Raw genomic sequence first — 119,359 nt, 5'->3', positions numbered from 1 at the left:
TGTAAAGTAAATTTCAGATAGACTTGTCTTCTATCTCAGATGGAAGAGGCTATTTACTTCAGAATTTGGGAAGTCAGAGACATTAAATTCTGGCATCCACTGAAAGACACAAGAAAACAATTATATTGTCTTACCTTTACCAGTTTATTAAATGGTTCAAGAACTTGTCTGTTTAAACTTTTATGCTGCTGAGAGCAGGGTGGATAAAAATTGATGATTTATAAAAATCAGATTTTTTTAATACAAATATATTTTTCTTTTAAAAATCTATTTTAAAGTAATTTTTTGAAATTGATAACCTGTGTTACAGCCTAAATTTAATCTATTATATTAATTTAAATAAATAAAAAAATTAAGCAGTAATTGTGTAACCCTTCTGCCAGGTGGCGCCAGCAGTAACCAGGACCAAGTTCAATACCTAGGGGCTCCTTTCCATTGATACAACACAGAATCAGCTTGATCCCCCACCCAGTAACCTGGGAAAATTACACAGCACTCTTGGGCACCTCTGAGAGGCAATACTTCCCCACTCACAAGCACAGAATCTGAGAGTAGAAAAGAAACTTCTAATGAAAGGAGAGAAGTTACCTGACATTAATTAGGGAAAACTCTACAAGCAGGATTCATAATCCTAAAACTGTGATAGGACACCCACCCCAGAGTGCGTGGGGCAGTGTCTTTTGCCTCATGTTCCTGAGTTCTACAACCAAAAGTTCCTATTCTGTGCCCCTCTGCTCCCTCACCATACCCCACTCACAGTGGTTGTCCTTGGTCAGTGAGGCGTATCTGGGTGAGTTCACCTCCCACCAGGGGAAGAAAGCACCTTGCTTGCTCTGAGCACTTGTTCTGGCTGGCCGCTCTACCAGCCACTCGTTCCACTCCGCTGGTTCCCTGCCAGCCGCTCGCTCTGCCCTCTGCCTCCCCATTTCACTCACCCGTCACCTTTTGCCACCTGCCTCTCTGCTGTGACCTCTGCAAGTCAGTTTCTTGAGGTTTCACCCAGCTCTTAGTGATCTTCAGCTCTTACGCTGGACAGAAACATGGTCCCACCACAAGTGATTGTCAGATCTTTCGAGCACCTAAAATAACAAAAGGCTCCTAATGGAGCTTATTTAGCTCTGTCTTTGAAAAGTGGGGAGGAACAGGTTACACCAGACTGGGGACACTCCTTCTGGCTCGCTATCCCCACTCCTCTTATTTTCACAGGGATCTGGTATTCAAGCCCCTGGCTTAATCACCCTTTCAACTGAGGACAACCCCCTTGTTTGGGACAGGTTAAGCACAGTTCTGCCCCCCTTTATTCATATAATACAGACAATAACACTGATAATATTTTACCACCCCTGCATTCAGTACTAAAGTGATTTGTAACCCAACACCAGCCAAACTTGATCACTTGGAGCTACACAGCTCCTGTCTGCTGGACACTTATGCAAAGTAGGTGTATTAAATACAGTTTGCTCCTGAAGTCTCTCCTCCTCCCAGATAGCTGTCAGGGGAAAACTCGTTTAGACCCAGATTACATCTGCTTGCTGCCAAAGTTTTAAAGCAAGCCAAACTAATGAACAGGCTAAGCACATGAAATCTGTTGGTTTTTTTTTTTTTTAAAGTGCTAAACCAGCTTTTGAGAGCAATGTCTTCATTTCACTTATTCAGGTAGTTCAGTTCATTTAAAGTTAAGAAACTGATTGGGAGTTGAAAAAGCAGGAAAGCTTGTTTTCCTCTTCCAGTCTATGAATAAAAATTAGGTGTGAGGGGGTGAGATTGACAAATTCTAAAGTCTTGAAGGACATGATGACCAGAAATGATCAGCTAGATACAGGTAATACTACTTTTGTTTAATAAATAAGGTAGCTTTAAATGCAAACCATTCTCTTGTATCCAACACATTTAAGATAGTTTAATAAAAGTTTTAAATGCTATTTTTATAATTTTAATTGAACTTCCAATTTCTATCCAAACCGAGCTTGACATAAATCACAAGTAAAAAATTAATCATCTAATAAATAAGAAATGCATCATTTACCATTTTTGTAACATAATACAAAATTGTAAAAATTAAGACTGAATAAATGTATGTACATGGTATGTCCTCCTGATTAGCAGAAAGTACCAAGTTTAGTGTAAAGTCTATAGTTAGTTTCAATTCAACACATTTTGATGGTTACCAACCAAAAAGAATCAACCTTTCTTTAGGAAAATTATTCAAATACACATGCAAAAAAAGATTAAAATTGATTATTTACGTAAGAACAGCCATATTGGGTCAGACCAATGGTCCATGTAGCCCAGTATCCTGTGTTTCGACAGTGGCCAATGCCAGGTGCTTCAGAGGGAATGAAGAGAACAGGTCCTCATCAAGTGATCAATCCCCTGTCGCCCCTTCTCAGCCTCTGGCAAACAAAGGCTAGGGACACTTCAGAGCATGATCTGGGTAATAGCCATTGATGGACTTACCCTGCATGAACTTATCTAGTTCTTTTTTGAACCCTGTTTTAGTCTTGGTCTTCACTACATCCTCTGGCAAAGAGTTCCACAGGTTGTCTTTGCATTGTGTGAAGAAATACTTCCTTTTTTTTGTTTTAAACCTGCTGCCTATTAATTTCATTTGGTGACCCCTAGTGCTTGTGTTATGAGAAGGAGTAAATAACACTTCCTTATTTACTTTCTTCACACCAGTCATGATTTTATAGACCTCTATCATATCCCCTCTTAGTCATCTTTTCTAAACTGAAAAGTTGCAGTCTTCTTATTTATATGTCCTCATAAATCAAGGTTTCCTGCTTGCTGATTTTAAATCAGGATTTAAATCACTTTGATTTAAATCAATCCATTCTGTCTGAGAGTAAAGAATACAGATGAAAATTAACTACTGTAACTTGAATATGGTTCTGATGGCTTCGTTAGCTTCCATTTGTGGAGGTCTCTGACTCTAAGGATACAAACATTCAACATGGCCAACTGCTCTCATTCTGGAAGCATGACTACCGAAGGGTTCCAATGGCACCATAGCAGTTCCCCACATTGCCTTACCAACAGAGCTGGTATCTGGCTCCTTGGACACAGGCTCAACAACAGCAGGATCAACTGGGTTAGTCATAAAAAGAAAAGGAGTACTTGTGGCACCTTAGAGACTAACCAATTTATTTGAGCATAAACTTTCGTGAGCTACAGCTCACTTCATCGGATGCATACTGTGGAAAGTGTAGAAGATCTTTTTATACACACAAAACATGAAAAAATACCTCCCCCCCGCCCCACTCTCCTGCTGGTAATAGCTTATCTAAAGTGACCACTCTCCTTACAATGTGTATGATAATCAAGGTGGGCCATTTCCAGCACAAATCCAGGGTTTAACAAGAATGTCTGGGGGGGCGGGTTAGGAAAAGACAAGGGGAAATAGGTTACCTTGCATAATGACTTAGCTACTCCCAGTCTCTATTCAAGCCTAAGTTAATTGTATCCAATTTGCAAATGAATTCCAATTCAACAGTCTCTCGCTGGAGTCTGGATTTGAAGTTTTTTTGTTGTAATATCGCAACTTTCAAAGCCCGTTGCCAACTGCCCACATATCTATTCAGGGGACACCATCACAGGGCCTAATAACATCAGCCACACTATCAGAGGCTCGTTCACCTGCACATCCACCAATGTGATATATGCCATCATGTGCCAGCAATGCCCCTCTGCCATGTACATTGGTCAAACTGGACAGTCTCTACGTAAAAGAATAAATGGACACAAATCAGATGTCAAGAATTATAACATTAATAAACCAGTCGGAGAACACTTCAATCTCTCTGGTCACGCGATTACAGACATGAAAGTTGCAATATTACAACAAAAAAACTTCAAATCCAGACTCCAGCGAGAGACTGTTGAATTGGAATTCATTTGCAAATTGGATACAATTAACTTAGGCTTGAATAGAGACTGGGAGTAGCTAAGTCATTATGCAAGGTAACCTATTTCCCCTTGTCTTTTCCTAACCCGCCCCCCCAGACATTCTTTTTAAACTCTGGATTTGTGCTGGAAATGGCCCACCTTGATTATCATACACATTGTAAGGAGAGTGGTCACTTTAGATAAGCTATTACCAACAGGAGAGTGGGGGTGTGTGTGGGTGGGTGGGGCGGGGGAGAACCTGAATTTGTGCTGGAAGTGGCCCAACTTGATTATCAGACACATTGTAAGGAGAGTGATCACTTTAGATAAGCTATTACCAGCAGGAGAGTGGGGGGGGGGAGGTATTTTTTCATGCTTTGTGTGTATAAAAAGATCATCTACACTTTCCACAGTATGCATCCAATGAAGTGAGCTGTAGCTCATGAAAGCTTATGCTCAAATAAATTGGTTAGTCTCTAAGGTGCCACAAGTACTCCTTTTCTTTCTGTGGATACAGACTAACACGGCTGTTACTCTGAAACCTGGGTTAGTCATTAGTATCAGAGGGGTAGCCATGTTAGTCTGTATCCACAAAAACAACAAGGAGTCTGGTGGCACCTTAAAGACTAACAGATTTATTTGCGCATAAGCTTTCGTGGGTAAAAAATGATTTAAGCTTATGGCCTCAATCCACGAAAGCTTATGCGTAAATAAATCTGTTAGTCTTTAAGGTGCCACCAGACTCCTCGTTGTTTTTGTGGGTTGGTCATAGTGGAGCTCATGGCCTCAGTATTCGCTTTCAGAGTGGTCCCGTTCAACTCGGGAGGACATTTTGCCCCCACAACCTTTGTCTTTTGGAAATGGGCTAATCGGTCCATCCTGTAGCCCCAACTCTGATGGTACCAGCAGATCCGGAGAGACTCCCTTTGTTGTCTTCAGATGCTGCCGTGTCATTGACACCTTCCTCTCCACCAGATGACTACTGACAGTTTCAAGAGCTGCTACGGATGATAGCCAGGGCTCTTGAGAGCCACTAGAAAAGGTGATGACAGTCAGCATCAGTCACTAGATATCCTGCACGCATCGGTACCCACAAGGGTGACTCCCTCAATCAATGAGGCCATTCAATCATTGCACACTCTGTGACATACCCCAGCCATGTGCATGCCAACCTCAAAGGGAGTCGAGAAAGATACTATGTCCCCCCATAAGAGATCTGAATTTCTGTTTTCTATATTCTCACATCCTCCACCTAACTCCTTGGTGATACAGGCTGTGTCAGCGCAATCCAAACACCACCACCCACCCTTTACCTCGGCAGGCAGGTAGGATAAGAGACTGCACCTCATGATTTGAAAGGTCTTCTCCTTGGCTGGACTACAGTTCCAGATCTCTAACTACTTGGTACTAATGGCCAAGTATGACTTTATAAATTATGGCTGGATGGAAGAATTTGCAGATAAGCTATCTCTGCAGGATTATACTAGATTCCAAATGATTTTACAAGAGGGCAAATTGGTTGCCAGGTCTATACTTGAGGCTGCAGTTGATTCCGCAGACATGTCCTCGCGTGTATTGGTGACTGGAATTGTCATGAGGAAGGAATCCTGGTTACATGCCTCAGGTTTCCCTAGAGATGTGTAGAACACAACTGAGGACCTTCTCTTTGACGAAACCCATCTCTTTGACAAGAAAACTGATGGTTCCTTACACTTTCTAAAAGACTGTACAGCTACCTTAGGCATATATATATACCGGCACCAAAGAGAAAATTTGATCACCCACTACCAGTTCAATGCTATAGAGCTCCTCACTTCTACCGCCAATGGGCCTATGAACCTCCTCAGAAGCACCCTAAGGTTCACAGAGCCCATCCGCCTGTTCTGGCAATGTTGACCTCTGCAGAACACACTCAGTCATTGCAAAAATGATGCCTAGAGAGCTGTCAGCCACTCTGTATACCAATGCTTCTACCCTCCACATCTTTTGGGGGTCATCTCAAACTTTGTACCAGCTTGGAGCGCTATAACAATGGACAAGTGGGTCTTAGATGTCGTTTGATGTGGCTACACTAGAGGTTTATGGTGACACCTCCACATCTCCCATTCCAACCCTCCTCAGCGATTCCTCTCATGACAGTATTCTTAACCTAGAGGTAGACTCCTTTCTACAGAGAGGAGCAGTGAAGTCAGTCCCTGAAGCCTTTCGGGGGCATAGGGTTCTATTCCAACTCTTTCCTGGTACCCAAAAAGAAAGGGGGTGCAGACCAATCTTGGATCTCTGACACCTCAACTGTTCAATTAGGAAGCTGAAATTCTGAATGGTCATGCTTGCGGCCATCATTCTCTCACTAGAAAAAGGCATGTAGTTTACGGCTCTCAACATGCAAGATGCCTACTTCCATACTGACATACATCCGACCCACAGAAGGTTCCTGAGATTCAAAGTGGGGCATTGACACTTCCAATACAGAGTTCTCCCATTCAGACTTACCACTGTCCCACAAGTTTTTACAAAGGTTTTCTCTGTGGTAGGGACCCATCTGTGACATCAGGGAATGCTTGTCTTCCCATACCTAGAGACTGGCAGCATGTCCCAGATAGGAAGCTCATGCATCAACCTCCCAGCTTCTTCTACTCCTCTCCTTCATAGGAGTGAGCATCAATGTGAAAAATCAACTTTACTCGGTCCCTGGAATATATATGAGCTTGCATTTATTTGACCTCTGAACAAGCTTGTCTACCAAAGAACTGATTACTGGACCAAATAGCCCTGATAACCTCCAACCCTTCGGTCTCAGCCAGGACCTGACTCTCCATCCTAGGTCACATGGCAGTGAACATATATATCATGCCTTTTGCCTGCATATTCCTTTGCTGTCTACAGCTATGGCTGCAAAGAGTCTATTCTCCTATGTACCAGTCAATGAACATCATACTCAATGTTCACTGGAGGTCATCTCTTCTCTCTGTTGGTAGATCAAGTCTGGTCTGGGATGCCCTTCCTCTTATCCTCGCTGACCATGACAGTCATAATGGATGCGTCACTCTCAGGCTGGGGCTCTCACATTGGAGATGACATGACACAAGGCACCTGGACCACGCCAGAGGCCAGGATGCACATAAACATTCTTGAACTTTGGGAAGTACACAAAGCATGTCACGTGTTCTTACCAACTATCCTCTATCACCACATCCTCGTCATGTCAGATACCACCACCACCACACCACCACCACAGTATACTACATAAACAAACAAGGGGGCACAAGGCCCCCAGTGCTGTATATGGAGGTGATTCACCTTTGAGTATGGTGCATCAAACAATATATCCTTTTGTCAGCAGCCTACCTTTCAGGCACCCAGAATGTGATTGCAGATTCTTTCAGCAGGAACTTTGCAACTGACCACAAATGGAAGTTGCACAACACTACAATCATGGAGATCTTTGGTCACTGGGGTACGCCAATCAGAAATCTCTTTGCATCTCACACCAACACCAAGTGCACCCAGTATTGCTCCAGGGGAGGACTCGGTGCCCACTCATTGGGCAACACTCTGGTTGCTGACTTAGTCAGACTGGACAAACAATATCCCCCCCCCCCAACTCCTACCCTGTGCCCTCCACGAACTCCAGCAGGACAAAATGACAGTTATTCTGGTTCTGTTTTTCCCAATTCTGATTCCCTCCTCTTCTCCACATGTTGAAACAACCTCAACTCCTGCTTTAGCCATTTCCGGTGTTGCTGATGCAACACAACGGCAGACTCAGTCATCCAGATCCATGGATGCTACACCGGACAGGATGGTTTTTGAATGGACACCTCCATTAGCATGAGAATGCTCATTGGTGGTGCAAGACATCCTCTCCAGTAGCTGAAAGGACTGCACGAGGTGATCGTATCAGGCCAAATGAACATGGTTTGCCTCCTGGGCATCCCCATGCTCTTCGACTATTTCCTCCATCTGAAAACTCTGGGACATTCTCTCAGCTCTGTCAGCACTTTCCATCCTCCAGTGGAAGGGCATTTGATTTTTAACCACCCCTTGACAACTTGGTTCTGGAAGGGCCTTTTACATAAATATCCATCCATTCAGCCCAGTGCTCCCCAATGGGATCTCAACCTAGTCCTTACCTGTTTAATGAACTCTCCCTTTGAACCCTGGCCTCCTGCCCTCTCTCACCTCTCCATGAAGGTCCCTTTCTTATTGCCGTTACCTCAGCGAGGAAGGTTGGTGAGCTGGGAGCCATGGTGACAACCCTCCCCACCCTTCCACCACGTTTCATGTGGACAAGGTCTTTATGACTGAATCCCAAGTTTCTGTTAAAGGTGGTTTCCCAATTCCATCTGAACCAACCCGTACATCTGCCAACCTTCTTTCCAAAACCACATGCCTTGAATGAGGAATGGCGGCTTCATTCCCTTGATGTGCGTAGGGCCCTTTTATCTACAAAGGACAAAGCCATTCTATAAGTTTCCCAAGCTATTTATCACCATAGCAGAGATAATTAAAGGACATGCCCTTTCCACCCAGAGACTCTCTAAGTGGGTCTTAGGCTGCATTACACGCTGCTATCAATTGTCAGGGTGTTCCCCACCAGATGGGATATGAGCGGATTCCACAAGAGTGCAAGCATCAACTATAGCCATGCTCCGCAACATGCCACTTGTGGACATATGCAAGATGGCCACATGGAGTTTGGCACAGACCTTTCCCTCCCAGTATGCTCTAGTATGTGATTCCCCGACAGATGCTTCGTTCAGCGCAGTGGTCCCCTGTTCTGTGATTCCATCATCTTCCTCGCATCCGTCTCGTATCTAGGTACTGCTTGTCAATCACCCTGTGTGGAATTACAATAGAGACCATCACTTGAAAAAGAAGGGGAGGTTACTTACCTGTAACTGGCGATTCTTCAAGATGTGTGGTCCCAGTGTGTATTCCTATCCCACCCTCCTCCTCCTCTGCTGCGGATCTGATAAGTCTGTGGTGTAGAAGGAACTGAAGATGCTAGTGGTTTGCCCTGCCCTTTATTGCCTCGAGAAACCATGAGGAAATACAAGGGTGCATGCATGGACCACCAAACAATACTATTTTCAAAAGCTCTGGCTCTGGGGTCATGGCGCATGCGCATAACTCTCAGTGGAATATAGAGAAGGATCACACATCTAGAAGAACCTCCAGTTACAGATAAGTAATCTCCCCTTCCTGCAGATGGGCTTACATTCAGGTTGACTCCTGTAAAAGGTAAATGCTTTACCTTTTAAACATTCAGACAATATCTTGTAATTTCAGCATATGAGAGAGGCAAACAAAGGAAAACAAATCAAGTATCATTTCCCATTAGGAAGTAAACTATTGTTTCATAGGATGAGGACCTTCATTTCCCTAAATTCTTAAAAGGATTATAAAACTCATACTACAGATCAGTAAAACTTAACTGCAAAATAAATAGGATTGTTATACAAAATTGCAGCATGTACCAAAATAGATGTAATTTGCTTGAAATTTAAGTGTAAATTTCTGACTGAGGAGATATGAGCCATTAGCAATTATCTTTGAAAAGTCATGGAAGAAGGGAGAGGTTATAGAGCACTGGAAAAGGGCAACTATAGTGCCAATCTATAAAAAGGGAAATGAGACAACTTGGAGAATTACAGACCAGTCAGCTTAAATTCAGTACCTGGAAAGATAATGAAGCAATCAGTTTGCAAACACCTAAATATAATAAGGTGATAAGTAACAGAAAACATGGATTTGTCAAGAACAAACCATGTCAAATCAGCCTAATAGGTTTGTTTGACAGGGTAACAAACCTTGTGGATACAGGGGCAGTGATACATGTAGTATATCTTGACTTTTGATACTGTCTCGCATGACTTTCCCATACACCAACTGGGGAAATACAATCTGGATCGCGCTACTATAAGGTGGGTGCATAACTGGTTAGAAAACCATTTCCAGAGAGTAGTTATTAGTGGTTCACAGTCAAGCTGGAAGGGCATATCTAGTGGGTTCCTACAGGGATCAGTTCTGGGTCTGGTTCTGTTCAGTATCTTCATTAGTGATTTAGATAGTGGCATAAAGAGTACACTTATAAATATGTTTGCAGACAATACCAAGATGGGAGAGGTTGCAAGTGCTTTGGAAGATGGGATTAAAATTCAAAATGATCTGGACAAACTGGAGAAATGATATGAAGACTGAGGTGGAGGCCTTGAACTCATCACCTGTGTAGGACTGTGGAAGCTAGGTATGGAGGAAAAAAGGAATGTTAAGGACAAGTGACGGAGTGGATGTGCTGGCATAAGGAACGAAGGAAGGTATGGTGAGGAGTAAGGAAACAGGAGCAAGACGGAATGTAAAATTGGAGACTGCTCTTTTTTTTTTATTGTTACAATGTCATATTAATTATATTCCATTTTTCTATACGTCAGAGAGAGCTATAATACAGGCTCAAACGCATATCCAAACAGGCTCTCTGTTACATGTCAAGTGAAATCATTTAAGAGTAGTTTACCACCTTCTTCGAAAAAAGAAAAGGAGTACTCGTGGCACCTTAGAGACGGTGCCACGAGGACCCCTTTTCTTTTTGCAAATACAGACTAACACGGCTGTTACTCTGACACCTTCTTCGAGTGTTTGCATGTGTATTCCACTGTAGGTGTGTGTGCACCTCGTGCACCGTTGTAAGAGTTTTTTTCCTTCAGCAGTGTGAGCGTCTTAGGGTTTCCTCACCCCACTGTACACAGGTATAAAGGGCCACGCTGCCCATGCCTCCCTCAGTTCTTTCCTACTGCCAGTGATGTTTATTGGACCCATGGTCTTTGCATTTGCAAGTTTTCCTTCCCTTCTTGTGTCTATACAGTACCTGTCATGTTAGTTTTGCCTAGAGTAGTGTTTTTTGTATATGTTTAGTGACTAGAGTAAGTTTAGTTCATTTCTTAATTAAGCTCGGTCTCCAGTGCCTCTTTGGGTACTGGGTCTGGTAGCAGACTAGTGCTGCTTTCTTCTGGCTTCCAGGCCTGTCACTCCTTTGACAAACCTATGCCAGTGAGTGACCCTTGCCCCAGCTGCCTTAAGTGTCTGGGGGAGGCACATATAGGTGACAAATGTTACATTGGTAGAGGGTTGAAACCTTTGTCCCAAAAAGCCTAGGGCTGCCAGGCTCAAATACTTACTCATGGAGCCTGTGCGCTGCTCTCTATTGGAACATTCCTGCTCAGAACAGGTACCAAGCACGTCCAACTCTGGCAGGAGTGCTCCGCCTAGTCTAGCTGAGCCTTTAGGCACTGGTAGTGAAGAAGAGATTTGGTAAGTCTTCAGAGGATTCCAGGCCGGGACCATTGAAGCCTTCTTGATGTAACTCGATGCCTTGACTGGATGCTGAAGGGCATTTGAAGAAGAGGCACCCCTGGGTACAGTCTGTTGACTCTGGAGCCCAGGAAGGGTCTATTACACCAGTCAGTATTGGTAGCTGCTACTGTTAGTGTCTCAGTGGCTTCCATCAAGGGGGAAGCCTGCTATGGTCTCCCTGGAAAGGAGAGAAGATCAGTCCTAATACCATACATTTAACATGAGGAAAAGGTACCCCAGCCAAGGTACAAAATGGAAGGATATACCTAAACAGCAGCAAGCATCGTATTAAAACAAATTTGTTTTCCTTCTTTTTCCATGCTACTGCCCCTATATTACTTTTTCATCTAGTCCACTACTGTATTATAGTTGTTGCAGGGCAGTTGTGTAATCCACTTTAGGAGGGGAGTGCACGCAAAAGTGTCTGTGGTATTAGTGGATCCCAGGAGGAAAAAGTCTGAGAACCACAGCCACTGCCCCATGCTTGTCAGGATAAAGGGTATTAAAGCAAAGTGGAAGAAAATGCTTTGAGAATGAGGAATTTTGATCCACAATCTGATCATTGTATGGAAACAGAGAAGTATGACTGTGGCAAATTAATTACATTTCCTCCATTACCACTTAGTTTTGAATAATATAGAAAAAGTGACCATTCAAGTGGAAAGAGACTATATAAAGATTAAATACATCCAACTTTAAGTAAGCTCATAATTAAGCAGTAACAGTTTGTGCATGCCTCAGGGATTTTTACATAGGTTTAGAGCTGAAAGTTAAAATTACTCACAAAGTGTACTAATCCCTTAGAAATGGATGCCTGAGCAAGTTTTAATCATATTTTAAACAGAACTTATACAGAAAGAAAACTGAGAAAAACATTCAAAGCCATTTGTTAGCTAAGTGTTATTATCAGAGTGACTGAAAGACAATTAGACAAGTATATGTGCTTCACATGAGAGAGGCCATATATAGCCTGTGTAGGAGATACAGCATGGCCCAATAGTTAGACTGAGAGCTGGGAGCTCTAGTTTACTCTGCTACTAACTGGCTCAGTTTACCCATCTTTAAAATAGGCCATAGGAAAGTATGATACTATCATACCTCCCTATGGCTATGCCTACATTGGCACATATGTTTGGTTACTTGATCGTATGCATCCTTGCTCATGTTCCCTTCCCCCTGCAGTTTGTCCACATATGCTGTGCTAGAAATGGGTATAACACTATATTTATATGTATACCTGCGTCCATACTGCCACTATTATTATGTGACATCAGCACTACCATTTTAGGGATGGTATCCCAAGGTTTAGTGCATCAAATTTAATTGCTTTGTGGTGTTGGTACTATTCCCCCCCCGCCCCCCTTCCCTTCGACCATCACACATTTGTTTATGAGAGTTCCTGCTCACATGTCCCTCCTGCCAAACTGGGTGGAAGACATAGCAATTGGATAATGATCTGGTTTTGCTCCTGCTTCTTGTTGTGAGACAATGTTTATGCAGCAGCGTAGGTGATCAGCAACATGCTGATTGGAATTTCTGACACATCCAAGGTGGCTGACTTCGAGGGTGAATGACCATTCATCTGGCTCCCAAGATGAGCTGGTGAATACTGGTACTGCCCAGGGTGGACCGTTGCTTCTGGTGCAGGAGAACGAGCACGGTGTAGTGGGATCACGTCATTTTGGAACCCTGTTGTCACACAGTGGGAATTTTTTTGTAAATATTTTGTATGAGTATTGTGTACCTCAGTTTCGCCTATATCCTGCATTTTCCACCCGAAGGAGTGGAAAAAGGCTGTTTACTCTCAGGCAGGCTACTACACAGATGTAGCTGATGTCCGGCTGTCTCAAGTTTGGGGCCCATGTCATTGGAGAGTCCATGAAGACAGTGGCAAAGCCAACCTCCAGGACATTTGCTACCTCACAATTAAAGACCATGGATGGTCCACCCCTCTGCAGAAAGCCTGCTGTGTTTGACCTGCTGGGAACAAAGAACTGAGGTGGGGACTGGCCTGGGAATTTGAACAAAGAGGACAGAGAGGGAGCCAAGGATGGACACCACTTGGCTGAGACTTTTGGTAATCAGAATGGACCGTGCTGTGACTTTTTTCTCTATGCTAACCAAGGACTTTCTAGGTTGTGTTCCAGACATCTAATAAACCCTACTGCTTTTACAATGCTGGCTGAGAGTCACTGCAGATGCCGAAGGTGTGGGGCATTGCTGCCTTTGAATGTAGAAGTATCTCTCAGGTGTCCATCTGAGGTGGACTCACTGACGGGAGCTCCCTGTGTGAAGCAGGGGTGACGAAGGCGTGGAGGTTCAATCCAAGGAGGTGATGAAGCCAATAGGCTTACCCTAGTGAAAGAGTGAGATCCTAAGGGGGTCTGTCACACTGAAGGGGTCCTCCCAGGGACTGTTCCAGAGCTGTTCCAGAGCACCGTCCCTGACGCCTGGAATGACCAGCAGTGGCTTCAGAACTTCTGAATGAGAAACCAGACCTTCATGGAGCTGTATGAGGAGCTCGCACCACGACTCTAGTGCAAGAGATCTCGATTCAGAGAAGCCATACCGGTTCAGAAGTGGGTAGCTATTGCTGCATGGAAGCTGGCAACATCATACAACTGCCAGTCCATTGCAAACCACTTCAGGGTTGGAAATTCCATTATCAGGGTCAGGATTGTGCAGGTTTGCAAGACAATTAACACTGATCTACCCATGGGTGGTTGCCATAAGCAGAGTTCCAGATCTAATAGCTCAATTACAGAGGATCAGGTTTCCAAACTCTGCCATTGATAGCGCCCACATCCCAATACTGTGCCCGCCAAAAGGGGCGAGTGAGTATGTGAACCTAAATGATTACCATTCACTCGCTCGGCAAGGGTTAATGGACCACAGAGGCAGATTCATCAGTTCCTACGCGGGAAACACTGGAGAGTTTAATGATGCCAGGGTGCTGAGGAGATCTGGATTGTACTTCAAGAAGTATCACAGGGGTAGCTGTGTTAGTCTGGATCTGTAAAAGCGGCAAAGAGTCCTGTGGTACCTTATAGACTAACAGACATATTGGAGCATAAATCCTACCTGTCACATGGGGCCACAACCCCTAACTCACCCAGAAATATTGTCAATCTAACCAGCTACACACTCAGCCCGGAAGAAGTCTGTCCAATCTTGGGGACTCTCTTTCTGCCCGCTACCCCCACAAACATGATACAGTTCTGCTGTGATCTGCAGCCTACTTTCACCATCTCCAACTCAAAAATACTTTCAAGGTATCACTGAACAGAACACTGATACCCTCCGACCAACAGCACAAGAAGAACAACTCCACATGGACTTCTCCTGAGGGTTGAAATGACAGTCTGGACCTATACGTAGGATGCTTTCGCTGACGTGCACAGGCAGAAATTGTGGAAAAAACAACATCGCTTGCCTCATAACTTAAGTCGTGCAGAATGCAATGCCATCCACAGCCTCAGAAACAACCCTGACATTATAATCAGAGGCTGATAAAGGAGGTGCTGTTGTCATCATGAACAGGTCTGACTACCAAAAGGAGGCTGCCAGACAACTCTCCAATGCCAAATTCTTCAGGCCACTTTCCTCAGATCCCACTGAGGAATACACTAAAAAACCGCACCATCTACTCAGGACACTCCCTACACTAACACAGGAACAAATCAACATTCCCTTAGAATGACCCCGGTTGGGGATCTATCTACTACCCAAGATCCACAAACCCGGAAATCCTGGACGCCCCATCATCTCTGGCATTGGCACTCTCACTGAAGGACCATCTGGATATGTGGACTCTCTACTGAGACCCAACGTCATCAGCACTCCCAGCTATCTCTGTGACCTCACTGATTTCCTGAGAAAACTACAATGCATTGATGATCTTCCAGAAAACACAACCCTAGCCATCATTGATGAAGAGGCTCTCTAGACAAACATCCCACACACAGATGGAATACAAGCTGTCAGGAACAGTATCCCTGATGATGCCACAGAAAACTGGTTGCTGAGCTCTGTGACTTTATCCTCACGCACAATTATTTCAAAATTGGTAACAAAATATACCTCCAGACCAGTGGCACCGCTATGGGCACCCGCATAGCCCCACAATATGCCAACATTTTTATGGCTGACATGGAACAATGCTTCCTCAGCTCTCGTCCACTCACGCCCCTTCTCTACCTACGCTACATTGATGACATCTTCATCAGCTAGAGCAGTGGGAAGGAAACCCTGGAAGAATTCCACCACGATTTCAATAGCTTCCACCCCACCATCAACCTCAGCCTGGACCAATCTACACGGAAGGTTCACTTCCTAGACACCACGGTGCAAATAAGTGACGGTCACGTTAACACCACCCTATACCAAAAACCCACAGACCGCTATGCCTACCTTCATGCCTTCAGCTTCCATCCCGGACATACCACATGATCCATTGTCTAAAGCCAAAAGAAAAGGAGTACTTGTGGCACCTTAGAGACTAACCAATTTATTTGAGCATAAGCTACAGCCAGGTGCTGAGGTACAACCGCATTTGCTCCAACCCCTCAGACAGAGACCAACACCTACAAGATCTTCACCAAGCATTCTCAAAACTACGATACCCACATGAGGAAATAAGGAAACAGATCAACAGAGCCAGACGTGTGCCCAGAAGCCTCCTGCTGCAAGACAAGCCCAAGAAAGAAACCAACAGAACTTCCCTGGCCATCACGTACAGTCCTCATCTAAAACCTCTCCAACGCATCATCAGTGATCTACAACCCATCCTGGACAACGATCCCTCAGTTTCACAGGCCTTGGGAGGCAGGCCAGTCCTCGCCCACAGACAATCCGCCAACCTGAAGCATATTCTCACCAGCAACTACACACCGCACCATAGTAACTCTAACTCAGGAACCAATCCATTCAACAAACCTCGATGCCAACTCTGTCCACGTATCTACACCAGCGACACCATCACAGGACCTAACCAGATCAGCCACACCATCACCGGTTCATTCACCTGCATGTCCACCAATGTAATCTACGCCATCATGTGCTAGCAATGCCCCTCTATGTACATTGGCCAAACTGGACAGTCCCTACGTAAAAGGATAAATGGACACAAATCAGATATTAGGAATGGCAATATACAAAAACCTGTAGGAGAACACTTCAACCTCCCTGGACACACAGTAGCAGATTTAAAGGTAGCCATCCTGCAGCAAAAAACCTTCAGGACCAGACTTCAAAGAGAAACTGCTGAGCTTCAGTTCATTTGCAAATTTGACATCATCAGCTCAGGATTAAACAGAGACTGTGAATGGCTAACCAACTGCAAAAGCAGTTTCTCCTTCCTCCCTCCTTCTCTTCACCTCAACTGCTAGAAGCCGGCCTCATCCTCCCTCGTTATCCCTAGCCTGATTCTTGCTTGCATATTTATAGCTGCCTCTGGAAATTTCCACTATACGCATCTAATGAAGTGGGTATTCACCCATGAAAGTTTATGCTCCAATACATCTGTTAGTCTATAAGGTGCCACAGGACTCTTTGCCGTTTTTACTTTAAGAAGGAACTTTGTCTCAGAAATGATTTGGTTCTCTACGGCATATCTGTGCCAACTGTTATTTTGGAATCCTACATACCTGTTCCTAACTTGGCTTGTGAAACCCCAACATGACTGAATCTGGGAAAAGAGAATTTAGTTACAAATGCAATAGCTGCAGAATGATTGTGGAATATGAGTTTTGTAGGCTGAAATCTCAGTGGTGCTGTCCACATGTCTGGATGCCAGCGTGGCCAGTGACATTCATATAACTGTTGCCTGCTGCACTCCCCATAATGTTTGTGAAGGTAAAAGGAATTGCTTGCCTCCTGTGTGGGCACAGGACAAGTCGGGTTTACAAACTCTGTACAGGCAGCTAGATCTCACCTACATGCATGCTGGTCCTGGGTCCCAGAAGGCAAGGGAAATCAGAGATGCCATATATGCACATATCTTGGCACAGCAGGGAGGCAGAGGATGACATCTACCTGTGCTGAGGCAAAGTGTCACCCACTACGCAGCTGCTGGAAAAGCACCTGATGGAACATTGCACGTACTTGTGGGGCTACATGGTCTTGTTCACTTGTAGCTGGAGATCATTAGCCCTTCGTTCCTGTGACAGTTCACAAATCACAGACCATTATAACAGGGAATCTCCACTGTGTTATCATCTTAGTGTTGGGTTAGTGCTGTGCAGGGTGGTGGGTGAGTTGTACTGCAGTCATTGTGCAGAGCTTTCATCTTAGCTTTTCACACTTGTTTCCAAACCTCTGGTATCGGGAGCACTCAATCTCTCCCAAGGACCTTATCAACATTTGCTTTATGGAGATCTGTTTTTTAAACCATTCTTTACAGCCGTGCTACCTGCACTTAGCAGATGTTATGGAGCACTCATCCCAGAATTGAAACTGCTTAGAGTTTGGGGGGAGGGGGGAAGAGGGGCTATTTATCACAGGGTAATGGCAGAGGCCTGTATTGTTACTTGGACTGTGCTTTGTTTCCTGCATGTGAATCAAGCCATAAAGACATTTCTCTACCTATTTTTAGTGCTGTGAGTTCTGTTGATTTAAAGCTAGCAGTGCTCTCTGTAAGCACATAACACTAACCACACTTTCACCATTCCTCCCTTGTATCCTTGGTACTGTGGCTATTTCCTAACCTCGGGGAGGAGCGGGTGGGAGTTGTCAGTGTGGGATGGGCAAAATCATGCTTGCACTGTGATGGTACCAGACAGTTGCACTATTCCAGTTCGTGTGTTGTGATTCCTGTGACCCAATCCTGAACCTGAAAACATCTTACATTCATCACAGTGAAGGAGGCTCCACAAACAGGTTAAGGAAAGTATAACATCTATTAAAAGTACTGTACAGAATGTGTAATTGAAATATTTTTAAAAGGCAATGTAAACCAGCAAAACATAACGGGGACTGACTCCTTGAGCAACAGCCAAATTTTGATGTCTCTGTACCTATCTCTTTGCTCTCGCCCGACAAGGGGGGAATGATTGGGGACAAACAGAGACATCTCCTGTCTGGGGATTGGGTTTGGGCACTTGGTGGGGTTCAGGGAGTCCTCTTGGCTCATTGTTCTCCTCCTGGTTTAGGGTGCCAGTGGAGGGTGTGGTCCTGGAAATCCTGCAGGCTCCTCCAGGTTGCTCAGGGGGTGGACTGGGAGGAGGAGGAGGAGGTGGTGGTGGTAATTTAAGGAAGATGCAGTGGCTATGGTAGCAGGTGGACCCCCAACGCATTAGGGCCCCAGTTCTATCAGTCTTTCCATTATAGCATGCTCCTGTTTCCTATGGTGTAACACCTGCCCTATAAACTGATGCATCAGTGTCTCTTTCTGCTGAAAAGCCTGAACCTCCCATGCCCTATGGCACCTAGACTGGTCCTGGTTTCTCCTGTCCATGCCAATTAACAGGTCCTTCAAGATACTCCTCCCTCTACGGTGCTGCTCCTGCCCACCTGGTGGAATGGTTTTCCTCGTGGGAGCCAGACATCCTGCCAATCCAAAGACAAGGGCAGCATTATTTTTTGTCCTTTGGAAGAAGCCAAGAAATTCCCCCACATAAGTTTGCTGTGAAAGGCCACAATGTTGATACTTTTCAGCATTCCAGAGCTGCAACTGTTAGACTACTCTGGATTTTCAGACTTTTGCAGCCCATGAGGAAAGAGCAGTGGCTACAAAGGGTAAGATACATATACTAATGTTTTATGAATTTCCATAGTGTGTCAAGGGGTGGGGTGGGGTGTGGGTGACAGTTCCTTCCAGGGGCTAAATTACCAGTTTGCAATTTCTTATTTTTTTTTTAGGCTGGGCAACCTTTGGAGAACATAGCATGTTTTCAAGGTACCCAGGCTGAAAAGAGAAGTGGCATTCCACTTCTGTGGAGGAAACCTATGCCAGAGAGATGTTTCTACTAAGGGGCAATGTTAGAGGGCTTTCCTTTCACACTCTCCCCTGCTTCTTGTCACGCAGACAGAAAGCAGAAAACCAGAAGTCTGAAGTGTAGACAATGCAATGTTTATTGAGGTTAGTTTCCAGCAAACGTGTTCCATAACTCTTGACTCCGCAGAGCCTTGTTTCCCAGTGTCTCGTCCCCCCCCCCCCCCCAAGGAGTCATGCTCCCGGTCCCACCCCTTACAACTTAGGGTCATGTTCCATTTTGGGTCTGGGGTCTTCATCCCACCTCTTTTGTACCCAGTGGGAGGGGTAAGGAGTGAGTTTGTGCTCCAGGTCAGGGACAGGCATTTCTTTGGTCTTTTAGTGTTTTATACCTCCCCTACAAGTCCCTTTGCCCCTCCCAACTGGTTGCTTGCTTTTGCTTTGATAGGTGTTGAGGCAATCTTAAAGTGTGCTCTGAGTAACACTTTAACTGCTCTTATCTATTCCCATTGTATTAACAAATCCATCTGACTAGGCAGAAGCAACATCACAGTGTCTTTGTCTACACATATCAGTAGAAGAGTATCAAAATTCTATCCCAGGCAAACAAACAGACCTATATACTACAAAGCACCCCTCTACCTATTACTGAATGGAGGGGTTTGGTCATCTATAACAATGGACCAAAATGATTTGCACTTCCATTGAAGCTCAGGATGCAGCTGGAGTTTCTGCTACAACAAAAGTTTGTTGTATATACTTCCGGAACTGGGAGTCAAGTCAACTGGAACTTGACTATATTCTCAGCTAGCATACGGAGCTTTGATGGAAAGGGAAATATGAACCATGAACAATGCGCACACACACCCTCCTCCACCCTGGCATCACCACAAAACCTTGCCCTGTGCCTGCCTAACAATGATGAATTAAACAGAGAAAGAAAAAGACACAGTACAACTTTATTTTTGTACCCTGATGTTTCAGGTCAGCACCAAATCACTCTTGCCTCTCCTCTGCAAAGGGACATCCTCTTGGGTTTATGCAGCTGCCAGGCAGGGTCCTGCCCTGAGCCCCATTTCCTGTAGCATGTCTCAGGGTGGGGCAATGACATACTCAGGAATGGTAAAAATTCTGTTGTCTTCCAAGTGAGAAAGGATCGCTGTGACTAACTTTTCCTCAGACAACCAAAAAGTTTTCCCTTCGCTTTCCTGCGTCTAACCTGTATCTGCCACCTCAACTTCACCTCCATTCTCTGTGGTTTCTGATGTAAGGGGACAGTATATTTGGGGTTGGCTGAGAGAACTGAAACTGTATAATCTTCCAAGGGACAAAAGAGAGCTGTTGCTAACTTTAGATAAACAACCATAAGTTTTCTATAATGAACCATCTCCAACTGGGAATCTTTCTAAACCCACTCCCTCTTCCTCTGATCCACACAGCACCAGAACCATCAGTGCCTGCATGTTGGGTGAGAAATGAACAAAGATTGTTTGTTGCTCGGCTTTATTGCTTCTGCAAAATGCATAATGGCTAACTGGCAATCAATAAAATGATTGATTTATAGCTGTGTTTTGCTCAGGGAACCTGTAAAGATGGAAGTGCAGTAGGGAGCTGGGATTAAAATCAGGACTATAGCACCAGAGTAAGAGGGGATATTGGCAGGGAGGGTGGGGCAGTCCATTCTAACTCACCAGCCTTGGGTCTTGCTGTGGTTCAGGTTTGGCGGGGGCAGGGTGTGTGTGGATTTTGTCAACCAGCTTCTTTGGGTAGAGGGGGCAGAGTCACGGGCTCCATGTCCTGCAAGTCTTCCACAACTTCCTTCATGGTCCCTGTTGCCACCTCACCCTGGCCTCCATTGGCATCCCAGCAATGAGGCTGGCAGTGTTGGGGGTGTGTGTGTGTGAGCAACTTTAGGCACTGCCCTGGCAGCCCTGGATGGCACCTGGTCCAGCTCATCATAGAAGGGGTATGAACAAGGAGCCTTCCCGGAGTGACTTTTGGAGTCTTTACTGCCCTGTATAAGAGCCTCATGTGCTTGATATGTTCCCATCATTGGGCCAGAGTCCACTGTATGCCCACCTGCAGCATGAAATCTCCAGGTACAAGTGTATGTTCCTGTTGCTCCGGGGAAAGTTGTAGAGGATGCTGTACCCCAGCCACACACTGATGGGGCCTGGGTGTGGTCAGTGGGCCAGGTGGCTGCTCTCAGAACAGGCTCCATGTTCATGTGTACTGGTTAAAAAAAAAAAGTGCAGTGGAGAACTGCTCTGGTGTGGTCAGCACAGCTTGCTACTACTGGTGAAAATGGGGCAACAGACAGGGATCTTTATAGATAGGGTAAAGGACAGACAGAAAAGATTTCAGTGCCCTGTGGGTATTGGAGGACTATGGAAATGCAGAATCAGGTACATGCCCATTGCCTCTATCCACCCAGCCCCCTGGCACATGTATAGGGCCATGCCACAATCCAAGATGGGTCCTTACGTACACCCCCTCAAGCATGCTAACTTACCCTGTACTTACATTCAGCTACATGTTTCCAGGGTTTAGCGGTGGAAAGTAGGGGGCTTCTGGCATGATCACATGCATGGACATGTGTACAGGCACTAGTGATGTAATCTATAAGTGTGAGATTTACTCAACTTTTGTAACGCATTGGGCACCTCAGCTGAAAGCGCTGTGCAAAGTAAGCAGGCAGCTAGTGTGAGGTCAGATAATCTGTGCAGTACTGTAGCATGTCAAGTATGGTGAAACATTTAATAAATAAATATTTACTATGCAATGCGCCAGAGGCCAGAGCACACGTTTGTTATAATTTGTGCTAATGCTCTAATCGAATGACAGGGTCTCTACTTTTGCCTTTGAAATGTGAATTGAGCCCCCCCCCCCCCCAAAAAAACAAAACACAATCCCAAGCCAGCTAAAGTTAGGGTGACCACCTCTAGAAAAAAAATCTCCCTTACCTTAGACTAAGCCAAAAGTATTTGAACAAAGGAGCTTCAAGGATCAAGGGCTACAAATTCACCAATATTAGAAGGGGCAGAGAATAAAGTACTGCAGAACGAGTAAAGTGAATGAATCAGCTTGAATACCTGGACCATATAATAGCTCTTAGGGTTTTGCTGTATCTCCCAACGCTGTAGTCTCTACCTTAATGCAGATTGGTTTAGCGCATCCCTCTACGACCGTCCCCTCCTCTTGTCCCTTCTTTTGTTACACGAAGGGCTGCTTTAGTTAAATCATGCCAGCTATGGTGTGAAAGCTTTCTGAAAAAGGAGACCCTTGTCTTATGTCCTAAAAGTGGTCAGAGGATCTGACTTTCTTGGGGACCTGATTCATAGTCAAATCCCTTAATGAGATGGTTTTGTGAAAAATCCTGTAGCCTATGAAGTCAATGGCAAAACTCCCATTGACTTTAATGGGCCCAACATTTAAGCCCTTAAGCTCTGCTTCTTATATGCTTTACCCTGGTCTTACTAAACTGCACTGTCTCAGAGAACACAATTGGCTTGACAGCATGTGCATGGAGAGAGGGTTACTAGAACTGGCAACAGAAGCACACTAGTGCAGTGGCGTAATTGGAGCCCGGAGGTTGTGTGTGGATGGTGGTCTGTCCTGTAGAGGAGGTGGCAGCTGCATTCTGCACGAACAGTAAACCCTGCTTCCTTACCGTCCTCCCAAGCATCCCAAGTTAAATGTTAGACTCAAAACAAACACCAACACAACCCCAAAACCAACTGCATCGAGGAGGGACTCTTATGAGCTCAACATCTGATTTTTATTTATTTCAGCTTTAGGGCAAAAAGGTTTGTTACCTTTCTCATGGGCATCGATAAGGACATGGCAGCAGTATGAAATCCAGGGAAGAACAGTTCCCTTACCGTAAAGAGCTAACTTTTCTTTTCAAGCACTTAAATATTCTCTTTCCTGCACAATCCACCCGTGCTAAAGGTCTGGCTCTGTTAATATAAATTAAAAATGATAGGAGAACAGTAGATATCTACATTTTTCTTGTTCGGTTAACAAATGCTAACCTGTATTGGTGATGGACACAGAAGCCAGTGCTATAAATTCAAACAGACTCATTTCTAAATGCAAAAGAAATTGCTAGAGAATAATAGGTAAAACATGATTTATTACATTGTGTACAAAACTAGATTCAAAACAAGCAGTGTGATATATAATATGTTTTGTCTTTACATTACACAGTTGGTAAATTATCTCTCCAAAAAACTTTGTGAATAACTTTGTTATTTCTTCCTGTCTCTGGACAGCGCCCCTCCCCTCCTCTGTAATTTACAAGGTATAAGAAGGTAGCTTCCTGCAGAATTCACATCTCTATGGGGTTAGTCAGCAGGAGGTGCTCCAGATCAACAAGCGACCTTTTAGTGCAAAGAATTTCCAGCTCAGAGCCTCAGTTACTAGAACAATATAATACCACCACTGTACCAGAGGCCTAGCAACGTGCTGTATTAATTTTCTGCTCAGTAATGTGTCCTTTCTTGAGGATGTCTAAAAGTCCTTCTGCAATAGTTTAACATCAAATGTAAAATAAAAATTAAATAAAAATAAAAGACAGCGGCTACCATTGGGAAAATCCATCATTCTTCAGCAGCCACTGAACAGCCTCCCATATTATTTAGGATGTCTTTAAACAGGTTTGATGTAGTTAATAAAATACCTTTTAAGAAAATAAATATTTTGCATAATGTATGTACAGAGGTTGGTTTCCTTCATAACAGGTTCAACAACAGATAATCACAACTCTATATTTTATTCACACACAAACTCACAATGATTAATGCCAACTTGGTAACTGACTTGATATTTATGAAGGAGTCCAAAAAGGTATCAGATGAATATTTATAAATGTGCAAAGTGTATGTAAGTACTTGGAAAATGGTGGCATAAAAAGAGTGAAGGATTAAGACAAATTGCTTTTGGTCACTCCAAGAATAGCCCTTCCAACAACTCTCTCCCCCAAGTCTCAACAGGCTTAATGAAATGTTAAATCAGTACAAAATGGACTTAAAGGCAGGACTAAAAATGTACTCTTTCTTGGATTCAAAAGAGCCTTTTGTAGACATGCCTACAGAATGTGTCTTCATTGGAGATATTTATTCCTCTTCAGTTCATTTCTGCACACAACAGCATTTGGAATACACCTCTCCAATTTCCCCCCTCCCTCCTAGACATCCCTTTTTACTATGAAGTACATTTAAAAAGATACTGCACACAAAGCATAATACATACTGCATGATTCTTCACAAAGATGACCAAAAATAAGAACGAAAACAAGGCCATTGCACCTCTTAAAATTTGAAGAGATCAATGAAGTGCTGTGGAGAAACTGGCATGAAACAGGTGTCTGGATCATTGGCTGTGCAGGGATGCCCTGTATCCTAGCAAAATTAAGAGGAGGGAAAAAAGTTATTTTCTCCTTTAAAAAAATACTCACAAAAACAAAAAGCTGCTGAGAATTGATTTTAAAAGAAAAGAACTGCAAGAATTCACACCTCAGTTTTACATTTTAAAAAGACAAATTAAGTAGCTGGACAACTGACTAGACCAGTTTTTTAAGTCACTGGCCTTCTGGAACTCTGGTTCAAAGCCTACAAGGCCCTTCCCAAGAAAAAATTGCCAAGAACATATAGTTACTTAGATTGGAAGCTCCTTGGGACAATGACTATCTCTTTTGTTATGTGTACATCGTGCCTATACAGCAACACAATGGGGCTCCAAGCCCTGATTGGGGTTTCTAGGCACTGCTGTGATACAAACAAGAAATCATAGAACAAGCTTCTCCACATTCCCTCTCCCTTTGTCCCAAGGGCTTTTGGACCTGTATAAAACAGACAGAGACAGCCTGTACTCCAGCAAACTTGAAAGCAGAAAAGATGCACTGGGTTGTGAGGAGGAAATAGTTACCTTAGATCCTTACTCTTTAATGTTGCCTGGCTTTAGGCCTTAAGGAAAATGTGGACCTTTACGATGGATATGAAAGGGGGGTGGGAAGGGGGCGGGATTGCACACTGGAATAGGGATGACCCACCATGAAAGTAGGGGGTTACAGCATGGAAAGTAGGGGTTTGCAAGGCTGGTGGCACTGGAAGAGAGAATGGGAAATACAATAAGTGATTAGATCTACAGGTAGACAGTTGTGTGGGACTCCGAAAGCAAGGTTGAGAGGTTTAATCTTGACGTGAGGGCCAAGGCAAAGCCAGTGAAGTGATTCAGAAAGGGAAATGATATGGTCTGATCAACCAGCAAGGAGTATAATTTTGGCGGTGACACTTTGAATGGCTTGGAAGGGAAAGAGAGAAGTGCTAAGGCAGTGGTGGTGGGAGTTGCACTAATGGCCAGAGCTGGCGTGGGTATGGATTAGTATTTTAGGTGATATGCCTTAACTCACTTTTGGGCAGATCATTATAGAGAGGAGAGAGTACACAAATAAATGGGAGAAGAACTTTAATTAGAGCTTCGGGATTGGATACCATACATTACAATATTGGCTTTACACACACACATGCAAACAGTAACATAAACCCACAGGCAGTATGGTTAACATTCTTAAGGCAAAATGACTGGGGAAAGGAAATGGAGAGAAAACTGTAGGGACAGCTAAATAAAAGTAGCAGCATTTACATTTTATCAATCCGAATGCCCAATTGTTTATCTGACATGGCTGGTGGACCAATACGTTTTGGAGCAATATTATTCTTGGAGAACTGTACAGTAGCACTTCTTCTGTTTCTTTTTAATTCTTCCTCCCTAAATAATTATCCCCTCCACTCCCCATCTTTTCTCACTTTAGTGCTAGCTGTGTGCTCAACAAGACAATCCCTACAACAAACATGGTTACACGTGAAGGAACAGAAATACAGGAGACATCTGTTTCTTGTTTTACTTTTTTCCTAGCTGTTTCCCCCTCCCACTTTCCCCTTCTAGTATTAACTATTGGGGGGGAGGGGTGGGGTTGTAACATTTTATTTTTAAAGAAGTAAGAGCAGGAGCAATGTGGAACTTTGCAAGTGGAAAATGCTGCAGAATTAGATTCTCCTGCAATGGACTCCAGTTCTAAAGATTTTCAGTGCTACTTACTGTCCTCTTCTGCAAGGGAGGAAGTGGTCAAGTCATTGAAGGCTACTTCAAATTGTTCCTCAGATCTGTTGGGAAGCTAGGGCAGGAAACTCAGGGCTCTTCCCCTCTAAAAATACCATGGATTTGAAGGAACCAGTTACAACATAGTTCTTGTGGTGGAGCGAGCTGTATTTGTAGTGGGGAAAAGGCCCTTTCGTCTGCCTGCCAAGAGGCTTAAAAGGCCGTGGGGATTGCCACATATATCCATTTAGGAGAAACTCTCAAGGAGTAAAAAGAAAAGGAGTACTTGTGGCACCTTAGAGACTAACAAATTTATCTGAGCATAAGATGAAGTGAGCTGTAGCCCACGAAAGCTTCTGCTCAAATAAATTGGTTAGTCTCTAAGGTGTCACAAGTCCTCCTTTTCTTTTTGCGAATACAGACTAACACAGCTGCTACTCTGAAACCTCTCAAGGAGTACGCAATGCTTGTCATTTATCATTTCAATAGCATTACTTTTGAGTTTTAAAGACTTAACACTCTTAATGCTTAAGTGGTAAACTGTGGACAAAAAGCCTTGTGTGGCAGCATAAACTGGAACAGGAGACAGAGGTGAAAGCAGCTATTTTTATTGCGGATCCCCACGCTGCTTCTAACTCACAGCCAACAAGCTGTGCTCTTTTAGTTTTTCCATTTCAACATTTCCTTTATCTTCTGAAAAATTACTTTCAGAAGAAGGATGATAGGAAACTGAAAACAAAAACTGTCAAAATGTATCAGTTGTAATTAAACTGGGCCACGTCCTAATTTCCATGCTTTGAGCTGTAAGGAGACCAACATGCACGCTTCTGGGTAGTTTTTAAGAACTCCTTCCCTGCCATGGTTATTTTACTATTTTCTTATATTTCACTGTACCAACATAAAATGCCAACAGCATTCAGAAGGAATGTGAGACAGAGTGTGTTTTAAAGTTATGTGCATTTTGGTTAATATCTCTTGCAAATACTCAAACATATACTAAGCATGCATAAAATGCCAATCATACCTTCAGTATTTTATCATGCATACTTATTTTCGGTGATTAGATTCAACAAGTCTAAAATATCCTAGCAAAGGCTTGCTAAATTTGACACTTTAAAATGCAAGCTTTCATAACAGTGGAAAAATCATAGAAATTGGATCACTCCTCCTCACACCCCCCCCCACTGTACTGTATTTAATTATTTGGGAAGATACAAGGTTGATGTCCCATTTCCCATATGTCCCCCCCCCACACACACACACACAAAAGAAGGGCAGCAGCAGAGCAAGCTTCCTGCACTGCTGTGGTCCTTGTTCTAGGCAGAATATTTGTAGCAGGGGTGAGGAGAGTGTAATTCGCACCCAATTCTCAGTTTCTCCACAGATACAGCCAGTTGTGACACTGGAGGAATGGCTGACAGATCTCCAGTTTGTTTTGCATATGGCATTTTCAGTCACTGACTTTTGATCTATACTGGACTGGTCAGGGTTTAAATTGTGACTTCAAGTTGAAAGGCTCCGTCAATGCTATCCCACTGAGCCATCTGGTTTTGCTTTAAAACTAATGTTATTGAGAGCCTAGCCTCAGCATGAGGCTCTTGTATTGCTGAAAAACATTTAGGATTTGAATTAATTTTATGATTAAATGCTCACATGCCTTTTGTAACCTGTAACAACCATTATCAGAAGGAAATGCTATAGCTGCAGTAAGCACAAAGTCCTGAACAAGTCTGGATAGTGAGGTGAGTAAATATCTTAAAAGACAATGTTCATAAAGCTCATAAACACCTGCTTTTTAGTGTACTTGCTACGTATAACCATAAATCCAGTGTGTTGAGCAGAAAGGCTCAAAGAAGATAAAAACACAGTAAAGAAATCATACAGCCTCTACCATTAACGTTACACACCACTGCTGTCAATGGAAGTATTCCACTGACATTTCAATGAGGAAAAAATGGAACTGTATTTCACAGAAAGCAAGAACTTAAAAATGGGAGCTCTGAATTCAAGTCCTTAAAATCTAGGGATGGAAGCACACATATGTAGGCACAATAGTGCAAGCTAAGGATGAAGCATCCATTTTAAATGGCAGTCTAGATGCCATGGAACTTTTGAAAGGGAGAGTCTCATTCTCTAAAAATAAATACCTTAGTCTAGGTTTAAAGAAAAAAAGTGTTAAATGAGATTTTAAAATGAAGATTATTTATGTCCCTTCTTTTGCTTACTGTCTAAGGACAGAGTCTGAGAGCAGGGTGCTCTTTTAATGACATGGGAAGCAGGGAGAAAAGCTGATAAAAAAGTGAACATCTCACAATAAGGTCCCTAACTGAATTGCCTTCAGAGACAGGGAGGATAGGAGATGCTGCAGTCAGCCCAGAAAGATGCCAAGGGCTTGGAACGGATGAAAGCTGAACCTCACTTATTCTCTTGAGAAGGGCTCTTCTACAAACTGCAATGGCAGAGGAGTCTTTCTCCCTGGAAATCAGATACTGTAACTAGCCAGCTAGCACCCACCTTCTCCCCATTGCCACCAGAACTCATTTCCCAGCTTCTGGGACCTCTGCCTACCAGAGCTAGATTCCTGGAGAAGAGTTAGTTTTGTTGCCCTCCACAGTCTTTCTAAATGTAATTCTAAGCCACAGCCTGTCAGGTGTTGTCTGTTTTGTTCGTCACAACAGCATGAAAAACACCTTCCCAAACTCCTCCTTTCAGTCAGGAAGAGAAGTCTGAAGAACAATCAACTAAAATCCATTTTTGTTTTTTAAACCCAGATAGCAATATTACTATGGAAGAGCGTTATGGATTTGAAGAGCTATATGCATGTTTTTATCAGAGGTAAGGCATTGCATATCCGCTGGTGAATCTGAATGCTCTTGCTTCTGAGAGTTATTTTGATTTAAAATCTTGCTCATGCATAATGATTCACTTCCAATTGAATTTCAAGAAATCTATTTAACTAGATCAAAATAAATGTAAGTTGAAAGAAAATGTGCACTGCCTACAAGGAGCACCGAATGATAAATATTATTGTTTTCTTCTCAAAATTTCAGCTTCATTGCAAATTATGAAGTTCCCATGACAACCATAGGCCTCCAGTGCTCTAATGTGTAATTCTTTTCTGTAAATGTCTCATTCAGAAAGCAATGTCATCATTTCCTTTTCCTCCAATCACAAGAGGTCTTTTTTAAAAAACTACTATTTGTAGAAGGTCTTCGAGTAAAACAGGTTAAAGTGTCATTAAATTATTCAGTGGGGTAAAAGCAATTCCAGTACCTTTGTTTCATACTGCAGAGACAGAATTCTGTGATGTTGCCTTTACTGTTCTCAGATTTCAGTGCTGAACTAAATCCATTAGAATGTGGAAACAGCCATTAATGCCTACTTTGTGCAAAATTCATCCTTCGTGTAAGAGGGCATAAATTTCTGAGTTCAGTGACAGCTGCACCTGCTTACATCAGAGGCTGAATTTAGTGCCTTGAGTTGAAACAGTACAGTGAGGAACACTGCAATAAAAATAGCAACAACAGCAAAAAGTGCAAAGCTGAGCTTGGAAGATTACAGTATCTAAATAGTGTCAACAGCTGCAGAAATAGCTTGTTCTTAGCCCATCATGACAAACCGAAACATCAATTACAATTGAACATCTTGTTCACTTCAACATTACAGAATCAGCATCGATAAAAGCAGGGATGAAACACATATGAAATACCTTGAATAACAAAGCAAGGTGGTAGTCCTTTGGGATCATGAAGGAAGAAGCAGGAAGGAGTGCAATAAAGTAAAAGAGAGGAAACATTAAGATTTATTGGACTGGAAGTCATTTGGAATAAGAAGCTTAGTATATGATTTGCCATAGGAATATTCTGCACTAGATTATTTTAATCCGTTGGCAAACAAAGCCCACATAACAAACTACTGCGAAAACTCAGAGGAGTAAGAACAGGTGTTAGAGCGCATCATCTGCTTGAAATAGCTTTTAGTCACTGCATAGTGCTTCAATGATCTGTTTACCGTTGAAAAAATTACCATTAAAGAAGGACAAATATTCCATCAGTCATGTCCAGCTCTAGACCTGCTGAAATGTATTATCCAGTTAGCAATGGAAGAAATTTACCCACATTGGTGACACCACATAATAGTATGGAAGAGTTATGATATAAACAAAAAGCGCTCACAAAGATGCATCACTTAATAGTACTAGATGCCAGCATTTTTACTCCACTGAGTAATTACATAGTTAGTCTATATTAAAAATGATCAGTCTTTTTTTGAAAAATCACTTCTCAAAGTGTCATTTGAGGTGTTGAGTGTGCGCTATATTCATTTCCTCTTTTAATATTAAAGAGTACAAGATGTTCTTTTATATATTACCACACCTCCTATGAAGTAGTTAGTAATGATTTCACTTCTGTATTTAAGTTTTCTATGATCATCTGTTTTAAAGGAATGCTATCAATAAAAAAACCCTATACATTGCTGTCTGAAGGTTTTTTAAAACTATTGTTACAAATAACAGCTATGATTACTAGAACTGAATGACTGAAAAACTGAAAAGTGAGAAAATTTTCTTTACTGTCTGTGTGTGTGTGTGTCACTGTTTCCATGTATAGTCAGCTATTCTCCTTTGTGTGTGAGTTTTTCACATAACAGGAGATAAAACAACTTTTTTGTTTTAAGATAGGAAAACAACTGTAAAACAAAAACAAAAAAAGAGCAAAGGGTCCAAAATTACTTTGAACTTTTAAAAAAATGACCAGATTTTGAATTATTGGTATCCAATTAGAAAACATCTTCCTTTATTTTCTTCATAGTATGTACTGATAATATATAATTTAACAAACTCTTATCAGTTCCCCTCTGCCCCCACAAAATTTAAAGTAACTAGCTAGCGTTTTTCCTTTAAAAAAATAAAACACATGGAAATTTTAAAGTTCCAGAATAAATCAAACATTTAGAAAACGTGTCCAAAAGCATTGTAAAGGATCAATTTTCAGTTTGGAAAAAATAGGTGTTAATTACAGATACTATAATGATATTAGCCAACCACTGTACTGTATGCAATTTATTGACACCAAGTTAAAACCATGTACCACACTGACCCCTAACAGAGAGTTTGTCACAACTTGGGTTACTACCATTAATATATTTAAACTGGTATACCTCTTTTTCCAGTTAAGATAGCTGTTTCCAAAGAGCACAAAGTCTCATCAGAGATGACAAGACCAAAAGTTTCATTTCCCTTGGTTGATTTCTCTTTTATTGGTTAAAAAGCTTGTGAAAGGGTCTGAGCAAGAAGGCAATTCAGGCTCCATGCTGATCAAGCCTTTGGCAGGCATCTCTGCCAACAAGGGTGCCACTTATAGTGTAGAAATCATCCATTTAATATGAAGTAACACCACTAATTATTTCAGCACTATCAAACATTTGTCAGATGGTATTGATGTGGTTCACATTCCAATGCTGTAGAGGAGATAAACCTCCATATCTTATCACTAATCCCAAAAGACATCCATGCTTATTCCACACCAGAAATCATAATCCTATCTGATATCACGATCAGTTGCTATGGAGGTGATTATGGTGTCACAAAGATTACTAAATTTGCATTTGGAGAAATGTGTTTATTAACTCTGCAGCCATACCACTTCTACTGGATCCCTCAAGTCAGCAGGATAAGGCATGGTCACAGTACTGGAATGAGAAAAGGAGGAACTGTGGCACCTTAGAGACTAACAAATTTATTTTAACAAATTTGTTCTGAGTACTGGAATGGTAATTCAGTCTTCTTAGTGTATGTGCAACATGAATCTTGGTCACGTGTCACCTGAGGCACCACTGAATTTGGTCCTCTGGTTGGATCATTAGCTTCCCCTGCTTGGGCTGCATACTGACCGGGTCCACCTGGTCATACCAAATGGACTGAAGGTGAAAAATCCATTGCTATCTACATATTGCACAGATCACAGTGAGAGATTATGCCACACACTATCAAAGAAACTGAGGAAGCACCTGATCAGCATCCTATACAGCAAACAGGAAAACGTCAAAAAAGAGCTCTCCAACCTGGAGACTCTCATAAATAACCAACCTTCCATACGAACGGACTTTACTAAAATAAGACAGGAGATCTACATTACATGCTTCACCTCTCTACAAAGGAAAAAGGACTGTAAGCTGTCTAAAATCCTACCTGCCACATGGGGCCACAACAGTGATACCCCAACTCACCCAGCAATATCGTCAATCTACCCAGCTACACACTCAGCCCAGAAGAAGAGTCTGTCCTATCTCGGGGACTCTCTTTCTGCCCCGCCACCCCCACAAACATGATATAGTTCTGCGGTGATCTGGAAGCCTACTTTCGCCGTCTCCGACTCAAAGAATACTTTCAAGGTAACACTGAACAGCACACTGATACACAGATACCCTCCCATCAACAGCACAAGAAGAACAACTCCACATGGACTCCTCCTGAGGGTCGAAATGACAGTCTGGACCTATACATAGGATGCTTCCGCTGACGTGCACAGGCAGAAGTTGTGGAAAAAACAACATCGCTTGCCTCATAACTTAAGTCGTGCAGAACGCAATGCCATCCACAGCCTCAGAAACAACCCTGACATTATAATCAGAGACTGATAAAGGAGGTGCTATTGTCATCATGAACAGGTCTGACTACCAAAAGGAGGCTGCCAGACAACTCTCCAATACCAAATTCTACAGGCCGCTTTCCTCAGATCCCATGGAGGAATACACTAAGAAACCGCACCATCTACTCAGGACACTCCCTACACTAACACAGGAACAAATCAACATACCCTTAGATCCCCAACCAGGGTTATTCTATCTACTACCCAAGATCCACAAACCCGGAAATCCTGGACACCCTGTCATCTCAGACATTGGCACTCTCACTGAAGGACTGTCCGGATATGTGGACTGTCTACTCAAACCCTACGCCACCAGCACTCCCAGCTATCTTCGTGACACCACTGATTTCCTGAGAAAACGACAATGCATTTGTAGTTAGTTTCTAAGTACTCCTTTTCTTTTTACAATGCATTGGTGATCTTCCAGAAAACACCATCCTAGACACCATGGATGTAAAAGCTCTCTACACAAACATACCACACACAGATGGAATACAAGCTGCCAAGAACAGTATCCCTTATGATGCCACAGCACAACTGGTTGCTGAGCTCTGTAACTTTATCCTCACGCACAATGATTTCAAATTTGGTGACAAAATATACCTCCAGACCAGTGGCACCGCTATGGGCACCCGCATAGCCCCACAATATGCCAATACTTTTATGGCTGACCTGGAACAACACTTCCTCAGCTCTCATCCACTCACGCCCCTTCTCTACCTATGCTACATTGCTGACATCTTCATCATCTAGACCCAGGGGAAGGAAACCCTGGAAGAATTCCCCCATGATTTCAATAGGTTCCACCCCACCATCAACCTCAGCCTGGACCAATCTACACGGAAGGTCCACTTCCTAGACACCACGGTGCAAATAAGTGACGGTCACGTACCACCACCCTATACCGAAAACCCACCGACTGCTATGCCTACCTTCATGCCTCCAGCTTCCATCCCAGACACACCACACGATCCATTGTCTACAGCCAGGTGCTGAGGTACAACCGCATTTGCTCCAACCCCTCAGACAGAGACCAACACTTACAAGATCTTCACTAAGCATTCTCAAAACTACGATACCCACATGAGGAAGTAAGGAAACAGATCAACAAAGCCAGACGTGTACCCAGTAGCCTCCTGCTGCAAGACAAGCCCAAGAAAGAAACCAACAGAACTCCCCTAGCCATCACGTACAGTCCTCATCTAAAACCTCTCCAACGCATCATCAGTGATCTACAACCCATCCTGGACAACGATCCCTCAGTTTCACAGGCCTTGGGAGGCAGGCCAGTCCTCGCCCACAGACAACCCGCCAACCTGAAGCATATTCTCACCAGCAACTACACACCGCACCATAGTAACTCTAACTCAGGAACCAATCCATTCAACAAACCTCAATGCCAACTCTGTCCACGTATCTACACCAGCGACACCATCACAGGACCTAGCCAGAACAGCCACACCATCACTGATTCATTCACCTGCATGTCCACCAATGTAATCTATGCCATCATGTGCCAGCAATGCCCCTCTGCTATGTACATCGACCAAACTGGACAGTCCCTACGTAAAAGGATAAATGGACACAAATCAGATATTAGGAATGGCAATATACAAAAACCTGTAGGAGAACACTTCAACCTCCCTGGACACACACTAGCAGATTTAAAGGTAGCCATCCTGCAGCAAAAAACCTTCAGGACCAGACTTCAAAGAGAAACTGCCGAGCTTCAGTTCATTTGCGAATTTGACATCATAAGCTCAGGATTAAACAGAGACTGTGAATGGCTAACCAACTACAAAAGCAGTTTCTCCTTCCTCCCTCCTTCTCTTCACCTCAACTGCTAGAAGCCAGCCTCATCCTCCCTCGTTATCCCTAGCCTGATTCTTGCTTGCATATTTATAGCTGCCTCTGGAAATTTCCACTATATGCATCCGACGAAATGGGTATTCACCCACGAAAGCTTATGCTCCAATATGTCTGCTAGTCTATAAGGTGCCACAGGACTCTTTGCCACTTTTACAGATCCAGACTAACACAGCTACCTCTCTGATTCTGACCGGGAGTGCGACATGAATGCTGATCCATGCTCCCTGGTAATTCAGTAAGTTGCCCTCTTCTCTCAGGTTTAGTGCTGAACCAATAACGCACAACAAAGTTTTGAAGGTGTGTGTGTTTGTGTGTGTGTGTTCTGCTACAGCTACCATCTTTTGGATGATGTAAACCAGAGATTCTGAGTCACTAACAGTCATACTACACTTCCTACAAGAAAAAAGTATTAGCTTCGGTACGCTGGCTGGTTGGAGGAGTTATTAAAAAGGTGCACAATACACAGAAGACACTCAACTTTACAGCACCTTCATATCAGAGACAAACAGCACATTCTCCCAGTGACCCAAGTGCTCGGCTGACATCAGCAACTGGAGGAAATGCAGCTGGCTGAAGCGGAATCCTGGAAAGACTGAAATGATGCTGGTGGAATGACAGAAACACTCCAAAAAACTCACTATTTTTATATCACCATCTTCCTTTGAGGGCATTTGCTTTCAGATAGTTCTAGTTCATAGCCTCACTGGCCACTGGGCCTGTGGAGGCCAAAACTGCCACTGCTGCAAAAACCTCCTTCTTCATTCATAGCTGGTGGGAAACCTATTCAGATTTAGCCATGGTGTCCAATCATAGAATCATAGAATATCAGGGTTGGAAGGGACCTCAGGAGGTCATCTAGTCCAACCCCCTGCTCAAAGCAGGACCAATCCCCAATTAAATCATCCCAGCCAGGGCTTAGTCAAGCCTGACCTTAAAAACTTCTAAGGAAGGAGATTCTACCACCTCCCTAGGTAACGCATTCCAGTGTTTCATCACCCTCCTAGTGAAAACGTTTTTCCTAATATCCAACCTAAACCTCCCCCACTGCAACTTGAGACCATTACTCCTTGTCCTGTCCTCTTCTACCACTGAGAATAGTCTAGAACCATCCTCTCTGGAACCACCTCTCAGGTAGTTGAAAGCAGCTATCAAATCCCCCCTCATTCTTCTCTTCTGCAGACTAAACAATCCCAGTTCCCTCAGCCGCTCCTCATAACTCATGTGTTCCAGACCTCTAATCATTTTTGTTGCCCTTCGCTGGACTCTCTCCAATTTATCCACATCCTTCTTGTAGTGTGGGGCCCAAAACTGGACACAGTACTCCAGATGAGGCCTCACCAATGTCGAATATAGGGGAACGATCACGTCCCTCGATCTGCTCGCTATGCCCCTACTTATACATCCCAAAATGCCATTGGCCTTCTTGGCAGCAAGGGCACACTGCTGACTCATATCCAGCTTCTCGTCCACTGTCACCCCTAGGTCCTTTTCCGCAGAACTGCTGCCTAGCCATTCGGTCCCTAGTCTGTAGCTGTGCATTGGGTTCTTCCGTCCTAAGTGCAGGACCCTGCACTTATCCTTATTGAACCTCATCAGATTTCTTTTGGCCCAATCCTCCAATTTGTCTAGGTCCCTCTGTATCCTATCCCTGCCCTCCAGCGTATCTACCACTCCTCCCAGTTTAGTATCATCCGCAAATTTGCTGAGAGTGCAATCCACACCATCCTCCAGATCATTTATGAAAATATTGAACAAAACCAGTCCCAGGACCGACCCCTGGGGCTCTCCACTTGACACCGGCTGCCAACTAGACATGGAGCCATTGATCACTACCCGTTGAGCCCGACAATCTAGCCAACTTTCTACCCACCTTATAGTGCATTCATCCAGCCCATACTTCTTTAACTTGCTGACAAGAATACTGTGGGAGACCGTGTCAAAAGCTTTGCTAAAGTCAAGAAAAAATACATCCACTGCTTTCCCTTCATCCACAGAACCAGTAATCTCATCATAGAAGGCGATTAGATTAGTCAGGCATGACCTTCCCTTGGTGAATCCATGCTGACTGTTCCTGATCACTTTCCTCTCATGTAAGTGCTTCAGGATTGATTCCTTGAGGACCTGCTCCATGATTTTTCTGGGGACTGAGGTGAGGCTGACTGGCCTGTAGTTCCCAGGATCCTCCTTTTTCCCTTTTTTAAAGATTGGCACTACATTAGCCTTTTTCCAGTCATCTGGGACTTCCCCCGTTCGCCACAAGTTTTCAAAGATAATGGCCAATGGCTCTGCAATCACAGCCGCCAATTCCTTTAGCACTCTCGGATGCAACTCGTCCGGCCCCATGGACTTGTGCACATCCAGCTTTTCTAAATAGTCCCTAACCACCTTTTTCTCCACAGAGGGCTGGCCATCTACTCCCCATGTTGTGATGCCCAGCGCAGCAGTCTGGGAGCTGTCCTTGTTAGTGAAGACAGAGGCAAAGAAAGCATTGAGCACATTAGCTTTTTCCACATCCTCTGTCACTAGGTTGCCTCCCTCATTCAGTAAGGGGCCCACACTTTCCTTGGCTTTCTTCTTGTTGCCAACATACCTGAAGAAACTCTTCTTGTTACTCTTGACATCTCTTGCTAGCTGCAGCTCCAGGTGCGATTTGGCCCTCCTGATTTCATTCCTACATGCCCGAGCAATATTTTTATACTCTTCCCTGGTCATATGTCCAAACTTCCACTTCTTGTAAGCTTCTTTTTTATGTTTAAGATGAGCTAGGATTTCACCGTTAAGCCAAGCTGGTCGCCTGCCATATTTACTATTCTTTCGACTCATCGGGATGGTTTGTCCCTGTAACCTCAACAGGGATTCCTTGAAATACAGCCAACTCTCCTGGACTCCTTTCCCCTTCATGTTAGTCCCCCAGGGGATCGTACCCATGATTGGCATGTTCATCACCTTGAAGCTTGACTACTGTAATCCTCTGCACCCAAGTCCAAAACCCACCAAATAAAAAAGCTACTACTGGTTCAGAACACCTTAGCCTCTGTGCTCAGCCACAATGGTTGCTCAGTGCTCTGCCTTCTGCTCTTGCTCCCCTTGGATTCAAGGTTTTCATCCACTGCTTCAAATGTCTTGATGTGGCTGTCACAAGTTACCAACAGGATCTCTCCATCCTGCATGATCATGACCTCCCATCAAACCTACATTCCAGTGGAACTGGAAACATCAAAGTGAAACATGCAGAAGATGTAGGTTTTTTGCCCATAGGACCATGAATTTTGAACCTGCTCCCTCATGAGATCAGGGTGCCAACAAACTTCAGTACCTTAAGAACCAAATGCAACCCTCCCCGCCCTCCTCCTTCTTTGACCTAGCCACCTTAAGCTAACAAACACAACAATAAAAAGTCCCACCAAAACAGAGTTAGTAGCACTAAGCTGAGCTGTTAGACCACTTTGCATAGAGAAAGAATTAGTTCCCCACTACCATCAAACTTTAGTAATTATTTTAAAAAGGTGAAGATTTTTGTCACATTCCCATATCCGCTTTTTCTGAGAGCCTGAAAACTAAAGCCACTCCTTAATCTGAGAACAATTTAAAAACTATCTGAAAGAAGTTATGAAAATCCACAGTCAGCCCAATCAAACAACGCACTTCTGTATATGAAGTCTTGCAACAGCAATCACTAGTGCCAGTGCCAGCAAGAAATTATTGTTACTCCTGTCTGGGAATTGATCTGCAGAACAGCACTCAGAACTCCTACCATAGGAGGAAGGAATCAATAAATACACTTGCATGGAATACTCCACAATTCTTAGTATCTAGCCATTCTATCCATGTACGTGGCATTTCTGCTTCCTCCTATACTCCCCCATGATCCTTGAACTTAAGCTCCAGACTCTTAGGAATACCATGAATTTGGTCTTTCCCAGCATTAAATGCACTACACTGTGAAGCACAACAGTAGCAAACATCTGAATGGAGGCAAAATGTCAAACAGTATCCAGTTATCCCCTTACACAGGAATACCCCAGCAACAAAAGCCTTTAGAAATTAGAAAGAGAACTAGTATACACAAGAATTGAAAAACCCAACTCTCTCATAACTGCATAGTCATGTAACCATCGACATTTTATCAAGGGAAAACTGTCTCCTACTGACTTAGGTAGCAAGTTACAGGACAGTCTCTACTGCAATGGACAGCTTTTATTCCCTAGCAAACCTTTATCAGAAGTGAAAGAACTATACATCAATAGTTTGTCCAGACTTTTTTAAAGCAGACGCCTATACTGACTGCATGTTTTTGTACTGCTGATGTAATTATTAAGGTCTGCAGGTACAGACAAGATAACAAGGATATTCACATTCAGAATGACATGATTCATACATTGCTATTGGCATACATGCTATTACTCCTCACTGGACAAATTACAAAGTCATGCAGAGGACCCATAGTCACACAGGAAGAATTATCTTCTTTGGGAGGAGAGGGAGGAAAGAGCAGAAAATAAATCTTACACAGTCTTGCTTTCATGTAAATGTCTTTAGAATTTCAGAATAATGGAAAAACAACAAAATATAATGTATAAAAGCAAAATGATTTCTCAGGAGAAGATTTTTCAAGGTTTCCAAGCAACTCTTGCTTCTTATTTTCCATTTAAAATCATAATCTACTGTAGTCTTTGGGCTGCAAATTGAAGTCAGTCAGAAAGAGGCATCTAATCCACTTTTCCAGCCATCAAATGTTAAACCAAAATAGGATTATTATGACTTCAGGTGAGAGTTAAGAAACAGATTACCCAAGATCCTCCTTCAAGGCCAAATATACTTACTACCAAACAGCAAGATAAGGGAAACACAAAATGTATGTTTAGAAAGATCATTTCTAACAAGTTCTTCAATGCTTTTCACAAGACACAGCTGGTTACTAAACCATGTAAAATATTACATCACTGCTGTGGAAATACTGTGGTAAAATGTTTTTACTATTGATCCTTTTTATTGGCTGCCATAATGTTGAAGCTAGTCCTTTGCCTGCTTCCCCCACATCCCTGAGCATTAGTGCATTACAGCTGTGTAACAAAAAGGTTGCTGGAAGGTAGGGAGTAACACTCTAATCATCTTTCTTTCTAAAAACACAGAGTATCAATTTCTGGTACAGATTTTAAAACTATAAATAGCACAGAATTGAACTTTTGATTTCTCATTTTGGCTGGAAACCTCTTTTGGAACAACACACCAACCTATGTAGGTGCGACCACTTTACTTAGTTTGATTTACGGCCCAATTACTTTTCACCTGAGATGGCACACAATTATACAACACTAACATTTCCCCAGTCAACGATATTTTTTTCAGTAGCTAACTCTCAAAGTATTTTCTAATATTAAATTATACATTTCCAGTTCTTACCTTCCAAAACAGAATACTACAATGTCGACAAAAATGTAATGTGTCCCCATATTGTTCCTTTATTGGATAACATTTCTGAAGTGCAAAGTACATCAGCTTCCAGTCAATGTGACCTTTTTCCGACAGGATCAAATGCCTACAGAACTGAACATAAAATTAATATTTTAATTTAAATTGTTAGCAGAAAGTAATCAAGCCAATCAAAGGCTGAAGTATAAAAGAATAGTTCAAGATAAATTATTTTATAAATGGGGCTCTCTCAGGCTAATATTCTGACTCATATACACAACTTCATGGAGTGTCAACTTGAAACTCTGAAGTACAGTTTTAGAGACCCATCCATATAAAGGTGATTTATACCATATTCTAGCCTGTACCCCTCTAAATATTTGAGGCCTTCCCAAGCCAACTAAGTTAGGTAGATCAATACAAAACAGAAACTACAGATTTGTTAAGCTACGCTGGGCCATACTCATCATTGGGGCAACTCCATTGACTTGAAAGAGCCAAGTTAATAATTCTCTTGTTGCATATGAGTACTATTTTAAGGGCTATATAGAAAAAAATTGCACTGAATATTTTCTTCACTTATAAACTGATGAAAGATGATCATGTATTACAACTAGTGGCTTATTGTAAGGACTGTAGCTGTAAAATACTCCCCTGTAAAGTACAGGCAAAGCAACCAAGGCTTTAGACTTTATAAATGTAGTCTTAGGCTACATATTTTTCACAATTAAGGCCTTTTACACAATTATTAGAAACTTAAATAATTCTTTTCTTTTAATTTTAAATAAATGCATGTTAGTCTTACTTGCACATGCTTTGTATATCTTTTTTGGAAGCATGGGACATTGAAGCACATGGATAGATGTACTGCCTAATTTTTCCAAGCAACAGTGCAAGAATCCTTCAGATCAATGTGGTTGCTACTGGTGAAGGTTAAGGTCTTACTGCTGCTTGTAAAGTGACACATTTTTAACATGAGGCAAATTACAGTTAAATAGCTGCCCAAAACCCCTACAGATTCAGTTAGGTTATTAGTCCACTTAAAAGCTGCTTGGAAACTACATGTTAGAGTTCAGAGAGACTTTTTTTACAGAAGTATTTTTACACGAGTATTTAGAGATCCTGTATCTGACATGCTACACTGATGTGCTGGAGTGATTTTTATTTCTTATATAATCTTAAGATAACAGCTTCCTCTCCAGCCATTGTGATCGTTGTTCAAAATCCTTCTCCTCTTCCCCTCCTCAAAATTCCCTGTCCTTGTACATCAAATTCAAAATGCTCAACCCCACCCTGCCTACTTCTTCCTATGCCTGCTCTCATGGCCTACATTTACCCCTCCTGAGCTCTCCTTTGGAGTACTACTTCTATTCCCCTGCCTTTGCATCTTTTGCCAAGGTGCCATGTCAGTTTGAGACTCCTTCCATCCCTCTCTTGTGAAACAATCACCATTTATTTATTAGTTAAGATCCATTTTGAGCTCAGTGGTATACAGTCAATCGCAGCTCCCACTAGCCGCGGTTCGCTGTTCCAGGCCAATGGGGGCTGCGGGAAGCGACGTGGGCCAAGGGATGTGCTGGCCGCTGTTTCCTGCAGCTCCCATTAGCCCGGAACAGCAAACCGTGGTCAGTGGGAGCTGCGATCGGCTGAACCTGTGTACACGGGAAGTAAACAAATCATCCCAGCCTGTCAGCAGATTTCCCTGAGGGGCCCGGTGCCAAAGGTTGCCGATCCCTGTTCTACACTATTCTCCTCTTTGACTAGTAGGAGTGGAAGGGTCAATTTTTCTAAGTTTAGTCTAAGGCCTTAGAGTTCATACAATGTAACAGGAAGAGGCTATTCTGACTCACTTCCAACCAGTACTGGATTTTCTTTGACAGTTGTTTGGAAAGCAGCTCAGACTCTTAGCCTTGTGTGTTAAAGGGCAATGGTATATGTGTACACATATACACACACACCCCGCTAGTGGGAGTTTAAAGAATGGGTAGGTTCAAGTCCAGATGGTCATGAATATCAATGTTATCAGGTAAACTCTGAGACTAATAAATGCGTGGTAAAAGTTACTTGTATGCAAGAAAATCCACTCATAATAGTCTAGGTAGAGAAATATAATCTAGAAGATCATGACTGACTGTTCAGACTTGTATAATTTATGAAAAATCTTAGCTTGAAATACCTATTACCTTGGCATCTAAAATGCATATACTAAAGCTTTAAAAGTCCAATCTGCCACAGTTGGCAGAAATTATGGGAAATATGGAGGAAAAAAAGCTTAGTGTAGACATTGCCTCCACTGCCCTCCCCTCCACTGCACGGGAAACATCCGGATAGAGTCTCTTGGGTTGATGTACAGAGCACATTTCTCACAGAAATCAATGGGAACTGAGGGTAGACACCGCCTCTAAAAAAACATCACTTTCCCGTTACCCACATTGCTATGGTTCAATGTGAAAACAAGGGCAAAGTCACTGAGGAATTCATACTGAGGTCATCAGTATCAGATTTAACACACACAACTCTCTCTCGTTACCTGTTTTTCTGCAAAATGGTACTGGCAAAGTTTTTTCCATAACTGCCTGTCTTCACTGAGCATGTACAGTGTTGGGGTCACTTGACCTAGGGTAATAATGTCCCAGCCATCTGAGAACCTGTATAAAATGTTATTCAGCATATGCAGAGGAAGATCGCTGAGCGTGAGACCATTGTTGACTTGCTGAAAAAAAAGAGTTAACTTTTAACTGCACGGAGTTGTTAGTATAACATAAGAAGGGTTTTCAATTTTAGGTTTAAACCAATATAGCTACCTCAGTTATTTTTATTTCACTTTTTAAAATTTTATATATTTTATAATTATATGTATGTATGTGTGTTTCCCTGAAAAAATATGGACCTGTTTTGGTTCTTTTTGCCAGTTTGATATTTTGATCATTTGGTTTTCAACGTTTGTTAGATTATTCTCCAAGTTTGTTATTGAAAATTAAATATCTCAAGGAACAGAAGTTGAATAATGTGGTTTTGCAGCTCTTAGTTTTTCTGGTGTTAAGTGAATGAAAATTCTTAGAACGTAAAGTTATGCTTTGGATGAAAAAGCTTTGGAAATTAAAAGCAAAAAAATAAAAATAAAAATAAAAAATCCAAAATATGCAGTCTGAAAATTAGTTAACAGTTGCATACAACACCAACTTTCAGAAAAATGCACACTCTAAAAACTTTAGTTAAAGAGTCAGAGAAACCACTGTTAAAATTAAGCAATGAAGTTTATGTCAATTATTCAACAGATGTGCAATACATAGATATGGAATGTAAAAGTCAGAGGGAAGAGAGTAGGACAAATCCCACCTCTGCAGAGCCTCCCAACAGATGAAATAGTGATTCTGCCACACTGACAGGAGAGCAAATATAGAGTGGGCGACCCAAGGGAGTATGTATACCTGACCAGAGTCCTCTTCTATGGGGTCTCTGTGCAGCAGCACCTAGGGTGGGGATTAGAGAGGTTCTCTTCCTTGCAGCAGGGGCATGGGAGATGTAAAAAGTGCCTCTCCCTTTCCTCTACTTGAACCTAATGAAAGGGGGCTGGGCACAACAAGAGACATGGTTAGGGACTATATAGAGCTAGCACTGCTGTCAGTGTTTTGTGCAAGGGATGACAGTGACCCCACCTAGTGGGGCTGACCAGATGCAAAGGGAACATATGCAATCTTATTACAACAACTGCACCCCCTAGGGTAGCTGGGTCTAGCTCTAGCTTAATGCCACAATTTAGTTCATTACACTCATTAGTCTTGCTTATAGAATATACTTTCTGTAGTGACATCTTGTGTATAGTTTTTGAGAGATCATCATGCTCAGGCACCTGTGAACATAATGACTCCAATCTTGCATTTGTAATACATAACTAAAGAAAAATCACTCAGTGGAAGTTACTGACATAAAATAAAGGAAATAACAAGTCAAGCACCTGTTATCTGTCAAGCAAGGATGGTGTTTTAGTTTGTTGGCCACGTGACAAATATCTTCAAGGCTGAATTTCCCTTTTTTTTTTCGTGATCTATCTTCTATTTCAAAATTTGTTGTGATTTATTCAGGGCAGAATGATAAAGTAACAAGACAGAGGGATGTGTTGGCTGCTGCTTCCTGCAGCCCCCATTGGCCTGGAACAGCGAACCGCGGCCAGTGGGAGCTGCAATCAGTCGAACCTGCGGACATTGCAGGTACACAAACCGTCCTGACCTGCCAGCGGATTTCCCTGATAGGCCGCATACCAAAGATTGCTGATCCCTGTCCTAGGTGCTTAGCCAGTGACTTCTACCAGTCTGGTGGTTTCACTTTCTTTAAAACTTCACTAGCAAATGTGTGCTGTTAAATATTATTTATTTAAATGATTTAAAGAGATTATAATAAATGTAGATCTTAACATATGTAGTCTCTTTCAAATTTAGTTCTAAACAGGTTTATTTTTAAAAAGAAAAATGTATTCAATTTAAATCCGATTTAAACCAAAACAATGTGATTTAAGTTAAAAAAAAGATTTTTTAAATAAATGTGTATCCCCCATGATTATCACATAGACCCTTAGAAACTTCAGACATCTTATTTTCAAAAATTGCCATTGTAAATGCTTAAAGTGATGGACACAGTATTGGGGTGGGTAGTGGAACTGGGTGAGATGGGGGGCTAGTACTCCACCCCTAAGTAAGCTTGCGCACACCTGAGGGAGGAGTGGACTGGTGGAGGCAAGAGCCCGGAAGCAGAGAGAAACACCTGGGACTCTCCTTCCTAGCCTGCAGCTGACTGCCCTTCCTCCTACTCCCCTCACCAAGTCTCAGTACCTCCCTTCGCTTCCTCTCCTAACCCTCTGTCGCCCCCTACAGTATGCTAAAAAAAAAAAGCTGTGACCCAGGTCCAAACTTTTAAAGCTTCCAGAAGTCCATAAGTTACCTAGTTTCATAGAAAAAAACCCTGTTGGATTGCAAAGCTTTGGAATCGCTACTTCAATGCTTTAGTCATGTTTTTTTGGTCCCTCTCTAATCTTGGATTTCAGGCCTGTCTCTCCTTACTAAGGTAGAGTTATCGTATGTCTCTGACCAGTGAATAATTATCTCTAAATAGTCAGATTAAGGTCGACAGCGAGCTATCCGTTTTGAAATTTATGGTTGGGCTATCAGAAAATCAAGTCTGTGAACATCCGTCAGGAGTCAGTTAATGCATGTTGCTAAAATTACTGTTGTGCTTTTCACAAAAAAAGGATATTAAAATACTTAGTGAGTGTGAAAAAATTTAACTTTAATTTTATATCTTTATGTCATCATTTGTGCTGAATAACTAATGAAGTCAAGTAAAAGTGGCTTTAGACATATTTAAAACTTTGCTTGTACACAGATTAAAAGCCAGTATTCAAAGCACCTTCTCCCTCTTTACCTCATATTTCTGATTTAACAAATTTAATATACCTTGTTCATCTGAAGATTTTTTAGCTGTTGTTGCCATGTAAGGATAGTTTCTAATCGGCAAATCCAAATATTGATGTTCCCCACCAACACAGATTTCCCTACTCCCCTAATCAGTATACAGAGAGTAGAACTCAGATCCTGAAGAAGATCTTTGATTAAGCGTGGATTGTGTTGGTCTTCCAAAACTGGAAAAGAAAAATAAGAGGTACTCTTTTGATTTGTTACCATTAACCCAAGTTATTGACATTTCCCTATCTGAACTAACTCAAACTGCAGCTGAGCAGTGGTTTCACTTCCAAACTAAATGTCCTGATCCCACAATGGAATTTGCCCTGGGAGGTCCCACAGATGCAGGATTGATGCTTAAGACAATACTGCTATCAAGGCATCAGTGCAACACTTTGTGCCATGCGTTAATAAAATTAATGCTGCATCTTAGTTTTTCAAGTGGATTTCCTATTTTCAGTAGATAGTATTAAATGTCTTCCAAATACAATGGTCACCTTTAAAAAAACCCAACATTTTCCAACATTAATATGCAAGAGCCCAGTTTTCTTATTATACACACCGGGAATAATTGCAGTTTCTTGCATACCTCTGTTGGGTAACTTGGCAAATTTGGACTAAAATGTTTTAGTTCATCATGTAAAGGAATCTTTAAAAAAAGACATACACAGGTATTCATGTTAATAAAAACAGGAATAATTTTGTTCAGAACTAAGAAATTTTAGATTTGACAAAGAGTACAGAATAGTAAAAGAGAAACCATGAACTTCTGACTGTGAAGGATAATCTCTGATTTCACTTTATACATTTGTTTTGAATGATATTCTTCAATGTTAAGAAACTGGTTAAAAAGTATATTAGATTTCCACTAATTAAATATGCCATTACCTTTGTTTTGTGACATAAAGCAGTACATATAAAAATAATGAAACTAACTGAAAGGTCAGAAAAAGTAACTCAGTCAATGCTAATGAACCACGAACATACCCTTTCGTACAATTTTGTCCAAAATATTGAAGTAGTTCTTCTGTGCTGCACCACTCAGTGAGGTTAGCTGAGATTTTGCAATTAACTGCAACAACTAAATCAGAAAAAATTAACATTAGAATGAAGGACTATAAAAATCGCGCATGCTTTAAATAGATATTCTTCTATGAAAGACTGTAGCATCACAGTTTTGGCTTATGAAAACATTAGTAGCTACAGTTCTAGGGAGAGAAAAAAGGATATAAATTAAAGAAAACTGAAAGTGTACATAAGGTTCCATTATTTAAATAACCTCCCATTAGTAATTCATATTGAGACATACATTTTCAGTGTACTGTACAAATATTAATTATATTTCTGAGGTTACTACCACATAGACTTCAAAAAAAAATCCACAGTAAGATTAGTAAAATATAGTTACATTTCTTGCAGCTCCTGGGGTAATTCTTCTCTTCACCTCAGTTCTTAGAAAAGCTACCATGTACAAATGCAAAGGGCGCATAATTCAAAACTTGCTTTAAGCGTTAAGTTTTCTGACAGAGCATGTACACTGATGGTTATAATTTTTTCCCTTTTTAATATTCATTATCCAACATTCATAATAGTTTAAACAAGGTTCAGGATTTGGTACGCAGAGACCTCAGCCTGCATAGTACCGTAGCAAAAAAAAAAAAAATTAAATATCCTTTAAACTTTTTACTAAAGTTATAGAAAAGAAGGAAAAACAGTTAAAGCTTTTGAAATGTAGAGTATTACATAAGGCTTTCATTTTAACAACTTCCCTTTCTCTATAGCTGCAGAAAGCTTTCAGAAGAATAATATACCCTGTGTTTGACTGTCTTTTTTACATGGTATTAAAGATGGCAATAACAATCCTTTCTGATAGAGCCCTGCACGGATATGTAATTTGTATCTGCATCCGATCTGTGGATATCCACATCCCCGGATGTGGAGATCTGTGAATATAAGTGGATATCTGCAGATTTGCAAAGCTGTAGTTTTTGGGAAAAGAAGTTACCTGAGATGGGCTGAAGCTGTCATTGTTGCTGTTAAAGTCTAGAGAAAGGAACAGCAAGGACAGAAGATGCAGCTTCTGCCTCTGAAATGATTCTCATTTGCAACCTCACTGCTGGAGAAACACACGTAGAGCTCACAGAGTATGTCTTCACTACCCGCCGGATCGGCAGGCAGCAATCGATCCAGTGGGGATCGATTTATCGCGTCTAGTCTAGACGCGATAAATCGACCCCCCCAAGCACTCTCCCGTCGACTCCTGTACTCCAGTGCTGTGAGAGGCGCAGGCAGAGTTGACTGGGGAGCGGCAGCAGTCGACTCACCGCGGTGAAGACACCACGGTAAGTCCATCTAAGTACGTCGACTTCAGCTACGTTATTCACGTAGCTGAAGTTGCGTAACTTAGATCGATTCCACCCCCACCCCCCAGTGTAGACCAGGGCTCAGTCTTATCACCATTGCGAGACATGCAAAACATAAACCAGCATCAGGCTCTTTAGGGTATTGCTCTTAGTTGCTCATTCCTGGTCACAGGCTTACAGCAGTATTATATAATATACAGTCTTGGCCAGATAAACCAGACTCTTATTAAACAGAAGGAAAAAGGAGGGAAGGTAGGAAAGAGAAAAAATAAGCGGGGGGAGAAAAAGGATACATGTGGGCTGGGGGAGACAAAGTCTCACATCCCAGGTGGTGACTGAGATTCAGGCAGAGGTGGCAGTGTCATATGGGTGTCTCTCTCTAGCCTGGTCTGGATAGGACATCTCTCAGGAAGATGAAGGCCTGAGGTCCCAGGTGGCAGTGGAGGTAGCAGCCATGACGGTGAAGCTCATTCCAGTAGCCAATTTTTCTCCCAAAGTCTTTTTCTTTAAGGATCCTAAAAGGGAATGGTGGGTGGAATAGCCCATCCCCTAATTATTTTGTCCACCATTTAAGGCTAGTTTCTGACACACTAGTTTTGATGCTTTCTGGTTCCACAGTTCTTTTATTCACCATGCATGATTTTAGCAGTCCTTGGTTCTGTCAGCAGGCCTTTTGTTTGTACTAATTCAGTCTGTCTCCCTTTCATATCTTTTCCCATCAACATTTGTAATAGGCTGTTGTGACATCTTATGAACTTATACCTCACTTTTTACAGTTGAACTCACACTTAGAATAAACCTGTAGGCTCAATTAGTACAGAATCTACTGCTCTTTTACCTTCCCTAGGTATAGGATGTCCACTCTGGTTACATATCTTGATTTAAAAAAAACAGACCAAACCATACTGATAATGTGAGAAAGCTCTTTCAAAGGGTCTTGTAGCATGCACAAATGTGGCCAGGCTGATGTCCAGTCTCCTCTGGACGCTTGTTTCACAGCTAGCCACTTCACTGAGAATACTTCATCTCTGCTCTCACATATTCCATCACAGTCTTTGTAAGCTACAGGGAGATAGTAAAGGCCGCTGTCTTGGAGGTTCATGGATGGAGATGTGGACTCTGATATGTATGGGTCCTGGCTCATTGAAAGATTTGAGGATCAGGTTTTGAATACAAAATGGTAGTCAGTATACTGACTGGAGCATGGGCATGATGCGCTCATCATGGTGCATCCTGCTCAAGAGGGAAGCTGCCACATTCCTCATGAACTGGAGGCCCCAGCATTGCTTCCACCTTCAGCCCCAGGAAAAGATAACTGCAGTAATCTGATGATGAATGGTGTGCATATAATCATATTACCACAAGTTATACAGTACTTGAATAGAAGCCAAAATGGATATGAATATTCATAAATAAATATTAATTTGAGAAATTTGCAATAATATTCTAAGAATTAAACCCCATCTCTTGAAACACAGGTGAGTCTGGTGCTGATCTAGAGCACACTGAAATGCAGATGGAGAACTTTGCTTTTGACCTTAGTGTACAGTTAGTATTTGAAGATAACAATCATAGCTACTGACTGATTTTCTCACTTCTACAAATGATGAGACTTGCTGTTATTTTCCTCCTATTTCAGCTCAAACGGTCTCCACCCCTCAGGCTAGGGAAAACTGTTGTCGGAAAGGCCAGAATGCAGTTGCATGGCAGCCCACAGAATTCCCTCTAAGAAACTCTCAATGATAGGTGGGTGGTGAGAAGAAGGGTTGGAGTTGGCCTGAAAGGGGATGCAGCCAGAGATGATCAAAGTCCTTCTGCACATGAATGTCCAGCTTTTAAAAAGTCAGGAGCGATTTTTCCCCTCTGTGTTTTTTTTCTTCTTCTTTCTTTAAAGTTGTAGCCTTCCCTTGTTTTGAAGCTGAAGAGTGTGCTATCTCCTGGACAAAGAGATAGGCTGCTCTGAGCCCTTAAGCAGTATAAAGGAGCTTCAATTTGAATGCATGCAAAGGAAATCCTGGTGCAAGTGACACCATTAAAACCCATTTCCACTGAGCTCTTAGGCAGTTCTGTTACAAAGAACAGAAGGCACGTCTAAGAAAAAAAATGCATTTTGTCACAATGAATATCAAATTGCATTAAAGGTAACGTAGAAAATAAGAAGTTAGATGTTGGGGCCTACATTAATGATAAATCAGAAGTTGGAGATGGAAATGAGACAGTACAGAATTTTGATACTAGCACAAATAACTTATTTGCATAGTGAGACATCAGAACAAAAACAAAAGACTTATTCACAGCTGCAATCACTATATTAAAATACTTTTACAGATCAGCTTTCTAGATGAGTTGATTGAATTCACACTCATCTCCTACCAATACTACAATGGGAAAACTAGGTAGTTTGCTACTCACTCTACTGATTCTCTTAATTTCTCATCAGTTTTCGGTATTCATAATAGAAGAGAATATGCATATAAAGAATATGCATATGCATAGAATATGCATATAAAGAGCTTGTTTAGATAGACTTTTTCCTAAAGGAAAAAAGTAGAGGTTGCAATTTCCAGCACTCACAAGCTGACGTTTAACTCATGTGCACTAAGTGTGCTCAGCCATTTTAATTTCATTACTTTAAAAAGGAGATCCAAGGTCAATTCTTTCTGACTACACTGTAGTTAAGTCACATTATGAAAGAGAACTTTTTGAACTTGGGCCTGGACAATTTCAGCAAAGCTCAATCAATCATTTTCCAGGATCTCACACTTCAAAGGTGGTATTCCCAATCCCTTGAAAAGCCGTACAGAGAGTTTTATTCTATACTATAGTACCTTCCTAATTGGTGCTAATAAATGGGAAGCCCATTGCCATTTTGAAGGTGAACAAATAAAATGCATTAAAGCTTTTAAAGTACATATAAAAATACATTTTATTGTTCTGGACTATGGTGGTTGTTTTGTTACTGCATAATGTATTAAAGCATATTTTACAAATATAAGTGATGTCATAAGACTTTATTATAAAACCTCACTACAAAACTCTACTAAATATTTGCTTGAGAAGTAGGGGGAATAGACTGCTAGGTTTGCTGGGGATTTTTAGTACAGATTAGGACTGTAGTTTTTTTAATGGGGCTTACATTTATGCTCCTAAAATATTAATCTCCAGCTCCTTCTCAGAGAAGATAAGATCCTACCAAAGGGGAGATGCATTAGGTCATTAAGTAGGAGTTAAAAAAACAACAGAGATAGAGAATACCCTTCTGGCACCTAAGGGGAAGAAAAAGGAGATCTAATGCCACTTCATGAAACACTAACTCAATTTAGATAAAATTGGAACTGTGAGCAACTGATAATTGGGAATTATTTTATTTCAAGCAAATCCACATGAAGCCTTTGGACCTTGCTGCAGCAAATGTGCAGGCAATTTGTGGTGACCAGCTATGGAGATAAGAGACTCAGCAAATCCTAGACCAGAACAACCACTATCTGCTGAGCTAACGGCTGACTGCTTCTTCTCTCCTTCCTTCGACACCACTGAATGCAAATCCACAAGATGTGGCAGTTTTTTAGGAATCCAAAAGCACAGAGCACAAGAACTTAAAAGATGTATTTAGGATGAGATTTTAAAACATTTTTCTAGACACTCCTATAAATTCCACTGCAGAATGGTGCATATAAGTGAAGGAAAATGAAACTCTAAGCTTTCCTACACAGTATGAGCTTCATAATTGATTGACCCTTTTACAAACATTGCAGCGATTTGCAGACATCACTGACTGTTGGGGGATTCCAATGTTGTTACAATAGACCTAAGAAAGGAATGGAGAAACTTGCACTGTGATTTTGTTTTTATTGAGAGCCCGGAGACATCCAGAAAGGGGCTTTTACAATTTTTCAACAAAACAAGTGTCATTCCCCACACCATAAATAGGTTTGCCAACCGTCTAATCACACAAACTCAAACTCTCTTGCCTGCCCCACCCCTTCCTTGAGGCCCCACTCGTGTCCTGCCCCTTTTCTGAGGCCCCGCTCTGCTCATTCCATCCCCCCTCCCTCTGTTGCTCGCTTTCCCACACCCTCACTCACTTTCACCGGGCTGAGGCAGGCGGTTGGGGTGTGGACTCTGGGCTGCGGCCGAGGGGTTCGGAGTATGGAAGGGGGCTCTGGGCTAAGCCTGGGGCAGGGGGTGCAAACTCTGGGAGGGAGTTTGGGTGCAGGAGGGGGCTCAGGACTGGGGCAGGGGATTGGGATGGAGGAGGTGAGCGGTGTGGGTTCTGGGACGGAGTTTGGGCGCAGGAGAAGGCTCCAGGCTGGGGTAGGGGTACAGGAGGGGATGCGGGCTCTGGAAGGGAGTTTGGGTGCAGAAGGGGCCTCCGAGGTGGGGGCTGGAGTGTGGAAGGGGATGACAGGTCCAGGCCCCGGCCGTGTGGCACTTACCTCACGTAGCTCCTGGTCAGTGGTACAGCCTGCCCTGGCTCCACGCTGCTCCTGGAAGCACCTGGCACATCTAGCAGTGGCTCCTAGGTGGAGGTGGGGCCAGGGGGTCTCTGTGCGCTGCCCCAGCCCTGAGCGCTGACTCCGTAGCTCCCCTTGGCCAGGAACAGTGGCATCGGGATCTGTGGCAGCGACACTTGCGGGTGCGGGAAACGTGTGGAGTCCCCTGTGCCTCCCAGGGGCCGCAGGGATGTGCCAGCCGCTTCCGGAGCGGCATGGAGCCAGGGCAGCCAGGGAGCCTGCCTTAGCCCTGCTGCACTGCCAGACTTTTAGCAGCCTAAAATCTCCCGGTTTGGCTTCAGTAGCCTCTGGGATATAGAGCCTGATTCCGGGAGACTCCTGGCGAAACCAGGAGGGTTGGTAACCCTAACCATAAAGAATGGTGTCTTCCCCTTCTGGACAAAAAATCTTTCCTGCACATTCTGCTCACCATCCTCATGTCAGGACAAGAACTTTGCCCATATTAATTATTTTGGAAATAAAGTCTTAATTGAGAGAGTTGCAGCTCTGGTTGGAAAATGCTGTTTCTCACAGTTATCTTTTCTGATTTTATTACTGATTTCGCAACAAAAAAGCCAGATGACTGTTCTGTGTTTGTTTACACTTAGCCATAATACAGGCACTCGCACAGAGCTGAACTGGGGCCTCAGAAGAGTTACTTCGTTCCACATGGCAATGGAAGAAATTCTTGAATTATATCATACTGCTTTAACTTGACACAGCAAACAGAAGTATGTTACAAACACACTGTATAAACATAGTCAGCATTAGGTCTATTAACAACTAAATGTTACTCTTGGACAACAGAAGAAGACTGCAACATAGGAACTGTCATACTGAATCAGAACTGAGGTTCATCTAGTCCACTATTCTGTCTCCAAGAGAGGCCAACACCAGAAGCTTCAGTAGAAGATGTAAGAAATCTGCAACAGGAAGATGTGGGGTAATCTGCCCCCCTGCATTAGGTCTTTTTTTGATTTCCAATAGTTAAAAGATAGGCCTAAGCACTGAAGCATGAGGTATAATACCCCTTCCAAAATTTATCATAAAATATCACTATTTTGGATATTCTTGATATCCATATAAATATCCAATCCCATCTGAGCCTTGATAAGTTCTTGGCCGCAACAACTTCCTGTGGCTGAGAGTTCCACAACTTAATTACAGGTTATGTGAAAAAGTATTTCTTTTTATTGTTTTTTTACTTCCCCAACTCTTACCTTAATCCAATATTCCTTTGTTCTTGTGTTATGAGACAGCAAAAGCCTAGGTTTCTAATTACCATCTCTCTATTATTTATTTTATATACTTTTACCTTGGGTCACAAAAGGACAGAATATCTCTGTATTCACCTGCTACACACTACTGCAATGATATTTGTACAAAATATGTGTTGTGGGGTATCATTTGAAAATTAATATCACAGTAGTCAATATCATCATTGTAAAAATATATGTAACATTGTATGCAAAGTTATGAATTCTCTCTGTGTGATGTTACTAGAATGTGTTTAAAACCAGGCGGTCTAGCCTGGGAAGAGGCAATAAACAGGTTTGTCCTAGACAAAGAAATGTGGGTTTACCTCAATTTACATATTAGCAATAAACAAAGCCATCAAGCTAAACCAGCAGGGAACATCCTGAGACTGACCTCGGGAGATGGAGAATTAGCATGGCTCCTGCACCACAGAGAGACATAGGAGACTGAATTCCTAGGAGACCTTCCTGACTTTCAAGACAAAAAAAAATTCTGTTGGGAATGTAAGGGACAGATAGAGACTCCATCTTTATCTTACCTCGCAGGAGAAAAAGAAACCAAGCAGTCTGTGTTCCATTTGTTGGGTCCTGGCCAGAGTGCCTGCTCAAAGAACGACTAGTGAGAAAACTACCTTGAGCAAAGTCTGTAGCTTTTTAAGGACGGTCTTAGCCATTAGAAAGCATATTTTAACTTTGGTTTGTTTGTAACCTGTTCTACCTCCAATATTTTCTACTTTGTATCACTTAACCCAGGTCCTTTTGTTAATGAACTTGTTTCACTTTTAATCTAAACCAACCTAGTGCTGTATTTGAATTTAAGTGATTGTTAACTCCAGTTAAAGTGATAAGCTGTACTTTGGTCTCTTTAAAAAAGCATCAAACATTATTATTTCTCTGTGTGTTCCAGGAGAGGGCTGGACACAGTCCAGACCAGTGAGAGGTTATATAACTGCCTGCTGTGGTCTTCTGCTATGGCTCACATCCCGGACACCAATAGCCAGCTGACAAGCATGTACGTAGTTCCCTGAGTCTATGTGCTGTACAGCCCTGATGCAAGACTGACCACAGCAGCCTACTTATAACAAAACAGCTGCCCCTGGTCTTCATCAGTCTTCATTACAACTTGCAGGGTGATTCCAATGCACCCCCCGTCCCAATTTCCCCACAACCATCTGCCCTGAAACACACAGAGAAACTTTAGAGCCTTCAAGTCCACTCAGTCCTACTTCTCATTCAGCCAATCGCTAAGACAAACAAGTTTGTTTACGTTTTCAGGAGATAATGTTACCCACTTCTTATTTACAATGTCACCAGAAAGTGAGATCAGGCGTTCGCATGGCACTCTTGTAGCCGGCACTGCAAGTATTTATGTGCCAGATATGCTAAATATTCATATGCCCCTTCATGCTTTGGCCACCATTCTAGAGGACATGCTTTCATGCTGATGACACTCATTAAAAAAAATAATGTGTTGATTAAATTTGTGACTGAACTCCTTGGAGGAGAATTGTCTGTCTCCGGCTCTATTTTACCTGCATTCTGTCATATAGTTCATATTATAGTAGTCTCGGATGATGACTCAGCACATGTTCATTTTAAGAACACTTTCGCTCCAGATTTGACAATATGCAAAGAAGGTACTAATGTGAGATTTCTAAAGATAGCTACATCGCTCGACCCCAGGTTTCAGAATCTGTAGTGCCTTCCAAAATCTGAGAGGGATGAGGTGTTGTCATAAATATAAAGGGAAGGGTAAACACCTTTAAATTCCTCCTGGCCAGAGGAAAAACCCTTTCACCTGTAAAGGGTTAAGAAGCTAAGATAACCTCACAGGCACCTGACCAAAATGACCAATGAGGAGACAAGATACTTTCAAAGCTAGTGGGGAGGGCGGGGACAAAGGGTCCTGTCTGTCTGCGTGATGCTTTTGCCGGGACCAGAGCAAGAATGCAGGTCAGAACTCCTGTTAAGAGTTAGTAAGCAATCTAGTTAGATATGTGTTAGATTCTGTTTTGTTTAAATGGCTGATAAAATAAGTTGTGCTGAATGGAATGTATATTCCTGTTTTTGTGTCTTTTTGTAACATAAGGTTTTGCCTAGAGAGATTCTCTATGTTTTGAATCTGATTACCCTGTAAGGTATTTACCATCCTGATTTTAAAGAGGTGATTCTTTTACTTTTTCTTCAATTAAAATTCTTCTTTTAAGAACCTCATTGCTTTTTCATTGTTCTTAAGATCCAAGGGGTTGGGTCTGTGTTCACCTATGCAAACTGGTGAGGATTTTTATCAAGCCTTCCCCAGGAAAGGGGGTGTAGTGCTTGGGGGAGCATTGGGGGGGGGGGGGAAGACGTTTCCAAGTGGGCACTTCCCCTGTTATTCTTTGTGTAACACTTTGGTGGTGGCAGCTTTTAACCTAAGCTGGTAAGAATAAGCTTACGGGGTCTTTCATGCAGGTCCCCACATCTGTACCCTAGAGTTCAGAGTGGGGAAGGAACCTTGACAGGTGTGGAGCATGCTTTCAGAAGTCTTAAAAGAGCAACACTCCGATGCGGGAACTACAGAACCCAAACCACCAAAAGAGAAAATCAACTTTCTGCTGGTGGCATCTGACTCAGATGATGAAAATGAACATGCGTCAGTCTGCACTGCTTTGGATTGTTATTGAGCAGAGCCTGTCATCTGCATGCACGAATGTCCTCTAGAATGGTGGTTGAAGCATGAGGGTCATATGAATCTTTAGCGCATCTGGCATGTAAATATCTTGCGTCGCTGGCTACAACAGTGCCATGAGAACACCTGTTCTCACCTTTCGGGTGACACTGTGAACAAGAAGCAGGGAGCATTATCTCCTCCAAATGTAAACAAACGTGTTTGTCTGCGTGATTGGCTGAACAAGAAATAGAACTGAGTGGACTTCTAGGCTCTAAAGTTTTACATTCCTTTATTTTTTGAATGCAGTTATTTTTTGTACATAAGTCTACATTTGTAAGTTCAACTTTCATAATAATGAGATTGCACTACAGTACTTGTATTAGGTGAATTGAAAAATACGATTTCTTTTGTTTTTTTACAGTGCAAATATTTGTAAACAAAAACAAATATAAAGTGAGCACTGTCACTTTGCATTATGTGTTGTAATTGAAATGAATATATTTGAAAATGTAGAAAACATCCATAAATATTTAAATAAATGGTATTCTGTTACTGTTTAACATTGCAATTAATTGGGCAATTACTTTTTTTAATCATGCGATTAATCGCTTGACAGTCCTATTAGTAACATTTGCAAATGTTACTATTTCATTACTTGCTGCCATTTCCAGATCATTAATAAATGCATTAATCACAGAACCTAGAATGGAACCTTGAGATACCCTGCTGGGAACCTTCTGCCATGATGAAAATTGACCATTTAATTTTACTCTTTTTGCTTTCTCTCTCCCAGCTAGTTTTTAATCCATGACAATATGTTGCCTGTCACCCTGTGACTACTTCACTTCCTTAGTAGCCTCCTATTTGTGACCTTGTCAATCGCTTTTTGGAAATCTGAAGAAATGGTTATACACAAAAACTACATCAGAAATATTAAGATTACAATTCAAGCACTCAGATTAAGAAACGCTGCAATTAAGGTTGACTGTGCCAACTTTTAACGTAATACTTTTGAATATAGTTTCCTAGATTTTTAACAAAGAAAATTGAAAAAACAAATATCACATTGCATCATACTCATACCGAAATGGGTCAGTAGCAGGGCTGGAACCTTTAGATCCACAGCACAGACCTCTAACACTTGAGCTAATGGAGTAAATCGATAGTAGTAGGCTGTCCTCCTGTGTAGTTATGGCAGGGTGGACTAGGTCCAGAGGCCCCCTGCTCAAGGACTCACGGCCCTGCATCACCCTAACCCAGAACAGAGCAGCGGAAAGTTCTCCAGGCAGCCTAGAATTGTGTTTGCAGGCACTATCGGCCAAAAAAAGGGGGCACACATGAGAGGCAGGTGCTGACTCCGTTACATTATGGTAGCAAAAGTGGGATCTTCAGACCGAACTTCTCCAAAAGGGGTCAGGTCAGATACAACTGTTTTACTGGGGCAAGCTTTTAACTGTTTTACTGCAAGCTTTTAACTGTTTTATTGTGTGAGGCCAGAGGCAGAGGTCAAAGGAGGACCAGAGGCAGATGCAGCCATGGAAAACAGGCAAGATTTTAATTATTTATTGAGCAGAGGCCGAAGTGAGCCAGAGGCAGAGGTAGCCCAAGCGGAGTACAACGTGACTAAGGGGGACATGAGAAAAGACTGAGTGGAAGAACCGCCACCCCAAATCTGCCTTGCCGCCTGCGTCACCCTGTCCCAGAATAGAACAGCAAGAAGTCCTCCAGGGAGTCTAGAGTGGCTGCAGAAAAGCGGCCAATCAGAGGGGCTGCTGGAGCGACCAATAAGGGGCCAGAAGGGACCATTAAAAGGCAAGCAGCAAGCAGAGCCTTCAGTTGCTGGAGCTTGATAAGGCAGGCTGAGCCCAGGACCCAGCCAGACCAGGCAGCACTGAGATGGGCCCTGCTGGTCTGGTTTCAGACAGAGCCCAGGGAGCGCTGCTGCAAAGGACACCAGCTGAGATGGGCCCTGACTGGGTGGTTGAAGAAGGCAGTGCCTCTGGGAAGAAGACTTAGAGCTATGGCTCCATACCAGGGCCGAGAAAGAACTTGGACTTTATAAATTGGAAGGGGGGGACAGGGTGTGGCTCAGCCAGAGGACTGAGCAGCCGAAGGCCCGCCGAGAGAACTAGCAGCTGGGGGTGATGCTCGCAAGAAGCAGGTGCCAGCCTGATGTAAGACCAAAAAAGAAAAGCAGGCTCACACCTAACCGAGAGAAAGGGGGCCATCCACAAGAAGACATGAAAAGAACTGTGTTTGCAGGCACTATCAGCCAGACAAAAAAGGGGGCATGCATGAGAGGCGGGTGCTGGCCCCGTTACAGTAGTCCAGTAGTGGAGAAGAATTGGGACACACACTTTGCCAGAGGCTTTCAGAGAGATTTGTTGACAGAGGAATGATAATACTAAGGAATCTTGGGTTCTATTCCAGGTTATGGAGGGGAATGGGCACAGATCATTGTGCCACTGTTCCACCCACCAAACCTGAACCCTCCTGAATCAGTCCCAGTCTTGTCTCTCCCCTTCAGCATACAGTTAAATTCTGGAAAAGCTATAAGCCACTGAAAACAGGTTCTATAAATGGGAAGAATTATGTAACCTTAACTAAGGCAGATCTGGTTGCACTGCTTATAATGCCAACCAGTTCTCCTTTATTTACTACTTTTGACATGTTCTTTGATTAGTTGTGTGCGGAGACCCAGCTGCTTAGACTTTATTATATCATGATCTTCCATGTACTTTGTTAATCTTTTGCTAAATTATTGTTTCAACCAATCTGACAGGTACATATGTAAGGCTTACTAGACTGTAAATTCACTGGATCAACCTCTGGAGCTTCTGCTTTTTTTTTTTTTTTTTTTAAAAGCTTGATACCCTACAATCCTCTGAACAGTGTCTATTTTTAATTATTGCATGTTTTTGTTAACAGCTCAGCTACTTCTACTTAGACGGACTTCTTCAGAACTCTTGGTTTACCATTTGGGCCTGGTAACTTACTCTTTTTTAAATCAACAATTTGCTCCAACATCTATTCTGACACGTCTGAATAGATCATCTTTATTACAAGTAAAGAACAGGTCCTGACTAAGAAGTTCTCTAGCATTCTCGGTGGTGAAGATTGAGGCAAAGAAATGTCCTTATCATCCTTAATTGTCCCCTTCAACTATTGATGATTCAGTGGACATACTGATTCTTCTGCAGGCTTCCTGCTTTTGATATTTTTTTTTAAAGTGTCTCTTCGTTTTTATCTTTAGCTGTTTGTTCTTTGAAATCCATTTTGGGCCTTCTAGTTCCATCTCTTATTGGCTGCTGTAATTTATGCGCCTGTTTATTGGCTTTACTACGGTCAGATTTCCAAGTTTTGAAGTATTTCTGTTTGCTCAAGTAGCCTCTTGAGCACTGTCATTTAGCCATATTCGTTTAAATACTCTTCACTTTCTCGCAGTAAACATTTTCTGAGATTGTTACTGTTTTTGAGTACCATCCCTGCATTCACCAAGGATTTAAATTTCTTTATTTTTACTTCAGGGCCTTTTTGACTAACCTTCTCATTTGACTGAAACCTCACTTTTTCAAGTTTAATGTCACTGTCACTTTATAGTACACTATCTGCCCCTTGGCTTTTGAATCTAGATAACAGTGTGTTACTTAAAACTAAGTTAAGGCTAGCCTCTCTTGTTAGATGCTCTAGAACAAATTGTTCCAAGAAGCAATCACTAAAAGGTGTTGAGAAATTGCTTCTCTAAAACTTTGCCCTGTTCTGTCATTTGTGAAATAGACGAAGATAAACATGGCAAGAACAGCGTCTCATTAAAGTCATTTTTGGAAGATGGACAGGCTAGAAGATTTTTAAAAATCTGGGTGCTGTTCCCAAAGTTTTAGAGGAAATAATAATAGTAGAAAGGGAATACCACTTATCTCACTAAATGCCTGCCTTTATCTTATAAAGCATGTGCTGCAGCAAAGATTGACAGAGTGGTGTAATGACACCTCATAGCTAGGGTTGTCAACTTTCTAAGTACAGAAAACTGAACCCCTTTGCTCCACCCCTACCCTGTTTCTTCCCCCAAGGCCCTGCCCTCTGCTCACCCTCACCCCCCTCCCTCAGTTGCTCACTCTCCACCCCCGCATTTTGCTCACTCCCCCCCTCTCATGGGATGCACCTGCTGCCTGCAGAGTCAGGCTGGGAGGAGCTGACATGGAACCTGCCCACCTGCAAAATCGGGGCACAGCGGTGGGCGATCCTTAGAGCAAGGAGCTGGGGGGGGGGGGTTGGTTCCTGTAGCAAGGGGTTAGGGCTCGGGCAATCAGGGCATGCTGGGACAGAATGGGGGTGGACAGGATCCCTCCTCCCCCTGGGTGGCGGGACCTACCTCTTGGAACCTGGTCTGGAAACAAGCCACCACTCTGTCAGGCATCAGCAGCTGAGCAGAGAGCAAGCTCTTCTATGTGGCTCCAGCCACGACAGCTCCTCTTCCCACCCCCTAGCAGCAGAGACCAGTTACTGCGGCCAAGTGGACTTTTAGTGCCCGGTCAGCTGTGCTGACCAGACTCTGCTAGGTTCCCTTTTCGGACAGACGTTCCCGTCGAAAACCAGACACCTGGCAACCCTACTCATAGCACTCACACTTCGTTGTTTTAAAAAAACAATACGCTACAGAAAATTTTCTAATTCATAATGCATTATCAAAAATTATTAAAATTGCAGTTGTGAAAATAAGTTAAACAAACATGTATTATAGTTTATTTTGCAGAATATTAATAGTGGGGTCTTAATTTGCTGTTTTATGAATTTTTTATAATGCAAAAAAGTAACTACTGAAGTTACCATCAATGTTTCTCTGAAAAGCCATCAGAAAAGAGTTATTGGCCTATTTTCTTCCTTCTGCAGTCTGAGGCGTTTCACAGTATAATAAATCAGTTTTCAACACACAAAAATAAAAGTTTACTTCAGAACTTGGGTATTTTTATATATATTTTTAAATGCATATTTTTATGCAAACAGCTTATTTATGTAGTTGCATATTGCCAATGTATAATTATACTAGACAAACCAGCAAAACATTTATGAAATATATAATATAAACAGCTTACTTTGACCACATAATTGAACCTTCTGATGTCCTGAATTGCACTTGAAAAATCTAAGCGATTAAAAGCTTCTCCCAATGTGCAATAGCCATGTCTCTTGAAAAAGAAGAAAACATACTTTAAGAGCAAACAAAGAAAAAAATGGTTCATTTAATCATCACTAATGTTCTGAATCAAGAAAGCTCTTAAGCATGTACTTAGAGTTAAACTTATGCCTAAGCACCCTTATGGAACAGGGATACTTTCCTGAATCTAGGCCAAGCATTCATTGATTTCTTAGAGCAGGAATCGGCAACCTTTGGCCCGCGGCCTGCCAGGGCCAATGAGGGCTGCAGAAAGCGGTGGCCTGCACATTCATTGGTCTGTGCTGCTTCCCGCAGCCCCCATTGGCCTAGAACAGCGAACTGCGGCCACTGGGAGCTGCGATCAACTGAACCTGCGAACATGGCAGGTAAACAAACTGGCCTGCCTTACCCTGGCGGGCCACGTGTCAAAGGTTGCCGATCCCTGTCTTCGATAGAAAAGATGAGGAAATTACAACCGCTCCATTTTGAACTAAAAACTAAAATGCCACACATTAGTAAGGCCTTATCTTCATTCCATGTGAATACTCCGGGGAGAATTCTGAGGCAAAAATAAAAAATTCTGTGCACAATACTTTAAAATTCTGCATATTTTATTTGTCAAAATAACACAATTTAATCACACCAGTTTCAATTTTGGTAATTTATTTCAAAATACCTGTTAGCAAGTATGTCTGTAACAACAGAGACAACAAAAGAGATTCAGGAAATGTTTTTTTGACAAATAGATTCCTTACAAGGCATATTATTACAGAAATTGGTGTATCTTTGTTGACTGTTATCTTCTATTTCAGTGAAATTAAATATTTCATTTAAACAAAGTCATTACACAAATGTACTGTAACGTCCTGGCCTAAGGGGGTGCTAGCATCCTTACGGACTGTTTTGTGTCTGTCTGTCATGTCCTGTTCAAATTCAAACTTCTGTGTGTATTGTAAGGTTTTAGGGCCAAGCTACTGAGGCAGGAAGGGGGGTTGGTGAGTTAGCAGTAGTTTAGTTGTAGGATAGTGGTGGTTAGCCATGGGGAAATGGAGAACTCGGGTAGTGTGTATGTGTTGGGGCAAGTGTGCACATAAGTGTGTTTGTATGGACCTGGCCGTATACATGGTTCAGGCTCATGTGCGTACAGACGTTACGTGTATACATAACTAATACATCTGAAACATGCAAAACTGGAAAATGGAAACAATTTGGTGGAACTCACAAATTCTGCATGAAAAATAAAATTCTATGAGGAACATTAATTCTGCACAAAATCTGCATTTTGCAGTGGCGCATAATTTCAGCAGGAATATGTGCAAGCCATGGGATAAGTAAACATGTGCTTGTAAGTGCCTGGTAGCCTACCTCACTACTACACAATCATTGTGGACATCAGTACATTGCTGTCATGTCCCGTGTCTGTACTGTCATTGTATGTAGCAGTAACAAGCAATACAATTATCTTGGCTCGTATCTTGAGATTGTGTCACTCTGTGCAGGGTGCTGTAGGACAACTTGTCTGTTCACTCTTGGGACTGTGGGAGGAAATGGTCTAGGCCCACAAAATTCATTTACTGGCAGTAACCAAGCAGTAATCAAGCTGATGTAGTGGTGTGCCGTTTGGCTCCCTAATCACCACGGCCAAGAACTACTGTTTTTTATGGATGCAATGTTTTGTTTTTGTGCCTCTGCACTAGCTGCTAGGAGATGTGGGCAGGGATTTCAGAGGCTGTTTTGGGGCTAGAGGAAATTGAGGTAGCAACATGCAGTCAGAAGTAGCATACAAGCAATTGGACATGGCCAAGTGGACATGGACTGAGACGATGTTGTTTTTAAATGGCAGATAATCCCAACTTCTGTGTAGGAACACACCCACACACTGGTGGGAGCACATGATGATGGAAACATGGGATGACTAGCCATGAGTAAGGCTGCGAGGCTGTCACAGAGGTCACGGATTCCATGACTTTCTGTGACCTCCGTGACTTCTGCAGCAGTAACAGTTTGGGTGTGTGGGAGGGGGCTATGGGCGAGGGGGGGTGCAGGGCTCCCCAGCTCCCATAGTCATGGCCCTGCAGCTCCTAAGTGGAGAGACCAGGGGGCCCCACGTGCTGCCCTTGCCAACAAGCCCCACCCCCACAGCTCCCATTGGCTGCAGTTCCCAGCCAATGGGAGTTGCGCAGATGGCGCTTGTGTTGGGAGCAGTGTGTTGATCCCCCTGGCCCTTCCGCTGCCTAGGAGCTGCAGGGACATGTGGAGACAGGTAGGGAGCCTGCTAGCCCTGCCAACCCTCCCCTCCCAGCATCACACGGCCTGGATCCTTCCCCCCCAGAGCACCCACAGCCCCCCTGACCATCTCCCCAGAGGACTCGTGGGACCCCAGGAACACACCCTCCCCCCAGAGCACCCGCAGGCCCCCTCCCTCCCACCGAAGTTTTAGTTAGGGGTATATAGTAAAAGTCATGAACAGGACATGGACCATGAATTTCTGTTTACTGCCCATGACCTGTCCATGACTTTTACTAAAAATACCCGTGATGAAAATGTAGCCTTAGCCATGAAGCCAGAACTTTACACAGACCACTACTTCTGGGTAGTATGACAAAGCTCCGAGCCTGTATTGGTGGGTCCCATGCCTCCAGGCGGATTCAGTGGCCTCAGAAGTGCGCTAAGGCCCTCAATATGATCTCCCTTTCCCTGTATAGCAGCAAAGGTCACAGCTTATTGAGCTACTTTCATCACAGGCCAGTATGGGAGGTGGGAAGGTGGAATACCCACAGTCTCTGTTGCTCCTTAGAGGTCAGTAGGTGCAGTTTGTCCTCCCTCCTGGACCAAAGTCTGCTTCCCCTCTCAAGGGGATCTCTGTAGATCATGGGGAGGGGAGAAGGGGAGAACCCGGGCCCGCCCTCTACTTCGGGTTCCAGTGCAGGTACCCTAATGGTAGCAGCTGTTGGCGGCTTTCCCTTCACCACTGATGCTGCTTTGATTCCCTGGGCCACTTCCCCGTGGTCCCCTTTTCCAAGCTTCACCCTTACCTCAGGACTCAACAATACTTCCTCTCCTCCAGCCCCTTTCACCTGGGCTTCTCCCGAGAAAACTGGAAAGGAGAGCTTTTAAGCAGTATGAGTGGGACCTTAATTGGTTCCAGCTGTCTCCATTAGCCTAACTGCCTCTTTGCCAGTTAATTGAGGTCAGGTGCCGGCATTAGCCTAATGACCTTAACTAGTTTAAATTGGCGTCAGGTGTCTTGATTGGCCTGGAGTAGCTTTTGTTTGGCTATCCTGGGAACAGGGACCTGCTCATTCTGAGGCTGATATACTGGCCCTCCACTATTCTCTTATATCTTTCTGGTCTGAGTCTGTCACAGTAGGAACACAAGCACATTATGACGGAAACATGGGATGACTAGCCATGAGCCCAGAACTTTCACATGAAGAACCACACATTCATGGAACTGAGTAAGGTGCTTCCCTGGCATTTAAGAGACAGAGCACCCAGATGTGAGAACGAATAGTGGTTTAGAAGAGCGTTTCTATTGCCCTTTATAAACTGCCAACTTCAGACTGTTGCAGATCTGTTGGTAATCAGATAAGATGCTGAGTTCTCCCCTACTTCTTCAGTGTGGATACTCTCTACCACACTGTGCTCTTCTAGGGATGTTTAAGGGAACATCTCTTGTGAATCGGACACAAGCTTGTGGATGAGACTATAGCCATCCACATCTCTGCCTCTCCCTCTCCTTGCTGGCTGGGCTAGGTCATATCTCCATGGACATCCAAATTCTGAACCCTCACCCCTCCTAGCTCCACATATGAGTCCGTGCTGAAACAGGTCTCCGCACTCACAGGGCTGCTCAGAACACAGCCCATTTCACTGTAAAATGAACATGTTGCTGGGGCATTACCACACTTCTTATTCTTTTTCCTGGTCTTCCAGGAGTTCACCTCGAGCCCCTGTATTCTCTCTCTGCACTGCTGTTTGGTCTGCTCAATCCCGTGATCAGCCAGCAACTCCTCAGACATACCTTTTGTACAGTTTGACATTCCTCTTTGTACAGTTAAAGATGGGGGTTTGGTTTACTTCAGCCCAAAGCTGCAGCAAGATTCTGGTGCGTTCATAAGGCCAGGAGGCTGCATGCCAATACGCATGCTTCTTAGGGGCCATTGTTCTGCTGTTTCAAACACTGGGGATAGAATAGCTGGGGAAACTGCAAGCAGGGTGGGACTATGCACTTTCCTGAGCAGAGGGAAGTGAAGGGAGACCATCTCTGGTCAGGGCTCAGGGCACAGAGAGATGGAAAGGTAGAACACATGAACAGGTACCCAATGGGCTTATGGGAATTAATTGAAGGACTAGGATATCTCAATTGTTGAGCAGCTACAGATACCCTTGTTTTAACTACATTGACCTTGTGGTAGAAACATGTGCTAAAAACTACCTTGTGGTCTGCCCTATTGTTCAGAGTGTGATGGCTGCCCCACTGTAAGATTGTCTGAATGTGTTTGGGGGTGGGGGGGCACCCAGAGCTGAGTATGAGGTTAGCATGCAGTGAAGATAAGGTTTAAGATGTGTACTTAAACACCACATGTAATCAGGCAGCAAATAAGGACTGCAAGACAGCACAGGACACTTACTTCTCTGGTGCTTTCTTTGTGAACATAGATCCATTTTTCACGATAAAAACCTAAAAACAAATAAATTAATGTAACAATTTTAACTTTCAGCACATTGGGTAATATTTATTAAATAAAAAGTTACACAAATGTATCATTCTTAATAAAACTCTTTGCAAATGAGAGGGGGTTTTAAGATAGTTTTAATGAAGGCTACTTACAAAAGTTTGAAACAGCTGATGGATAAACCGTTCCAAAAGTACCTAAGTGACTTAGGCACTTGGATAAAATTTTATCCTATGTCGTAAATTACACATACAAAAAACTAAGCAAAAAGAAAACTATTTAGGTTGCAAAGCCAAGCATTCAAAGTAAGGAAACTCCAGATTTTAGGCTGCACCAGCAACCTATGTTCTGTCCTCTTGTGAGTATACATTAGGATACAGTTTTAATTACATGATCGCATGTTTTACAGGACCCCACCCTCATTCTGTGCACATATTCTGCTGTCTCCCCTGAATATTCTGTGCCCTGGGGTTCCCCCGTGTTGTCCCCTCAACCCTGAGCAATTTGTGCCTCCTACCTCCACCCTCAGTGTTCTGTATGCCCCTGTCTCTCCATGATCTGTGTCTTCAAGGATTGTGAATAAATGTATCCCCCCACAGTTTTTTTTTAAATCACTAAGTACTCTAGATGCTGTGATTAAAAGTAAAGAAAAAAAATTCAATAAAAATTCATTTTTCCAAGAGCTGTTTCACTACCGACAAGTTGAATTAAAATTACATATAAGATTAGCTTAAACTTATAAAGACAGTAACTAAAAAGTAAGTTTACATATTCAGAAGAACCTCAGTTTAAAGAAAAAAAACAGAAAAAGAAAGTAAAAGCAGCATCAGTAGACTCTGATTATTAGAATGGTATCACAATTCACAAATGTATTTTCATTAGGATCATCAAGATCTCATGCTCGCTGATTAATGATAGAGTAGTTTAGAAAAGCTGTATCGTTTATGTATGCATTATTAATACTGAGTGTTTGTAGAAGCAGTACTAATAAGGATTAGTGAATTATGCCCTTATGAGTAAGCTTTATAGAAATATTTAAATACTTTAAAGTTATGAAACATCCTCCAAACTAGAACTAAAAGCAATCTAGTCTTACATTGTGATTTTGATTTATTCCGAAAATGGTCTTTTTTCCTTTTCTTGGCTGCAAATTCACAATCTTCAGTTCTGTATATTTCTTCATCATCATCATCATCATCAGCTAAGATGCTGAAATAAACATACATTTAATTAAAGAACCATCTAATGATAAATATTTAACTATAGAGGGCTTGCACCTCACTCTGTCAATTGGAAATTCACAATTTAAAGAGAACATTATGTCAGGTGGTCCCCAAATATTACCACAGCAGGGATCTTAGCAGAGAAATTGTCATGTTCAGCACCTCCTCTCTCATTTTCATGATTGTGTAGTATTCTTGTTTCAAATACAGTAATAACTTCCATAGGAAATTAATATTAAGAACATATTTAAAACTTTTAAAAGTGTAATTTAGGAGGAGAAACTAATGAGGAGCCAGCATCATATGATCAAGCACCTTTCTTCAAACCGCTATTGTGTGCGCATAGATCACCACTGGCTGATGGACTACAGTCTGGAAACCACTGCAGTATATCAAGGTTCTCAGATTCCAAGACCAGAAAGAACCACTGTGTTCCTGGAGCATATGACTCTTGGGAAAATTGTTTCAATGATTAATTACCCTCACTGTTAAAAATGCATAGCTTATATCCAGTCTGAATTTGTCTAGTTTCAACTTCCAGCCATTGGAACGAGGTTATATCTTTCTCTGTTAGACTGAAGAGCCCATTATTAAATATTTGTTCCCCATGTAGGTACTTATAAACTGTAATCAAGTCACTTCTTCTTGTTCTCCTTGTTAAGCTACATAGATGGAAGAAGCTCAATCTATCGCTATAAAGCATGTTTTCTAATCCTTTAATCTTTTTTGTGACTTTTCTCTGAAATCTCTCCAATTTAGCAACATCTTTCTTAAATTGTGGATACCTGAACGGGACACAGTATTCGAGCGGTGGCTGCACCGGTGCTAAATACTGAGGTAAAATAACTTCTCTACTCCAACTTGAGATACCCATTTATGGATCCAAGGATTGCATTATCCACAGCACTGCATTGGAAGTTCATGTTCAGCTGATTATCCACCATGACCTCCAAATCTTTTTCACAGTCACTGCTTCCCAGGACAGAGTATCCTGTCCTGAAAGCACGGCCTACATTCTTTGTCCCTAGATGTAGGCATTTATTTTTAGTCATACTAAAACACATTGTTTTATTGCACCCAGCTTACCTAGTGATCCAGATTGCTCTGTGTAAGATACCTGTCATCTTCATTATTTGCCACTCCCCCAATTTTTGAGTCATTTGCAAACTTTATCAATGATGATTTTATGTTTCCTCCCAGGTCATTAGTAAAAATGTTAAGCAGCGTATGGCCAAGAACCAATGTCAACATCCTTAATACCACACCATTTAAAGATGATTCCCCTTTTACAACTACATTTTGAGATCTATGAATTAGCCAGTTTTTAATCCATTTAATGTGTGCCAAGTTAATTTTATATCATTCTAGCTTTTTTAACCATAATGTCATGCAGTACCGAATCAAATGCCTTACAGAAATCTAAGTATATTAAAATTAACACACAGTTTCCTTTATCATAAAAAAAAGGTAACAAGTTAGTTTGACAGGATCTGTTTTTTCATAAACCCATGCAGACTGGCATTAATTATATATTCTCCTTTATTTCTTAATCAAATCTCATATCAGCTGCTCCATTATCTTGATTGGGATCAATGTCATACTGACAGGCCTATAATTACCTGGGTCATCCTGTTTACCTTTTTTAAACATTAGCACAACATTAGATTTCTTCCAATCTTCTGGAACTTCCCTGGTGTTCCAAGACTTAGTGAAAGCAACATTAAGGTCCAGTAAGCTCCTCAGCCTGCTCTTTTAAAACTCTTGGACACAAGTTACCAGACCTGCTGATTTTAAAAACGTCTAACTTTGGTAGCTGCTGTTTAACATCCTGCTGAGATACTAGTGGAATGGAAAGAGTGATATCAGATATATATCAGATATGACTACATACCCCCCCACCCCCCACCAAATAAAGAGAAATATTTATTGACCCTTTCAGACTTTTCTGCATTATTATTGATAATTCTATGATTTCCATATAGTAATAGACCAATACTATTGTTAGGATTCTTTTTATTTCTAATACACTTGAACTCCTTATTTGTTTTTAATTCTACCAACCATAGATATCTTTGTGTCCATTTGCTTCCTTTATACATTTTTTAGAATTCTTAGTTTCTCATTACTATCAACTTCCCTTTTCTTCCATTCACATATATTATTTTGAGGAAGGCCAGTAACAAGCTTTGGCACTCTAAGGGAACATGACCTCTTGCAGCAAAAACTGATGAGAATACGTTTTTTCCATTTACTAAATGTCACAGAAACACAGTATACAACTGAAACGCCACTGCTACAATTTAGCAAAGCTTTCAGTGAAGTGATCGTTGTAGCAGAGATTATCTGACTAGGATCACAACATTAGTTATTTTAGGCTCTCTCTACAATATTGAGGAAAGTGCTATTGTACTAGAGATTTTTGGGGGTGGGGTGGGTTTGGAGGGATAGCAGTCTAATTGCAAAATGCTATCATTATCCTCAACAATGTATGTCTGCACCAATACGTCCCTATGAAGTAACCAAAACAGGAAAATCATTTTTTTAAAAATCACCATGCTTTTGTTGAGGTGGGAAATTAATTTTAGTGATGTATTTTGACTTTCACATACTATCTTTGTGTGTGTGCGCGTGCGCACGTGTGTGTATATATATATATACACACACCAGGTAGTGAGAGTATAACAGTAATATAGAAACATGTACCATAATGGACCTTAAAGTCTATTCTTGAACAGTAATTCACTACACAGTTAAGCTTCCCTGCCAAAAAAACAGTTGAAGTGTTTGGTTAACAACTAAAGCAAGTTTTATATCCCCCCAAATCCTGGATTATTTTTATCTTCTCTACAATTAATGAAAGAACTGTCAATAGGGTGTTAGGAGAAAAAACACTGTAGACCCTAGAGCTGAATTTTTCCAAATTTTGATTTTTCAAATAAATTTTTACAAAAAAAGTTTTATCTGCTCTGCTAAATGCAAAGAACAAAATGCTAATACAAACCTCTTTACTTTGTAACACAATGCACATTTTTATGCCTTGATCTAAGTGTTTCATCCACTATTTGAATACATGTTAACACGAATTACAGCACATATGTATTGTGCTAAATTGTGATTTATTTTAAAGCAAAGGTGTTACAATTATGTCTAAGGCACAGAAAACTTAGCAAGACGGTGATACAATTCCCCCAAAACAAAGACTTAGAGAGTTATTTTGCAGAAGGGAAATTTCTGACTGAAGGCTAGTTTTTATATAACTACGGCTTAAGAAAAAACAGTAGTTGTATTTACTTTTAAGGTAGTAAATCCTTCTTGGGGCGTGATCAAATGAGAGACACAATACATATCAGATAACTTTCAACTTTAAAAGGAGGAATTCTGATCAAGTGCAGAATTTATTGCCTGATTTATTTAATTACTCACTTATTTTACAGCCAATAATGTTGAATAGTAAATCATATGAGACTGCTTCAGCCAGTCAAGAAACTGGAAATGTAATATTATACATTAATGTCAAAACACAAATAAAAAATCTCTTTGTTTAAATTACACAAGTAAGAGAGTAAAGGCATTTACAAATAAATAGATCCAATAAAATATCTACCTTATTGATAGACATTTGAATACCTGCCACGGATTTCGTTGTGCTCCCCCACCTGGACACTTGCCAGACTGCTGTGAGGAGATCCAACCCTGAATCCCACCTGCCCCTAGCTTGATGCTGTTAGGCAGAGCTTTGACCAGTTGTTCTCAAATTTTTGTACTGGTGATTCCTTTCACACAGTAAGCCTCTGATTATATATTATATACCCCCTTATAAATTAAAACATATTTTTTATATTTAACACTATTATAAATGCTAGAGGTGAACCGGGGTTTGCAGGTGGATGCTGACAGCTCGCTACCCCCCGCCATGTAATAACCTTGCAACCCCCTAAGGGGTCACAACGCCCAGTTTGAGAACCCTGTCTTAGGCACTGTCCCAGGCTTTGAGCCTCTAGGCCTGCACTCCAGGTGCAGACCTCATGTCTGACACCACTCTTTATAGTGGAAATCCTGCAGTCCAATTGCCTAAGGCCCTGCAACTAGTGTTGTCTTCCCATTACCTTCCCCAGCAGTTTTTGAGTGTTTCTCAGAATCTCCTCTTCTGGTTTGCAGTTTACCTCTTCAGCGGTACAAAATAGTGAAAGCAAACAGACAGACATTGTACAAGATCATCAAATATCATTACTCTTCACTTATGTGGCATAACAAATATACAGATCTATAAAAAAAAAAAAATGAACACACCCGTGTGTTTTTCCCTGCTTCAGGTTCCTTACCACTCTAGAGAGTTCTTTGGGCCTGGCCAGAGCTTTCTGCAGTGTTTGGGATCCTTTTCCTGCAGCTCATGGGTCTCTCCAAAATCATGGAGCGTTCCTAGGTCAGCTAGCTTTATCTACCTTGACTGGTTCCGCAAACGCACACAACCCTCCCACAAAAGCATACCAATTTCTTCCCATCTCCTGCACAAAGCTTCCTGTCTCAGTGAATCTCTTGAGTTTATAGTTATATGTCTCACCACCAGCACCTGGTTCCTTTGTTGTAACTGCTGTGAATTTTCTTCTCTCCACTTCTCCACCCTCCTGCAGAGAAAAATGGTTGAACTGGTTCTCCTAGGCTTCAGCCAACCCATTGTACCAAAGTGCTTCCACCTAAATAGGTGACCATTACAGACTAACAATCCACCACTGTACGTAGTCTGGGAGAGACATGCTACAGGTGTCACCAAATGGTGGATTTCACATCTGCATAGAGGCATTTAACAGTACAATTACCACCACAATTCATAAGTCCTACATAAACAGATTCCCCAAATTGTCACAACCTTAAATGATGTATATATAGTCCAGTGATAAGAGGGTGACCCAAGAAGATTATCTGAAGAACTATATTAGAAGCTCTGATCATGCTGTTTTGCAATGGTTTTACATACTTAATATACTCTCAAGAAGCAAAAAATTAAGAGTCCCTCCAGCTCCCATTCCTCTTTTTATCACATTTATATATTTTTTTTTAAAAAAAGCCAATGAACCAAAGAAAAAAACTACTCACCTGTACATTAAAAAATCTTTTTTTTTAAGCTGAGAAAAAAACTCCAGAGCCCAGCATAAAGTCAAAGCAGTTTCTTAAAGTAAGGCTTTTCTTTCCAGGTCAGCAGATAACTAGAGGAAACAGCAACACTAACCATACAAAGACATAAAGATAAGCAAGAGTGCTTACTTTTACAAAACACTGATAACTAAGATTGTTTTCACTGTGAAGGCAGCCAACCTTGTGTAGATAAACAGAATCGCTAAAGCTATAGGTCAGTGGTTCTCAAATTAGGGCTGCCGCTTGTTCAGGGAAAGCCCCTGATGGGCCGGGCCGGTTTGTTTACCTGCTGCGTCCGCAGGTTCGGCTGATCGCGGCTCCCACTGGCTGCGGTTCGCCGCTCCAGGCCAATGGGGGCTGCGGGAAGGGCAACCAGCACATCCCTCGGCCCACGTCGCTTCCCACAGCCCCCACTGGCCTGGAGCAGCAAACCGCAGCCAGCGGGAGCCGCGATCGGCCCAACCTGCGGATGCGGCAGGTAAACAAACTGGCCCGGCCCACCAGGGGCTTTCCCTCAACAAGCGGCGGCCCTAGATTGAGAACCAATGCTATAGGGCACTGAAGCTCAACAATGAGTAAAATTGCTTTTATTTCCCCAGCATCACTCTTTGACAGAAAAAGTGTATACAAGCCTTATACCACTCATGAGTATTCATTTATATTAAAACAGCTGAGTTTGCCATATGAATCTATTTTTCATTGTCAGTTTAGATGTAAGAAGCATCAGCAATAGCCTAGACGTTGTAAGTCACCAGGGCAAGTAAAAGTGCATTAGGCATTAAAAGGCAAACATTAAATTACATCAATCCATAGCTATTTGTTGATACTAGTTAAATCCAGCATTGAGTGTTAAACTGTCTTTTATCAAAGTGACCTAACACAGGACACTGGAAGCTTTTAGATGAAGATCTTTTTAACACCAGAAATATTGTCCTACACAGCAAAAACTATGTTTAGCTTTTGCCCTGCAGAAATTCAAGTCACAGAAACAGACTCACAAAGCAAGTTAAACAACTTCACTCACCCGCACACACTTCCATTCCTCTCCCAGTGATGGATTTTAGAGAGAGGGAAATAGCATCACAATTACCTTTTACTGCAGTTTAAGCCTAAGGAAATAGTCCATTACCATTACATAGTAACTGTCCTTGAAAGACTATGTTTGAATTTTATAGATAAAAAGCAACAAAAAGTTCTTATTTGAAATTGCTGTTCCCCAAAGCCAGCAAACTTCCAAGTACTATAATTAGTGTTATTGTAGACTTTTTAAAAAAAATTTTGGTAAATCCACTTTTGGAGAATAGACTTTTTTTTTTAATAGACTTGTTAGAAACCTGTCTAAAATGAGAAGTATAGCTCTTGCCTACCCACTTACACAGACTGCAAAGGAACAGTTAGACTGCTAAGCACAGTTGTCCCTTTATAAAGAAAGCACACAGCACATTCATGGATGCAGTATAATATAATACTACTCAAGGACCACTTACAACATGCTACTTCCATTAGCTGAAATTAATTGTCCCACATTTTATCAAGCTTTATTCTTCCTCATTCAGTGCTACATTCCATTTTCTAAAGTAAAAAGGGGTTGATGGGATTAGTTGTCATTCAATTTCTGTATTTTTTTTTTGTTTCAAAGGAGCTTAGAGTGCTATAGTAGAACCAGTAAGCAAAAATGGATGTATGGTTTCATGTTGCACAAATAATTACATATACGGTGTTTAACAGTGAGAATGGAATTCTATAGATGGACATTCAAGTTTAAAGGGAATTCAACAAATTATTACAGAACAGATGCAAAGTCCACAGTAACTCTAAGTATTTCATATGCAATCACTTGGAAGTGTCCTAATTCACCACAGCATCTGTTTAGAAATTTAAAAACTTAAAATTATCCTTCTGTAACGATATCTAGTTTAATGTTAAGTTTAACAGATACTCAAGAAAAAATGTTTCAAATAGCAGCAGATTAGTTCCTTTGAAAAGAAAGCTATAGAATTTCAAGATCAATAGACTTCTAAGAGCTCAAGCTGGACCATTTCCTAACTGTGAAGAGGAAACTAAGTACAAAAAGAGAAATTAAGGTTTTTTTTCCAGTCAACACTGGAATCAAATAAAATATGAAGATACAAACAGAACAAAGTCCTTGACAATTTAAATGTTTGCTTACAAGAACAGAAACGTATAATTCATATGTATAGTACTAAGAAACTTCCATTAAGTTAACACAAAGAAATCTCTACAAGTAGGTCATAACAATTACATAACTTTACATATACTCTTTCACAAAATGCCACAGAGTTAAGTCTCCTGTTTTTATTTTTCAACTGCAACTATTATTTAAGGGATATAGGCAAAGGAGCAAGGATCTGTTTCAGAAGATATCTGAAGGCAAGAGTTGATAAGATGAAAGGATAACCGAATACTGTTCCAGACAACAAGAGCAGTTACAGAAAAGGAGCCTTTCACACTCATGCTAGGGAAACTGTCTGAAAAACCAGAAAGGTCTGTGATAGATAAGCACAGAGAGAAGGATGGTATGTAGAAAGCAGCAGCGTCTGAGATGTAGGCAAGTCTCAAGATGGGTTTAAAAGAGATGGGCACAGAACTCACTCTTTGGTCACTCAACAATTTAGGATTGCATTTTGCACATGACCAATTGAAAAAAGAAAAGGAGGACCTGTGGCACCTTAGAGACGAACCAATTTATCAGAGCATGAGCTTTCACGAGCTACAGCTCACTACTTCATCGATGAAGTGAGCTGTAGCTCAGGAAAGCTCATGCTCAAATCAATTGGTTCGTCTCTAAGGTGCCACAGGGCCTCCTTTTCTTCTTGCGGAGACAGACTAACCCGGCTGCTAGTCTGAAACACAACCAGTTGAGGCATTTTTAGAGCACAGGGTGCACATCGACACAAGGTTTTCCGTATTTGCTAATAAATCACCTTTTCAGTTATTTTTTCCACACCCAAATCAATTAACATACTGTGCTCATTCGTACATTAATTGCCGTTTTCAATGAACTAACGACTTGAACACTGTATGCTCCCTTTCCTCAGGATGGTAAACTGGTTACACTGCAGGTCCTAACCAAGAGCACTTTCCTCCGACTAATTTTGGGGGAAAGGAACGAATATAAATTCAGCAGGAACAGAACTACAGAAAGACAGATCATTTATTCCATAAAAGTTTACTAAAATTTGCAATATATATTATTCCACTCTCAAATTAACTAACACATTAAACAGGTTTATTTCTCAATGGATCTCAAGAGCCAAATGCATGCTTGACTCATTGCAGAGAATTTCCAGTAATATCAATGATGTTTGCGTATGGGTTAAAGGCACAAGGTGGCAGCTTTAAATTAGGGTCTGATCAAATGCCAGTTAAAGTTAACAGAAAGTCTTCCGGCTACCACTGAAGTTGGTGGACCAGGGTTTTAATGCCTAACATTTGAATCCTGAAAACCCTATCAGTGATGTCTGAGGATGACTTTGGTAAATAAGTCAGATACAAACAATGGTACCTAGAATCAGACTGAATGTGGGCAAGAGTTCTGAAAGCTTCACACTGCACTATTAAAGCATCTTAATCTGTAGTGCTCCTACGTAGAATACATTTCAATTACTGTCCTAAGAGAAGACTGTAGTTGTAGCCATGTCAGTCCCAGGATATTAGAGAGAGACAAGCTGGGTGAGGTAATATCTTTCATTGGATCAACTTCTGTTGGTGAGAGAGACAAGCTTCAGGTCAGAGGAAGAACTCTGTGTAGCTCAAAGGCTTGTCTCTCTCACCAACAGAAGTTGGTCCAATAAAAGATATTATCTCAACCACATTGTCTCCCTAAGACAGTGGTTCTCAACTCTGGTCCACCGCTTGTTCAGGGAAAGCCCCTGGCGCGCCGGGCCAGTTTGTTTACCTGCCGCATCTGCAGGTTCGGCCGATCGCGGCTCCCACTGACCGCGGTTCACCGCTCTAGGCCAATGGGGGCTGCGGGAAGGGTGGCCAGCACATCCCTCAGCCTGCGCCGCTTTCTGCAGCCCCCATTGGCCTGGAGCGGCGAACCGCGGCCAGTGGGAGCCACGATCGGCCGAACCTGTGGACGCAGCAGGTAAACAAACCAGCCCGGCGTGCCAGGGGCTTTCCCTGAACAAGCGGTGGACCAGAGTTGAGAACCACTGCTCTAAGAGAAAATTGCCATTCATGACATATTGCCTGGCAGTTCTGATCTGGGCAACATTCCAATAAGGACTATTATGAGGCCATCAACTTTCACTTGTAACAGTGGCTAAATTTGACCCCAGTTTTCCAGAGATGCTAAACTAACACCCTATTCCACCTTGTCCCGACACATGAAAATACTAGAAGTCTTGCAAAAGTTGTAATATATTGTAATATACTATTAAGTACGTAAATTATCCAAGTTTACTAAGATATCTAGAGCAGCCATTTGGCAAGTGAACATCACCGCAAGGTGGACAGATGTTACTTAAAAAAAAAAAAAGTAAATTTTACCAACTACCTTGTATTATTGCTACACTCTAGATAATCATATCATCTTCCTTAAAATATTGATTAAAAGTTATGGTAATGTTTTCCCATTATTCTAGGAGACTATAAATTTTGAATATAAGAATTAATCACATATCAAGTGAGCCTCTTCCCTGCCCCCCCCACCAAAGTTGGAGTTTCAAATAATTTCCTCTCATCAAAATGCTGATTGACATTCCCTGTCCAAGGTGCTTGTGATTACAGCTCTGCATTGCTAATAAGTGCAGATGAGAAGAACGTGCGGAACACAAAAAAAGTTTCAGTTTGAATAAGACACACCCTGTTACAGCAAACTTTAAACTATGAACACAATCCCTCCTACTTCCTGGTTGAATTTTATTAATCTTTGTTCTGAAACTTACACAGTGTGACTGATGTTGTTGAGCTGGCTGCTCTCATCCTCAAGTTCTGGACTGAAGGAGTCACATCTTTTCCAACCATCTTCTGTTTTAATCCATCTCCATCCTGGAGATCTCCAGTCTTGGCCCAAAAATGGCATGGTTTCCCTATAAGCAATAAGTAGTTTATTCGTGACAGGTATATTTTAAATTTAAATATTCCTGGAAATGTTTCAGAAACTCCCTCACACTTCCTAATTCATTACTCCACCTTCCCCCATTTTAAACAGGGCAATCAAGTTTTGGAAAAATTAGGTTTCTACAGTTAACAGTGTCTGGCAAAGAAAAAGCTGTTCCTTTTTTCTCCTTTGTGATGCATAAAAGGATGACCTGCAATTTTATAAAACAAACTTTTTACTGCATTAGAAATTCAGGAGTCATGTACCTTCCCCCCCCCCTAGAATTCTGAAAGAGAGGGAGAACTAGTAAGTTTGACAAAGATACAAGAGAACTGAAAGCTGATTAAATTGAGAAAGGAAATGATTTTTATTCAGATAATTTAAGAGCTGTTTTGTTAACATGTATTTAATGCAAACAAGTCAAAAAGATGAAAGAAAAACTTGTTAAAGATACAAAAGCTCCTTCTGTTAAGGAATTAGTGAGTTTCCAATCTACAATTCTTGATTTTCCAAGTTCTCGCTCCAGAAAACAGGCAAGATTAAACATGACATTCATGATATTTCTAAGGCACAAATGCAGCACATATGTTTGAAAATTGAGGGGGACTTTTTAAACTCAGTTATTTAATAAATCAGCAAGAGGGCACACACCCAAATCCCACCTCTCTCAACCCCAGGTTCCCTTCAAAATACCTGCAGTAAGAAATGAAGTGTTTCCTTCATGTGTAAAATGCATGAACAGGAGATTGTTAGGTCAGAGATCATTTCTGTTCTGGAAGTAAGAGAACTTCATGAAAGATAGTAAATTGGAGTTACTACACGTGAGGATACAATACAATAAAAAGAAATTAGAAACAAAAACAAAAAATGGAAAACTACATGCTAATAAATCTTGGGAATTTTCCACCTCCCCATATTAAAAAAAAAAGTGAAAAATCTATGAAAGATTTATGAACAAAAGACACTATGTGATTCAGTGGATGTTTATTCCTGAGACATACAAAGAAAGGTATACTATTCAAAATAAAACGTTTGTGAACTTTAAGTGAAACACAGGAGTTCCCAGTCAATTAAATACTAATATCATGTCTACACTATCCCACAGTTTGGACTAAGAAGGTGTGAACAGCAGTGCGCACCAAAGAGCTGCACTGTAATTCCTCTGTGTGGTCCCCTTGGGACATTTAAGTTTGCACTTCCAGTGCCAGAGGGGAGTGCAGCACTTTTGCGTGCACAGCTATTCACATCCCCTTAGTCCAGGGGTGGCCAACCTGTGGCTCCGGAACCACATGCGGCCCTTCAGAAGTTAATATGTGGCTCCTTGAATAGGCACTGACTCTGAGGCTGGAACTACAGGTGCCAACTTTTCAGTGTGCCGCAAGGTGCTCACTGCTCAATCCCTGGTTCTGCCACAGGCCCCGCCCCCTCCCCTCAGCCTGCAGTGCCCTCGCTTCTCCTTCCTTTCCCGCAGAGCCTCCTGCACGCCGATACAGCTGATTGGGAGGTGTGGGGAGGGAGGGGTAGGTGCTGATTGGCGGGGCTGCTGGTAGGTGGGAGGCACTGGGGGAAGGTGGGTGGGGGAGCTGATGGGGAGCTGCTGACATATTACTGTGGCTCCTTGGCAATGTACATTGGTAAATTCTGGCTCCTTCTCAGGCTCAGGTTGGCCATCCCTGTCTTAGTCCACACTGCGGGGGAGCGTAAACATGCCCTAAATGGCTGGACAGAAGTGCAGATTTTGTAAAACTGACAATTATAATTCATCTCTCCTGGCTTCCATGAATTTGCTTATACAATTTTGCACCAAATTGGTTGAAGGAACTATGCACCCTAAGTGGGGGGGCTTGGGTTCAAGTCCCTGCTCCAGAGTGTGGACCTGAATCTGGGTCTCCCACATCAGTTCCCTAACCACTGGGCTACTGGGTATTAAGAGGGTAGCACCATCTCCTCCTTGTTGGGTTTTGTGAATGATGCCTATATGCTCTTAAACATCTAGCCCCCAAATTTGAAATGTTTCATTTTGATGTTTGGTTTGACATTTCCAAAGTTCTCTTTTTTTTTTTTTTTTGTTTTGACCAAATAATTTTGGCCAGTTCTACTCAGGATTATGCTCCAGACACCACATTTTAGTCTCTTATTATGAGATCAGTCATGTTGGCTAAGTAATAGAAAAGTTCAACGCCTTTTCCTAATATATTTTCAGTGTTGTCATATATACTTCCAGTTCTTCATTGTTAACCAGATCAAGCCAAATTTCAATTGAGAGTCCCACAGTAGCATTAGCAAATTGTAAGGTGCTCCAAAACATCCTTTGGCTATGTTTTTAAATGCAGTAGTTCTCTGTAGAGCTCGTTGCTGTTTAATGTGAGCTGTGATCAAAGCCCCTTCATATAAATTGCAATACACTTATGATAGCCGGATACTAGTACAGAGACACAATCATCCTGAGAGTTCTAATGTGTCATAAGGAAATTGAGCCATTAATATCTTTATTCGGTCAATTAAACATGAGGCTGATGATGGGTTATATTTATTTTATATTTTTAAAATTCTACAATCTGTTATAGAGATCTGGTAAAAAAATGAAAAAGAGTTTTGAGACATGGAACAATTTCTTTATTCCAAAATTTTAAACAAAATACTTTTGAAAAAAAAAATGAATTTTCTAAATATTGGATTTGTTTTTCTCTCTTTCTTTGACAGAGTGGCAAATTTACTCTGTTTCATTTTTCCTTTTGCCACTAATTTCTCCAACTTTGGAAAAGGTTTGAAAATTTATAGAATGGCAAAAAGAAAAAAAGTCTAGATTTCATTTTATTGTTTTCAGTAGGAAAGAAAACAAAAAGAAAGGTGAGAAACGGAAAAGACAAAGTCCAAAACGCTAAAAAAAATAAATTTGATTTTCAAAACCTGAAAACCAAACAAAAAATTTCAATTCCAAGTGAAAAATTTCCATTTTGATGTTTCCTAATTTTTGCAGGGGATCATAGACCTCAAATTTGTTTAATAAAACACCCTTCATTTTTCTAATGGGAAAATGTTTTGGCTGAAAATATTAAACTGTTCTATGCAGGAGGCGTTACCCATATTTTCCTCCATGAGTGTTAAATAGTGTGCTGAACAACTTCATAGTATAGGTTGTGCAAATGGCATAAGCTGCAATTATATTTTCCTAGATTCCTTAATGGTAATCTAGACACAATACTCTGTAGGGTTTTTTTGTTTGTTTTTTGTTTTTTGGGAGAGAGAGAAAGTCAATTAGGGCTGCCAATTTTGGTTGGAGGTTCCTGGAGATTTCATCACATGACATAATCTTCAATTAAAGATTACTCTTTAATTCTTGGAGACTCCACGACAATCCTGGAGGGCTGGAAACCCTAAAATCAATAGCATTAAATAGGACAATCAGAAGCCTTAATCAGGATGCTTCTCATGTTCAAACCATCTTGTATTAATGTCAATGTTCCTACTTTTAGTTCTGCCTTTAATTTCTCCTGTTTCTTCACTTGCAGCTTCTAGTAGGTGAACTTCAATTTTTAAATCTGTCCACAGGAGTACATCTCTCTCCAAGGCAGTGTTTCAGTCATTTCTTTAAACTGCATACATTGTGCTGCACTGAAGGCAATGTTGTTCCTATAAAAGGCTGTTTTATCCTTCTTATCAAATATCTGGCGTTCAGGTGTTTGTGACAGTCACCATCTGAGCTATGCCACTAGAGTGTCAAAGGAAAAAAAATAGATCCGGCTACATTAAGTCAATGTGTTAAGTGCTACAGAAAGAACTGGAACATAGACAAAATAATCACCAGTTAATGTTTGTTTTTGGGCATCTCATTACCAGAAAGATACTGACAACATGGGAGGAGTTCAGAGCATCAAAAGTCATTACAGACTGGATGGAATGCATGTGAATAGTCCCACTAAAGTTATGAAGACATTTAAGAACATGAATGGGAATGTTAAGGCAGCAAAGAAATTCAATACAGAGAGATTCAAGTATTGCTTTGTGATCTTGTATAGGGCTTGATTAGTTACTACTAGCATCACATTGTTTTAAAAAAGAAGAAATTGAACTCTCTTTTTAATGTTTAACTTATTTCCTTTATTGGCAGCAGAAGTATTGATATTAAAGACTCTAAAGATGACAAAGGGCTGCACTGGCTTCTGGGATTACCATAGTTTTCTCCACAAATAAATGTAAAGGTTTGTTCCCTCCTCCCTCCCATATAAAGCAATGGGCTTCCTCACATCCATAAAGGTAAGCAGGTGTGCAAGTATATGGGTAGGACTCCCACCACTACATCACTCTTGTTGCACACACTTCTAAACTTAATCCAGAGACACTCAGGTTTTTCTGCAGTTTCGTACCGGAGCTCTGAGCAGATTCGTTGACTTCCACGATTCGACGCTCCCTACCTAGGCCTTTTCCTTCCACGGGGAGGATGGACGAGAACACCACTTGCCAAGGAATGTGTGGGCCCCTTACTGAATGTGGGAGGCAAACTAGTGACAGAGGATGTGGAAAAAGCTAATGTACTCAATGCTTTTTTTGCCTCTGTTTTCACTAACAAGGTCAGCTCCCAGACTGCTACGCTGGGCATCACAAAATGGGGAAGAGATGGCCAGCCCTCTGTGGAGATAGAGGTGGTTAGGGACTTTTTAGAAAAGCTGGACGTGCACAAGTCCATGGGGCCGGACGAGTTGCATCCGAGAGTGCTGAAGGAACTGGCGGCTGTGATTGCAGAGCCATTGGCCATTATCTTTGAAAACTCGTGGCGAACCGGGGAAGTCCCGGATGACTGGAAAAAGGCTAATGTAGTGCCAATCTTTAAAAAAGGGAAGAAGGAGGATCCTGGGAACTACAGACCAGTCAGCCTCACTTCAGTCCCTGGAAAAATCATGGAGCAGGTCCTCAAAGAATCAATCCTGAAGCACTTGCATGAGAGGAAAGTGATCAGGAACAGCCAGCATGGATTCACCAAGGGAAGGTCATGCCTGACTAATCTAATCGCCTTCTATGATGAGATTACTGGTTCTGTGGATGAAGGGAAAGCAGTGGATGTATTGTTTCTTGACTTTAGCAAAGCTTTTGACACGGTCTCCCACAGTATTCTTGTCAGCAAGTTAAGGAAGTATGGGCTGGATGAATGCACTACAAGGTGGGTAGAAAGCTGGCTAGATTGTCGGGCTCAACGGGTAGTGATCAATGGCTCCATGTCTAGTTGGCAGCCGGTATCAAGTGGAGTGCCCCAAGGGTCGGTCCTGGGGCCGGTTTTGTTCAGTATCTTCATAAATGATCTGGAGGATGGTGTGGATTGCACTCTCAGCAAATTTGCGGATGATACTAAACTGGGAGGAGTGGTAGATACGCTGGAGGGGAGGGATAGGATACAGAAGGACCTAGACAAATTGGAGGATTGGGCCAAAAGAAATCTGATGAGGTTCAATAAGGATAAGTGCAGGGTCCTGCACTTAGGACGGAAGAACCCAATGCACAGCTACAGACTAGGGACCGAATGGCTAGGCAGCAGTTCTGCGGAAAAGGACCTAGGGGTGACAGTGGACGAGAAGCTGGATATGAGTCAGCAGTGTGCCCTTGTTGCCAAGAAGGCCAATGGCATTTTGGGGTGTATAAGTAGGGGCATAGCGAGCAGATCGAGGGACGTGATCGTTCCCCTCTATTCGACATTGGTGAGGCCTCATCTGGAGTACTGTGTCCAGTTTTGGGCCCCACACTTCAAGAAGGATGTGGATAAATTGGAGAGAGTCCAGCGAAGGGCAACAAAAATGATTAGGGGTCTGGAACACATGAGTTATGAGGAGAGGCTGAGGGAGCTGGGATTGTTTAGCCTGCAGAAGAGAAGAATGAGGGGGGATTTGATAGCTGTTTTCAACTACCTGAAAGGGGGTTCCAAAGAGGATGGCTCTAGACTGTTCTCAATGGTATCAGATGACAGAACGAGGAGTAATGGTCTCAAGCTGCAGTGGGGGAGGTTTAGATTGGATATTAGGAAAAACTTTTTCACTATGAGGGTGGTGAAACACTGGAATGCGTTACCTAGGGAGGTGGTAGAATCTCCTTCCTTAGAGGTTTTTAAGGTCAGGTTTGACAAAGCCCTGGCTGGGATGATTTAACTGGGAATTGGTCCTGCTTTGAGCAGGGGGTTGGACTAGATGACCTTCTGGGGTCCCTTCCAACCCTTATATTCTATGATTCTATGATTCTATGACTCGAACTTAAAACTGTGTCATTCAAATTTTACATCAAACAGGAAGGATATAAAATGGAACAACTGATTATCAGTGAAACCCTAGTAAAATAGCGAATAAATTCAATTCTTTTAAAAAAAAGTTATTTTTCTTTTTTTAAGCTCTTGAACTTTGAGAGACTGAGTCAGTCAGAGTGAGTCAGTACAATTATGCATAAACACTCCTATAAAAGTTGTGTCTGCTTCAAAACAACATGCCTTAGTATACATGGTCAATAAACTCTTGATTACTTTATAGCCTTAAAGATGACCTGCAAACCAATGGGATTGAAATGAAAGTCTTCATTAGGAAATAAAAATTCAGTAAATGTTTTCTCTACCCCTACAAAACTGATAGCTGGATTGAAGGTTTTAAAAATACTAATGGAAGTGGCAGCCAAATGCACACATCAGACAATACTTTTGCTGCTCCTACATAAACTTTAGAAACTTGTATCTAGAATCTGGATCACTTAGGTCTTTCTTTCTTACACTTTTATGACCTCCCATGTTTAGGGCAAGTAAGCATATTTATACTTCCCGGGTGGAACAAAACAAAACAAAAAATCACTAGGAAACAACTAATTTAATTAGCAATAAAACTCTTGTGGAGAAAGCCACAGTGAGACACAGCCACAGAAAGTCAATAACTATGTGAGATTAGCACATGATGACCTGAATTTTCTATTAAAAAAAAAAAAGAGAACAAAAATATTGTTTTTCTATTAAAAAAAGAGAACATTTAATATTGCACAAGATGAAAATATCTGTCTATCTCAGGGGCGTGCAAACTTTTTGGCCTGAAGGCCACATCGGGTTTCCAAAATTGTATGGAGGGCTGGTTAGGGGAGGCTGTGTCTCCCCAGACAGCCAGGCGTGGCCTGGCCTCTGCCTCCTATCCGACCCCCCTGCTTCTCGCCCACTGACAGCTCCCCTGGGACTCCTATCCCATCCACAACCCACTGTTCCCTGTCCCCTGATTGCCCCAGAACCTCTGCCCCTGACTGCCCCCCGCCACCCCATCCAACCCCCCTGCTTCCTGACTGCCCCCTGGAAACCCTGCCCCATCCAACCCCCCGTTCTCCGCCCTCTGACCGCCCCAATCCCATCCACACCCCCAATCCCTGACCACCACCCCCCAATTCCCCTGCCCTCTATCCAACCCCCCCGCTCCCTGCCCCCTTACCACGCCGCCCAGAGCACCGGGTCAGGTCGCAGCTCTGCAACTGCGCTGCCCGGCCGCCCAGAGCGTTGTGCCAGCGGCGTGGCGTGCTGAGGCTGTGGGGGAGGGGGAACAGCGGGGAGGGGCTAGGGACTAGCCACCCGGGCCAGGAGCCGGGCAGGAGGGTCCTGCGGGGCAGATGTGGCTCACGGGCTGTAGTTTGTCCACCTCTGGTCTAGCTCTAGCTAAAAATGCTGCAAAACATGCTTCTCACCCATCTTTATTTGAGAAACAGTAACTCCTCACTTAACGTTGTAGTTATGTTCTTGAAAAATGCGACTTTAAGTGGACTATAAGGTGGATAGAAAGTTGGCTAGATTGTCGGGCTCAACGGGTAGTGATCAATAGCTCCATGTCTAGTTGGCAGCCGGTATCAAGTGGAGTGCCCCAAGGGTCGGTCCTGGGGCCGGTTTTGTTCAATATCTTCATAAATGATCTGGAGGATGGTGTGGATTGCACACTCAGCAAATTTGCAGATGACACTAAACTGGGAGTAGAGGTAGATACGCTGGAGGGTAGGGATAGGATACAGAGGGCCCTAGATAAATTAGAGGATTGGGCCAAAAGAAATCTGATGAGGTTCAACAAGGACAAGTGCAAAGTCCTGCACTTAGGACGGAAGAATCCCATGTACCGCTACAGACTAGGGACCGAATAGCTAGGCAGCAGTTCTGCAGAAAAGGATCTAGGGGTTACAGTGGACGAGAAGCTGGATATGAGTCAACAGTGTGCCCTTGTTGCCAAGAAGGCCAATGGCTTTTTGGGATGTATATGTAGGGGCATTGCTAGCAGATCGAGGGACGTGATCATTCCCCTCTATTCGACATTGGTGAGGTCTCATCTGGAGTACTGTGTCCAGTTTTGGGCCCCACACTACAAGAAGAATGTGGAGAAATTGGAAAGAGTCCAGCGGAGGGCAACAAAAGTGATTAGGGGACTGGAATACATGACTTATGAGGAGAGGCTGAGGGAACTGGGACTGTTTAGTCTGCAGAAGAGAAGAATGAGGGGGGATTTGATAGCTGCTTTCAACTACCTGAAAGGGGGTTCCAAAGAGGATGGATCTAGACTGTTCTCAGTGGCAGCTGATGACAGAACAAGGAGTAATCGTCTCAGGTTGCAGTGGGGGAGGTTTAGGTTGGATATTAGGAAAAACTTTTTCACTAGGAGGGTGGTGAAACACTGGAATGCGTTACCTAGGGAGGTGGTGGAATCTCCTTCCTTAGATATTTTTAAGGTCAGGCTTGACAAAACCCTGACTGGGATGATTTGGTTGGGGATTGGTCCTGCTTTGAGCAGGGGGTTGAACTAGATGACCTCCTGAGGTTCCTTCCAACCCTGATATTCTATGATTCTAAGTGAAACGATGTTAAGCGAATCCAATTTCCCCATAAGAATGAATGTAAACGGGGGGGGGGGGTTAGTTCCAGGAAAACTTTTTTTTGTCATACAGTACAGTACTATAAGTTGGGAGGTACCCCCACCTTACCCCACACAGGCACAGCCCACTGGCACTGGAGACAATGAGGCAGGCAAGGAGGCTGAAGGTGCTGTAGGCTAGGAGAAGCATGTTGCGCAGCCAGCAGCTTCCCCTACTCTGCAAGCACCAGGGGTGGGGGAGGGGGGGGCTTAACCCTCGACCCACGCACTCCACCCCTTCCCCCAAGCCCCCACCCTTAACCCGCCTCTTCTTTCCTCCCATTTTTACTCTGCATGCCACGTCCTTGCTCCTCCTCGCTCCCTCCCCTGCCTTCTGCCCACGGCAATCAGCTGGTTTGCGGCATTCTGTAGGGAGGGATCAGGAGCAAGGACTTGGCATGCGGGCTCCCCCTCCCTCCCTCCCTCCCCTGCCTCTCAAATGCCGCAAGCCAGCTGATTGCCGAGGACAGGAGGCAGGGGAGGTGCGCCACGTCCTCACTCCTCCCCCTCCCCGCAGCAATCAGCTGGTTTGCGGTGTTTGGGCGGCAGGGGAGGGAGGGGGAGCCTGCACGCTGAGTCCTTGCTCCTCCCCCCTCCCTACAGAATGCCGCAAGCCAGCTGATTGCTGCGGGCAGGAGGCAGGGGGAGGAGGGGGAAGGCACTGATCCACGGGGTCTGCCTGCGGGCGGGAGGCATTGTGGGGTGGAGGAGACGTGGAGGGGATCTGATAGGGGGACTGCCAGCTGTGGACAAAGCAGGCAGTCAAACAATGTTATAGCGAAGCATTGCACAACTTTAAATGGAGCATGTTCTGTAATTGACCACGGATGTAAGATTGAAACAATGTTAAGTGAGAGGATGTTAAGTGGGGCATTACTGTACATAGACCATGGAGATTATAACCCGCTATGCAGTGATCTGCTTTTATGAACTTGGCTTCTCTCCTGGAGCATCTCAGGCTCAAAACTCTTACAGATATGCCAGAAAACAAGAGAAGCTGCATTTAAGGAAATTAGAGCCAACAGGGCCCTACATTAGAAAATGGTCCAGCTGCAGAATTGAGCCTTCGCTTTGATCCTCCTCATCTCCTGGAAAACTACTAACATGGCCCTCAGCTGAACAAAGTTTCGCTATTCCTGAACTCACCAGTTTTAAGAGCTGCCAGCCCATATGAACTTTATACAATTATACATACCTCTTACATAGAGTGAGATTTTCATGATCTCATTACCTCATGCGGAGAAAACTCCTTTGCACCACCACAGCAAGAATAGAGTTCTCTAGACTTCTGAATGTTGGACCCATTATATTTTTGTTTTCCTCACATCTCTTTCCCTGAAAAACTTACCCTCCAACTTCACACAACAGATAATTTACAATAAACTTGGTTATTTGATTTGCAGTGATTGGCACTACAGAAAAAAACAGATATTGTTTAGCTTCTAGGTTTCCAAGCACTGAAAGCACAAATAAGAGTTGGTTTCTTGGTTTTTTTGGGTCTCCGCCCTTTCCTCAAAAGAAATGGGAAATCTTGACAGAGTAAAGAATTGCAAGGCATTTTTGAGATTGTTTTGCTTGTGGTGGGGTGGATAAAGCATCACACATGAAACTGACAGCACTTAAAGTCCCATTCAGAACAGAAAATCCCTCATCAGACAAAGTTAGAAAGATGTGATCCTACACTACTCCATCCCTCCCCGTTCAGCACTCTGGACTCTGCACCATGAGGACTTCCCTGCTGAAAAGCCATCTCCTCATTTTCTATCACCAGCCCTGCTCACTCCCTGGTTCCTTCTCAGTAATCAAGGAATACAGCATCCTCCCTTGAATCCCCAGAGTTTTCATGGCCTTCCATCGCAAGTCTCCCATGCCTCCCCATGACAGACAGCTGCCTCGCTCAAACCCAGAAACCCATCTGCCACTCCCTACCCTGGACCACTAGGCCTATGCCTCTAAATTCACCTCTTCCCTAATCTGCAGGCTCCTAAATGTACCCGGTTTCTAACTCCAGCAACTCCTGCCCCCAGCAACCTAGGGTAAAAATCTGTTCCCCCAACTGCCTTCACTTCCCACATTGCCCAACCACACAGCCCACTGCTATCCTATTCCTTGCTCCTCTAGACATCCCCAGCCTAGCGCAGCCCCAGCCTCTTGATCCCAGCAACCCTCTCTCCATGTTCAGCCCCATCCAAACAACACCGTTGCCCCCTCCTGCCCGTCCCAGCCCTCCCGATCCCTGCCCCTCCCATCCCAGCCCCCCAATCCCTGTCCCAGCCCAGCCCCACAATCCCTGCCCCTCAATCCCTGCCCCAGCCCCCGATCCCTTCCCTCTCCTACTCCAGCCCCCCCCACCTCAGCCCAGCCCCCTCTTGCCCCAGCCCCCACCTGCTCTGGTTCCAACCCGCCCAGGCCCCCGCCCCATTCAGCGCCAGCCCCGCCCCCAGCAGCCCTACCCAGCAAACCGCGGCCTGGCTCCCGCTGCCCTGGCCCCGCGGCAGGCCCGGGGAAGCGCGGCGCGCAGCGCTCACCTGACGGAACCCAAGCAGCTCCAGGGCTGATGATGGAACTAACAGCGAGGCTAAAGTCCCCACCCTCCCGCTCCCGCGGATTGGCCGCTTGCCGCGGCTCTTGTTGCTACCCGGAAGTATGATTTTCGATTGGTTACGACGTTTGTGACGTCACGGGCTTGATAAACCGGCCGCGTCACGTGACTGTGGAGCGCGAGAAGCACATGTCAATGTTTTGGTTGGCGGCGGAGAGGCCCGGCTCCGCTCTGTGAGCGGGCTGGGCGGGACAGGGGGCGTGTCCCGGGTTCTGAGGCAGCAGGAGCCGCGGCACCGCGGGAGTCTGTTCTCTAAGGGTCCATTGTGACGTCACCAGACCAAGCCCCCTTCCCTAGGGTCGCGAGCTGGAGGCTCGGCCTCGCCCCAGGGTGACTGGTGTGGGGCAGCGGCTCCCCCTGAGCCCCCTAGCGGTAAGGCTGGGGCGGTAGCGGGCCACCCCGGTTGCCAGAGCCTTTCTGCTCGGGCTCGTTTCCAGCCCGCACGTGGCTTGGTGCCTGGGCTCCTGCTCGGGAGAGCTGGGCGCGCAGAGGAGGGGTTGCTCTTGGTAGGGGCGGTTTGCTGGGTTTGAACTATCCAGGTTGCTGTCTGTGTACTTATGTTAGAGAAAGTCAGGACAAAGCAATGCGCTTGGAGCAAGAGGTGGTGAGGTTTGTGAATGGCCCTAGTTCCTGGGGTGGCTAGTTCCACGCTCTCAAGCCTGCCCTGAAAGGTGTGTCTGCACTGCAATTAAAAACCCAGGGCTGGCCCATGCCAGCTGACCAGACCTCCCAGCGCTCTGGGGCACCATTTCAGATTGCGGGGCAACTTTAACTGTGATTCCAAACACTAGTTGGGCACCTGAAAACTTTCTTGTTTTTTTTTTTTAAGATAATAACTTAGATACAGTGCTCCTGTCAGATAATAATTTCCAATTCCTATATAAGAAAGAAAATTAAATAAATATTAGACCCACTCAGCTCTAATAGGAAGATGTTCTGACATCTTGTGTCAATTCACTTAAGGGATGCTGGTTCAGTTTAAAAAAATTAATGTATATTTTTACTTTGTTACTAACTCTTGAATAGAACAATTGAAACAATTGTAGAAAAGACTAGATTACTTTCTATCACATTTTTGCAGTTCATCAAGCTTGGAATAGATCATTTAACTTTTGGAAACATCTTATTGGGGCAAGGCCCTGTGAGTTTATACTGCTCCAGCTTGGGGCTCTAGGGGTGTTACCCCACTACAAATAATAGACTAGAAAATGACTTTAGCAGGAGTGAAACTGACACTCTCAAGTCATTTTCATAGTATTGCCAACCCCAAATGTTCAAAAATCAAGAATCAGGCTCACCAAAAAACATGAGATTGGCTTTAAAATAATGAGAGTATGTAAAAATAATAGATTTGGTGTTCTTTTTATTTACATTCTGCTTTTTGAGCCTTTAAGGTGCACTGGTGTCACATTTTGAAGCTTCTCCACAGCCACAAGGGCTAGAAACTTCATTATTTTTTTTTAAAGAATGAAGGCTGAAATCATTACATATCACTTGACTCCAGCAGCTGGGACTTTAAGGAAAACAGTTATCATGAGACTCATGACAAAATCATGAGTTAGCAACACTGCTTTCTGTTTAAAGGCTAGTTACTTTCCAGAAGGCTCTTAAACACAACACTGCAGTGATTGAGTTGCAGTTTTCACAGGAGAATATTTTAAATCAAACACCAAGAAAATTCAATGTTTTGAAGTTGGGGAAAAAATTGAGACTTCTGAGGTATATCAGGGCCACTGCAGGCAGGAAAGGAAAATAAACAGGCACAGGAGCTCTAGGCAGCTCCTCTGTGAAAGAAAGTTGGAGGGTCAAATCTTCTAGTCCTTAATCAAGTAAAACTTCTGTTGCCCTCAGTGCCTCCATTCATAGATATAAACATCACAGTGACCATGTGTGGTCAATAACTGTACACTTCATACTTAAATATCTGAGCCATCTTATCCAGAGTTACACGTTTTGTATGCATTGGCTCAGGGACTACATTTTCTTGCATATTCTGAACAGTGCTGAGCGCACAGATTGTGCCCAGTGAATAACACAAATCATGACAATAATGGTCGATTTTATGGACTTTGTGGATAAAATTTCTGTTCTTTGGCCTGAATACAGCTGAAACCCTAAGAATTTGATGTATAATTACATCTGATACTCAGACGACACTTTCTCATTCCTTCCTTTTCTCAAACTCAGAACAAAAAAGGACAAAACAAAATGGTTTTCAGTTAAAATCTAAAATTGCAAAGCAGGCATTGCTGTACAACTCAGCCTGGGGCAGAACCTGCCACCCATTGGCAGTTAAGTGCTCTCCTCTCATCTGACTCTCATTCTCTTACTTTCTTCATCCTTCCTGACCTCTTTGTTGCTTTTGATACTGCAACCATGACATTGTTCCCAATCACCTGGGACCATGTGCTGGAGTCCCAGAGAACTGGCCTTCTTGTTTTTTCTCCCATCCATCAGAGGCCTGTTTTACGCAGCATGCAGCCAAGAGAAAGGCTAGTCCAGTGGATAGGGAGCTAGCCCTCAGAGACCTGGGTTCTATTCTCCCCTCCACCCTGCATGGACTTCTTGCATGACCTCAGGTCAGTGCCTTAGGGACAGAGTTTAAAATGTTTTTAGGCACTCAAAGATGTAGCTAGGGTATCTAATGGGGTTTACAAAGCATGTAGCCTTTTAGGCACTTTTGAAAATCCCATTAGGTGCCTAAAGACTTTTGAAAATCTGGCTGTTAGTCTCTCTGTGCCTCAGTGCCCCATCTGTACACTGGGGAAACTGCTCTGCCTCACCAAGGGGATGTGATGTGAGGCGCTCAGATACTACAGTGATAGGGCTATATAAGTACCAGAGGTAGAGTGGGAACTTCTTTATACCACTGCTATCCCTTCCCTAGGTTTCGGCCCCTTCTTTTCACTTATGGCCCTCATATATTCCTCTTTTTTGAATGTAACCCCGTTGGCTCAGAAGGCTTGGCTGTATCTCTCTTCAACTCCATTTCCCCCCAAGGGATTCCTGTTTTACAGGTTCATTTAAGGACTGCCAGATCCTTAATTTAATTATCAGCCTTGTCTTATCTTAATCACCCTGCCTCTGTTTGTAAACAAAACACTGACTCCCTGCCCCAGGGACACAAGCTGGGAGAAGCACCTCTCTGCAGAACTCATATTCCGCACTATTTTTGAGCAGTTAAGAGCTCTGCCTGGAAGCACACCACTTGTATGAAACTCCGGGGGAGGTGGGTCAGTAGCCCCCCTCTGCCCTATCTAAATGGCACCCTTGCCGGTGCTTGGGCTGTGAGTAGGGTTACCACCTGGTCGTAACACCTGGTAACTGCAGTGTAGACATTCAAGCTTGGGCTGGAGACCAGGCTGTAGGACCTTGTGAGGGTCTGAGAGCTCAGGCTGGAGCCTGAGGCTGAATGTCTACACTGCAATTAACTTGCATCTTAGCCCAAGCCCTGTGAGCCTGAGTCAGCTGGCATGGGCTAGCCACACGTTCTTAGCTGCAGTATAGACATACCCTAAGACAGACTACTGTACCCCTTTCCAGACTACCCCTTTCAGGTGTCTGATTTGTCTTCTGTACCTCCAAGTTTCACCTCACTTAAAAACTACTTGCTTACAAAATCACACATAAAAATACAAAAGGGTCACAGTGCATTATTATTAAAAAATTGCTTACTTTCTCATTTTTACCATATAATTATAAAATAAATTAATGTGAATATAAATATTGTACTTACATGTCAGTATATAGCGTATAGAGCAATATAAACAAGTCATTGTGTGAAATTTTAGTTTGTATTGATTTCTGTAGTGCTTTTTATCTAGATGAGTTGATGTACTCTCTGGAAGATCTTTGCGTACCCCCAAGAGTACGCGTCCCCCTCGCTGAGAACCATTGCTCTGAGAAAGTTCTGTTTACCACACAAACGAACTTTACCCCATCTTGTGGAGAGTGCCATTGCAACAGAGGAGCATAGTTGTCAACCACAGTCTTCATCCCAGAGCTTTAGGCACTTTGACATGTGCTGTCCTTTCACTGTGGTACCCATCCCCAGTTCAGCACACCAGAACACTGACTGTGTATAGTGAATGCTTGACAAGTGTGTGTGTAATCCAAAACAAGGACTAAAAGGATGTGTAACTGGAGCTATATAAGCAAACTAGTGGAGACACGCAAGCAAGAAAGGGATATATAAATGGAATATTTTCAGGTAAAATTTAGCATTCTACTACCAAGCCCTAGTTGGGTATTCTGTGTTACCATTCCCATGCCTAACCATGTTTAGATTTATTGAATAAATCAAATACACAAATATGAAAATATATCCAGTGTTGCCAGTCACTCAACTGTGTTGTAAATTTTACAGAATGTGGTGATTTTCTGAATGCCCCAGCTCTTGCAGTCATGTGATTATGTGAGAATCTCAGTTTTCGTTTCAAAAATGAGTTTCTAGCCCTTATGGTGTGGAGAAAAAATTGAAAAGATGAAGCCCAAAGACTCAAAAACCAAAAGGTAATTAAAAATCATGCAAAATGTATATTTTTAAAATTTCATTGTTAAGCCAGTCTTATATTTTCTGTGGGGACTGATTCATATACTTGGGGATGCCAATACTGCTTTACTCCATCTACCAGTATAGTAGGCCCCAATCCTGCAACTAACTCTCAAAGGAAGTATCCCTGAATTTTCATGAAGTCCCATTGAAATACAGAGCTCTAGCTCACAATCTTGCAATGAGCTCCACAGGGGTATAGAAGTGTGCCTGCACAGAGCTCATTGCAGAATCAGGACTTTAGTGTATATCTATACTTGAAGATGGGGTGTTATTCCTAACTTGAGAAGACATATTTGTGTCAATTCTGATCAAGCTAACATGCTAAAAATAGAATGTAGCCCTGGCACCACAGAAGGGGCTCGCCACCCTGAATATGTACTTAGTGTCTTTGACAGGCACTCCCTTAGGGTGGTTAGGCCCTCCTGCTGGCTAGGCTGCCACAGCTACATGATATTTTTAGCACACTATTTCAATCAGAGCTAGTGTGAGTATGCCCCCTTGAGCTGGGTATCACATCCTTAACGTATACGGTCCTCCTCACTGTGTACAGGCCTGGTTTTGCAATCTCTCATGTAAGTAGGTCTCTGTAAGCCAGGATTTACAGGATCTGTTCCTCATCATGACAGTTTTATTACGTACTTGAATGTCTGATGGAATACTTTAACTATCTGTGAAAATACTGTTCAACTGAGTAAAGTAGTAAAAGTTACAAAGATAGCATGCTAATATTTTTTAAAGGATAGATGTTAGTGCTGTTTTGCTGTGGATTTTTCCACAAGGTGGATTACGCATACCATAACGGAGGAATTCATTAATTTGTATCAGAGTAGCAGCCGTGTTAGTCTGTATCTGCAAAAAGAAAAGGAGTACTTGTGGGACCTTAGAGACTAGCAAATTTATTTGAGCGTAAGCTTTCGTGAGCTACAGCTCACTTCATCGGATGCATGCAGTGGAAAATACATACATCCAATGAAGTGAGCTGTAGCTCATGAAAGCTTATGCTCAAATAAATTTGTTAGTCTCTCAGATGCCACAAGTACTCCTTTTCTTTTTAATTTGTATGTATTTGTTCATTTTTGTCTGATCATAAATTCATGGATTTTAAGATCAGAAGCAACTGTAATGATCATCTAGTGACCAGTGGCTCTCAACCTATTTACCATTGGAGGCCGCATCCAATACTATCTGTATGGTCCTGAGGATGTCATGTGGGCTGCAGATGTGTGCTGATTGAGCTGCAGGTTGAGCACTACTGATTCTAGTCTGACCTCCTGCATAACATGGGCCACAGTACCTCCTCCAATAATGGCTGCAGTGGAAAGAATTATTCTTTCCTGCTTTGTAAATGTTATGTAAGTTGTAATTATTATATTAAATTGTTTATAAAATCAATGAAATATTTTGTAAAAATTGTAAATCCTGTAATTTTTAAGAGTAATAATTTTCTAAATCCAGTCCAGGGGTGACCCATGTCAAAAGTGATAGAAAGCTGTTGATCTTTGGTGGCTGATGTGAAATAGTTTGATGATCTGACTCTTAGTTCCTGGCGGACTAGCATCAACATCACCCTCATATTTGATGTAATGGTGGATGCCTCAACAGAGAAGCCAATGATTAAGTGGCCATTACTAATATTTAGTCTTCAGACCCATAATTCCCTTGGATATTATGGGAGGTGAAGGGAAAGAGATGGGATCCAGAGGATATTATTATTACAGGGGGTATTGTTATTACAGAAAGTAAAAGAACTGATTAACTCCACTGACTTACACACTGGTGTAAATGAAATTAGCACCAGTCCCATTTCAGAGAATTATAGATTTTTAGGGCCGGAAGGTACAATTATGATTATCTAGTCTGACCTCCTGTATATCACAGTCCATAGAACTTCCCCAAAATTATTCTTAGATCATAGCTTTTAGAAAAAACATCCTATTTTGATTTAAAAATTGTCAATGGGTAACTATTGTTAATTATTCTCACCATTAAAAACTTACTCCTTATTACCAGTTCGAATTGGTCCAGCTTCAACTTCCATCTATTGGATTCTATTATACCTTTCTCTGCTAGATTGATGAGCCCGTTATTAAATATTTGTTCCTTATCTAGGTACTTATAGACTGTAATCAAGTCACCCATTAACCTTCTCTTTGTTAAGTGAAGTAGCGTGAGCTCCTTGAGTCTATCACTATAGTAATTACAATCCTTCAGTCATTTTTGTGACTCTTTTCTGAACCCTTTCCAATTTATCAACATCTTTCTTGAATTGTGGACACCAGAACTGGACATTATATGCCAGCAGTGGTTGGACCAGTGCCACATAGAGAGGTAAAATAATCTCTCTACTCCTACTTGAGATTCCCCTGTTTATGCATCCCAGGATCACATTCCCACACTGTCACTCTGGGAGTTAATGTTCAGCTGATTATGCACCACGACCCCCAAATCTTTTTCAGAGTCATTGCATCTCAGAATAGAGTCCTCCATCCTGTACATATGGCCTACATTCTTTGTTCCTAGATGTGTGCATTTACATTAGCCGTATTGAAATGCATGTTGTTTGCTTGCACCTCATAGCAATCCAAATCGCTCTGAATCAGTCACCTGTCCTCTCCATTATTTACCACTCCCCCAATTTTTGTGTCATCTGCAAACTTTATCAGTGATGATTTTTATGTTTTTGTCCAAAAATGTTAAATAGCGTAGCACCAAGAACCAATCCCTGTGGTATCCCACTGGAAACAGATCCGCTCAATGACAATTCCTTGTTTACTTTTATAGTTTGAGAACTATTAGTTAGCCAGTTTTTAATCCGTGTAAAATGTGGCATGTTAATTTTATATCATTATAGTTTTTTAATCAAAATGTGGTTTGGTACCAAGTCAAGTGCCTTAGAGAAGTCTAAATATAGTATGTCAATACTGTAACCTTTATCAACTGTGACAAAGTTCCTCCTCTGCCTTGGTGGGTCCTGCGCTTATTGCAGGATTTGCTTTCCTCAGAGATTAACGGCAGCGCTCAGTTTGGCCAGTTTTGCTAGTGGCTCAAACCTGACGTTCACTCAGCTAACCTCATCCCTGCCCAGCATGGGGAAAAGGAAGGAAAACAATCCCCGCAGTTTCTGCTGGTCCACCTAGTGGGTTGGGGGACAGGCCAGGGACCTTCCCCTCTTGTGGGACCCACAGTCCAGGTCAACTCCTCCGGTTTCCAATAGGGAGTTGGGAGGATGGGGGGAACCCGGGCCCGCTCTCTACTCCGGGTTCCAGCCGAGGTCCCTGTCAATCACAGCTGTCCACAGTGTTTCATGTAAACCCTGTGTGATAGTTACAACTCCGTGGGCTACATCCCTATAGCCTCCTCCCAACACCTTCTGTGTCCTCACCACAGGACCTTCCTCCTGAGTCAGACAGCGTTTGTACTCCTCAGTCCTCCAGCAGCACACCCTCTTACTCTCAGCTCCTTGCGCACCCCCCACTGACTGAAGTGAGGTCCTTTTTAAACCAGGTGCCCTGATTAGCCTGCCTGTTTTAATTGATTCTAGCAGCTTCTTAATTGGCTCCAGGTGTCCTAATTAGCCTGTTTGCCTTAATTGGTTCCAGCAAGTTCCTGATTGTTCTGGAACGGCCCCTTTTACCTTACCCAGGGGAAAGGGACCTGCTTAACCTGGGGCTAATATATCTGCCTTCTATCACTCTCCTGTAGCCACCTGGCCTTACCCTGTCATACAACCAAGCTTGTAATCTCATAAAAAATATATCAAGTTAGTTTGACAGGATCTATTTTCCATAAACAATGTAAATTAACATCAAATAACATTACCCTCATTTAGTTCTTTATTAATTGAGTGTCATATCAGTCACTACATTATCTTGCCCAGGATCGATGTCAGGCTGACAGGCCTATAATTACCTGGGTCAGCTCATTTACCTTTTTTAAAAAATTCATACAACTTTAGCTTTCTTCCAGTCTTCTGGAACTTTCCAGTGCTCTGGTTGCTATTGAAAAGCAATATTAATGGTCAAGTGAGCTCCTCAGCCATCTCTTTTAAGACTCTTGGATGAAAGTTATCTGGACCTGGTGATTTAAAAGGTCTAACTTTAGTTACTTCTGTTTAAGATCCTCCAGAGATATTAGTGGAATGGAAAGAATATTATCACTATATGATGAGACTGTATCATCTGTTTTTTCCCCAAATGCAGACCAGAAATGTATTGAACACCTCTGCCGTTTCTGCATTATTGTTGATAATTCTACTATCTCCATCTAGTAAGGGATGAATACCATTGTCAGAATTCTTTTTGATCCTAATATATTTAAAAACCTCCTTATTTTCCGTAATGCATTGATTTCGCCTTGTGTTCCTTGACTTCCCTTATCAATTTTCTACAATTAATAACTTCTGATTTATATACTATCAGCTTCTCCTGTCTTCCATTTATTATGTATGTTTTTTGTTTTTTTACACCTGTCTTCTCTTTCCCTCTAAATGAGGTCAATTTTTTAACCAGCACAACCTTCTTCCTTGATTCTGGGATTGTGGATTTTTGGGCTTCTAGTAAAGTGTTCTTAAACATTTCCCAATTATCATTCTTATTTTTCTGATTAAATTCTTCCTTCCAGCTGATTTGGCTCATAATTGTTTTCAGCTTTGTGCAGCTGGCCCTATTAAAGCACCAAGTATATTTATTACTGGTCTGGATTTTATTCTGCTTGCATATTATAAATGTGACCGAGTCATGGTCTCTCGTACGTAAGTGTGACATCCCCTAGGGTACAATCTGGACTGCTGAACTGCTGTGTCCCTTTAACTCTCCAGCCCAGGGTGCCTTTTACATTGCTTTGCAAGTGAAAAGCAGACCTCTCCAGGTTCTGATCACTCACAGCCATCATGTAAAGTCAGTCCCAAATAAGTTACACGAATGCTGTCCCAGCCTCTAATGAACTACCTATAAGATGACCCCTGAAAATTCTTATTCCCAGCCATGCAGCCCAAAAATGTACATCTTGTACTGTCCAGCACACTACTGAACAATGCAAGCTCATTAATAGTCCATCATTTCATCAAAGGAAACGATTATGCAACCTTTGTTAACCTGAGTAGAGATTTCCCAAACACTTCAATCAAACACACTGGTTTAGATAAAGCAGTAGAACAAGTTTATTAATTAGAGATAGATAGATTTTAAGTGATTAAAGTGTTAAGGCATAAAACTTAGAGTTGGTTACAAAGGAAATAAAAAGATAAAACTGTAATTTAATTCCTAAACTTTACCAAGCTAAATAAGATTTGAAAGCAAGAAGGTTTCTCTCACCCAAAAAATCTTCAGCAGTCCATACTAACTGGAAAGCCTTCCAGCTAAGACCACTCCCCTCCCGTTCAAAGATGCTCCTATTGTCTTTCAAGTGATCTTGCTGTCATGAGTAGAGATGGGGGAGGAGAGGTGGCCAGAGGCCTTTTTTCCTCCCTTCTTGTTTCTGACCCTTTGTACTGGAAAAGTCTTTGCTGGGTCATGGGGTCAGCAGTTCCATTGCATATGTGCATTGCCAGCAGTCCTTCAGGTGATTTGTAAATACTTTGTTTATAACTCTCTGATTAAACCGTTAATGGCCTTTTAGCACCTAGCTCATGTGCCAGTATGCCTTCGTCTTTGAGAAAATGCTCTGAGGGCATCACCCAGAACTACAGCATATTTCAGTAACAATCATAAATAAAATCGCATAGCTCCACATACAGTGTTGATACACACTTTTTAACAGGACAATGATGTTCAGCAGATTATGTATTTTTAAATGATACCTCACAAGGCATAATTTTGCACAAAATATATCAAAACCATATAACAGGGGTGAACATGGGGTACAAGGTGTCACAGAAAGCTACCATTGATTGTAGTAGAATTTTTATGTCCAGAAAAATCTTTTGCAAATGAGAACTTTGAGAAGCTGCTAACATCAAACCTTTTCTCGTCAAACTTCCCAGTCATAACCAAATAAACAAATACCCCAAATAACTGGTAAGGTGAAAGGTAGATGTTTGCACCCTTTATAGTTTTATGCTTCATCCAATAACTGTGATGAAAGCAGTAATATAATATTCTTGCACACATAGTATGCTATCTTTTTAATTATCTGGAACAGGCTATTACTTAATTGTATCTTTGTTATAATCTTGGCAGAACTGTGAGTGACCCGAGTGAATAATATGTTTGAAATTTAAATATAAGCAGGCAAATTCGTATTGTTTATGGGATAATATGCTTTATGCTTTCCTTTTTTCCTTTCACAGTTGTTGAATGAATATGTTTGTGGCTGCTACTAATTGTTGACTTGCTGGAGTGACACATTTGTGCCAACTCCCTTCCTCCTTGATTGTAGACTATAATTAAGAGGTTTGACTTGGTGCCAACTATTACAGTATTTTTCCCTTGTCTTCAGCCTTCTAACCCTAGTTATAAATTTGTGGGAATTATAACAACATGCCTTTTTTGGTAATTATATTTGTTCTAGCACAAGAATGTTAGTTATTTGGGACAGTAACTTTAACTTTTTCTGTGTCCAGGATTTTAATCCAAATGGATCAAAAACTTTTACCAAATAAATGTTCTTATTATAGAACGACTGTTGCCAACACCATAGTTAGTGTTGAGACATCCTTTCCATTTTAAAGATAATTTTGGCAATCTTTGTATTCCAATAAAAGTCCTTTCAGCTTCAAATTTGGTATATGTGTTCTATGACCATCTGACAATATTTTGACTAAATTTGACATTCTTCAGAAAAGTCATTTTTGAGAGATAGGACATAGGAAAAAAAATCAGTGATAATCATGTTCATGTTTGAAATTCTAATACTTTTTTGCCAAATCCTAGCTACAAAACAATTTGTCTAAGTGTCTTCAAATAAAATGTATTTGAAAGATGTTGGCAAGATGTAGAACACAATGCCTGAGATGTAGAAAAGCAAATGTAATAACTCATTCATTTTTAGTTTGGGAGCATAAGAATAGTCTATTGGTATTTGAGAAATTAAGAGGGCTCCAATCAGCATTAGAAAATTTGCCTGATTCCTTATAATATTTGCTAATACTCTGTCTTAGATATAGTGTCTGTAGACACAGATGAACACTGGCCCACCCAGCCCTGTGCTGCCAGCATGCCCCTTCCCCTTGGGGGTGGGCCCATGCCATGTCCCACAGCCCCCGACTCCCTGTCCCCAGCGTCCCCTCGAACTGCTATGCCCAGCAGCCCCCCACACAGACCCTCCACCACAAATGCACACCACCACACAGCGGCCTGCACACCACCACCGCTGCCCAGCACCCTCTCCCACACCCACACCACTACTGCCCAATGCATTTTCCCACAGCCCACCACCACAACTACAGAGCTCCCCACTCAGACCCCCCTCTTCCCAGCATCCCAACACACACTCCTTCTCCACCGCCCCTCAAGAGAACCCCCCACTGGCCAGCAGCTCCCCCACACACACCTCCATAGACCCACTCCCTCACACCCTGCCCCCTGGCCATACTCACCTGCCCTGCTGGAAGGTGACGGCATCTGTCAGGCTGAGCTGGCAGCGCGGCCAGGACCAGTCCAGTGCCGGGGGGGGAATCACTCTGGCCTCTCAGGAGTGGCACGATTAGCCAGGCCAGGGTCTGCCCCAGCCCTTGCTGGACTCCCTCAGGACCCACTTGCCTGGAGATAGGATGACCATACATCCCCGTTTGGCTGGGACAGTTACCTTTTTAAGCTCTGTCCTGGCCATCCTGACTTTTTTGACAAAAACGGGCATTTATCCCATTGAACAAATGCCCAGTTTACCAAAAAAGTCTGGTGCACCCCCCTAGTGGGGTGTGGAGGAACGTGTGTGTGGGGGCTGGCAACATGAGGTGTCAGGCAGCAGGGCTTGGGGGAAGCCCCAGCCCCAGGTAGAATGGAGCTTGTCGGGGTTAGGGGCCAGCCCCAGCCCCTGGCAGTGGTGTGGGATATCAGCCCCAGCCCCTGGCAGTGGTGCGGGGAGCTGGAGCGAAGGAGGGGGTCAGCCCCATCTTGGCAGTGGCATGCGGAGCTCGGGGAGGGGGGCGTCAGCCCCTGGCTGCAGCGTGGGGAGCTGTGGGGAATGGGTCAGCCCCAGTGGCAGATTTAGAGTTAGTGGGGCCCTGTGCCCAGCTTCATTTTTGGGGCCCCTCCTTGGGACCCAGCCAAGAAAAAGAACATTCTCTCTTATCTCCCCCCCGCCCCTGTTTTTCATTCTTTTTTTCTTCATCCTCCTCCTATAAGTAATAGCAAGTAAATGAAAATAAAGTGAGGTACCTTGGTTGTTTTTGTACTCTAACTTATTTTTCCACAGACCACTTGAAAATCGCAGAGGGTCTCGGCGGGCCACTTAATGGTCTTTCCAAATATTGTTTAAACTATTAGCTAACTAGTTTTTGTAAAGCGCTTCAGATAAGAGCGCTTTATAAAAAAAATGTAAAAAAACGTTGGGGTGCGGGGTCTGGCCAGGACTTTGGATGCGGGAGGGGGCTCAGGGCTGGGGGTGCAGGGTCTGGGAGGGGGTTGGGATAGGAGGTTGGGGTGTGGAGCGCTTACCTGGGGCAGCTCCATTGGGTGCAAGGGGTGCAGGTGGGGATGTGGGGGGGGTGTAGGAGCTCCTGTTTGGTGCTCAGGGTGGGGTTGGGGATGTGGGGGGGAGTGCAGGAGTCAGGGCTGGGATTGTGGGTGTGTGTGAGAGGGGTGCAGGAGTCAGGGCAGGGAGCTGGGGCCTTGCGGTGCTTGGTGCTCTGTGCTTCCAACCCCACCCTGCACCACCCCAACCCCCTGCCCTGAGAGGCTCACGGCAGGGGGCTGGAGGAGGTATGTGTAGGGGGCCCTGCCTTTGCTCAGCCCTGCCCTGATTCCACCCCCTTCCCCAAGGCCCCCCCATGCCTCTTCTCCGCCTCCTCCCCAGAGCGTGCTGTGGCCCCGCTCCTCCCCCTCCTTCCAGGAGCACTGGAAAACAGCTGTTTGGTGGTGGAGGAAGCTCTGGGAGGGGGAGGGGCGGGAACATGGCACGCTTGGGGGGAGGAGGTGGGGAGCGGGGAAGAGCTGACAGGGCCTTGGACTGCAGCCCAAGCAGAGTGGGCTGGGCCAGGGCCGCTTTGGAGCCTGGGCCCAGCGCTGTGGTGCTATTGTAAAACCAGTACTGACAGGAGCACACCGACCCCTTGTAAGACGAGGATAGGATGACAGGATAATGGATAAGAATGTTCTGTTTGAACTAGCAGATGCAAGGTGTAGGGTTGGTAACTAATCACATAAGGAGTGTAACTTGTTTGTATCAATGTACAAAAGGAGACGTCATAGAAGGGGCAGTATTGGCCAGCGTACTAGGGGACAGCATCCTGGTGTGCTGACTGAGCTGGTACCATTGTCGCAGGCATACATGTGTTAGTGTACCTGTAGCTCCTATGGGGCACTAACACTGTGCTTTGTTGACAATAAACCTGGCCAAGTGCCTTAGCCATTGAACTGATCCTGTGACCTTTCTGCTGAATTAACACGCTGCACTGTCCGCTAGTGCAGCTGGCATCAGTGCTCCAAGAACAGTAACAGTACTGCAGCGGCAACAACATTCCTCAGCACTTAACAACAGCACGACGCCCCTAAGGTGTGCTGACGGAATTTAGGAATTTGACAGTATTGGAGAAGGTATGGAAAGACTCTGACCCTCTTTCAGCTACTACTCTCCAAGTCCCTGAATGGCCTTCACATTGCCAACCTCCACTGTTCACCCCTCCACTCTCGTGGCTTCTCCTGGTACCCATCACATTTGATCAAATCCTAAAGCATTTTGGGACCACAGTTTCACTGAGTGCTCATTGCTTATAGTGGGGAACGCTGAATCAATAGATCTGTTAGTTCAAGAGCCTTTGGTTTTGCTGGGTCATAGATTCATAGATATTAAGGTCAGAAGGGACCATTATGATCATCTAGTCTGACCCCCTGCACAATGTAGGCCACAGAATCTCACCCACCCATTCCTGCGATAAACCTCTCACCTCTGGCTGAGCTATTGAAGTCCTCAAATCATGGTTTAAAGACTTCAAGGAGCAGAGAATCCTCCAGCAAGTGACCCATGCCCTATGCTACAGAGGAAGGCAAAAAACCTCCAGGGCCTCTTCCAATCTGCCCTGGAGGAAAATTCCTTCCTGACCCCAAATATGGTGATCAGCTGAACCCTGAGCATATGGGCAAGATTCACCAGCCAGATACCCAGGAAAGAATTCTCTGTAGTAACTCAGATCCCACCCCATCTAACATCCCATCACAGGCCATTGGGCCTATTTACCATGAATATTTAAAGATCAATTAATTGCCAAAATCATGTTATCCTATCATACCATCTCCTCCATAAACTTATCGAGTTAAATCTTACAGCCAGATAGGTCTTTTGTCCCCACTGCTTTCCTTGGATGGCTATTCCAAAACTTCACTCCTCTGATGGTTAGAAACTTTCGTCAAATTTCAAGTCTAAACTTCCCGATGACCATTTATATCCATTTGTTCTTGTGTCCACATTGGTACTGAGTTTAAATAATTCCTCTCCCTCTCCGGTATTTATCCCTCTAATATATTTATAGAGAGCAATCATATCTCCCCTCAACCTTCTTTTGGTTAGGCTAAACAAGCCAAGCTCCTTGAGTCTCCTTTCATAAGACAGGTTTCAGAGTAGCAGCCATGTTAGTCTGTATTTCACAAAAAGAAAAGGAGTACTTGTGGCACCTTAGAGACTAACAAATTTGTTAGTCTCTAAGGTACCACAAGTACTTCTTTTCTGTTTTCATAAGACAGGTTTTCCGTTCCTCGAATCATCCTAGTAGCCCTTCTCTGTACCTGTTCCAGTTTGAATTCATCTTTCTTTAACATGGGAGACCAGAACTACACACAGTATTCCAGGTGAGGTCTCACCAGTGCCTTGTATAATGGTACTAAAACCTCCTTATCTCTACTGGAAATACCTCACCTAATGCATCCCAAGACCGCATTAGCTTTTTTCACGGCCATATCACATTGGCAGCTCATAGTCATCCTGTGATCGACCAATACTCCAAGGTTCTTCTCCTCTTCTGTTACTTCTAATTGATGCGTCCCCAGCTTATAACTAAAATTTTTGTTATTAATCCCTAAATGCATGACCTTACAGTTCTCACTATTAAATTTCATCCTATTACTGTTATTCCAGTTTACAAGGTCATCCAGATCTTCCTGTATGATATCCTGGTCTCTCTCTAAATTGGCAATACCTCCCAGCTTTGTATCATCCGCAAACTTTATTAGCACACTCCCACTTTTTGTGCCAAGGTCAGTAGTAAAAAGATTAAATAAGATTGATCCCAAAACTGATCCCTGAAGAACTCTACTGGTAACCTCCCTCCAGCCTGACAGTTCACCTTTCAGTGTCACCCGCTGTAGTCTCCCCTGTAACCAATTCCTTATCCACCTTTCAATTTTCATATTGATCCCCATCTTTTCCAATTTAACTAATAATTCCCCATGTGGCACAGTATCAAACGGCTTACTGAAATCTAGGTAAATTAGATCCACTGCGTTTCCTTTGTCTACAAAATCTGCTGCTTTCTCAAAGAAGAGATTAGGTTGGTTTGGCACGATCTACCTTTTGTAAAACCATGTTGTATTTTGTCCCATTTACCATTGACCTCAATGTCCTTAACTACTTTCCCCTTCAAAATTTTTTCCAAGACCTTGTATAGTACAAATGTCAAACTAACAGGCCTGTAGTTACCCGGATCATTTTTTTTTCCCTTTCTTAAAAATAGGAACTATGTTAGAAATTCTCCAGTCATACGGTACAACCCCTGAGTTTACAGATTCGTTAAAAATTCTTGCTAATGGGGTTGTAATTTCATGCGCCAATTCCTTTAATATTCTTGGATGAAGATTATCTGGGCCCCCCGATTTAGTACCATTAAGTTGTTCGAGTTTCTCTTCTACCTCAGATATGGTAATATCTACCTCCATATCCTCATTCCCATTTGTCATGCTACCATTATCTCTAAGATCCTCATTAGCCTTATTAAAGACTGAGGCAAAGTATTTGTTTAGATATTGGGCCATGCCTAGATTATCCTTAACCTCCACTCCATCCTCAGTGTTTAGCGGTCCCACTTCTTCTTTCTTTGTTTTCTTCTTATTTATATGGCTATAGAACCTTTTACTATTGGTTTTAATTCCCTTTGCAAGGTCCAACTCTACTTGACTTTTAGCCTGTCTCACTTTATCCCTACATGTTCTGACCTCAATAAGGTAGCTTTCCTTGCTGATCCCTCCCATCTTCCACTCCCTGTAGGCTTTCTGTTTTTTCTTAATCACCTCTCTGAGATGCTTGCTCATCCAGCTTGGTCTACAACTCCTGCCTATGATTTTTTTCCCCTTTCTTGGGATGCAGGCTTCCGATGGCTTCTGCAGCTTTGATTTAAAGTAATCCCAGGCCTCCTCTGCCTTTAGATCCATAAGTTCTTCAGTCCAATCGACTTCCCTAACTAATTTCCTTAATTTTTGAAAGTCAGCCCTTTTGAAATCAAAAACCCTAGTCACAGATTTATTTTTGTTTATCCTTCCGTTCAGTTTGAACTTAATTAGCTCATGATCACTTGAACCAAGGTTGTCCCCTACAACCATTTCTTCTATGAGGTCCTCACTACTCACCAAAACCAAATCTAAAATGGCATCCCCTCTAGTCGGTTCAGCAACTACTTGTCACTTTGGATGGGCTATTACCAGCAGGAGAGTGAATTTGTGGGGGGGGGGGTGGAGGGTGAGAAAACCTGGATTTGTGCTGGAAATGGCCCAACTTGATGATCACTTTAGATAAGCTATTACCAGCAGGACAGTGGGGTGGGAGGAGGTATTGTTTCATATTCTCTGTGTGTATATAAAGTATGCTGCAGTTTCCACGGTATGCATCCGATGAAGTGAGCTGTAGCTCACGAAAGCTCATGCTCAAATAAATTGGTTAGTCTCTAAGGTGCCACAAGTACTCCTTTTCTTTTTGCGAATACAGACTAACACGGCTGTTACTCTGAAACCTGATACTTGCTGAAGGAATCCATCAGCTATCGCATCTAGGAAAATCTGAGCCCTATTATTATTACTAGCACTCGTCCTCCAGTCTATACCTGGGAAGTTAAAGTCTCCCATAATCACGCAGTTTCCATTAGTATTTACTTCATTAAAAACATTAAAGAGGGCTCTATCCATATCCAAATTAGATCTCGGCGGTCTATAGCACACCCCAAGCACTATCCCAGGGGAGGCTCTAGTAGTTTTCTTCCCCAATGTAATTTTTGCCCAGACGGACTTTCCATCCATCCAGCCCATTCCATCGCTTCTTATTTCTTTACATTCTACCTCATCATTGATATACAATGCTACTCCACCACCTTTACCTTTATTTCTGTCTTTCCTAAACAGCACATACCCTTCAATACCTGTAGTCCAGTCATGAATGCTATTCCACCATGTTTCTGTTATCCCTATAGTATCTGGTTTCACTTCCTGCATCAGTAGCTCTAGTTCCTCCATTTTGTTACCTAGGCTCCTCGCATTGGTGTACAAACATCTTAATTTTTGATGTTTGGCCTCGCTCACATTCTGTACCCGATTAGGCACAGTCATTCTACAGCCAGTATGACCTTTTAGACTGCCCTTCCTCCTTATGTCCATTCTCTGCCCTTCCTCCTTATGTCCATTCTCCTACCCACAGCTGTGTCCTTTCTTACTTTGTTTTCTTCCCTCTCAATGCTAAAATCCGGCATGGAGATTACCTGGACATCTCTCAACCATCTCTCCCAAATTCCTAGTTTAAAGCTCTCTTAATCAGTTGTGCCAGCATCCATCTTAGATGTCTATTTCCTTCCCTACTCAGATGAAGTCCATCCCGAGAGAGCTGTCCTCTGTCCATGAACACCTCTCAGTGGCCATACATCCCAAAGTCCTCCCTATAGCACCACTGCCTAAGCCATCTGTTGATAGTCATAATCTTGTCACACCTTTGTTGCCCTTCTCTAGGAACAGGCAGAATCCCACTAAAGATCACCTGAGCCTCGATTTCCTTAAGCGTCTTCCCCAGCCTAGTCTCCCTTGATACGTTCTAGCAAGAAGCTACCGGTATCATTTGTTCCCACATGAAGGATAATTAGGAGATTCTTTCCCACTCCCTTTAGGATCCTTTTCAACCTCAGGTCTACATCCCGAATCTTAGCACCTGGAAGACAGCACACCCTTCTATTCTCTGGATCAGCTGTGGTTACAGGCCTGTCTATTCTTCTCAGTAAAGAGTTCCCAGTCATGTAGACCTGCCTTTTCCTGATGACGGTGCTATTCTCCAGTCTATCCCCTATTCCCTCAGGCTGCAAGTTCTTTCTATTCCTATTCTCCTTTGTAATCCTCTTCAACCCATCCTGTATCTTCCTGGACTCATATTTGGTGTAGTCTCCATTGACTCTTCCCCTTTTTCTATAGGACTAGCTGCTCTTCTCTTCTTCCTTGTCCTTCCACCTTCAGTGACCACCTGCTGAGCCCCTTCTTCATTTTTCAACTCTGCAAACCTATTCTTGAGCTCTATTTGTCCTTCACTAGCCTGACTTTTCCTCTGCCTGGTTCTCTTAGTCACATGCTTCCACTTTCCTCACCCAGCAGTCTCCCCTCAGAATTTTTCTGTCCTGCTTCTATCTACAAGTTTGAGCTTTTCCCTTCAGCTGCCTCATGCCTTTGCTCCATAATCCGCTTGACCCCCCTTCTAAACTCAACCAGAGTTTCCACCTGCATCTCCAATCCTCGGATCTTTTCCTCCATCAGCTCTATTAGACGGCATTTCATGCAGACAAAACTCTTACCAGGTAGCCCCTCCAGGAACGTATACATACCGCAGCTTCCACATCCAGTCATCTTCATTGTGTCTTCTACCACATGGGTCACTCCCACTGCTGCCTCTATATCTGTCATAACCTTCCCACCTAAATCCTGTTAATCTGGGAAACGCAAACCACACCAAAACACCACCACCCACAGCAAAAACCAACCCCAAACAAGTACCACAATACAAACTCCCACTGAAACTCCCCTGTTTACAGCTCTGTTTGCTGGCTCCTGTGCCACTGCCTGACTGGCTGGCTACCTTTATAGGATTCCTACTCAGAGACACCCCGCCCCCTAATCAGGGCTCAGCTTCTCTCCCAGCACAAAGCCCCTACAAGCCTCTACACATACAAATAATACAAATACAAAACCAAATACAAATACCTTCTCCTCCAACAGAACTGCCACTGAAACTTGGATAAGACTGTAGGATTACATTAAAATCAGGCTGACTGCTGATTTATGGAGATGGATAGTGACCCTGTTTTTCTGACCAGGCTTCTGAGAATGAGGTCTACGGTGAATGCCCCTGGGACATTTCTAACTGAGCCTCAGTGCTTTTGACACAGTCACCTCTGATATTATAAGGATTCTGTTGATTCACCTATGTTTATATTTAAATATGGGGAGAAATTGCAGAAAATAACATGAGCTGATTTGGTTACTTAGCACCTGGACTAAATCCAGTCTCCAGGGGATTGATGAAGACAATACAAAGAGGTGAGATGTTTATAGTTGGTGAGAAACAAGGAAGTGATAGAGCAGCAAGAAAACAGGAAACAGCAGCAGAGTCCTTGAAAGTAATAAAGACAGATATCATAAGGTTTCCTAGGAAAGCTGGAAAAGGGTGGCTAATCCAGGAAATTTTCACTATTCCAAGGAATTGGAGATTTGCTGGCATGGGTAGTTATTTTTTTCAGGAAAAATCTCAAACTAGTATAAGAACAAAGCTTGGACAAAAGCCGTACTGTCCCGAAGAATATTTGTCGTATTTTTTCCAATTTATCACACCAGCTCCTCAGAACTTTTCTTCACTGCTGGCATCAGCTTTTCCAAACACTTCCCATCAGCACCATTTACTCAGGGTCATCTTGCCACTGTTTCTTCGTGTCAGAACATGCTATATTACCGATCTGCCAAAATTATGATAGCATAATATTTCTGGGTCACACAGATTAAGAAAACAATAAGGGTGACAATGGCCCTTTAAGAGAGAGGGAGGCTAGTGCACTTGTGACTGGTCAGCTGACTGCCAACTGGGCTTCAAAGAGGGCACCTAGGTCCTAGAGGGGAGAGATTGGCAGGTGAGAACTGCCAGAGATCAGGAGTCATAGAGTTTAAGACCAGAAGGGACCACTAGATCATCCAGTCTGACCTCCTCTCACAGGCTACCAACACCACCCAGCACCCGCACACTAAACCGGACACCAAAATGAGACCAAAATATTACAACCCACAGGAGACCACACTGTTGCGTGCCACAGGCAGAGAATAGGGGGTGCTTGCGTCCTTGATAATGGCAAGGAAATGATTAAGTGAGATGTATACAGATAATCCTGGTAAGTAACCTGCACTCATACATTTCAGAGGAAGGTGAAAAACTCACAAGGTCACTGCCAGTCTGACATTGGGGAAAAATCCTTTCCAATCTCACCTACAGTGATCAGCGAAAACCTGAGCATGTGAGCAAGAACCAGCCAGCCAAGCACCTGAGAGAAGAAATGCTCAGTGCCACCTCAGAGCCCTGGCCCACCCTGCCCATTGTCCCATTTCCAGCCATGGCCATCCTGATGCTTCAGAGGAAGGAGATAAAAAACCCTCCCAGAATATATGGGTGCTGGGAGAGAATCCCTTCCTGATCCCAGTAGGTGGCTGGCTGAAACCCTGAAGCATGAGCTTTAGGAACATAAGACATAAACTGGAAGTGAGCCCAGGGCTGTTGAGCCCTTCGCCTTACCTTCACAAGCAAACCTGTCATACAACTGCACTCATAAATTTGTCCAGCTCTATCATAAAATTAATTAGATTGTTTTCCCTCACAATTCCTATTGGGAAGCTATTCCAGAACCTCATCCCTCTGATGGTTAGAAACCTTCTAATTTCCCACCTGAATTTGTTCATGGCCAGCTTATATCCATTTGCTCTTGTGCCAACATTGTCCTTTATCTTAAATAGCTTAAATTCACCTTCCCTGGCATTTAGCCTTGTAATGCATTTATAGAGAGGAGTCATATCCCCTCTCTTTCTTTTTCTTAGACTAAACAAGCCAAGTCTTACAGACTCCTCTCATAAGATAGGCTGTCCATTCACCATATCATTCTAGTAGCTCTTTTCTGCACCTGTTCTAGTTTAAATTAGTCATTCTTGAATATGGGTGACCAGAATTGTACACACTATTCCAAATGAAGTCTTACCAGTGCCTTGTACAATGGCATTAATACTAATCTATTGGAAATGCCTCGCCTAATACATCGTAGGATCGCATATGCCTTTTTCACAGACATATCACATTGGTGGCTCATAGACATCCTGTGATCAACCCACACACATAGGTCTCTCTCCTCCTCTGTTGCTTCCTATTGATTAGCTTGTTGCAGAAATTCTTATTATTAGGCCCTAAGTGCATGACCTTGCTCTTTGTACTATTGAATTTCACCCATTTCGGTCACTCCTGTCTTCAAGGTCTTCCAAATCTTTCTGTATAATATTCCGATCCTCCTCAGTCTTGATGATGCCTCCCAATTTTGTATCATTAGCAAATTTATTTAGCACACTCCTACTTTTTGTACCAAGGTCTTAATAAAAATATTGAATTAGATTGGTTTCAAGATGGATTCTTGAGGCACTCCACTACTAACCTCCCTCCAGTCCAATAATTCACCTTTCAGCACAACCCATTGCCTTCTCCCCTTTATCCAAATCCTTACCTATCTTACACTGCTTGTACTAATTTAACTAATAATTCTCCACGTGGTACTGTGTCAAATGCTTTACTGAAGTCCAAATATATTAGATCTGCTGCACCTGCCTTATCTAAAAAATCAGTTTTTTTCTCAAAGAAGGAGATCAGGTTAGTCTGGTGTGATCTACATTTGGAAAACCCATGTTGCATTACATTCTCTTTACCAATTACTCCTATGCATTTAAGTATTCTTTCTCATGCAATTTGTTCTAAAACCTTGCATTACTACTGCAAAATCTTGCAAGACTAACAGGTCTGTCACTGCCTGGATCACTTTCCCTCCCCACCCCCCATTTCCTACATGTAGATACAACATTAGCCATTCTCCATTCATATCATACTATCCCCAAAAGATAGATTCATTAAAAATCCTTGCTATTGGACTAGCAATCCCATGTGCCAGTTCATTCAGTAGTCTGAATTGGAAATTATCCAGTCCCCCCAGTTGAAGCTCTTTAAACTCATTAAGATTTTCTTCCACCATAGATGTGATAATTTCCATTTCTAGACACTCTTTTGCATCAGCTGGACTGCCTTCATGCACATATTCCATATCATCGTCATTATTGAAAACTAAGACAAAGTATTCATTTAGTTTTGGGGACATACTTAGATTATCTTTAATCTCCTTTCTATCTCCACTGTAATAGCTGCCCAACCTCATCCTTCTGTCTTCTCTTTTTATTTATATCACTAAAAAAAATTTATTTATTTTAATTTCCTTGGCAAGAGCTAATTCTCCTTGACTTTTAGCAATTCTCACTTTATTCCTACATTTCCTAATCTCCACAATGCGGCTTTCTTTGCTGACTGACCCCTTTTTTCAATTCCAAACAGGCTCTCTGCCTACTCATAATAACCTTTTGGGGGTGGTTATTCATCCAGCTAGGTCTGGAGCCTTTCCCTACAAGTTTATTCCCTTGCTTGAGATGCAGATTTCATATAGTTTTTGTATAGCTGATTTGAAGAAATTCAGAACTTCCTGCACATTTAAGTCCTTGAGGTCTTCAGTCCAGCTGGCTTCTTTATCTAATTCCTTTAATATCCCAAACTTGAAATTAAAAGGAGTCTGTAGGAGGGCTCTGAAGGAAGCTGTAGGTGGTTCTGGGGAGAGGCTGAAGACCAGAGAGCAGCAAAGGGAGTTCCCTGCTGATTTCTAAGATTGAGAGGGCTGAAGGCAGGGGATCAGCAGAGGGGCTTACCTGCTGATGCTCCATGCTGGAGCTAGAGAGGTAGAGAGATCTGAGGACCAGCAGGAGTGAAGCATGCTCCCCTGGTGAGGATGAACTCACAGATGAGAGGCTGTGGGGGTACCTGCTGGAAGGAGCGGGGTTGCAGTCCAGCTGGAAAGGATGGGGTGGGTCCTTTTAAAAAGGACAGGAGAAGAAGAGCCTAGGTGTGGGGGAAGATGCAGGAGTGTGATATATGCTATGTTCATGGACTACAGCAGTGGTGGGCAACCTATGACCCATCAGAATAAACCACTGGCGGGCCTCCAGGCAATTTGTTTACATTTGCACAGCCACCCGCAGCTCCCAGTGGCTGCGGTTCGCTGTTCCCAGCCAATGGGAGCTGCGGGAAGCAGCGGCCAGCACGTCTCTGCAACCCGCGCCACTTCCTGCAGCTCCCATTGGCCGGGAATAGCAAACCATGGCCACTGGGAGCTGCGGGCAGCCGTGCAAATGTAAACAAACTGTCTGGCAGCCCACATACCGCAGGTTGCCCACCACTGGACCAGAGGATGTGGAGTTTTAAGGACTATATACTCTGGGTGTGAGAAATTGACTATGTTTGGAACTTTTGTTATGGATTATTTGAACTATATTTTGGTAATAAACTGGCTCAAAAGAGGGGTATTATTAAGACAAGAAAGCCTGTGTGTAGTTTCTGAGGAAACTGAGGCAGGCATGCACCTGTTCTGTCTCTGAAGGGTGCTCAGGGCAGAGCTGCCCCATGATACTCTGCCAGGATTGTTAGCAATGCCCTCTATCCCTTCTTGGGTAAGACCCTTGACACACCTTTTCTCTATATAATTCAGTGGAAAAGTCATATGTTAACATTTCAAAATTAAATAATGAACAAAGAAAAAATATACTACTGTGTTGATTATCCTAGTCAATTTCAACTTTCCTCTTTCTAAATTTTATGGTCAAGTTTTTCTTTGCTAATTGAAACTTTCTGTGGATTCACACACACGTAAATAAAACTTTGCCTAGTCTAAACTTTGTCCCCATTTCTAATATGTCCCAAGAAATCCAAGTTTACTCATAATGCATTGGTCCAATATTGTCGCCACTCTGCCCATAGATTTTCTATTGAATTCAATTAGAGTTCTATGAAAGAAGCAGCAACAAAATAGGACCCTTCAAAGCTGTAAAAAGGGGTTTTCCATAGATTTCTAATTCTGAAAATATCTGTGCTGCAATTCTAAGAGTTATAAACTGCAAGGGAAATGGGGTATCCTGGGAATTCTAAACTTTATATAAAAATATTGCAAAAAAAATTTCTAGGGTAAAAAAATTACTTAAAGAAAAGAGAAACTGCTGTCTAAGAGGAAGATAAGTAACAGCAAACATACCAAAGAAAGTTAGAGATTTGTAGGTTTTTTTGTTTGTTTTTGTTTTTAAATCCTAATAAACATTGTGTCCTGAGGGGCATTAAGAGTTATCAAAAGATGCAAGTATTTTTGGTAAGGATGCATAAACAAAAGTAGTGTAGGTAGGATTTAGTATAAAAGGAGGTTTATTAGAAATAACCTATGGCTGGATGTTGACTTGTACTGGTGGGAAAACTTAGAGGTAAGTATTGGGCAAAGATTTTTGAGAACTGATGATTGTTCTGAGAGTAAATTGTCAACAACTTGCAAGGGAAATAGTAGTAAAGGTGAAGCAGAGTGAGTCAGTAATGCATTAGGGACCCTGGTTCCTCCCTGAGAGGCAGGGCTTAAATTCAGCCAGAGCTGCCTGGAGTAATATTTTCAACCCCGCTGGAAAATACTCTGTGAGAATTTAAGCCCTGCTGAGAGGAATATTGAGAGTAAAACATTGGAGAGAAAATGTTAAGTACAGTGAGTATTTATCTGGAAAGACATATTAAAATGTAAGTACTGGGAAATTAACAGAAATCGCACTGGTTGATAAAAGGCAGGGTGCATGGTAACACTGGTTAATTCAAAGTAAAAAAAATGGGATATGAGAAATGATTTAGAGCAGAAATTTTAAACTTCCCAGATTAATGTCTGTATTGATGCTGTATTGAAATAACTGTGTTTTAAGAGCAGCAATACATTCTTCTAGAAAATTGCTATGCTGGGGGACTGTGGCTGGATTCAGTGGAGAAATCAATGGGAGTCAAGTTACTAAGATTAATGGTTTTGGTGCTTATGAAGCATAGCAGGAGCTTCCCCTGTGACCTACATAAAGTACAATATTATCTTCTCTCAAGATACCAATAAAGAGTCTTAGAGCCACAGTATTTGATTGGATTTGACTACTTCCTCCAGATTTTTACACATTTGATTCTAAAAATTCATCCTTTGAACCAATAAATCTATCTTATGGTCAAAGACTTAAAATGTGTTTCTAAAGCATTAACAGCTGGTAAAATTGTGTCAAATGTTGCTTTAGATTACAAGATGGAAGGGGTGGAATGATAAGAGGCCAATTTATCAGCAGTGGGAAGAGGGGAATGTGATTGTGATGGGAGAATGAGCGCAGTGTTCAATTTTACCCCATTACTTTTGGGAGTTGCAGGGTCTGAAACTACAGATTTTCTCTTTGGGAGGCTAGGAAATTGTTTCTTCCTTTTTGGAGATGACGGTAATGAGGAAGCAGGGTTAAAAGCTTTTCCTTTCTGTAATTTTCCTGTTTAAATATTATGATTTCCTGAGGGGTCTTTACTGAAATAAATTATATCAGTTTTGGCAGCAGCAGGGTCTACACTGGACAATAGATTTTAGTGGTGTGGTGAGTGTTCCTATATTGTGTCAGGTTGTGCTTAAAATATAATCTTTTATCCTCTTTCTCTCCCTCTCCTTTCCGATCTGATATCTCTCTGTCTTTAAAGAGACAATTAAAAACAAAAAAGTATGTATCAAAGACAGTGCACTATAAATAAGATTTCCTGGAATCACTTCAACTTCCTACAGTCACACACTTTTAATTCCTGTTCTCCAGCCCCTGCAAGAGGTACTATTTTTAATTTATTTCCATTCATACTGTATTACTTGCTATATCTAGCCATAATTAAAGTATCTAGCCATATCACATATCATAGATTTCCTATTTAGCAATCTCTCTTCTAAAATAACCATTGCTTAATAGAATAACATAAAACCAAACTGGATAAGTATTGTTATGAGTGATGCTATCAATGTCTCAAAGGTTGTAACCATATCTGTTACAGTAGAATCATTCTTTGGATAAACAGGATCAGACAGGAAGCAAAATGACAACAATGAAAAAAAACATTTGTAGCTGTAATCAGGGGCTGAATGAGCTCTTCCCTGTCATCTATTGGTGAACTGGGGGAAAAGACCCCAGGAGCAGACCACATTTGCATAAACACACCTACTTTACCTAGGCGATCAACAGATAGACCTGCTTTGTTAAAGTGATCAATTTTGGCTGTTTTGGGTTAAAATTCAATTTAGTTGTGGATGTGGGGGTAATGAAATGTTGTTATCCTTATTGTATGACTAAGTGCAATAGATTTAGTATGCTCTACTTGAGGAGGTCACTTTAAATGTAACTTCTCTCACTAGTGTATGGTAGCCATAGAATATCAGGGTTGGAAGAGACCTCAGGATCTAGTCCAACCCCCTGCTCAAAGCAGGACCAATCCCCAATTTTTGCCCTAGATCCCTAAATGGCCCCCCCCTCAAGGATTGAACTCACAACCCTGGGTTTAGCAGGCCAATGCTCAAACCATTGAGCTATCCCTCCCTCTGCAAAACCACTCAAAAGTCAGAGGGATAGGTGTTTTCCAGTGCTTAATTTGTAATGAAAGAGATGCTGGGACTCAAGCAACTTTTTTTTACATTCATAACTGATGCAGCAAGCCCAGAGGCGCTGGGGCTATGAACTGCTAAGCCTTGAGGTGCCGGGGCTCAGCCCTGGCAAGTCCTGGCATAAATTAAGCACTGGGTGTTCCTACCTGGCAGTGTAAACTCGGTTTGAGTACCATCCTTGGCCCATTTGCCTACACTCCCCTTCCAGTCTTTAAAGATTGTGCTGATCAGAGTCAATTTAGACTTCTGGCTTCTGCTCAGGTATAACTAGAGGTGAAATCACTGATGGACAGGTCTAGGGTGCTGAACCTTAGACTTGGTGTTGGGACAGTGTTGCAGCGAAAGACATCACAGAGGCTGCAGTGGCCATGCGGTTCCCCACTACCTGCTGAAATCATTAAGAGCTGAAATCACCGAAGAGCTAGGCTAAGTGGTGGAACCTCAGAACATGGCGTTGTAACAGAGGCAGCATGAGCAGTGAGTGGTAACAGCAGTAGAGGCATTGCTTGACACTCCCCCACCCTGTGAATGCACTCTTACCTTCTGGGATTTTGCTGACCTCAGACAACAAACCATGACCGGGGTGCTGCGGAAGGAAAAGGGAAGTGGTGTGTTAAGGGGACATTGACACAGATGATGGGAAACTGAGGCAAAGGATACTGCCCAAGATAAAGTGGGGCAGGTGTTTTACTTATTGTTACTTTATTATTGGTACTTACTTTTGAGTTATTGTTCAGTGTTTTCCCAAATTAACATCGTGTTTCCTTCTGTTTTTAGGAAGTTTTCTTTTGTCATGCATGGACTCAGTGCTTGCAAGTGGGGAGGTATTGCCTCTTAGAGGCACCCTGGGGTGGTGTTTAGTTTTCCAAGATTTCTGGGTGGGGGTCTGAGCCAGTTTTGTTTTGTAATGTTAAGAGGAACCCCTAAATATTGAATTTGGCCATTGCTGCCAATGCTACATAGCAGGAGGGATACATGATTATGAACCTTTTACTGCTTTCACTTCAACTGATGTAGCTCCATTGACTTCAGTTATTCCTGTCTTACATCAGATGGGTGGGAATAGAATCAGGTTCTATGGCTTATCCCTAAGGTTTATGACAACAAATTGGACTTGTGCTGCTGAACATTTTTATTTTATTGGAAAGGTAACAAATACCCTTGGTTATATTTATTACCTCACCTTAAAATTTAAAAAAAATCAGATTGAGTGGCTTTGTGACAACCCCTTATACCACTGACATTTCATTGGAAAAGGAGCACTGAGTGCTGGTGCTGTCATTGTAGGGATCTTACTGTCTTTCAGATTAGTTTTCATTGCTGCTCTTCAGGATGCATTATTGCTGTTGTATGCAATGACAGGCAGATACAGTTTGTCTTCATCCCCCACCACTCAGGAGTCCATTGAACCACTTTGCAGCCTCTTTCCCTCCCATTTTTACTCTCTCCTTTCTCAGGAGGTGCGGAGTTATGTCGGCCTTCCCTCCAACGATGAGACGCAGATTAGCTCAGTCCTGAGCCCTTCAACACTGTTAGGGGCGTTGCTCAGAGGATTCACTTGCAAATATAAGGAGGTTCTCATTCCCTCTGGGGGCTAAGTGCACTGTCCTCACAATCTCTGACAGCTGTGGGAGACTAAGGGCTTGGCTACACTTGCGAGTTACAGAGCAATAAAGGAGCCCCAGGTGCACTAGCTCACTACCCGTCCACACTGGCAAGGCATATAGAACGCTCTGACTCCGCGGCTACAGCGCTGCTGGTACTCCACCTCGGCGAGTGGAATAACGTTTGCTTCACCCCCGATGGAGCGCCATGGCACCAGTGTGAATGAGGTGTTGCTTTACTGCACTCTGATCAGCCTCCGAAAACATCCCATAACCCCGTAAATCAAGTGGCCACTCTTGTCACTGTTTGGAATCGGCTGTAGGAATGCGGAAATGCCCATTGAAAGCTCCGTTTCTGACAGCCAGCTGCTTATCTCCTCCGAGACAAAGCAACCATTACTGTGAATGCTGTGTGTGAGAGAGAGAGGCCGGGGGGAGGGGGGTCTGATGCTGTCTGAACTTACAAGACAGCATGCTGACATGCTCTGAGCACCCCAAAAACCCACTCTCTCTCCCCCCACATACACACAACACACTCCCTGTCACACTCCACTCCCCCCCCCATTTGAAAAGCACGTTGCAGCCACTTGCATGCTGGGATAGCTGCCCATAATGCACCGCTCCCAATGCTGCTGCGAGTGCCGCAAATGTGGCCATGCCAGTGCGCTTGAAGCTGTCACTGTGGACAGACTGCAGCGCTTTCCCTACTGTGCTCTATGAAGGCTGGTGTAACTCAAAGCACTCTACATCTGCAAGGTAAGCCATGCCTTACACTCATATAAACCCACCTATTAGTCTTTAAAAGAAATAAAATGTGTTATAATTAACATTGTCAAGTTGTTTTTTAAGGAGTAACTTGCAGTGCTGCAGAAGGAGAGTTGCGCTAGTGGAATATCAATCTCACCAGAGATGAGAAAGCACAGAGAGAACAAGCAAGTTGATAGATGCAGTTCCTTACAAGCCCTGTGGCTGATAAGCTTTGAAGGTATTAAAGTGAAGAAGCTCAGAATAATTTTAGTCTCTCTTTGAAAGACATGAAGATAAATTATTCTAATTAGAATGAAATTAAAACCTGAAGGTCAAATAAGATATGAGTTATGTTATGTGAAGCTAATTAGACTGCTCCAAAACTCACTGCAG

The 119,359-nt window shown here is 42.7% G+C and overlaps 1 protein-coding gene across 4 annotated transcripts; it reads right to left on the bottom strand.

The window, feature by feature from the left end:
• Nucleotides 1–23,283: 23,283 nt before the first annotated feature.
• FBXO25 (F-box protein 25) lies at nucleotides 23,284–89,195 on the bottom strand. 4 transcript variants are annotated; one of them, XM_048845361.2, is made up of 11 exons: nucleotides 89,096–89,195; nucleotides 77,525–77,668; nucleotides 67,352–67,464; nucleotides 66,211–66,260; nucleotides 61,515–61,607; nucleotides 46,644–46,737; nucleotides 45,651–45,835; nucleotides 42,731–42,913; nucleotides 40,192–40,335; nucleotides 29,979–30,005; nucleotides 23,284–24,570 (listed from the first exon to the last, which is right to left on the bottom strand). In XM_048845361.2, the coding sequence occupies exons 2-11, from the start codon at nucleotides 77,659–77,661 to the stop codon at nucleotides 24,481–24,483; spliced, it is 1,116 nt and encodes a 371-aa protein (XP_048701318.1). In that variant the 5' UTR covers nucleotides 77,662–77,668; nucleotides 89,096–89,195; the 3' UTR covers nucleotides 23,284–24,480. The 4 variants fall into 4 exon arrangements, with proteins under 4 accessions (XP_048701318.1, XP_048701320.1, XP_048701319.1 ...); XM_048845363.2 differs by lacking the exon at nucleotides 89,096–89,195 and adding an exon at nucleotides 89,021–89,040; XM_048845362.2 differs by lacking the exon at nucleotides 89,096–89,195 and adding an exon at nucleotides 78,373–78,451.
• Nucleotides 89,196–119,359: the final 30,164 nt, after the last annotated feature.

Source organism: Caretta caretta, chromosome 3 (genome assembly GCF_965140235.1).
Source record: "Caretta caretta isolate rCarCar2 chromosome 3, rCarCar1.hap1, whole genome shotgun sequence".
Taxonomy (NCBI): domain Eukaryota; kingdom Metazoa; phylum Chordata; order Testudines; family Cheloniidae; genus Caretta; species Caretta caretta.
This window is presented reverse-complemented; position numbering and strand designations above follow the sequence as displayed.

What these genes read in the sequence shown, in the direction of transcription:
- FBXO25 (XM_048845361.2), bottom strand. Translation starts at nt 77,661, where the DNA reads ATGCCATTTTTGGGCCAAGACTGGAGATCTCCAGGATGGAGATGGATT. An exon ending in GAATAAATCAAAATCACAAT is followed by an intron (nt 66,261 to 67,351) that starts GTAAGACTAGAT and finishes ATTTGTTTTTAG; the next exon opens with GTTTTTATCGTGAAAAATGG. An exon ending in GTAGTATTCTGTTTTGGAAG is followed by an intron (nt 30,006 to 40,191) that starts GTAAGAACTGGA and finishes ATGATCCCAAAG; the next exon opens with GACTACCACCTTGCTTTGTT.